Source organism: Oncorhynchus tshawytscha, linkage group LG14, assembly GCF_018296145.1.
Source record: "Oncorhynchus tshawytscha isolate Ot180627B linkage group LG14, Otsh_v2.0, whole genome shotgun sequence".
NCBI classification, from domain to species: Eukaryota; Metazoa; Chordata; class Actinopteri; order Salmoniformes; family Salmonidae; genus Oncorhynchus; species Oncorhynchus tshawytscha.
The window spans coordinates 48,358,393-48,493,564 of NC_056442.1; the positions used below are offsets into that span (position 1 = coordinate 48,358,393).

Below are 135,172 nucleotides of genomic sequence, written 5' to 3' on the forward strand. Positions count from 1 at the left end.
TATAATAAGAATTTGTTCTTAACTGTCTTGCCTAGTTAAATAAAAAGAATGAACACATAGGATGGGTGTTGTAGGCAGCAGAGGAATGGCGAGTAAACAAAACAACAGTTCCTATACTACCTGTACAACGCCCATCCTACATATTTATGCCGTACATTATAGCTGGATCCTATTGGTTTATGTCAGCGTAAAGGATATGATTAAATGTTTCCAACACGGAGGGACATGAACGTGTCTATGTCATCCTTAAAAGGAATAGCTTCAATTTCTACTTCAAAGACTGCTTGATTGGTAGCCCAAATGACTTTTCTAATGGTCTTGCAAATGAATCTCACCCCTGCAACTAAAATGTAGTCCATAGAGGTTGATTCTCAGTAATGTGTTCCATGTACTGTGCTCTCAGCTCCTCAGTATGGTAGGGCAGAAACAGACAGTACCCTCCAGTAGAGAACCATAGGTTACACTATGCTGAACTAGTACATTGAATGTACCTACAACCAGTTGTGGAAAAAGTACACAAAAGTCATACTGTAGTAAAGTAAAGATATCTTAACAGAAAATGACTCAAGTAAAAGTGAATGTCACCCAGTAAAATATTACTTCAGCAGAAGTCTAAAAGTATTTGGTTTTAAATAAACTTAAGTATCAAAAGTAAATGGAATTGCTAAAATGTACTCAAGTATAAAAAGTAAAAGTATTAATCATTTAAAATTCCTTATATTAAGCAAACCAGACAGCACAATTTATTTATAATTTTTTATTTACGGATAGCCAGGGGCACACTACAACACTAACATTAATTTACAAACAACGCATGTGTTTTGTGAGTCCACCAGACCAGAGGCAGTAGGGATGACCAGGGATGTTCTCTTGATATGTGCCTGAATTGGACCATTTTCCTGTCAAAATGTAACTAGTACTTTTGGGTGTTAAGGAAAATGTATGGAGTAAAAAGTACATTACTTTATTTAGGAATGTAGTGAAGTAAAACTTGTCAAAAATATACATTGTAAAGTACAGATACCCCAAAAAACGACTTCAGTAGAACTTCAAAGTATTTTTACTTAAGCACTTTACACCACTGCCTACAACACATCTGTACATACTGTATCTAGTGGTTGCTGGGAAAAATGCACAAGCCCTATGACTGCATTGATAAGTAGTCAGCCTGGTCACCATGTTCTGGTCCCACTAGGAACAACGTGATGAAATGAAGCGAGTGAGAAAGTAGTGTTTTTAGTGCTAGTGGAAATGTAATGTCTTTCCCAAGGCAAGAGAAAGAGCCTCCATCACTTATCAGATTAGGTCCCTAAAAGCTTTGTACTCAACTACAGACTGAGATGGCGGAGGAAAGCTACCACTATGAAGGTTAAAACTCATCTTCACAAGAGCTCTCTCTCCAAGAGAACTATACTTTCATAATGATGTCCAATATGGCCATTGAAGGGTGTCATAGTCCTAAATACCATAGCCAAGGAGCAGAGAGTTTGACCAGAGCCACAGGAACCAAACTAGATGAGGTAAGGAAGATGGATCTGCAGTAATGTGGTTAGTCCACAAGGCAGCTGCTCCAGCCACTGCAGATGGTGGGATCCATGATGCAATGGTCTCATGGGCACACCCAGACTTCCTCAAACATTCAAAGATTGATCCTCAGTCTTATGCCCTACTGCATCTTCAGATATGACACACCATATTATTCCTGATTATCCATATATGACATCCACAAAGGTCAGAGGATTGAATGAGGGGGTTTTGGCTCATGGAGCATCATACATTACAGGTCCAGACAATAAAGGTATTTTACATTCTGTGGCTTTTGCCCTCCCTCCTGCTGCCTTTTTCAATACCATTTACTGCCCTTGTTGAAGACAAACTTCAGTGGCTCTTGTCTAAGATTGTATGGTCTTGTCTCTGCCGCCCAGCTTCGAGCCTTCACAGCAATCAATCGTAGTCTTTTGACGCAACAAAAGCCAAAAGAAAGACAGAAATCACCTCTCTGACAATGTTTCATGTTTGAAGGTTATAGTGGGATTGTCATCTCATCCAGGAGAGGAGAGTGGAGTAAGTTGGGCCAGCCCTTGTTTCTAGGTAACCATACACAAAATTAATATTGACCAGATATTTAGGAAGAAGTCGTAATTTCATGGAGTCTGTAAAAGAAGAAACCACATGGAAAAATTGGTAAGCAAGTTAGGTAAAAAAATGATTTTCACAAAGTCAAATGAATTTGTGTTAGAAGTTTTATGATGCTTGTATCTAAACCAAAGTAGATCATTTTAAGATTGTTTATACATCAGATCTATAAGCTACAATATAAGGTCATAAACCTAGGATGAAAGTGCATCCTTGTAGCTGTGTGGGCAAATATTGTCAAAATGTTTGCCTTAGGGTACATTGAGCCAATGGCCATGGGGTAAGTTGAGCCAATGGCCACCATACCCCATACAAATGATGATTACATTTAGTCAGTTTACTACACAATATGCATAGTATTTTTGCTATGTGTCATGCATTTGAACTCAAGACTGTTTATTGTTACAGAGCAAACATCATGCCCTGTTTATACAGACGTAAAACAAGCAGGGCTCTAGCCCCATTGAGGTTCTTGAGAGAGCAGCCAAGGAAGTGAGAGAAGGGAAGGAATCGATTAGAGCAGCAGCAAGGGAAGATATCCATTAGAGCAGCAGCAAGGAAAGGAATCCATTGGAGCAGCAGCAAGGGAAGAAATCCATTAGAGCAGCAGCAAGGGAAGGAATCCATTAGAGCAGCAGCAAGGGAAGGAATCCATTGGAGCAGCAGCAAGGGAAGGAATCCATTAGAGCAGCAGCAAGGGAAGGAATCCATTAGAGCAGCAGCAAGGAAAGAAAACATTTACTGAATGACTCTGAAGAGGTATACTTACCTCAAGGTGGCACAATTTACCCTGTCTCTATGCTCAACTTTCTCACACCCAGGGTAAGTTGTGCCAAGAGACCACTTTTTTGGACTCGCTATGTTTTCAATATTGTTAAGTTGACATAAATTCTGATTATTTCCAGGGATACACAACATCCTTAAATATATGTAGATATCTTTGTTCGAAAGAACACTATATTTCCCTTGATGTAGTGATGTTGTGTCACTGGTGTAGAAAGGAGTAGGCAGGAGGCAGTCGCAGGTTTATAACTACTGAATTTATTTAAGCACCATGGATTAAAGCAGGATGAAACCCAAACGCTGTTGTGCTCAAAATATATTTTCATAAACAAAAAAGGCACAGGGCAAACCCAAAATATAAAGTACTCAGTAAATACAGTACCGCTGGCAACAAAAGTGAGTACACCCCTAGGTGAAAATGTCCAAATTGGGCCCAATTAGCCATTCCCCCCCAGGTGTGTTAAATTTGGTGTCATCGCTCTCACACTCCCTCATACTGACTGGTCACTGGAAGTTCAACATGGCACCTCATGGCAAAGAACTCTCTGAGGATCTGAAAAAAAGAATTTTTGCTCTACATAAAGATGGCCTGGGCTATAAGAAGATTGCCAAGACCCTGAAACTGAGCTGCAGCACGGTGGCCAAGACCATACAGCGGTTTAACTGGACAGGTTCCACTCAGAACAGGCCTCGCCATGGTCGACCAAAGAAGTTGAGTGCACATGCTCAGCTTCATATCTAGAGGTTGTCTTTGGGAAATAAACGTATGAGTGCTGCCAGCATTGCTGCAGAGGTTGAAGGGGTGGGGGGGGGTCAGCCTGTCAGTGCTCAGACCATACGCCGTACACTGCATCAAATTGGTCTGCATGGCTGTCGTCCCAGAAGGAAGCCTCTTCTAAAGATGATGCACAAGAAAGCCCACAAACAATTTGCTGAAGACAAGCAGACTAAGGACATGGATTACTGGAACCATGTCCTGTGGTCTGATGAGACCAAGATAAAAGTATTTGGTTCAGATGGTGTCAAGCGTGTGTGGCGGCGACCAGGTGAGGAGTACAAAGACCAGTGTGTCTTGCCTACAGTCAAGCATGGTGGTGGGAGTGTCATGGTCTGGGGCTGCATGAGTGCTGCCGGCACTGGGGAGCTACAGTTCATTGAGGGAATCATGAATACCAACATGTACTGTGACATACTGAAGCAGAGCATGATCCCCTCCCTTCAGAGACTGGGCCGCAGGGCAGTATTCCAACATGATAACGACCCCAAACACACCTCCAAGACGACCACTGCCTTGCTAAAGAAGCTGAGGATAAAGGTGATGGACTGGCCAAGCATGTCTCCAGACCTAAACCCTATTGAGGGTCTGTGGGGCATCCTCAAACGGAAGGTGGAGGAGTGCAAGGTCTCTAACATCCACCAGCTCTGTGATGTCGTCATGGAGGAGTGGAAGAGGACTCCAGTGGCAACCTGTGAAGCTCTGGTGAACTCCATGCCCAAGAGGGTTAAGGCAGTGCTGGAAAATGATGGTGGCCACACAAAATATTGACACTTTGGGCCCAATTTGGACATTTTCACTTAGGGGTGTACTCATTTTTGTTGCCAGCGGTTTAGACATGAATGGCTGTGTGTTGAGTTATTTTGAGGGGACAGCACATTTACACTGTTATACAAGATGTACACTCACTACTTTACATTGTAGCAAAGTGTCATTTCTTCAGTGTTGTCACATGAAAAGATATACTCAAATATTGACAAAAATTTGAGGGGTTTACTCACTTTTGTGATATACTGTAGTACGAGAGATTCCTCTCAGGAAAACAAGCAACATTTACAACGTCTGAAATAGACAAATGACAGAGGGAGTATATATACAGTGACAGAGTGGCGATTGGAACCAGGTGTTTTTTAATGATGATGAGACAAGTCCGGGGTTGATGAGTGAAGGGCGTTTGCCAGCAGTAGGTTCGGCAGCAGCTAGAAGGCCGGCGACGCCAAACGCTTGAGCTGGACAGGAGGGGGAGCCAAAGCGAAGGCTGGTGTGACATACTGAATGTAAAAAAGGCTCAACTTACCCCACTCTCCCCTAAAACTAACCCTATACTGAAATGGTCCTTTAATGTACACAAGCTTCCTAGATAAGAAATTACTTAACAGAAATCAAATGAGACTATATTAGGCTCTTTGACAGAATACCTGCTTTTCCTTTTTATATCTCTTTCAAAGCGTCTTAGGTTTGAATTAGTCTAAAGAGTGTTTCTCACTCTAGTTCCTCCTTGGTCCACGCCCGTCCTCCTTTACAGCTGGTATATATTACTCTGGCATGTGCCACAGTTGAGTCCCATTAATCAGGCCTCATTGTATGAGAGCTGAATGTTAAAATTCACACTCCTCTCCACTCCACATTAACCTTGTAGCTGCTTCAATTCCATCTGCACCCCCCCCACCCCTCAAAAACTTGGCAATTGTTTGGAGTGAGAGTGAGCGTGGTGAGTATGTGTGTGTGTGTTGTGCTCTCACCAGTTAGTGTGGCAGTTCCCGCCATGCTATAAATAAGATTGGCCACAGGGAGAGGTAGGAGCCAGTGGAGGGTTCTGACAGCAGAGGGCACAGTGGCCTTGTCTCCCTGGGAGATGCACATTCAATCTGGACCCAAAACCAGCCCAGCACACATGGCACCCAGGTAATAAGCCAAGCACCCAATTACTGTATGCAAAATTTCAGTATTACCCCTGGAAGAGGTCTATGTGACGAATGAACAATGGTTCAAGACTGAAAAGCACAAAATGGGTTCCCAGATTAAACAAGATGTGCATAGAAAAGCAATACCACTGAAGTTGGCAGCACGGACCCCTGGGAATATATACTGTCCAACCTGGATGGAACAAAATGCACATTGGATACATATTACCCTAGTCAAGCAATGCTGTTCCCAAAGGTGTTGTCCTATTGAACATCCAAACCCCACAGAGTCATGTGGAAGTAACACTGACAGTAATGAAAGTCTTACCTTGTCCCTGGGCATCCAGCATCTGGCCACAGAGGAGGAGGATGAGTGGGAGGACAGGGAGAGGCACGCCTGCTGGAGGACCTAGAAGTCCCACACTGCCCTGCCTGGGGGCCATCGCACCATTGGATTCTGGGAACACAAAGGACCAACTGAGTTAAACCATAGAAGAAGAACACGTCATGATATCCTAATCGCGACATAATAGTTGATGCCTTGTCTTCTTTAGCTGTTTAAAATAAATATCATCCTTTTATGGGAGGGGCATGCAGGACTAAGACAAACCATAATGTCACCTGCCTACAAGAAGCTATAAATCTTTCAATAGACATTATGATGACAAAAGAGTTGACAGAGCCAGTTGTCCCTGAATATAACAATATAATTTATTGTAATATAGAATAAATATTTCAGATTATTATTTTTTTGTAAAATCCCAATAGAGGTCTGTTAATACTGCTAAGTAGTTCCTAAGCAGACACTCTGTCATATGAGAGGATACCCAGCCAAGCCTGTTTTAATTCACTGAGTGTAACACTGCTAAACATATAGCAAGTCATTGGCCCGAATGAACCACTCATTAAACACAAAGCTCTTATAAACCATCAATTCATCAAATCTTAAGGATACATTTGTAATCATGCACTTCTGGGGTGAAATTTATGGAGTGACCATTATATTTAATCAAGTATTGTTTTTTTCATGAGCCAAGTGAATCAAATATGCCAGCAGATATACTATGGAACAAGTAAAAAGCTTGGCAGAATGGTCTGGCCAGAATAACTACAGTATGCAAGAGATAAAAGTCAGATGATAGATGAGGATGAGCTCATTAAGCATCTGAACTTTCCCAAGCCTGTGTAACACCTACACTATACCCGGTCTGGCTTCAGTCCCCAGTTAATGAGAAATAAGATAAGAGTTTCTCCTCAGATGGTAGATGTCTGTCAGAGGACCGCCCCCCAAAGACACAAAATCCATTCTCATTTCTAACCATGGCATTGTTTGAAGTTAAAGCAGATATTTAACAACTTGACATTTATAAAAAGGACAGTGCCATTCTTCTCCCAGAAGTTGCTGAGCTCTGTCAAAGAGACTATGTGTGAATAGAAGAAGTGGATTTGTGACATCACAATGTATAGGTACAGTATATTCTAAAAGTCTCCACATACCTATTTGAAGACCACAGGCTTCTAGGTGATATAGATACTATTCTCATCTCCATTGTATCCATATGGATGATTTGTGCACTGCAGAGTGAAAGACACATTACCGTAGCCCTAGTACCTCCTTTGTTTGTACTGGTAGTAAGAGCTGGGACTGGTCTCCATCTGGGGGAGAATGAAGGTACCACCAACTAGTATTAGCAAAGAGTGAAGTAGGACGTATTCCCAATGTTAAGCCCTGTACAGCCCGTCCTATAACCAACGTAGGACTACATCACATGACACAGTCCACGAAGAGCTATCAGTCACTGGCATTTCACAACAATCTTCCAAAGGATGGAGGAAAATCAATAGGCACACACTTACCTCTCAGACATTTATCTTCTCATCTAGACACCTCTGAGAGATTCATTATTGGTAAGGTGTAATCATTTACATACACATCTCCATGACGCCAAACAACCACACAGCTGTTCCAAGGACAGGAAGTAGGAAATGGTAAAGCTGTTCCAAGGACAGGAAGTAGGAGATGGTAAAGCTGTTCCAAGGACAGGAAGTAGGAGATGGTAAAGCTGTTCCAAGGACAGGAAGTAGGAGATGGTAAAGCTGTTCCAAGGACAGGAAGTAGGAGATGGTAAAGCTGTTCCAAGGACAGGAAGTAGGAGATGGTAAAGCTGTTCCAAGGACAGGAAGTAGGAGATGGTAAAGCTGTTCCAAGGACAGGAAGTAGGAGATGGTAAAGCTGTTCCAAGGACAGGAAGTAGGAGATGGTAAAGCTGTCTTTCTACTGTTGTTTTATTTCTTTACTTACCTACACACACACACACACACACACACACACACACACACACACACACACACACACACACACACACACACACACACACACACACACACACACACACACACACACACACACACACTTCTTTACTTACCTACACACACACACACACACACACACACACACACACACACACACTTCTTTACTTACCTACACACACACACACACACACACACACACACCTTTTTTTTGGCACCATTGGTTAGAGCCTGTAAGTAAGCATTTCACTGTAAGGTTTACACCTGTTGTATTCGGTGCACGTGACAAATAATCTTTGATTTGAAGGGAAGGAATCCATTAGAGCAGCAGCAAGGAAAGGACTCGATTAGAGCAGCAGCAAGGGAAGGAATCCATTAGAGCAGCAGCAAGGGAAGGAATCCATTAGAGCAGCAGCAAGGGAAGGAATCCATTAGAACAGCAGCAAGGGAAGGAATCCAGTAGAGCAGCAGCAAGGGAAGGAATCCAGTAGAGCAGCAGCAAGGAAATGAATCCATTAGAGCAGCAGCAAGGGAAGGAATCCATTAGAGCAGCAGCAAGGGAAGGAATCCATTAGAGCAGCAGCAAGGGAAGGAATCCATTAGAGCAGCAGCAAGGGAAGGAATCCATTAGAGCAGCAGCAAGGGAAGGAATCCATTAGAGCAGCAGCAAGGGAAGGAATCCATTAGAACAGCAGCAAGGGAAGGAATCCAGTAGAGCAGCAGCAAGGGAAGGAATCCAGTAGAGCAGCAGCAAGGAAATGAATCCATTAGAGCAGCAGCAAGGGAAGGAATCCATTAGAGCAGCAGCAAGGGAAGGAATCCATTAGAGCAGCAGCAAGGGAAGGAATCCATTAGAGCAGCAGCAAGGGAAGGAATCCATTAGAGCAGCAGCAAGGGAAGGAATCCATTAGAGCAGCAGCAAGGGAAGGAATCCATTAGAGCAGCAGCAAGGGAAGGAATCCATTAGAGCAGCAGCAAGGGAAGGAATCCATTAGAGCAGCAGCAAGGAAAGAAAACATTTACTGAATGACCCTGAAGAGGTATACTGACCCGCTTACCTCAAGGTGGCACAATTGACCCTGTCGCTATGCTCAACTTTCCTCACACCCAGGGTAAGTTGTGCCAAGAGACCTGTCACACCCTGACCTTAGTATTCTTTGTTTTTCTTTTTGGTTAGGTCAAGGTGTGACATGGGTGATGTATTTGCCTTGTCTAGGGGTTTTTGTATGTTTATGGGGCTGTTTATCCTTCTAGGTAATTTGTAGGTCTATGGTTGCCTAGATTGGTTCTCAATTAGAGGCAGCTGTCTATCGTTGTCTCTGATTGGGAACCATATTTAGGCAGCCATATTCTGTGGGTACTTTGTGGGTGATTGTTTCCTGTCTCTGTGTTCTCTGCACCAGATAGGACTGTTTTGGTTTTGCCACGTTTCGTTTGTTGTTTTTGTATTTTGTGTAGTGTTCACGTTTATTTCGTCTTTCATTAAAACATGTTGAGCACGAACTACGCTGCGTATTGGTCCGATCCCTGCTACACCTCCTCTTCAGACGAAGAGGAGGAAATCAGCCGTGACAAGACCACTTTTTTGGACTCGCTATGTTTTCAAAATTGTTAAGTTGACATAAATTCTGATTATTTCCAGGGATACACAACATCCTTAAATATATGTAGATATCTTTGTTTGAAAGAATACTATATTTCCCTTGATGTAGTGATGTTGTGTCACTGGTATAGAAAGGAGTAGGCAGGAGGCAGTCGCAGGTTTAGAACTACTGAATTTATTTAAGCACCATGGATTAAAGCGGGATGAAACCCAAACGCTGTTGTGCTCAAAATATATTTTCATAAACAAAAAAGGCACAGGGTGACCCAAATTGCAAAATATAAAGTACTCAGTAAATAGTACGAGAGATTCCTCTCAGGAAAACAAATAACATTTACAATGACCGAAATAGACAAATGACAGAGGGAGTATATATACAGTGACAGAGTGGCGACAAGGACAGGAAGTAGGAGTTGGTAAAGCTGTTCAAAGGACAGGAATTATGAGATGGTAAAGCTGTTCCAAGGGCAGGAAACAGATGTTGGTAAAGCTGTTCCAAGGACAGGAAGTAGATGTTGGTAAAGCTGTTCCAAGGTCAGGAAGTAGGAGATGGTAAAGTGTGCCTAAGCAGAACAGATACAGTTCACCTAAAATTGAAGTAGTCAAAAGTGATCATTTGTAAACTAGTATTTTCAGTGACAGTGTAATTGCTGTGTGTTATTAAATACAATAATTTGTCTTTCATGAATTGGACAACATTTTGTCAATTTTACTTGTGAAAGTGGAAAGACATTGGGAGTCTCCTCCAAGGTCTTCAGCATGGCGCCAACTCCAGTATTATGCAAGAGGAGGTAAGTGATATATCATCATAAGACATAGTGGACCACTAGGATAATAACAGTTTAGTAACTCACTTAGACCTACTCAATATCTGGTAATGGAATTCTGAAAAGTAGCCAAGTTGTAGAATCATGATCCTCCTAATGGAATTGAACAAACAATAATCATTGAGATCCCTATTTAGGATTCCTACTTCATTGTACAGTGTATTTACCACTATTTAAACCTACTCTTATTAAATCTTCAATGTGAAGTCAGAGTCATGTCTAATTCAGAGAGGGGAGTGGGTGGTCAGAGGCCTTGAGCTGGACACAGTCCCAGGGGGGAACAGATTGGAGAGGAGCGACAGGTGGCTCCGTTAATCAGTGGTCATGTCTGAAATCTGTCTTGCCTACTACTTACTAAAACAACATACTGTGTCCGATCAGTACTATATATCATTTAGAATGTCCTGTTTAGTAAAAAGGTATGCAGTAAACAACAAACATCAACATACTGCTCACCCGTACTGAGAATGCGTCATCTAAGGCCAAACTGAGTTGTTATCTGCCATTCGTTCATTGTGATACTTGGCGTCATTATCAGCTGATTATCATCTGTTTTCGTGGGTCTGAAAGGACTTTTCTCTTCCTCAATATCATGCAGCGAATTCTACTAGATGTAAAACTGAAATGAGCATTACATCCAGGCATTTACAGCATACTCAATTTCCTAAAGGTCACATACTAAAAAAACATTATATTTTCGCAATCCCAAAAAGCCTATTATTTACAATGCAAGTATGGGAATTCAGACAGGGCAGTGTGTTAGTCCTCTGACTGCATGTCTCCTGGAAGAGCAAAATACCACAACATGGTAATGCAGCAACCTATCAGAGATTACTCTCCCCCATCCCACTCAATCTGGCTGCTTGGTTGGCATCACCTGGACCAGCGGTGTTGAAAGAACACACCGAGAGATTCACCATCATCTGTTCTACTAGAAACGGAGAAATGCTATAAGGGGAACTGTCCAAGGTCCTGAATCCACAGTACCAATGTGAGGGTTCTACTCTGGCCATGAGTAAGGCACAGACAGCCGTGCTGTCGGATGCGCTGTCAAAATGCAATTATGCAGGAGCCCTCCTGTGCCGCTGAGGGGAAAAAAAGTCTGTGAAAAGCATACTGCTGTCACTCTATGCATTTTGTTTTAGCAAGCTGTCTCACACATCCAACATCGCTATCTTGTTCTGAAACGCAGAATGCAATTATCAAACTATTCAGCAGTGGGCCTGAAAGAAAAAGCTTTTAGAGGGTAATATTGTCACAAACCAATTATGGCTTTCTCAGTGGAGGTAAGGTGATTGAAAAGTGTTCCATGCTGTGACTAGAAACATTCTACCTCCCATTCCATCAGTGACCTCTTAGTATTGGCATGGCATTAACCATAGTGGGAGTCATTGCTTTGCCACCAAATTCAAGTTATCTTTACAATAAACATACATTCTCATTGATTACGCAATGGACTTATTAAAGGTAAGGTAAAGACAAATCCCTGAATGTCTATCTTACTGTAGAGATGAACATGTTGGTGTGGTGGGGATAGCTCTATTGGTATCAGGTTGGACAATAAAGGAATGTCAAAATAAACTTCACTGAAATAAAGCAGAGATTATGTTTAGAATGTACAATCACAAAGATACGGTAGTAACAACGACAGTCCTGACCCAAAACACTGCCGACTGGTGTTGATGCCATAAACAGGTATTAATAATCAACCTAAATTCATGCATCTAGCATAATATCACAAACAAAGTACTTATCTCCAACTAAACAGTTCTTCAATAAATCAATATCTAATATGAGAGAAAAGCAGTGGCATTTGAGGACTGAAAATTATCCTCTTTCTCTCCAATGCTTCCAACGTCCCTACTAATGCACACCTGTCCAGAGAGGGTAATCATGAGCCTACCCTACTGTGGTAAACAAGTGCTCTCCATGGGGAACTAAATACACGCACACACACACACACACACACACACACACACACACACACACACACACACACGTTTGTCTTACCTGGATCTGTGGGCTATGTGGCACCACAGGACTGTGTCACTGTTGTATATCCCACAAGCCGGAGAGAGAATCAGGACTCTTGTTCTGCCTGATAGAGCATGGAGATCCTTCTCTCTACCTCTCCTGCACTCACACAACTGGTAAAGCGCTCTCCCCCTGCCCAAGTACAGCCCATCGGCAAAAAGAGAGGGAGGGAGGCAGAGGGGGAGAGAGAGAGGGGGGAGAGGGAAGAAAGAGAGAGGGAGGGACGGAGGGAGGCAGAGTGGGAGAGAGGGAGGAAAGAGAGAGAGAGGGAGAGAGATTGCCTTGATAATGCAAATTGTCATAGGAGGGTTGCATTCCTGGTAATCCAATCCAAGTGGAGTAAAAGCCTCTGTCATCTCACCAGAGTTAATTAAACTGATTTGATTCTAGTCTCCTCCATGAAGCTGCTTGGCTTCTTTGCCATTAATTTATTCACATTTTGGCTCCCCAGGTCTTGATCACAAATTAACCTGTCCTGCTGTGAAAGTTAATGGGAGTTAAAGTCCAATTATTTCTCTCAAACATTTTCAGGTACAGTACTGTAGAAATATAGCATGTGGTCTGGTGCAACTACTCTGAACTAACTACAGTATGTCTGGTGTGACTGAAGTGTGTCTTGACCACCAATGCTTCCTATGTCTGTTGGTCTGGTGGTCATTTGTGGCCAATCATCATACACACAGACTGTGTGACGTTTCCAGGGCAACGGTTCACTGAATGCCAAATAACACATAATACTGTATGTACTGTAGTAGTATTGCTATACTATTGCTGAACCTGTTGCCGTTATCCGTGCAGTACATCTACTTCAATGACACGGCAAATGTATCCTGCTGGAGCTGTAAATTATAAGTGTGTGATTGGTACGAGCACGTTTTTCCTATTATTGTATATTATCAGCAGATTTATACAGTGAATGAAATGTATACCTGTCAAAGGCTGATGTAGTGTCTCTCATTTCAATTCCAAAGGTAGTGCCTCTCAGCCCGCTGGGCTCCAGCTTCCTCCAGGCGCTCTGGAAAGACCACTGGAGTCCATCAGCGTAATTAATACGCCACGCTCCGGAAGAAACGCTGTGTACTTCTCAAAATTAAGCTGAAAAAAAATGTGTCAGAAGGTCACGGTCAATTGATTAATATGGCAGCTGAAGGGAAGAAAGTTGCGCCTCCTGTTTTAACAGCCAGGCTGCCTACTTTGTCCTAAACGGTGGCTCACTGGGCCCAGCCTCCCATTTGAATCTTTTTCTCCAAATCTTTAGGGATTTCATTTGACTATGCACTTTAAATTCAAACTAATAAATGTGCAAATTGCTTCTGTGACAGAGCAGTAAAATACAGGGTGCTGTTTCTTCAAATATCAATAAGTCCCGCAACATTCCTCCAATGGAATCACATTAGCAGATCTCACATTTTGGGCAGTGGGCTGTATCTCTCTCAGCAAAAATCTGTCCTGCTTATTGGATTGTGTTATGGACAGTAAATTAAAGGCACACTAATAGGCTATAGAAATTGTTCTCAGTCACCCCACTTGATTTGTTGGTCCGAAGCTGGAGATGGGGCTGAAGACATTTATAACTCAACGCAAAGATGGAGATTAGGATGTAAGGACTGACATGAGATCAGATGAACGTATTGTCGCAAACGCCAGGGAACCTGGGTCGCTGGCATGGAAAGCTAACACCCTATGCATCAAGCCAATAGGGTTAACCCACTTGGTGGGAAGTGTAAATTGGCTCATATGGTGAGGATCGTGACACTGCCCCTCCTAACGGCATGCCCCCTTGCTACAACTGCTCAGCCCCCTCACACGGACGGCCCATGCGTTGTGATGGCCTCACAACCGACATCCCACCTCTGAAACTAATGTAACGAACAGTGGGGCAGGGAAGCGTGAAAGGCAAACACCGTACGCATTGCGCCAATAGTGTTAACCCACGAGGTGGGAATTGTAACGTTGCTCAAATTGCAAGGATAGCTACAGTATTAACAAGCTATAGGCTACACTGTTTTTACAAAGACATGGTTAAAACAACCCTTTGTTTCTATGTAAACTCATGAGTAGGTTTATACGTTTTCAATCCACTCAGCATTGAGATTATACCAACAGTAGCATGATTCAGATTAAGGGAATTTAGAATTTGTACTTCGAGGAGTTGATTTATAACATGGGAGGCCTACTGCAAGGACTCATCTAAGCTTTTGTTCTTTGTCTCTGTTGCAACAATTTCTTCATCTGAAATAAGTGTACCAAGTCGGTTGAGGTTGTTTAAGGCCAAACTGGAAGAATTGCAACATTTTAGCTTGTTGTTACATAAGTTTGAACGGGTATTTATACAGTCCCAATGAAAGTTAATCACCCATATGTAGCTAAGCGGATTCTTTAAAGTCCAAAATAAGTAAAAAATGATCCAAACCGAAACGGTCACAACCGAAACAATTGACACCATAGAGATAAATAGAGGTGTCATCTTTGTATCTGTGCCATTATGGAGTCTGTGACAGCACGGTCAGCGCCATTGAGGCTATCTCCAATTAAAAGTTGTGCTCAACCATGCTCAACCAACTGAGCCACAGAGGACCACCATGTCTGCAGTGGACAAGCGCAAGTACTTCAAGAAAAAGTGTAGAGTATTGAGATGCATAACCAGCAGGCGGGCTCCAACCCTCCAAGAGCCCAAATATTAACATCTATTTGGACTAAACATAGACATCTATAATGTCCTCTACTCTGCTGTGTTCTACTGCACTCTACTATAATGTACTGTACTGTACTCTACCATACTCTACTGTACTCTACTATAATGTACTGTACTGTAGTCTACAGTACTCTACTGTACTCTACTATAATGCACTGTACTGTACTCTACCGTACTCTACTGTACTCTTCTATAATGTACTGTACTGTACTCTACTGTACTCTACTATAATGTACTGTACTGTACTCTACCATACTCTACTGTACTCTACTATAATGTACTGTACTGTACTCTACCATACTCTACTGTACTCTACTATAATGCACTGTACTGTACTCTACCATACTCTACTGTACTCTACTATAATGTACTGTACTGTACTCTACCATACTCTACTGTACTCTACTATAATGCACTGTACTGTACTCTACCGTACTCTACTGTACTCTACTATAATGTACTGTACTGTACTGTACTCTACCATACTCTACTGTACTCTACTATAATGTACTGTCCTGTAGTCTACAGTACTCTACTATAATGCACTGTACTGTACTCTACCGTGCTCTACTGTACTCTACTATAATGTACTGTACTGTACTCTACCATACTCTGCTGTACTCTACTATAATGTACTGTACTGTAGTCTACAGTACTCTACTATAATGCACTGTACTGTACTTTACCGTGTCATACTCTACTGTACTCTACTATAATGCACTGTACTGTACTCTACCGTACTCTACTGTACTCTACTATAATGTACTGTACTGTACTCTACCATACGCTACTGTACTCTACTATAATGTACTGTCCTGTAGTCTACAGTACTCTACTATAATGCACTGTACTGTACTCTACCGTACTCTACTGTACTCTACTATAATGTACTGTACTGTACTCTACCATACTCTACTGTACTCTACTATAATGTACTGTACTGTAGTCTACTGTACTCTACTATAAGGTATTGTACTCTACCGTGTCGTACTCTACTGTACTCTACTATAATGTACTGAACTCTATCGTACCCGACTCCACCGTACTCGACTATACCGTACCCGACTGTACTGTACTCTACTGTACTGTGCTCTACTATAATGTACTGCACTGTACCCTACTGGGTCGGCAGGTAGCCTAGTGGTTAGAGTGTTGGACTAGTAACAGAAAGTTTGCAAGTTCAAGTCCCTGAACTGACAAGGTAAAAATCTGTTGTTCTGCCCTGGCTGTCATTGAAACTAAGAATTTGTTCTTAACTGACTTGCCTAAATAAAGGTAAAATAAAAATTAAAAATACTCTACTGTACTGTGCTTCTACTCTACTCTACTTCAGTTTCTTACAATAAGAAAGGACTCTTGATCTAGTGGTCCTGTTCTGTCAACCACTCAAGATCACAAATGTGGTCATGAACCTTTTCCTGCAATGGGCTAAATCAGGGTCACACAGTCTTTCTTCGTAGTCTTCAACAAATCTATTTTGAACCAAAAGTATATACCTCACACACAAGGCACCTGAAATGTATTTCATTTTGAGTTTGCATCTCAATATTACACTTTATATACATCACAGACGACTGAAATTAAACAAAACTGTTTGACATCGAAAACCCAGATTTTTTAAAATAATGGCGTTTTTAAAATTTTTATTATGTTGATTAATTATGAAATTATGAAAAATATGAATAACATTCCACCCATGACGCCACTAGGTAATTTGACTGACCCAGACCCAGTCTCAACCGGATCTGGGTCTGAATCTTGGGACCAGTGTCCTGGTATAAATCTTGATCTTGGCTCCTGGATCCTTTCTCAGGCTGCTGTTCCCAAATGCTTCAAGAGGGCCACAGTTGTTCCTGTTCCCACGAAAGCAAAGGTAACTGAGCTAAATGACTATCGCCCGGTAGCACTCACTTCTGTCATCATGAAGTGCTTTGAGAGACTAGTCAAGGACCATTTCACCTCAACCCTACCTGACACCCTAGACAAACTCCGCCGCCCCAATAGGTCCACACACAATGCAATCACACTGTCCTAACCCATCTGGACAAGAGGAATACCTATGTAAGAATGCTGTTAATCGATAACAGCTCAGCATTTAACACCATAGTACCCTCCAAACTCGTCAATAAGCACGAGAACCTGGGTCTCGACCCCGCCCTGTGCAACTAGGTCCTGGACTTTCTGATGGGCCACCCCCAGGTGGTGAGGGTAGGAAACATCTCCACCACGCTGATCCTCAACACTGGGGCCCCACAATGGTGTGTTCTCAGCCCTCTCATGTACTCCCTGTTCACCCACGACTGTGGGCCATGCACTCCTCCAACTCAATCATCAAGTTTGCAGACGGCGCTACAGTGGTAGGCTTGATTACCAACAACGACGAGACAGCCTACAGGGAGGAGGTGAGGGCCCTCGGAGTGTGATTTCAGGAAGATAACCTCACACTCAACGTCAACAAAGGAGATGATCTCATGGACTTCAGGAAACAGCAGGAGCAGCCCCCTATGCACATCGACGGGACAGTAGTGGAGAAGGTGGAAAGATTTAAGTTCCTTGGCGTACACATCATGGACAAACTGAAATGGTCCACCCACACAGACAGCGTGGTGGAGAAGGCGCAACAGACTCCCAAAATGTTATAGATGCACAACCGAGAGCATCCTGTCGGGCTGGATGTAATAAATGTATCACTAGTCACTTTAAACAATGCCACTTTATATAATGTTTACATACCCTACAGTACTCGTCTCATATGTATATACTGTACTCTATACCATCTACTGCATCTTGCCTATGCCATACGGCCATCACTCATCCATATATTTATATGTACAGTACATATTCTTAATCATTCCATTACACATGTGTATATAAGGTAGTTGTTGTGAAATTGTTAAATTACTTGTTAGATATTACTGCATGGTCGGAAATAAAAGCACAAGCATTTTGCTACACTCGCATTACCATCTGCTAACGTGTATGTGACCAATAAAATTGGATTTTTCAATTATTTGAAAATGATACTTTTTTCAAAGTATCTGTCTTTTTCAAACAAGCATTGCAGAGCTGGCTAAAATTTCAATTTCATCTCCTTGAAATGGTGGAACAAATATTACATTAAATATTATGGCTGAACTCAAATGTGCTGGTTGATGAAATACCTGTATTTATGGGAAAGATGTTTGAAAAGGGAATTGTTTTGTTAAGAACAAATTCTTATTTTCAATGAATCAAGCTATTATTAACTCATTAACCTGGGGCACCATGAGAAAACTAGTTTTTATTGAATTTCTATTTCCCAAATGAACTCAAGGAATATCAGAATATCGATTTTAAAACAGCCGCTAATTAACCAGTTGCCTCAACCAATCTCGTTCTGAACGTCGTATAGCCCGTGAATCTGCACGGACCCGGGTCTCACCAATGAGTTCGTACCACACCAATCTTAGTTGAATATTTATTTACTAAAAAGTTAAAATGATGATAAAAGATACACATAGGCAAAACACATTATAGGCTATTGATTAGAACTGAGTATAATGGGCCAACACACTATGGCGCGTTACCCACAATGGGGATTTCAAAGGAGAGAGGAAAAAGAAAGTACACAAGAGAAATATACATTTGGGTGAATTTGTCAGCTATGCTATTCTAACCCTAGCCTTGCCCCAAACTGCCGCTCTTATGGGTCAGAATATAATGGTGTAATTACGTGGGGACGATCTCCGAGGATTCTCTGCGTGGACCGTCCAGGCTGCTCGATGACGCACTACTCCGGCACACCTCTCTGACCGTCCTCCCGATGTCAGTGTCCTTTTGGCTTAGGAGTCTGTTCCCTCACCCTTTGCTATGGAAGGGGTCTTCTGAGGACAGACAGCTCTATAGTTCAGAGCTCACAGCATAAGAATGAAACGATTCGATGGGAGATGGAGGCTAGGTAGTTCGACTTGAATTCACCCGCTTAGACACAGCTACTCATCCGTAGCTTGGGTAGAAAAGGATTTCTTTGTCTTCAAACTTGTTTTGCGTTCTGTGTTCATTTACTTTTAGACCTTGCTGCAGCTTGGGTCACGTAGTCTTCCTGTAAATTCTATACTCACAGGTTTTATATCCTTGGGTCAGAAGTGGGCGTAACCTTTAGGGCAATTCTCTGGGCGTACCAAGTTAATGAGGCAAGGTCTAGATTTGAGTCAAATCCAATTTTAGACAACTAACTTAACATTTCATCTTCCCCAAAACATTCTCTTTGATTTGGATATTTTCCATACAACGTACAATGTATAAACATCAAACATATACTAGGAAAACTCTTCACATTACAATGTTTTCGTAATAACGTCATCTATTAACCTTTAATAACAAAACAAAAATGACATACATTTTCATATTCCATCTATTGTCATGAGCACCATTGTGTCTGACAGAAACCATTGTTCCAAAGTCCCTTTATTTCATGTTTAATGTTCTGAGGCTGGTTCTCCATAGTAACAGGACAAAGGAATTTGTCTGTGGCCTGAGATTTACCAGGGGCATGAGGGATCATAACCCCCCCCCCACATATTCAGACCCCTAGATCTCTCCTTGAGAGATAATCTGTAGGGTTGTGGTCTCCTGTAACCTGACCTGATCAGGACAGTCATGACAGCCCTCAGGTAGCCTGTTTCTGGTCTCAGGTTCAGGAATGGCTGAAAATGCATAACACTGATCTAAAATTGACCCTGGAAATAGTACTGTTAGGAGATCTGGAGAGCCCGGGTCAGTCAATTACTAATATACCAATACTCTTAGTAAAAGTATTTATCTTCAACACGCAATCTGTAGATTCTATTCGATTAGATAGATTCCAATTGTACGTTAAACATCATAGCATAGTTGAAAGATATGTGTTGCGTAGAAACACGAAGTGGTTGGGCAGCAGAGATAGATGGGATGGGCTGAAGGAAGCTGAGGTTTGGGATGTGGAATTGGAGACAAGTGGGAGTGGAGTTGCTGTGTGAGAGAGAGATAGATGGGACGGGCTGAAGGAAGCTGGGTTGGGATGTGGAATTGGAGACAAGTGGGAGTGGAGTTGCTGTGTGAGAGAGAGATAGATGGGACGGGCTGAAGGAAGCTGGGTTGGGATGTGGAATTGGAGACAAGTGGGAGTGGAGTTGCTGTGTGAGAGAGAGATAGATGGGACGGGCTGAAGGAAGCTGGGTTGGGATGTGGAATTGGAGACAAGTGGGAGTGGAGTTGCTGTGTGAGAGAGAGATAGATGGGATGGGCTGAAGGAAGCTGGGTTGGGATGTGGAATTGGAGACAAGTGGGAGTGGAGTTGCTGTGTGAGAGAGAGAATGATGGTCAAAAGATAACGGGGAAAAAAGTACAAATGAAACATAATAAAAGTACATTTGAATGACACTTAGTGGCAGTGTTTTTACAACTAATGCCGGTTTGCCTGAGGCTGATGTTGTGAAGGTGTTTGTACACATGCATATACACACACTCTCATTCAAATAAACACCTACAAGAACACACACATACATGTAATAGTGCCAGACATGCACACAAACATATAAAGTAGGCATTACTGTTATGATTTCAGATGTCCTTGATGTCCATTGTTTTAAATGTATTGTTTTGTTTTATTTTTGTTGCTTTGTTGTTTACTGTTTTCTTCCATCTTTTCCTGTTTTCTCTTTAGTTCATTCTCTTGGATGTTGGTGCATTGGGGGTTCTTGGGGGTGGGGAATGGAATTCATTGTATTTTATATATATTTTTCTTCCGGGGGGGGGACTGTGGGAGGGGTCTCGAATGGTTGAGGGACAGCTATTGGGGAACTGTGGGGGATCTTGGAGGGTTCGGGCTTCACAAGATTGTGATCATGAAAAAGGAAACTATGACATATATTTTATATAACTATCATGCACAAGCACCCTCACACATAAGGATGGCTCTGTTGCGGAAAGACTGACACATGTTTGATAGTGTCTTGATGCTGTATTGTTTGTCCTTGATGTTCTAATACTTTAATGTTACCCCTTCCTTGTGTTTTTTGTAATAAATAAATGTTTTAAAATTTTAAAAAGGTATTTGATTTAACTTTTTTTACCATTATTTAACTAGGCAAGTCAGTTAAGAACAAATTCTTATTTTCAATGACAGCCTAGGAACAGTGGGTTAACTGTCTGTTCAGGGGAAGAATGACAGATTTGTACCTTGTCAGCTTGGGGGTTTGAACTTGCAAACTTCCGGTTACTAGTCCAACGCTCTATCCACTAGGCTACCCTAAGTTAACAAAAAACAATTCTCTGATCATTGGCTGATCACTCCCAACCCAGAGGAATTCACACCCAGTTGACAACTTTTAAATGGTGGAAGCCCTCAATGGCAATGTCTATGTCACGACTTCCGCCGAAGTCAGTCCCTCTCCTTGTTCGGGCGGCGTTCGACATCACCGGCCTTCTAGCCATCGCCGATCCACTTTTCATTTTCCATTTGTTTTGTCCTTGTCTTACACACCTGGTTACAATTACTTGTTCATGATTTAACCCTCTGTTCCCCCATGATTCTGACCAACATTGTTACGCTCCTCGTTTAGGGAATGACCGGACCAAGGTGCAGCGTGGTAGGCGTACATTTAATTTTTATTGATGACACCAAAAGCAAAATAACAATGACAAAAACGAAGGTGCACAGTTCTGTAAGGCAAAATAAACTATACAGAAAACAAGTTCCCACAAAACCCAAAAGGAAAATGACAACTTATATATGATCCCCAATCAGAGACAACGATAGACAGCTGCCTCTGATTGGGAACCATACTCAACCAAAAACACAAAGAAATAGAAAACAGATTTTCCCACCCGAGTTACACCCTGACCTAACGAAACATAGAGAATAATAAGGGTCTCTAAGGTCAGGGCTTGACAAACATTGAGCATTTTAGAGAGGACCAGCGGAGATAAATGCAAATATCATTTCTAAAATGTATCTGGAATAGAAGGTTCATCAAAATGATGCATGGTTGTCTTTTTATTGCTACGTTCCCACTATGTTTTGGTAGTGGCACATTTAGTGGGGTGGTAAGGAATTCAGGTAAATATTTCAAATATGCAATACAAAGTGTGTGAGTAGTATACACTAAGTATACACAACATTAAAAACACCTGCTCTTTCCATGACAGACTGACCAGCTGAATCCAGCTGAAAGCTATGATCCCTTATTGATGTTACTTGTTAAATCCACGTCAATCAGTTGAGATGAAGGGGAGGAGACAAGTTAAAGAAGGATTTTTAAGCCTTGAGACATGGATTGTGTGTGTGCCATTCAGATGGTCAATGGGCAACACAACAAATGTAAGTGCCTTTGAAAGAGGTATGGTAGTAGGTGCTAGGCAGTTTGTGTCAAAGGACTGCAATGTTGCTGGGTTTTTCACACTCAACAGTTTCCCGGTTACCTTGTAGAGTCGATGCCCCGATGAGTTGAGGCTGTTCTGAGGGCAAAGGGAGGGGTGGGACGTTCAATTTACACAGAACGAAAACAGAATTAAAAATGCAAAGTTCTCTGAATTCCAGAACCCTCCTGTCACGGTCGTCCTCCTCTTCATCTGAAGAGGAGAGGCGAGAAGGATCGGAGGACCAAAATGCGGGGTGATATGTGTCCATGTTGAATGTTTAATAAAGAAAGAACTAACACTGAAACACTATACAAAAACAGTAAACAAAATAACAACCGTGAAGCTAATGCGAGCTGCGCTGAAACAAGCCATCAACATAGACAATCACCCACAAACACAGTGAAACCCAGGCTACCTAAGTATGATTCTCAATCAGAGACAACTAATGACACCAGCCTCTGATTGAGAACCATACTAGGCCGAAACATAGAAATACCCAAATCATAGAAAAACAAACATAGACTGCCCACCCAACTCACGCCCTGACCATACTAAATAAATACAAAACAAAGGAAATAAAGGTCAGAACGTGACACCTCCTCCACAACAGCCCCACTCTCTCCTCACATACTTTGTGCCCCCTCTAAAATAATTGCTGTATTACGCCTCTGTGTCAGACATTTCCCTCCATAAAAAGGGATTATCACAAACGGTCTAGCCTAGTTGTTTGTTACGAACATTGCTATCTGACTTAACTATTCTACCAATAGTCACGTCAAACATGATTTGTACATTATTAGTCATATAAACAAACAAACGCCAGTTTGGTTCCCAGTTATATAGAAATGTTTGTATTTCTTTTGGGAAAACGCAAACCTGTCTCCACTCACCATATCTGTGAGTTTCCTCTGCCATATCTGTGTGAGCGCGCCGGTCAAGTGCATGGCTTTTATGCACAGGTTTCGCGCCTCTCATTAATTGGTTCCTGCTGTTTTCATTGTCTATCAGAAATGTTCATTTTTATGCAAATTATATCTTTATACTTTTTACTTTAAATTATTTTATATCAAGGTGTACTCTGCACATAGCCTATTGTTGGAGACGGTCACTTTGTTGATGGACCATAGGTGTAAAATCCATGTGAACATCAGTCGATAACCTACATTAGGCTATAAGCAACAGGGCCATAGGCCCTTTGTGGGATCTTAAAGTGCCTACATTGTTGATACACCACAGATACCCATTTCCAGGTCTGAGATCAGAATTAAAATGATATAGAAACATTGAAGAGAAATGAGACACTGTACAAATCCTAAAACCTCGATGAGATGCTCTGTGATAATTGGTGTACTCCTCTTGGGAGGCGCCTGTTATTGGTTGTTCTGTTCCGTTAACGTGCTCTGGTGGGAATCCCCAGTGCTGATCTACACAGTAACAGAGGTAAAAGCAGAAGCAGGCAACACAGAGGCAACAGGTCTCTGCTCTGACTGTCTGGAGCATTAGGTCTCAGTCTGTTCTCCTCAAGCACGACTTAGCGACCAGTCTTATATGGACTTACATTATGCATTACAGATGAAGGTTCTCGACAAGGAGGATTTCATTTGTTTTCCCTGCTAACCAACATGGACAATACTACGGTAAGACTTCCTGTGCTCTAATATTGCTGTACCGTTTTATGTAAACAAAACTTTTGGGTTAACACTTTGAATGTTTGAATAACTGATTACTCTGATATATATAGCCTACTATGAGATAAAAACAACAACTATTGTAGTTACTATATAATATAAATGCCGAAAGTTTTACTGAGTAAAATCGTGGTTCGTAACACAATATTCTGGATAATTGTATTCAATTACTGTACATTACAACATGTCATGTTAAATCCTCTCTCAGCCAGACCAATGGCAGGCGATTGTGAACAAAAAGCTTCATTTCCCCCCGGAGCTGATAGCAGCCATTCAGGAAGACAACGCACTTCTGGTGGGCAGCCTGCTGTCCACAGGGGACGGCATCATCCGCCAGCTGGATGAGTCTGAGGACCGTCTGTGGAGAGAAGCCCTGAACCTGTCCATCCGCATGGGCAATGAGGACACTTTCTCCGCTCTGATGCTGGGCGTCAAGTTTGACTTTAGGCAGATCTACGAGGCGCTGCTGGTGGCGGTGGACACCAACCAGCCCCGGGTGGTCAAGAGGCTCCTGGACCGCCTGGATCAGGAAAAGGGCAACAAGATGGATGTGCGCTCATTCTCCATGGCCATATTTGACCACTCCATTGATGACTCCCAGTTTGCCCCCGGAGTGACCCCGCTGACCCTGGCCTGTCAGAAGGACCTGTATGACATTGTCACCATGTTGACTAAGAAGGGTCATGCCATCCCTCTGCCTCACTCTATCTCCTGTACCTGTCTGGAGTGCCGGAACGGCCGTCAGTATGACCTGCTGAAGTTCTCTCTGTCTCGTATCAACACCTACCGGGGCATGGCCAGCCGGGCATACCTCTCCATCACCACAGAGGATGCCATGCTCAGTGCCTTCAGACTCAGCCGGGAGCTACGCAAGCTCTCCAAGAAAGAACCTGAATTTAAGGTATGAGTTAACTGATGTTGTGGGTAAATGACAACGTAGTACAATATTATTTACAGTTTTTTACCCTTATTTTACCAGGTAATAAGGGTTACATTCTCATTCTCAACAACCTGGGGAATAGTTACAGGTGAGAGGAGGGGGGATGAATGAGCCAATTTGTTGGTAAAATTTTAACATCAAGGTAAAGTAAATCAAATTTGAATGTTAGCTCACATGAAGTCAAGAAAAGGAAGAACAAAGGCTCACATATCTAAAGGTCTGCTGGTGTATCTAGTTGTTTCAGTCTCTGTATGTCTCTGTTTGTGTTCCTCAGCCCCAGTACCTGAGCCTGGAAGAGCTGTGTCAGGAGTTCGCAGTGGAGATGCTGGCCATGTGTCGCAACCAGAGTGAGGTCACAACGGTCCTGAACATCTGTGATGACGATAATGAAGATGAACTGGACGAGCAGACCTTTGAGGAGGGGATTCCAACCCTGTCACGCCTACGCCTTGCAGTCAATTACAATCAAAAACTGGTAACTACTTTACCTACCCCATACCACCTGTATTGTACTCAAACTAAATGATCTTCAAATGAATAAAAATAGAAACGTTTATAACATGTGAGCATGTGTTACTTTCACAGTTTTTTCTCCTCTTCTAGTTTGTGAGTCATCCCATCTGCCAGCAAGTGCTGTCGTCCATTTGGTGTGGAAACATCCCAGGGTGGCGGGGCAGCAAGACGGTCTGGAAGCTCACGGTGTCTCTTGGGATCTTCTTCACCATGCCTCTCCTCTGTATGATCTACTGGGTCGCTCCCAAGTCCAAGGTGAGCTAAGAGTAGGGTCTGGATTCAATCCATATCACAGAAGTTTTGCAGAAGTTCCGAGTTTATAGCTCAATTTAAATTTAAAGACAATGTCCCTGTGTTTGCGGAGACTGCATTCACGGTTAACACTGCATATGTCGGCTCAATCGGAAATTGTCTTCACGTTTTAACGCGGATCTTCCACGATACTTCCCCCGATATTGATTGAATCCAGCCCTAGTGTAAAATACATTTTTCAGATGTGTTGTAAGGATTTGTGTTTCTATTTCAGATTGGAAAGACTTTGAAGATACCTGTGATCAAATTCCTGCTGCACTCTGCCTCCTACCTGTGGTTCATCATCACCCTTCTAGCTGAGTCTATTTTCATGGAGATGTACCGCGATGAGTTCGCATCCCGGCAGCAAAACATCCTCTACAACTCTCTCCATATGATCTGGGTGGTCGGTAGGTCTATGTTATGTTGTAATTCTTTACTATCGATTCATCAATCTCTCATAACACAAACTCTTTACAAACTCTTTGTAAAGTATAGGCTCCTTTATACACTGAGTGTACAAACATTAAGAACACCTGCTATTTCCATGAAATAGACTGACCAGGTGAATCCAGGTCCACTTCAATCAGTGTAGATGAAGGGAAGGAGACAGGTTAAAGAAGGATTTTTAAAGCCTTGAGACAATTGAGACATGGATTGCGTATGTGTGCCATTCAGAGGGTGAATGGGCAAGACTAAAAATGTAAGTGCCTTAGAACAGGGTATGGTAGTAGGGGCCAGGTGCACCGGTTTTTGTCAAGAACTGCAATGCTGCTGGGTTTTTCCCACTCTGTGGGAAGCATTGGAGTCAACATGGGCCATTATCCATGTGGAACGCGTTCGACACCTTGTAAAGTCCAAGCCCCGACAAACTGAGGCTGTTCTGAGGGAAACTCAATATTAGGAAGGTGTCCCTAACGTTTGGTATACTCAGTGTATACTTAGAGATGAAAGTTTAACTATAAATGCTATTAGCATAATGTGAAAATATGGGAACGACATGATCCTTCCCCTCTAGGTTTCTTCTGGAGTGAGTGTAAGAATGTGTGGGCGGAGGGTCTGAGGGGTTACATCGTGGACTGGTCCAACATTCTGGACATGATAGTACTCAGCATGTACTTGGCCTCCTTCGGTCTGAGAGTCCTCATCATGGCAATTGGTCATTTTGTTTGCCAAGACCAAAACTTGGTTGAGAAGTGTGCCTACTTCACCCAAACACGTGAGTTGTACATACCAACAAGACATCGGTATTGTATATGATATTTAATTCCGGATCATACAACTCAACATCCTGTTACTGTATATGATCACCTAAAGTACACTATTGGGTTTAATCCTACTGATCTTTATGAATCTTCATGTATGGCTATTTCCTGTCTTATTTCAGTGCGAGATGAATGGTGGCAGGAGGACCCTCAGCTGATCTCAGAGATTCTGTTCGCTGTGACCAGCATGCTCAGCTTCACCCGACTGGCCTACATCCTGCCTGCCCATGAGTCTCTGGGTACTCTACAGATCTCCATTGGTATAATGATAGATGACATGATGCGGTAAGACAAGGACACGTCAGGACACTTTGTATTTCGAAATGACACTCCAGAAAGTAATGTGCAAATATAAAAATGAACTTAATGTTGTAGAGTTCAAATTACTACAACACAAATACAACACTTCTTCCCTCTTCTCCTTTAGGTTCATGTTTCTCTTGATGATCATTGGAACAGCTTTTCTCTGTGGACTGAATAATATCTATGTGCCCTACGCAACTTCTCCACATCTTGGACGGTATGACAGTTCTAATCTTTGCCAAAATCTTCCAAACCTACAGAGCTCTATGCATTCATTCCTATTGCACTTTTCCTTTGGTTTCAGCTTCAATGAAACCTTCAGCTTTCTCTTCTGGACCATGTTTGGTGCATCTAATCAAGGCTATGTGGACATGCCAGATTTTGTCCTGGCTCAGTTTGTGGGCAGGGTCCTGTATGGGGTCTTCACTCTCGTCATTGTCATTATCCTGCTCAATATGCTTATCGCCATGATCACTAATTCATTCCAGAAGATAGAGGTATAAAATAATAATCTTGCATCGCAAATCAATATATCAAACATGTTAACATGTGCATGATACATGTGAGGGAAACTTATTAAAAAAACAAAAACGTGTTTTAACAATGTCCTCTTTGACTGTCCTCCTTTTGGTCCCTGTCAGGATGATGCTGATGTTGAATGGAAGTTTGCTCGTTCAAAGCTCTACTTGAGTTACTTCAGAGAGGGCTCCACTATACCTGTACCCTTCAACCTCGTCCCCTCTCCAAAGGCCTTGTTCTACTTACTGAGGTAGGCTGGCCACTGACTGCAACACCGGTCTCTGTAACAAGCTTTAAACAGTGGAAATTGTCATCAAACCGTTCGGCAAGTGTTTTTTCCCTTTGTAATAGGGGCTTTTTCTGTTGCTGCAAACGAAATAAAATTCCAGACTATCCTCCTATTGCCTCTATGGTGGGTTATAGATATATATACATTCTTTTTACCAACCTTACTACACAGAAGCATAATCACTTCAGACTCATACATTTTTTCCTTTACACTTCCAGTCCAACAGTACAATGAACAACAGTGGAGAGGCAGGGATGGACCGAGTGTCATATCGCCTGCAGGTGGTCAAGGCGCTGGTACAGCGCTACATAGAAGCAGCCCGCAGGGAGTTTGGAGAGGCGACACGTAAAGGTAGAGGGACTAAATGTGCCCACAGTAAAGCATGTGTTAGCCCTATACAGGTACCTGGACCTAAAGTCGAGAACAGTGACTGCTACATATTGTTCTTTGTGTTTCTATCTCTCATGGGGTTTTTGTTTTTAAACAGATGTGGGGAACAGGATCACAGAACTGAACAAGGGGGTGGGGAGACTTCACTCTGATATGAAGAAGTTCTATCAGAACCTGCAGAACAGCAAGTCCTTTGGCTCAAAGGGCGATGGAGGCAACTTCCTGGGCAAGTACATAAAAGGAGCACAGAACAACTTTAAGAACTTTGATAAAAATGAGGCAATGGGGAATAGCCCAGACCTGTTACCAGTCAATCTGCACCTCGTAGGGGTGGTGGAGGAGGGGAAGAAAGAGGAGGGGAAAACAGAAATGATCCCAGGAGGTGTTTACAGAGAAAAACACCCCCACAAACAACAGTGAGAGCTCCCCAGACATCAGCCCTGAGTCCCATAGTGGGCAGGAGTTCCTGGAGAGAGAAACAGAGAGTACCTGCACACAGGGAACAGTAGAAGAAAACACTAGCATCATGTAGTGATGTAATCCCTGCCTGATAGCTTTCTGTAAATATTCACAACCGCTATGCTTGCTTATTATGTAAGTTGCCTACCATTATGTGAGAAACCTACCACTCCTACATATTTTGTCTGATTATGCGTGACATAACAATGTAGCAATTAGCAAAAGCATGTTTATGAGTAGAAAAAAATAACCAAATAATTGCATGGATAACCTGATGATCAGTTTAAAATGTAGTAATTACATTTCCTGTACCATAACATGTCTATATAGATAACTCTTGTATGAAAAACATGGTAACACTTTATTTGACACCCAGTGTCATAACACGCTATGTCATAATATGTCATAACAGCTGACATAACCTGTCATGACCTGTCATGACCTGTCACAACTTGTCATAATATGGTCACAACACTGTCATGACCCATATATTTACACCTGTTGTAAGATATATTGCATTATTTTATGGCTGGTATCAACACCTATAGTGTCAAAACCCATCTGTATTCAGTTTCCTTTAGTTTGAAGGTTTGTTTCTTAAGTCCTTTGTTGTTGGAACGAATTCTTTACGTCATCTTTTTTCATTATTTTTAAAATAATTTGTAGAACATACACTATCACACTGTTATGAAGCATTATGACCATACTGTGTCACTTTACATGGACTAAGAAAATACACTTTATGACACTGTTATGAAGCATTATGACCATCATAACCATATAAGCAAGATGGGCCCTTATATCAGTCATCATTCAAAAAGAGGTGGTTTTGTCCTGCTCCTGAAATCTAACATGCCTGACATCAATGTGTGAGCAATTGCAATGATAATATATGGTGAATTTCAGAAAATTTTATAAAACATAAATATACTGTTGACAAGTAGACTATGTTGTAATGGAATGTTTTGCCTTGTGTGGTAGGTTTTATGGGTTTTGACACTCGTGTGTAGGTGTCATAACCAGCCATAAAATAACACAATTTATGTCACAACAGGTCTAAATATATGAGCACTGACAGTGTTATGACCATATTATAACAGGTTATGTCAGCTGTTATGACATATGACATGGTTATGACCGTGGTCATAACATGTTATAACACTGGGTGTCAAGAAAAGTGTTACCGAAAACATGTGGTACAGAGTAATGTAGACAGAGTAATGTAGACAGAGTAATGTAGACAGAATAATATAGACAGAGTAATGTAGGCAGAGTAATGTAGACAGAGTAATGCAGATAGTAATGTAGACAGAGTAATGCAGAGAGTAATGTAGACAGAATAATATAGACAGAGTAATGTAGACAGAGTAATGTAGACAGAGTAATGTAGACAGAGTAATGTAGAGAGTAATGTAGACAGAATAATATAGACAGAGTAATGCAGAGAGTAATGTAGACAGAATAATATAGACAGAGTAATGTAGACAGAGTAATGTAGACAGAGTAATGTAGAGAGTAATGTAGACAGAATAATATAGACAGAGTAATGCAGAGAGTAATGTAGACAGAATAATATAGACAGAGTAATGTAGACAGAGTAATGTAGACAGAGTAATGTAGACAGAGTAATGCAGAGAGTAATGTAGACAGAATAATATAGACAGAGTAATATAGACAGAGTAATGTAGACAGAGTAATGCAGAGAGTAATGCAGTCAAAGTAATGTAGACAGAGTAATGCAGAGCGTAATGCAGAGAGTAATGTAGACAGAGTAATGTAGACAGGGTAATGCAGAGAGTAATGCAGAGAGTAATGTAGTCAAAGTAATGTAGACAGAGTAATGCAGAGAGTAATGCAGTCAAAGTAATGTAGACAGAGTAATGCAGAGAGTAATGCAGATAGTAATGCAGAGAGTAATGCAGTCGAAGTAATGTAGACAGAGTAATGTAGACAGAGTAATGCAGACAGAGAAATGTAGACAGAGTAAGGTAGACAGAGTAATGTAGACAGAGTAATGTAGACAGAGTAATGTAGACAGAATAATATAGACAGAGTAATGTAGACAGGGTAATGCAGAGAGTAATGCAGACAGAATAATATAGACAGAGTAATGTAGACAGAGTAATGCAGAGAGTAATGCAGACAGAATAATATAGACAGAGTAATGTAGACAGAGTAATGCAGAGAGTAATGCAGACAGAATAATATAGACAGAGTAATGCAGACAGAATAATATAGACAGAGTAATGCAGAGAGTAATGCAGACAGAATAATATAGACAGCGTAATGCAGAGAGTAATGCAGACAGAATAATATAGACAGAGTAATATAGACAGAGTAATGCAGAAAGAAATGCAGACAAAGTAATGCAGACAGAATCATATAGACAGAGTAATGCAGAAAGAATAATATAGACAGAGTAATATAGACAGAATAATATAGACAGAGTAATATAGACAGAGTAATATAGATAGAGTAATGCAGAGAGTAATGCAGAGAGTAATGCAGTCAAAGTAATGTAGACAGAGTAATGCAGAGAGTAATGCAGAGAGTAATGCAGAGAGTAATGCAGTCAAAGTAATGTAGACAGAGTAATGTAGACATAGTAATGCAGACAGAGAAATGTAGACAGAGTAAGGTAGACAGAGTAATGTAGACAGAGTAATATAGACAGAGTAATGTAGACAGAGTAATGTAGACAGAGTAATGTAGACAGAGTAATGCAGAGAGTAATGCAGACAGAATAATATAGACAGAGTAATGTAGACAGAGTAATGCAGAGAGTAATGCAGACAGAATAATATAGACAGAGTAATGTAGACAGAGTAATGCAGAGAGTAATGCAGACAGAATAATATAGACAGAGTAATGTAGACAGAGTAATGCAGAGTAATGCAGACAGAATAATATAGACAGAGTAATGTATACAGAGTAATGCAGAGAGTAATGCAGACAGAATAATATAGACAGAGTAATGCAGAGAGTAATGCAGACAGAATAATATAGACAGCGTAATGCAGAGAGTAATGCAGACAGAATAATATAGACAGAGTAATGCAGAAAGAATAACATAGACAGAGTAATATAGACAGAGTAATGCAGAAAGAAATGCAGACAAAGTAATGCAGACAGAATCATATAGACAGAGTAATATAGACAGAATAATATAGACAGAGTAATATAGACAGAGTAATATAGATAGAGTAATGCAGACAGAATAATGCAGAGAGTAATGCAGACAGCGTAACGTACTGCCTGCTTTTGAGTGTATGGGGAGAGCGGACTGTGACGTTACCACACAGTAAAACAGACTACAATGTTACCCGTCCAGCTCATGACTCAGTCATTTCATGTTGTTTCAATTAGAAGGGTAACTGTGTGCTTTCCAGGCTCCAGTGTGTCTGTGTACAGGTGTCAGCTTGCTGTTCACCTGCTGTTTGTGCCAGGCCTGGTGAACCCCTGGGGCGTGACCAGTCATTCATTACCAGGAGCCCTGGAGCCCAGAGGCCAAGAGCACGGTCCTCTATGGGCCTGGGAAATGACTATGTTCAGGGACACCACGGTATTAGTCACTCCTCACCCCCTGAATGATCTGTTCTACACTGGAGCCCCAGTCAATAAAAAACAATGATTTGTCAAATCAGTTTGCTTTATTGATACACCTCAATCAAAAGAAAGTTCTGTAAACCATGATCATACAGTACATAGGAATGAATTTATACATTACATTTTGGACATTGTACTATCTTCATTCCAGATAAAACAAAGATAAAAACACAAAAGACAATTTATCTTTAGCTATAAAAACTAAATCTGTAAAATGAGAATACAATCTGTGAAAAAAATTGCTTCCTGGGAGTTGCTCCTGATACATTCCTCATAGTTTTGATAGGCTGATGGGCTTCCTGGTCCTAGGGATGATAAGACATGATAGGTTGATGGTATAAAGACACAGGACGAGACCCAAATGCAGACACAGGAGGCAGATGGTTCAAGTCTCTGATATTCATTAATAGACAAGGGGCAGGTCGAGGACAGGCAGAAGTTCGTTAACCAGTCAGATGGGTACAGGACGGTAGAAAGGCTCGAGGTCAAGGAAGGCAGAAAAGGTCGGAACCGGGAGGACTAGAAAACAGACTAGAAAAACAAGTACAGGAAAACATGCTGGTAGGCTTGACAAACTGGCAACAGACAAACAGAAACTACTGGTATAAATACACAGGGGATAATGGGAACAAATGGGAGACACTTGGTGGGGGGTGGAGACAAGCACAAGACAGGTGAAACAGATCAGGGTGTGACACGTGGATTTCCTGATCCTAGTGATGATAAGACATGATAGGCTGATGGACTTCCTGGTCCTAGTGATGATAAGACATGATAGGCTGATGGACTTCCTGGTCCTAGTGATGATAAGACATGATAGGCTGATGGACTTCCTGGTCCTAGTGATGATAAGACATGATAGGCTGATGGTCTTCCTGGTTCTAGAGATGATAAGACATGATGCCACGCTCCCTGAGAACACAGGGGATGATGAAGAGGATTGGTGGAACTGCAACTACCACAGTACCAGAGACCTGAGGGAGAGAAGACAGCCCAATATCAATTTTCATATCATACTGTACATCTATGTTGAATACTACAAGTTCAATATTCCAACATCATACATAACTTGGTCTTTTGGAAAGGCTGCAGATATGCACTGGATATCGCAAATCTGCAGGGCAAGTAGGACTCAGCTGTGCCGTTGGAGTCTCTGCACATATGGAAAAGTATAGGAATTGTACAGTAAGAACAGCCTAGCCATTTGACAGTAATATAGTACCATCATACCCTCAGGTTGGATAGATGGCAGTTGTTGTGAATGGTGTACAGTGGCAAAGTACATACCTGCAGTAAAGTGTAGTCGCCAGCTCAGTGTTATCTGCCATGTAATGCTGTGTCAGACCCAGTTCAGACAGGATGGACAACAGTAACCCCTGTTCCTCTTGAACAAGCCCACCAATACTGTACCAGCCCTGTGAGAAAAAGCATGCAGAAACACACACACACACACACACACACACACACACACAAAAAGGATGGCAGATGAATGTGACGGCATTCCTTTAATGAGATGGTAATGGCTTCACACTCCTTAGTGCTGCCTGTTTGTACATCTCTGCTCCTGCCACCCCTCTCTGTCCCTGCTCATGTCCTTCATACAGCAGGTCACCCATCCTGATCAGTGCTGGAGGGATGGATGGAGATACAATGCATCCAATGACAGAGTCAATGCAGACTGTTTATAACTCCATGTGTGTCACTCATTGATTTAGTTGTAGTTCTTAGTTTTTAGTTGTAGTTCTTCTTGATACTGCATATAATCACTGTGGAAACAAGTTTCACCAATTACAGTTACAGCCTTATTAAAATTAAAATGGATTAAATGACTTTCCCCCTCATCAATCTACACACAACACCCCATAGTGACAAAGCGAAAACATTGTTTTTGCTTTTTTTTATTGTTTATGTACAGAAATATCCAATTTACATATGTTTTCAGACCTTTTGCTATGAGACTAGAAATTGATTGGACAACTTGATTGGAGCCCACCTGTGGTAAATTCAATTGATTAGAAATGATTTGGAAAGGCAGATACCTGTCTATAGAAATATGAACGGAGCAAAGTACAGAGAGATCCTTGATGAAAACCTGCTCCAGAGCGCTCAGGACCTCAGACTGGGGGCGAAGGTTCACCTTCCAAAAGGACAACGATCCTAAGCACACAGCCAAGACAACGCAGGAGTGGCTTCGGGACAAGTCTCTGAATGTCCTTGAGTGGCCCAGGCAGAAGCCAGACTTGAAGCCGATAGAACATCTCTGGAGAGACTTGAAATTAGCTGGTCAGCAACGCTCTTCATCCAACCTGACAGAGCTTGAGAGGATCTGCAGAGAAGAATGTGAGAAACTCCCCAAATACAGGTGTGCCAAACTTGTAGCATCATACCAAGGAAGACTCGCGGCTATAATCGCTGCCAAAGGTGAAAGTACTGAGTAAAGGGCCTGAATACTTATGTAAATGTGGTAGTTAATTTATTTATTTATTTAAAATACATTTTCAAAAATAGTAGTCCTTCTCAAACTGCTCATAGCACCAGCCAAGGGCGTTGATCGCTGGCGTGAAACCCTGTGGGATAGAATGGTATGATGAGCAATTGTGAAGGTGTCATTGTAGTCCTACAGCCCATGCATAATGATAACGTTCAGAACATCATTTGGACCAACCTGCTCTACTGCTTCCTCAGGAAAGTGACTGCCCTTGGAATGTCTTTCTTGACTCCTTGGCCCTTAAATGTAATGATGGTCTTGTCAAAAGACATTACTATCATTGAACTTAGGATGACTACAGAGACTGATGACGGTGTCATCAAACTGAGTGTTTCACCTCGGACCTGCATGAGGACTATGGCCTAGTTTTACATGGACACTGGGTCCCCGCAGACAGACAACTCCGCTCTCGTAGTGTCTCACAGCAGTCTGGATGTCTGGAGACACGCCCTGCTGGCCCCAGAACAGCATACGGGCCACAGCTTGCTATAGAAGAGCAGTTCAACCGTTATCACAAAGATTTTGTCAGATGATGTTTAATACTGGAAACCATCAGACAGATGAATAGAACCTCTGCATCTGCGGCTCCATTGTGGGCCTGGAGTTTTAGCCAGTGGAAGATATCATGGTTTCCTTTGATTTGGAACATCAGCACTTCCTCGTTCAAGTAAATAGATTCTACAAACATCTACAATACAGACAGAGCAGAGGAGGAGTAGTTTTCATTAAATGACCTGTTTTAGGATTGTGTAATACACACTGCCGAGATGATCTCGATTCAAGCACGAAGGCCTACCTGCTGAGGTGAGGGGTTGTGCTGGTCAGAGAATATCCACTTGGCGATGTCAGAGTAGTAGGGATAAAGTATAAATAAACTCCTGGCTCTATTCATGAAGACAGACACCTGAATAGCCAAACTCATTCATCCACCTTATTGGCCTGCCTCTCCACTTCTGCACCACTGCTGTAGAGCACTGATGAGAGGTGTAGAGCTCTGTTGTTCCCCAGACAGCCAGCTTGCAGCAGAAGGGCCATTATCCTGTTAACTAGTCGAGTGGATCCAGTGCTCTCTTAACACAGTTAAAACAAGGAGTACAGAGCTCTTCCCACAGATGCCAGATCAACCTTTCTGCCCCCTGGGTATACAGTATAAACAATAACATTAGAGATTTCAACATCCTCATTAAATGGTGTTAATGGTGTTAGCTGGTGTGACACTTTCAGAGGTAAAAATAGTTGAATTTATCATTATAACCAGCTCTTACTTACCATGCTTGGAGGCCATTAGCTTTGGCAGTCATACTGCACAATGTCTTTAAGGGGCACTGGGTGTCTCCCAGGGTTCACAGTGTGGTGTCACAGCTAGATGATATGTAATGTCTGCTCATGATAAGCATCCATACAGTTCTCTGGAAAACAGAGGTCGTGTCAGTTTGGATGGAGTGACACTAACTTTGTGAGCCACTAAATATTTTATACACCATCATGCCATCTAGTGGATGTTACACATCATTACCAGACTCTTGTTTCTGTCTGGCTCTCAATAAATATCCAGTCAACTTGACGTGAAAGCTCCAACTGAAACTCCTGACAGGACTGTAGCCATCCAGTCAATTTCAGACTCCTAATATGGTCTGGAACAATGACTTCAGACTGTGGGAGACGAGTGAATACAGGTATAACATGTTTTGTTGAATTAAAGATGGATTTGAATGTGTCTGACTGTGATTCTTACCATCCTGAAGTCAGGTATTATGTTACGATACTACACCAACGGTCCATAATATCCTACAATTCCTCTCATAAACTGACCTCCACTGACCACAAAGCAGCCGTCCGTGTCACACAGGTGTATAAGGATCTCAGAACCTGTAAGATACCAGTTCTCGCTGGATGGAATCCCCGAGCCGACAAGGTAAAAATCTGTCATTCTGCCCCTGATCAAGGCAGTTAACCCACTGTTCCCCGGGCGCCATCCCCACGTGGATATCGTTTTTGCAGCCCCCCTTTGATTAAAAAGTTTGAAATATCCAGAAAATTTCAGTTGAAGGCATTCAGACTGTGTCCAACTTGACTATGTTCCCCCTTCTTCACAAAAAAATGCAGTGCTTATATCTTTTATGTTTGAAGCCTGAAATGTTCTGCAAAATGAACCAAATTCAAGGGGGTGAATAGCAGTAACCAAGGCACTGTATCTTCATTTTGTATTGTGAACTATTGTATCATTCTGGACTGACATTTTTCTAACTCACCAACTACACTACAGTAATTCCCTTGTTCCACAGGGCATTGTGAGATGGTGGTCCAAGCCACAACATCTGTGTAGCCCAGCCAGGGCAGAGTTGATGCTGCTTCAGGGGGCGACTGAGAGGGGGTGTGGGCTGCAAGCTGACCACTGCAGTAGCCTGGGCTGACATGCAACTGTCCTCAGATCCCTCCTCACTGACACAGGCACACATCATGCCACTGAGTACCCACTGAGTGTCAGGCACAACCCAGTCAGTCAGGCAGGTACACCAGTCAGTCAGTCAGGCAGGTACACCAGTCAGTCAGGCAGGCAGGTACACCAGTCAGTCAGTCAGGCAGGTACACCAGTCATCAGTCAGTCAGTCAGGCAGGTACACCAGTCCGTCAGGCAGGTACACCAGTCCGTCAGGCAGGTACACCAGTCAGTCAGGCAGGTACACCAGTCAGTCAGGCAGGTACACCAGTCAGTCAGTCAGGCAGGTACACCAGTCAGTCAGGCAGGTACACCAGTTAGTCAGTCAGGCAGGTACACCAGTCAGTCAGGCAGGTACACCAGTCAGTCAGGCAGGCCGGTACACCAGTCAGTCAGTTGAGGAGAAACAGGAATAAACACCTATCCAAGTAATGCTGGTTCATGGTCCAAGTGTGGGGATGTTTCATTTGTTTAAGATGGCTGCTCAATAAAAAGTAGGTTTAAATTATTTTAGCACACGAAAGACAAACACTAAAATCAGGCAAATTAAAAGGTTACCAGTAGATACACAAATAAAAGGGACATATAGTCAAATCTAGTTTACAAAAGCTATGTTTGCTGTCCTTTTGAAATGGTAGAAACCTGAGAAAAAGTTCCAATCACAAGAACCCGGACTAACACCCTCCCAGCGGTGAAAAGTACTTATGTAAAAATACTTTAAAGTACTGCTTAAGCAGGTTTTTTTTTTAGTATCTTTACTTTACTATTTAGATTTTGGGCAACTTTTAATTTTACTTCAATACATTCCTAAAGAAAGTAATGTACTTTTTACACCATACATTTTCTATGACACCCAAAAGTACTCGTTATATTTGGAATGCTTAGCAGGACAGGAAATGGTCTAATTCACACACAGTATAAAGAGAACATACCTGGTCATCCCCTACTGCCCCTGATCTGACAGACTCACTAAACACATGCTTCGTTTGTAAATTATGTCTGGGTGTTAGAGCATGCCCCTGGCTATCCGTGAATACATTTAAAAAATACAATTATGCTGTCTGGTTTGCGTAATATAAGGAATTTGAAATGATTTATACATTTAATACTTAAGTATATTTTAGCAATTACATTTACTTATGATAATTAAGCATATTTAAAACCAAATACTTTTACTCAAGTAGTATTTTACTGGGTGACTTTCACTTGAGTCATTTTCTATGAAGGCATCTTTACTTTTACTTAAGTATGACAATCGGGTACTCTTCCCACCACTGCATCCTGCTGTCCAGCAGCGAAACAAGTCGGGTACTCTTCCCACCACTGCATCCTGCTGTCCAGCAGTGAAACAAGTCGGGTACGCTTCCCACCACTGCATCCTGCTGTCCAGCAGCGTAACAAGTCGGGTACTCTTCCCACCACTGCATCCTGCTTTGTCCAGCAGCGAACAAGTCGGGTACTCTTCCCACCACTGCATCCTGCTGTCCAGCAGCGAAACAAGTCGGGTACTCTTCCCACCACTGCATCCTGCTTTGTCCAGCAGCCAAACAAGTCGGGTACTCTTCCCACCACTGCATCCTGCTGTCAGCAGCGAAACAAGTCAGGTTACTCTTCCCACCACTGCATCCTGCTGTCCAGCAGCGAAACAAGTCGGTTACTCTTCCCACCACTGCATCCTGCTGTCCAGCAGCGAAACAAGTCGGTTACTCTTCCCACCACTGCATCCTGCTTTGTCCAGCAGCGAAACAAGTCGGGTACTCTTCCCACCACTGCATCCTGCTTTGTCCAGCAGCGAAACAAGTCGGGTACTCTTCCCACCACTGCATCCTGCTTTGTCCAGCAGCGAAACAAGTCGGGTACTCTTCCCACCACTGCATCCTGCTGTCCAGCAGCGAAACAAGTCGGGTACTCTTCCCACCACTGCATCCTGCTTTGTCCAGCAGCGAAACAAGTCGGTTACTCTTCCCACCACTGCATCCTGCTTTGTCCAGCAGCGAAACAAGTCGGGTACTCTTCCCACCACTGCATCCTGCTGTCCAGCAGCTGAAACAAGTCGGTTACTCTTCCCACCACTGCATCCTGCTTTGTCCAGCAGCGAAACAAGTCGGTTACTCTTCCCACCACTGCATCCTGCTTTGTCCAGCAGCGAAACAAGTCGGGTACTCTTCCCACCACTGCATCCTGCTTTGTCCAGCAGCGAAACAAGTCGGTTACTCTTCCCACCACTGCATCCTGCTTTGTCCAGCAGCGAAACAAGTCGGGTACTCTTCCCACCACTGCATCCTGCTTTGTCCAGCAGCGAAACAAGTCGGTTACTCTTCCCACCACTGCATCCTGCTTTGTCCAGCAGCGAAACAAGTCGGTTACTCTTCCCACCACTGCATCCTGCTGTCCAGCAGCGAAACAAGTCGGTTACTCTTCCCACCACTGCATCCTGCTTTGTCCAGCAGCGAAACAAGTCGGGTACTCTTCCCACCACTGCATCCTGCTTTGTCCAGCAGCGAAACAAGTCGGGTACTCTTCCCACCACTGCATCCTGCTTTGTCCAGCAGCGAAACAAGTCGGGTACTCTTGCCACCACTGCATCCTGCTTTGTCCAGCAGCGAAACAAGTCGGTTACTCTTCCCACCACTGCATCCTGCTTTGTCCAGCAGCGAAACAAGTCGGTTACTCTTCCCACCACTGCATCCTGCTTTGTCCAGCAGCGAAACAAGTCGGGTACTCTTCCCACCACTGCATCCTGCTTTGTCCAGCAGCGAAACAAGTCGGGTACTCTTCCCACCACTGCATCCTGCTTTGTCCAGCAGCGAAACAAGTCGGGTACTCTTCCCACCACTGCATCCTGCTTTGTCCAGCAGCGAAACAAGTCGGTTACTCTTCCCACCACTGCATCCTGCTTTGTCCAGCAGCGAAACAAGTCGGGTACTCTTCCCACCACTGCATCCTGCTGTCCAGCAGCGAAACAAGTCGGGTACTCTTCCCACCACTGCATCCTGCTGTCCAGCAGCGAAACAAGTCGGGTACTCTTCCCACCACTGCATCCTGCTGTCCAGCAGCGAAACAAGTCGGGTACTCTTCCCACCACTGCATCCTGCTGTCCAGCAGCGAAACAAGTCGGGTACTCTTCCCACCACTGCATCCTGCTTTGTCCAGCAGCGAAACAAGTCGGGTACTCTTCCCACCACTGCATCCTGCTTTGTCCAGCAGCGAAACAAGTCGGGTACTCTTCCCACCACTGCATCCTGCTGTCCAGCAGCGAAACAAGTCGGGTACTCTTCCCACCACTGCATCCTGCTTTGTCCAGCAGCGAAACAAGTCGGGTACTCTTCCCACCACTGCATCCTGCTTTGTCCAGCAGCGAAACAAGTCGGGTACTCTTCCCACCACTGCATCCTGCTTTGTCCAGCAGCGAAACAAGTCGGGTACTCTTCCCACCACTGCATCCTGCTTTGTCCAGCAGCGAAACAAGTCGGGTACTCTTCCCACCACTGCATCCTGCTTTGTCCAGCAGCGAAACAAGTCGGGTACATTTCCCACCACTGCATCCTGCTGTCCAGCAGCGAAACAAGTCGGGTACTCTTCCCACCACTGCATCCTGCTTTGTCCAGCAGCGAAACAAGTCGGTTACTCTTCCCACCACTGCATCCTGCTTTGTCCAGCAGCGAAACAAGTCGGGTACTCTTCCCACCACTGCATCCTGCTGTCCAGCAGCGAAACAAGTGCTTATGTAAATAATGCAGATCTGTCCTCCTGTTAGCACTAAGCAATCAGACGCGTCACGTGACCAATAGATTTAGGGATTATTTGAGACGGGGTCCAGTCAACTCAACCAAAAATTTGCTCTGAATTTGTTATGGAACTCAAAAATATTCACACATTTAATACATATTGCGCTTGTGATTTCCTGTGAACTAGAGGGAGAAGTAAACAAATAAAATGCATATATAATAAATGACAAAAACCCGGTATATCATGTCTGTTCATTATGCAGTGCCAATTACTCTGTGATCACAGCACGTACCTTGCTACTGTTTTATGTGTTGGCATCATTTCCCCCCAAACAAAGACGTATCTGATAAACACAGTCCATGTCTTTCATTCAAAATAGTTTATTGCTATCATGCAGGAGTGCCATAAAAGTCGAGAGAACGCCACAGAAGATGCAAAATATTTGTTTTTCTCTGTACAAATATATGTATTCATAAATAGAAGCTCAAAATGAGAAGTTGGGGTTTAAGTAGGGGTGAACAGATGATGCTCGAGCTGAACTCTGCCTCAAGCCCATTATAGACGTTAATACAGTAGCTGACATGCATCAAAACAACTCAGTGCAGTATCCTGGCAACAGACAGACATCATAATCCATATTACAGCTTCATCGTGCAGAAGAGGTACAAACTACACTTTAAAAAGTACCAATAGGAAGTTCATGTTTTCAACTGATCAATGAAAGAATATGACATTTCTTTTTCATCCATACCATCAATCTCACTGTGTGAGGCCTCCATTGGGGGGGCAATGGTGTCGTTAGCAGCACTGCTTTGGTTATCAGATTCAGGAGTAGTCGAGCAGGTCAATTGTTTAGGAAGTTATTAGGAGAGTCCCTACTACCAGAATGCATTGTGACATCCGTTTCTAAACCATTTGTGCTTTCACAAAACCAATAATGGCAAGTGAGTTTATAATGGTGACCTATAGATGCCATTACTGTGTGCTTGACTCTGGAGCTGTATAATGTGGATCTAGGTGATCTGGGTCGTCTACAGTCCAAGCTAAAGTAGCAAACACCTAAAAAATGCTCAACACACAACTTGGGAGTCTTCGAATTACAAATGCTGCCTGCAACTCCCTGCTTGAAATGTTGTGGGTGACCATGTCAAATTGATCACCTGATTTTAGTCCCCAGATAAAAACAGAAGGCAGTGCTACTCATTCTAAAGCTGCCTCTAACTTACAACAGACAGTACATATATAGTTGTTGACAAGAATAAAGGCCACTGGACCCGAGTCTTTGTTTTGGCACTTAAAAAGAATAGCGTCTCCTACAGCACTCCTAATGATTCATGTGATATCTCCTACAATTACAACATAGATTGATATGGTAGGCAATTTGCAAATGTAGAGGTTTACTTCAATAAACATACATTGATACGAAATTCATATAGTTCAAATAGTCATTTTAATAACCTCTATTAGGGAACTTAGATCAGGGCTATGATTGGGACAAATAGACAAGGCAGTTACACAGGCTACCTAGCTTTGTCTTCAAGGGGATTAAAACAAGTTAGCACTTCCACTTCTAAAGGTGCTCTATCCCAGGGAAATGTTTGCCTTTTGTGTGTCTTGCTGTGTCTGCAGCTGTACTGGAAGAGTTGTGATAACATTGACTACTAGATTTCTTGTTAGCACAATTGACTCGAGAAGTTTTTGCAAGTATTGTTCAGCCCTTTTCAGCCCACCCCCCCCCTCACCATTGACCAACACTGACTGGCATTAAGTGCTCAATGTCCATCTGACACTGACACATAACAAGGAGGTGGTCGGGGATTAACGACAAGAAACAGCTGAGTTTTTAAGTGTTGTCTAAGCAGAATAAGGACAAGAACCAAGCACACACCTAAGAGAATCCAGAAAATATCAGTCAAACAAAGGTGAAGACATGCAAACTGATACAGGTTGAAGTAAAACAGAAGACATCCATCCAGGAGACTTGTTTCCCTCTGAGCGACTGGCACACTTTCCTGCTAAATAAATAGTGCTTACATTCCACTATACAACACCACCCATTGCAAACATCATCGAATAGCTGCTTGCTCCCACAGTCCCTCAGAGAAAGTACCTAGAAAACCCTAAAGGCAAAGATTTGCGCCATTGCTTGTGACCAGTGAACAACCCAAAACAAGTTTTCCAAAACAGAAATAATAATAAGTGAAACACCTTTAATCGCTCTTTAAAAGTCTTCAGTAGCCCTTGTCATTATTTCTTCTGTTTTTTGAAGATCTTGAAGGTGTGTTTCTTACGACTGGCGACGGAGTCTGTGTCTTCTCCCGTGGAGCCGCTGTCTTCCTCCAGAGGGCTCTTCTTGGAGGAGAGTTGAGGGATACGGCTGCTTCCCTTGGCCCCTGCAGCCCCAGGCTGGCCACCCGTGGGGGAGGGGGTGTCGGCATCGGTGGAGTTGAGGCTGAGGGAGCAGGAGGACTCTGACATGGACATACCGATGAGGCCAACGTCCATCTCTCCCAGGCTGGCTGATTTCTCGATGCTGTACACCTTCTTCATCAGGATGGGGCTCTCTGGGACTGGCTCGGTCTGGGCTCCTCCCTCGTGGACACGGTTCCCTCCGTTAGGTGTGTGGGCATGCAGGGAGAGCTCGTCGGAGGCGGAGCGGACAGGGGGACCATACAGTAAGGGGGTGGGTTTCACCAGGTGGCCCTTGGAGCTGTAGGCAGACAGACGATCACCGATTTGGGAGAGAGACAGGGAGGAGTCTGAGTCTGAGCGGTTCAGATCCCTGTGGAAGAACAGAAGAGAGTCGGTGGAGGAAGAGAGGGACAGTGAGGTACGGTCCAGAGACATTCTACCACCTCTACCACCTAGGCACTTCAGGTAGATCTGAAATAACTCAATTTTCCCCTCTGATAGGCTAGGTGGATGTTTTACCACCAGATGGAATGCTTATACCTTTATAATCCTTTCAGAACTATGGGGTACCTATGGGGTAGAGGCTAGGAATTGTTTCTGCACTGGGCCTGACTGAAAAGGGGATCCAAGCTAAAGCACTGCATGCTGGAGGTAATCTATCCAATGCCTGTAAAGCCAAGGACACTGTGGGCACTACTCGCCAACAGGACACTGTGGGCACTACTCGCCAACAGGACACTGTGGGCACTACTCGCCAACAGGACACTGTGGGCACTACTCGCCAACAGGACACTGTGGGCACTACTCGCCAACAGGACACTGTGGGCACTACTCGCCAACAGGACACTGTGGGCACTACTCGCCAACAGGACACTGTGGGCACTACTCGCCAACAGGACACTGTGGGCACTACTCGCCAACAGGACACTGTGGGCACTACTCGCCAACAGGACACTGTGGGCACTACTCAGAAACTGGAACTCCACTCCTGTTAGTAGTGCAGGCAGGGGTCAGGGTAGTTTGGGCAACCAGAAAAGACACAGGTTGGGAGTGGATGTAAAAAACTAAAATATGAAAGAATAAAACAACAAAATAGATTTTCAAAGAAAAGTATTAATGCACAGTTTGCAACATGGGTGAGTTCTAGTCAGAGGAAACTATCGTTAATGAAAATGAGAACACAGATATGGAAAACAATGTAATATACTACAGGTGAAATGAATGGGAGAAAATCCAACGCGCATGCAGTGCGTGTGGAGGGAAGAGTGCAGAGTGGTACCCGAAGCTGCTGCTGCGCTGGAAGTCTGGGATGGTGTCCATGGGCTGGAAATAAGACGAGTGATAGACATGGGAGGAATGAGGAGCGGAGGCGTGTAAGGAGGAGGAGGAGTGGAAGGAGTGGGGCTGACAGTAAGGAGGAGGTGGAGAGGAGCAGATGATCGAGGGGTGCGAGACAGCCGAGGACAGGGGAGGCAGGGGGAGAGCCTCAAACTGTTGGAAGGACTGGCTGTGTGACTGTTGGAGGGTGGCCCTAGACCTGGATGGGTAAGAGGTGCAGTCTCCCTGCTGCCCCGCCAACAGGCATGTCTCTACCAACCTCTGAGAGCCCATGGCCAGCTGGGAGTCCATGTGGCGCTGACGCAGGGACATCATACTGGGAGCTGCTGACACAACACAGAACAATACCATTATCAACAACCAAAGTCTGATTATACACAACACACAGGGTGAGGGAAAACAGTAGGCTGGAATTAGACTGGGAGGGCAGTAGCAGACATGGGTGTTGGGGACATTTCAGTACTGAATTGGTGTTCTTGACCTCTGTTCTGAGCACTTCAGTAACGTTTGGTTGTGAGGAAGGCAAGTGATGGCTGTTCAATTACCTGGGCCTTAGCTATGCCATAGCATTAAACAAGAGAAAATGAGGGATGGCACTGTCTGGTGAGACGTTTGGCTGGTGTCTGGTGAGACGTGTGGCTGGTGTCTGGTGAGGATTTTTGCAGAGTACAAAAGTTAAATATTTCATCATAACTAATCCTTCATGTGTAAAATCAGACAGTGCTGTGTGTTGTGAGAGGGTCTAAGAATTCTCTGGGTGATGAGGATCAGAGAAAGAAGAGCAAGTCATTGGACAGCTTGAGACAGTAAGGCCAGGGGTACATGGACACAGCATAGACAGTTTTCCTTCTCCATCTACAGTCCCTGTCCCAGGCCAGCGTGTTACAGCTATATCCATCTACAGTCCCTGTCCCAGGCCAGCGTGTTACAGCTATATCCATCTACAGTCCCTGTCCCAGGCCAGCGTGTTACAGCTATATCCATCTACAGTCCCTGTCCCAGGCCAGCGTGTTACAGCTATATCCATCTACAGTCCCTGTCCCAGGCCAGCGTGTTACAGCTATATCCATCTACAGTCCCTGTCCCAGGCCAGCGTGTTACAGCTATATCCATCTACAGTCCCTGTCCCAGGCCAGCGTGTTACAGCTATATCCATCTACAGTCCCTGTCCCAGGCCAGCGTGTTACAGCTATATCCATCTACAGTCCCTGTCCCAGGCCAGCGTGTTACAGCTATATCCATCTACAGTCCCTGTCCCAGGCCAGCGTGTTACAGCTATATCCATCTACAGTCCCTGTCCCAGGCCAGCGTGTTACAGCTATATCCATCTACAGTCCCTGTCCCAGGCCAGCGTGTTACAGCTATATCCATCTACAGTCCCTGTCCCAGGCCAGCGTGTTACAGCTATATCCATCTACAGTCCCTGTCCCAGGCCAGCGTGTTACAGCTATATCCATCTACAGTCCCTGTCCCAGGCCAGCGTGTTACAGCTATATCCATCTACAGTCCCTGTCCCAGGCCAGCGTGTTACAGCTATATCCATCTACAGTCTCTGTCCCAGGCCAGTGTTACAGCTATATCCATCTACAGTCTCTGTCCCAGGCCAGTGTTACAGCTATATCCATCTGCTCTGTGAGGCTTTGACAGGGGTGTGTGACTTAAGGAGAGAGAGCGTTGAGGTCAGGACAAAGGGGTGTAAGTAGCTAACAGGCCAACCAGAGTATTTCCTGAGGGACTGGCTGCCAGAACCCATGGACCACAGATCACTGGCTCGCCGGTCCTTGACGCAGTTGGTGTCTGTGGGTGGACCAGAGACACGAACGGCAGCCGCAGCCAAAAACCAAAGAGACAGTGTTGGTGGGAGGAGAGAGAGGAAGTGAGGGAGGGAACATGTAATTAATGTGGATTAGAAGACTTACTAGAGGACTGTAGTGACAGAGCTCTAGAAGGAGACTGTAGCACCAGAGCTCAGATTACCACTGCAGTAAGTATCAGCCCTTATCTCTGGGTCAGCTATAATCATAGCCCAGATAGTTAGTATCAGCCCTTATCTCTGGGTCTGCTCTCTCTGGGTCAGCTATTATCATATCCAAGACAGTATCAGTCCTTCTCTCTGGGTCTGCTATAATCATTACCCAAATACTGCCCAGTAGAGCTCAGAGCTGGGTACCAGGAGACCAGTACACATTGATTGACTTTATATGTCAACATTATGTTGTGACAAATATAATTATTTAGGTTGCCAAAAGACGAGAAATAGACATAAGAACTAAAGTATGTTGTTCGCATCATAACTCCCTTTGAGACCGTAACTGGTCAATAAAAGCTGTAATTCTCAATTCAAAAGAAGAAACCCTGAGTATGTAATTCCTTAGTGGCTGAAAAAAAGTGATACAGTGCATTCAGAAAGTATTCATACCGCTTGACCTTTTCCACATTTTGTTACGTTACAGCCTTAATCTAAAATGGATAATAAATAAAATCCTAAATCTACACACATTACTCCATAAAGACAAAGCAAAAACAGGTTTTTCACTTTTTTTTTGCACATTTATAACCAAGCCATCAGGTCAAAGGAATTGTCCATAGAGCTCCGAGACAGGATTGTGTCGAGGCACAGGACAACAAAAACATTCTGCAGCATTGAAGGTACTCAAGAACACAGTGGCCTCCATCATTACTAAATGGAAGAAGTTTGAAACCACCAAGACTCTTGGATTTGCCAAAATGCACTTAAAGGACTCTCAGACCATGAGAAACAAGATGCTCTGGTCTGATGAAACCAAGATTGAACTCCTTGGCCTGAATGCCAAGTGTCACGTCTGGAGGAAAACTGGCGCCATCCCTACGGTGAAGTATGGTGGTGGCAGCATCATCATGATGTGGGGATGTTTTTCCGCAGCAGATACTGGGAGATTAGTCAGGATTGAGGGAAAGATGAACAGAGCAAATTACAGAGAGATCCTTGATGAAAACAGGCTCCAAAGCGCCCAGGAACTTCCAACAGGACAATGACCCTAAGCACACAACCAAGACAACGCAGGAGTGGCTTTGGAACAAGTCTCTGAATGTCCGAGTGGCTCAACAAGACTCAAGACTTGAACGCGATCGAACATCTCTGGAGAGACCTGAAAATAGCTGTGCAGCATCGCTCCCCATCCAACCTGACAGAGCTTGAGAGGATCTGGAGAGAAGAATGGGAGAAACTCCCCAAATACAGGTGTGGCAAGCCTGTAGTGTCATACCTAAGAAGAGTCGACGCTGTAATCACTGCCAAAGGTGGTTACAGTACTGAGTAAAGGGTCTGAATACTTATGTAAATGTCAAATGTACATTTTTTTATACACTTGCCCAAAAAATCTAAAAACCTATTTTTGCTTTGTCACTTGGGGAGATTGTGTAGATTGATGAGGGCCGGGGGGTGACTGTTTAATCACTTTTAACTTAATAAAATGTGGGAAAGGGGTCTGAATACTTTCTGAATGGAGTATAACATGTACCCCCAGGGGAATGACAATATAAAGCAAGGCTATGTGAGAAAGTAAAACAAACTGCCTTCCAGGCAGCACAACAAGGCCATTGTGCCTTCTTCTTTCCCAAATATAGGCCTAGACCAAAGCTAAAGCCTTATAAAGCTTACAGGAGTACAACAGCCTTTCATATTGCTTACTATTACTTCATGTTCAGCACATTCCATTGGTCAGACTAGGAGACAACTGCTAAAAATAGATCAGCACAAAGATTTGGTGTCATGAAGCATGTATTTTTTCAGAGGTTAAATTTTCACAGCATGGGATATCAACATTGTGCACCTTGTTCTCATCTTACACTCCATCCCAGAAGTGAAATTCCCATATATCAAGTCAACACTAAATTCCAAAATGGAACAAAATAACCAACTGAAAACATGTATTAACAAAAACAGGTGAAATTACAATTCATATATTATAGACTTGCAAACACACAACACCCTCAAATCACAGACACCCTGAATCCCTTCACCAACAAGGCTGCTCATTTTGTAAATTCATAGAATCGTTGATAAATCGTTAATGATAATACTTTGTGGCTGTATGCTAATTTTCATATGAGAGCTGATTTTTGGATTTCCCCAGGAGGCCCTTGGTGTATTTAGGGGGTATTTTGCTACAGAGTCCCACAGTGAAGCCGAGGGAGTCGGACGAGCCCTTACATTGCAGAGTTCCGGGCGATATGATGTCCTCGTCCATGTCGTCCATGTCATCAGACATAATGAAGTGCTGGGGCGTGGCTCGGCCACCCATGATGCTGGGGTCAAGGTTCAGGGTGGAGGCCAGGGAGGTAAGCCCAGGGTTGTTGACGATGGTGAACCCCGTCAGAATCTCAATCTGCTGCCAGCGGTGCAGCCTCTCCCTCAGAGCAGCAGTCACCTCACCCAGGGCTTGTCTGGACCGGAGGAGAGGAGAGGGAGATGGGGAGGGCAGAGGGATACAAGCACAGATCACAATGTGAACATAGTTATAGGAGATATTGGCTTAGACAAATCCCAATCTTTAATTAAACTCACTTGGCTGTCAGAATTTGGTGATCCACATTATCCAGACAGGAGCTGTGTGCCACATGGAAGGTCCCAAATATGGTGTTCCTCTTCTTCTTAATCTTCTCTGCCTGCAGTCACACACACACACACAAGATAAAACATTACTCTCCCGTTCTGTCACACTAAGGGTTCAGAGTTTCTCCTGCTCACATGGACAGGGCAATCTCCTGGACCTACTCATACAGTTGCTGTGTCTCTGACTGATTAAATTATGTGACAGGCTATTTTAGCAAATCGATTACCTAACATTTGATTGATTACGTGATTATACATCAATAGCAGTCAATTACTCATCGTCACCTTATTCAGTCTCATATGAAAGTCGTAAAATTCTTGGTTATCTTCAAACTCTGGCTAACAAGTTGAATCAGTAATACAAAAATTGGCTTAATTATTTATTTACTAAATAGCTAAATAATCACACAGAATTACATACAAAGGATGGATCATACATTGATTACTAATTATGTCATAAAAAAAAAAAGAGTCCCTAACGGATAAAACTGTCATGACGGCTGGTTACACAAAGAAAGGGGGTTAGGTTTGAATGAAAGAGCGGGAAGACTGAAGGACAAAGGGATTTGGTCTCTATCGGACCTTGAGAAGCAATGCAACCATAAACACTGAATCTTATGCATTCTAATAAACGCCCATTCAGAAAAGGAATGGGCTAGGAATGTGTAGACTTTCCAAGATACAATTTATATTGTCCATCAGATATAATGTCCCAGAAAACAACTGATCTGACATCATATTCTTTAAGTACCAACGTATGCTTTCAACTGGTTGGATAACAGAAATATTGTTCCATTCCCAATCTTTTGACGTTATTGTATTACAAAGTCTCTGTGGTAACAACGGATTTTCAAAAGTTAATTTTTGTAGAGTGGAGAGAGAAGGGGTAAAGGTATTTATGGGGGGTCATAAACCGGTGGGGGGAAAGACACGGCCTCCCTCCCTAGTCCCCGTACGGCATATCTCCCTCCCTAGTCCCCGCGGCATATCTCCCTCCCTAGTCCCCGTACGGCATATCTCCCCCCCTAGTCCCCGTAGTATCTCCCTCCCTAGTCCCCGTACGGCATATCTCCCTCCCTCCCTAGTCCCCTAACAGGCATATCTCCCTCCCTCCCCTAACAGTCCCCACCCTCCCTAGTCCCCTACAGGCATATCTCCCACCCTCCCTAGTCCCCTAACAGGCATATCTCCCACCCTCCCTAGTCCCCTAACAGGCATATCTCCCACCCTCCCTCCCTAACAGGCCCTCCCACCCTCCCTAGTCCCCTAACAGGCATATCTCCCACCCTCCCTAGTCCCCTAACAGGCATATCTCCCTCCCTCCCTAGTCCCCGTACGGCATATCTCCCTCCCTCCCTAGTCCCCGTACGTCACCGCATATCTCCCCCTCCCTCCCTAGTCCCCCCCGTGCGGCATATCTCCCTCCCTAGTCCCCGTACGGCATATCTCCCTCCCTCCATAGTCCCCGTACGGCATATCTCCCTCCCTCCATAGTCCCCGTACGGCATATCTCCCTCCCTCCCTAGTCACCGTCCCTCCCTCCCTCCCTAGTCCCCGGCATATCTATCTCCTCCCTCCCTAGTCCCGTACGGCATATCTCCCTCCCTCCATAGTCCCCGTACGGCATATCTCCCTCTCCTCCATAGTCCCCGTCCATATCTCCCTCCCTCCATAGTCCCCGTACGGCATATCTCCCTCCCTCCTCCGTACGGCATATCTCTCCCTCCCTAGTCCCGGTACGGCATATCTATCTCCCTCCTAGTCCCGTACGGCATATCTCCCTGCCTCCCTAGTCCCCGTACGGCATATCTCCCTGCTCCTCGTACGGCATATCTCCCTGCTCCTCGTCGGCATATCTCCCTGCTCCTCGTACGGCATATCTCCCTGCTCCTCGTACGGCATATCTCCCTGCTCCTCGTACGGCATATCTCCCTGCTCCTCATACGGCATATCTCCCTGCTCCTCGTACGGCATATCTCCCTGCTCCTCGTACGGCATATCTCCCTAGTCCTCATACAGCATATCAGGATGAGCCTGCAGGAAGGGTACCACATGAGGAGGATGTCTTCCCTGTATCGCACAGCGTTGAGATTGCCTGCAGTGACAACAAACGCAGTCCGATGATGCTTTGACACTGTCCCAGACGGACTCTCTACCTACAAATCGATCCTGCTCCAGAGTACAGGCCTTCGACGACAAACACGAAACCGACCATTACCCTAGGAGAGACAAAATCGCGACTCGTCAGTGAACAGCACTTTTTGCCAGTCCTGTCTGGTCCAGCGACGGTGCGTTTGTGCCCATAGGTGACGTTGTTGCCGGTGATATCTGGTGAGGATCTGTCTTACAACAGGCCTAAAAGCCCTCAGTCTAGGCTCTCTCAGCCTATTGCGGACACTCTGAGCACTGATGGAGGGATTGTGCATTCCTGGTGTAACTCGGGCAGTTGTTGTTGCCATCCTGTACCTGTCCCGCTGGTGTGATGTTCGGATGTACCGATCCTGTGCAGGTGTTGTTACACGTGGTCTGCCACTGCGAGGACGATCAGCTGTCCATCCTGGCACATCTCCCTAGTCCTCATACGGCACATCTCCCTAGTCCTCATACGGCACATCTCCCTAGTCCTCATACAGCATAACTATCTAGTTCTCATACGGTAAATATTTATAGACCTCATACGGCATATAAACTCAGCAAAAAAAGAAATGTCCCTTTTTCAGGACCCTGTCTTTCAAAGATAATTCGTAAAAATCCAAATAACTTCACAGATCTTCAATGTAAAGGGTTTAAACCCCGTTTCCCATGCTTGTTCAATAAACAATTAATGAACATACACCTGTGGAATGGTCGTTAAGACACTAACAGCTTACAGACGGTAGACAATTAAGGTCACAGTTATGAAAACTTAGGACACAAAAGATGCCTTTCTACCGACTCTGAAAAACATCAAAAGAAAGATGCCCAGGTTCCCTGCTCATCTGCATGAATGTGCCTTAGGCATGCTGCAAGGAGGCATGAGTACTGCAGATGTGGCCAGGGCAAAAAATTGCATTGTCTGTCCTGTGAGACGCCTAAGACAGCGCTACAGGGAGACAGGATGGACAGCTGATCATCCTCGCAGTGGCAGACCACGTGTAACAACACCTGCACAGGATCGGTACATCCGAACATCACACCAGCGGGCCAGGTACAGGATGGCAACAACAACTGCCCGAGTTACACCAGGAATGCACAATCCCTCCATCAGTGCTCAAAGGGTCCGCAATAGGCTGTCAGAGGCTGGACTGAGGGCTTTTAGGCCTGTTCTAAGGCAGGTCCTCACCAGACATCACCGGCAACAACGTCACCTATGGGCACAAACGCACCGTCGCTGGACCAGACAGGACTGGCAGAAAGTGCTCTTCACTGACGAGTTGCGGTTTTGTCTCACCAGGGGTGATGGTCTGTTTCGTGTTTGTCGTCGAAGGAATGAGCGTTACACTGAGGCCTGTACTCTGGAGCGGGATCGATTGAGGTAGAGGGTCCGTCTGGGACGGTGTCAAAGCATCATCGGACTGCGCTTGTTGTCACTGCGACACGACTCAAGAGTCGGCTTTCTATTCCGCAACAAAGCCTCCTTCACTCACGCCGCCAAGCTTACCCTAGTAAAACTGACTATCCTACCAATCCTCGACTTCGGCGATGTCATCTACAAAATGGCTTCCAACAATCTACTCAGCAAACTGGATGCAGTATATCACAGTGCCATCCGTTTTGTCACTAAAGCACCTTATACCACCCACCACTGCGACTTGTATGCTCTAGCCGGCTGGCCCTCGCTACATATTCGTCGCCAGACCCACTGGCTCCAGGTCATCTACAAGTCCATGCTAGGTAAAGCTCCGCCTTATCTCAGTTCACTGGTCACGATGGCAACACCCATCCGTAGCACGCGCTTCAGCAGGTGTATCTCACTGATCATCCCTAAAGCCAACACCTCATTTGGCCGCCTTTCGTTCCAGTACTCTGCTGCCTGTGACTGGAACGAATTGCAAAAATCGCTGAAGTTGGAGACTTTTATCTCCCTCACCAACTTCAAACATCAGCTATCTGAGCAGCTAACCGATCGCTGCAGCTGTACATAGTCTATTGGTAAATAGCCCACCCATTTTCACCTACCTTATCCCCATACTGTTTTTATTTACTTACTTTTCTGCTCTTTTGCACACCAATATCTCTACCTGTACATGACCATCTGATCATTTATCACTCCAGTGTTAATCTGCAAAATTGTAACTATTCGTCTACCTCTTCATGCCTTTTGCACACATTGTATATAGACTCCCCCTTTGTTTTCTACTGTGTTATTGACTTGTTAATTGTTTATTCCATGTGTAACTCTGTGTTGTCTGCTCACACTGCTATGCTTTATCTTGGCCAGGTCGCAGTTGTAAATGAGAACTTGTTCTCAACTAGCCTACCTGGTTAAATAAAGGTGAAATAAAAAAAATAAAATAAACTGCAGGCAATCTCAACGCTGTGCGATACAGGGAAGACATCCTCCTCCCTCATGTGGTACCCTTCCTGCAGGCTCATCCTGATATGACCCTCCAGCATGACAATGCCACCAGCCATACTGCTCATTCTGTGCGTGATTTCCTGCAAGACAGGAATGTCAGTTCTTTGCCATGGCCAGCAAAGAGCCCGGATCTCCATCCCTTTGAGCATGTCTGGGACCTGTTGGAGGGTGAGGGCTAGGGCCATTCCTCCCAGAAATGTCCAGGAACTTGCAGGTGCCTTAGTGGAAGAGTAGGGTAACATCTCACAGCAAGAACAAGCAAATCTGGTGCAGTTCATGAGGAGGAGATACACTGCAGTACTTAATGCAGCTGGTGGCCACACCAGATACTGACTAACTTGATTTTGACCACCTCGCTTTGTTCATGGAAAAATTATTCCATTTCTGTTAGTCACATGTTTGTGGAACTTGTTTAGTTTATGTCTCGGTTGTTGACTCTTGATATGTCCATACAAATATTTAACTGTTAAGTTTGCTGAAAATAAAACGCAGATGACAGTGAGAGGACTTTTTTTTGTTGCTGAGTTTATATCTAGTCCTCATACGGCACATATAGTGGGGCAAAAAAGTATTTAGTCAGCCACCAATTGTGCAAGTTCTCCCACTTAAAAAGATGAGAGAATCCTATAATTTTCATCATAGGTACACTTCAACTATGACAGACAAAATGAGAAAAACAAATCCAGAAAATCACATTGTAGGATTTTTAATGAATTTATTTGCAAATTATGGTGGAAAATAAGTATTTGGTCAATAACAAAAGTTTCTCAATACTTTGTTATATACCATTTGTTGGCAATGACAGAGGTCAAACATTTTCTGTAAGACTTCACAAGGTTTTCACATACCGTTGCTGGTATTTTGGCCCATTCCTCCATGCAGATCTCCTCTAGAGCAGTGATGTTTTGGGGCTGTTGCTGGGCAACACAGACTTTCAACTCCCTCCAATGATTTTCTATGGGGTTGAGATCTGGAGACTGGCTAGGCCACTCCAGGACCTTGAAATGCTTCTTACGAAGCCACTCCATTGCCCGGGCGGTGTGTTTGGGATTATTGTCATGCTGAAAGACCCAGCCACGTTTCATCTTCAATGCCCTTGCTGATGGAAGGAGGTTTTCACTCAAAATATCACAATACATGGCCCCATTCATTCTTTCCTTTACATGGATCAGTCGTCCTGGTCCCTTTGCATAAAAACAGCCCCAAAGCATGAATTTTCCAGCCCCATGCTTCACAGTAGGTATGGTGTTCTTTGGATGTAACTCAGCATTCTTTGTCCTCCAAACACGACGAGTTGAGTTTTTACCAAAAAGTTCTATTTTGGTTTCAACTGACCATATGACATTCTCCCAATCTTCTTCTGGATCATCCAAATGCTCTCTAGCAAACTTCAGACGGGCCTGGACATGTACTGGCTTAAGCAGGGGGACACGTCTGGCACTGCAGGATTTGAGTCCCTGGCGGCGTAGTGTGTTACTGATGGTAGGCTTTGTTACTTTGGTCCCAGCTCTCTGCAGGTCATTCACTAGGTCCCCCCGTGTGGTTCTAGGATTTTTGCTCACCGTTCTTGTGATCATTTTGACCCCACGGGGTGAGATCTTGCGTGGAGCCCCAGATCGAGGGAGATTATCAGTGGTCTTGTATGTCTTCCATTTCCTAATAATTGCTCCCACAGTTGATTTCTTCAAACCAAGCTGCTTACCTATTGCAGATTCAGTCTTCCCAGCCTGGTGCAGGTCTACAATTTTGTTTCTGGTGTCCTTTGACAGCTCTTTGGTCTTGGCCATAGTGGAGTTTGGAGTGTGACTGTTTGAGATTGTGGACAGGTGTCTTTTATACTGATAACAAGTTAAAACAGGTGCCATTAATACAGGTAACGAGTGGAGGACAGAGGAGCCTCTTAAAGAAGAAGTTACAGGTATGTGAAAGCCAGAAATCTTGCTTGTTTGTAGGTGACCAAATACTTATTTTCCACCATAATTTGCAAATAAATTCATAAAAAATCCTACAATGTGATTTTCTTCCCTCATTTTGTCTGTCATAGTTGAAGTGTACCTATGAAGAGAATTACAGGCCTCTCATCTTTTTAAGTGGGAGAACATGCACAATTGGTGGCTGACTAAATACTTTTTTGCCCCACTGTGTATCTCTAGTCCTCACGCGGTGTGTGTATCTCTAGTCCTCACGCGGTGTGTGTATCTCTAGTCCTCACGCGGTGTGTGTATCTCTAGTCCTCACGCGGTGTGTGTATCTCTAGTCCTCACGCGGTGTGTGTATCTCTAGTCCTCACGCGGTGTGTGTATCTCTAGTCCTCACGCGGTGTGTGTCCTCATCTCTAGTCCTCACGCGGTGTGTGTATCTCTAGTCCTCACGCGGTGTGTGTATCTCTAGTCCTCACGCGGTGTGTGTCCTCCTCACGCGGTGTGTGTGTATCTCTAGTCCTCACGCGGTGTGTATATCTAGTCCTCACGCGGTGTGTATATCTAGTCCTCACGCGGTGTGTATATCTAGTCCTCACGCGGTGTGTATATCTAGTCCTGTGGCATCTCACCCCTTCTTTCGCCACCAGTAGCTGTTTCTCAGCGTTCTGCTTCTTGATGTTGTAGTACTGCACCTCCACCTCATGGGTGAGCTGGAGCCACTTCTGGAGGGACTCTGGTGGGGACCAGCTGCAGCGAGACTCCAGCTCCTTCTCTGCTTTCTTCAGGGCCATGCGCACCTGCAAATACACACACACACACACACACACACACACACACACACACACACACCACACCAGAAGTCAACCTACAACATATAACTTATTCTGACTCAAAACAGCGATGAAAAGAACGCACTAAAGTCTTCACGTCAAAAGTCAAAGTGGTTAACCACAAATGAATCATTCCCACAGTGTCCCTCTGGACCATGGTGTAAATGTGGATGGGGAGGTGGGAGAGGGAAATGTGATCTCATTGCTAGCTTTCACAAGCCACTCTCTTTGTCTCCAGACATCCTCATTAAGAGCTGCGCAAATGAGCCCAGAGCCAAAGAGGCATCCACCCGCCCTTAGACTCAATCACTGACAAGCCTTAATGGAGCAGCACTGGGCCAGCCAGGGGAGCAGGGAGCCTGCAAGCCATGTGCACAGGGGAGAGTTAGGGCTAGGTGAGCAGGGGGCCTGCAAGCCATGTGCACAGGGAGAGTTAGGTCTAGGTGAGCAGGGGGCCTGCAAGCCATGTGCACAGGAAGAGTTAGGGCTAGGTGTGCAGGGAGCCTGCAAGCCATGTGCACAGGGGAGACTTAGGGGAGAGTCTAGGTGAGCAGGGGGCCTGCAAGCCATGTGCACAGGGAGAGTTAGGGCTAGGTGAGCAGGGGGGAGCCTGCAAGCCATGTGCACAGGGAGAGTTAGGGCTAGGTGAGCAGGGAGCCTTCAAGCCATGTGCACAGGGGAGAGTTAGGGCTAGGTGAGCAGGGAGCCTTCAAGCCATGTGCACAGGGAGAGTTAGGGCTAGGTGAGCAGGGAGCCTGCAAGCCATGTGCACAGGGGAGAGTTAGGGCTAGGTGAGCAGGGAGCCTGCAAGCCATGTGCACAGGGGAGAGTTAGGGCTAGGTGAGCAGGGAGCCTGCAAGTCATGTGCACAGGGGAGAGTTAGGGCTAGGTGAGCAGGGAGCCTGCAAGTCATGTGCACAGGGGAGAGTTAGGGCTGTATATGGGGCCATGTGACATCTGTGTGGTTATCTTTCCTGATCAGCCAGGTATGAGGGCTGACCTGGTTTGACCTCCACTGGGACTTAACAACAAGATAACAGACCTCCAGAGAAAGCCTCCAGATGAAATGATCATTCTAAATCCTGTGAAGAACTAGGCCACATGGTTTAGGGTGCAATATGCCCTGTCTACAGTCAGGAGCGGAGAATCTAATCCTTACTTCATATGAAAACATTCTGATCCATCATGCCTACGAAGAGAGCACACACACACACACAAGCTCTTCGTAGGCATGGAGGGAGCCATCTCAGGCCCTTTCTCTAGTCATATCTTGAGAACTGAAATCAGATAAAGGAGTGACTATTGCTTCCTCCAGCAGACTACAGTGTTCTCAGGAGACCATTGTGATCGTAGTAGAATGAAGAGTACACAACATGAGCCCTCTGCTCAGCTGCCCTGTGTGGGCCGACCGCTGCTTCTTTTCCTGCCATTTCCCTGATGGGCAAAGAGCTGAGTGGGAGTTATGCCTACTGATAGCATTCTGCATCTGATCCATCTAAATGTTTAGCTGGCTCCCTAGAATATAGAGTGGTTAACAGGGTTCAGTCAAGTCTCCCCTCTCTGGAATTAATCTACAGGATCATGTTACTGGCCTTAACCACACCTTGTTTCTCAACAAGTACCCTGCTAGAATAATTCCCCCTCTCTCATCCACATGCATTTGTTCTCCACACCTGTCCCTCCCCAAAGTGGTACAGTCCAGTACCTGGTCCAGCTCCTCCTCGGCGTATTTCTGCCGACTCAGCTCGTTCTCTGTGCCCTCGCGGAGCTCCTTCAGCCGCTGGGCCTCCTGCTTGGCACAGTTGATCTCATCCCTCAGCTTCTGTTCCAGGTTCACCTTCTCCACCTCTACTGTACGGTGCTCCTCCTGGGCTATCTGCAGCCTGAGAGCGAGAGAATCTTTTACTATCTCATCCTGGAATATACAAGGTCTGAGGTCATCTGCCTTTGGCCTAAAGAGCAGGAGCCCAGACTTAAAGATATTGGAAATACAGACATTGTTATCCTACAAGAAACATGTTATAGAGGAGACGGACCCACTGGTTGCCCTCTAGGTTACAGAGAGCTGGTAGTCCCATCCACCAAACTACCAGGTGTGAAACAGGGAAGAGACTCAGGAGGTATGCTAATTTGGTATAGAGCAGACTATACGTACTTTTTGGAGAAATGTCCTCTGGTCTGATGAAGCAAAAATAGAACTGTTTGGCCATAATGACCATCGTTATGTTTGGAGGAAAAAGGGGGAGGCTTGCAAGCCAAAGAATACCATCCCAACCGTGAAGCACGGGTGTGGCAGCATCACATTGTGGGGGTGCTTTGCTGCAGGAGGGACTGGTGCACTTCACAAAATAGATGGCATCATGGAGGTAGAAAAATTATGTGGATATATTGAAGCAACATCAAGACATCAGTCAGGAGGTTCAATCAAATCAAATTGTATTTGTCACATACACATGGTTAGCAGATGTTAATGCGAGTGTAGCGAAATGCTTGGGCTTCTAGTTCCGACAATGCAGTAATAACCAACAAATCTAATCTAACCTAATAATTCCACAACTACTACCTTATACACACACAAGTGTAAAGGGATAAAGAATATGTACATAAAGACATATGAATGAATAAAGCTTGGTCGCAAATGGTTATTCCAAATGGACAATGACCCCAAGCATTCTTCCAAAGTTTAAGGACAACTTAGTCAAGACATTGGAGTGGCCATCACAAAGCCCTGACCTCAATCCCATAGACAATTTGTTGGCAGAACTGAAAAAGCATGTGTGAGCAAGGAGGCCTACAAACCTGACTCAGTTACACAAGCTGTCAGGAGGAATGGGCCAAAATTTACCCAACTTATTGTGGGAAGCTTGTGGAAGGCAACCTGTAACATTTGACCCAAGTTAAACAATTTAAAGGCAATGCTACCAAATACTAATGGAGTGTATGTAAACTTCTGACCCACTGGGAATGTGATGAAAGAAATAAAATCTGAAATAAATAATTCTCTCTACTATTATTCTGACATCTCACATTCTTAAAATAAAGATCCTAACTGCCCTAAAATAGGGATTTTTAAAAAACCAGGATTAAAGGTTAGTAATTGTGAAAAACTGAGTTTAAATGTATTTGGCTAAGGTGCATGTAAACTTCAGCCTTCAACTCTATGCACACACCACCTTGGTTTGAATTTGTTTTGCATTTTTTGAAACAAGTTATTTTTTCCATTTCACTTCACCAATTTGGACTATTTTGTGTATGTCTGTTACATGAAATCCAAATTTTAATAAACAATTTAAATGACATGTTGTAATGCAACAGCATAGGAAAAACACCAAAGGGGGATGAATACTGTTGCAAGGCACTGTATATCAACTAATTGGCGAGAGCAGTAGAACAGTCTGCAACACCTGGCCTCACCCTACTAGAATCTGAAGTCAAATGTCGACTATTTGCTGATGCTGGTGCTTCTGTCCCCACCCAAGGAGGGCCTACAGTAGCACCTAGATATTCTGCACAGATTCTGTCAGACCTGGGCCCTGACAGTAAATCTCAGTTAGACAAAAATACTGGTCCATTTGCCAAGACCACAAATACAAATTCCATCTATACACTGTTGACCTAGAGCACACAACAAACTATACCAACCTCAGCCTAAAAAGCAGCACCACAGGTGCTGTCTAAAAATACTTTAATAATTTATAGAACCCTATTGCCCTTTGTGGTTGTGAGTAGAGGTCGACCGATTATGATTTTTCAATGCCGATACCGATTATTGGAGGACCAAAAAAGCCGATAGATTTTTTTTTTTAAATCGGCCAACTTTTTTTTTTTTTTTGTAATAATGACAATTACAACAATACTGAATGAACACTTATTTTAACTTAATATAATACATCAATAAAAGCAATTTAGCCTCAAATAAATAATGAAACCTGTTCAATTTGGTTTAAATAATGCAAAAACAAAGTGTTGGAGAAGAAAGTAAAAGTGCAATATGTGCCATGTAAGAAAGCTAACGTTTCAGTTCCTTGCTCAGAACATGAGAAAGTTGGTGGTTCCTTTTAACATGAGACTTCAATATTCCAAGGTAAGAGGTTTTAGGTTGTAGTTAATATAGTATTTATAGGACTATTTCCCTCTATACCATTTGTATTTCATTAAACTTTGACTATTGGATGTTCTTATAGGCACTATAGTATTGCCAGTGTAACAGTATAGCTTCCGTCCCTCTCCTCGCCCCGACCTGGGCTCAAACCAGGAACACATCGACAACAGCCACACTCGAAGCATTGTTACCCATCAATCCACAAAAGCCCCTCTGCAAGGGGAATAACTACTCCAAGTCTCAGAGCGAGTTACGTTTGAAACGCTATTAGCGCACACCCAGCTAACTAGCTAGCCATTTCACATCGGTTGCACCAGCCATTAGGCTGATAAGGTTGAAGTCATAAACAGCGCTGTGCATGCGAAGAGCTGCTGGCAAAATGCACGAAAGTGCTGTTTAAATTAATGATTACGAGCCTGCTGCTGCTCAGTCAGACTGCTCTATCAAATCAGACTTAATTATAACATAATAACAGACAGAAATACGAGCCTTTGGTCATTAATATGGTCGAATCCAGAAACTATTATTTAGAAAACAAAACGTTTATTATTTCAGTGAAATACGGAACCGTTCGGTATTTTATCTAACGGGTGGCATCCCTAAGTCTAAATATTCTTGTTACATTGCACAACCTTCAATGTTATGTCATAATTACGTACAATTCTGGCAAATTAGTTTGCAGAGCAGAATTAGGCCGATACCCGCTAATTAAGCCTGTCTTTTCTTGAGAGCCAGGTCATGTGCACAATGTCCACAAAATGAGGTGGAAACTGAGCTGCACTTCCTAACCTCCTGCCAAATGTATGACCACATTAGAGACAATTTCCCTCAGACCCACAAAGAATTTGAAAACAAATCCGATTTTAATAAACTCCCATATCTATTGGGTGAAATACCATGCAATCACAGCAGCAATTATTTGTGACCTGTTGCAACCAGTGAAGAACAAACACCGTTGTAAATACACCCATATTTATTTTTCCTTTTGTATTTGCACATCGTTATAACACGTCTCTATTACTTTGAAACTTGTGAGTGTAATGTTTCCTGTACATTTTTCATTGTTTATTTAACTTTTGTATATTATCTATTTCACTTGCTTTGGCAATGTAAACATATTTCCCATGCCAATAATGCACCTTGAATTGAGCGAGAGCGCGAGAGAGAGAGAAAAAAGAGAAAGAGAATCAGACAAGGAAAAGCATGAGATGTGATCTGTTCTTTTCCTGATCACATGGCATGATCAGGAAGAATTTTGGGGCCTTATTACAGGTGCTCATAATCAGTGACTCATCAGGGGCAAACAATAGAAGTGCCTGTATAATTTTACTACTAGATTCCAGGTAGCCTGGCATGTCCACATAGTATCCTCCAACCAGCTGTCCTTGGACCTTGTTGCTATAAAGAATGACTACTATAGAGCCCAAGGAAGCCAGGGATCCATCATTTCTGATATATATGCTACATGTAGTTGAGATTCCCTGGGCAGAGATAAAGACATGGTTTGTTTTACAGGCAGGGTCCGGTTTCAAGCGCTAACTGCGCTAACCACGCTTTACATTTTACACATAACTGAGCAGATATTCTTGAAAAACAACATAAATACATTATTCAGTGAAACTAAAGCAACAGAGAGCACAGATCATACAGTCAAGCTAGTGTCTTCTACAAATCGAATCAAATTTCATTCGTCACATGCGCTGAATACAACAGGTGTAGATCTTAGTGATTGGCCGATTTTTATATATATATATATATATATATATATTTGTAATAATGACAATTACAACAATGCTGAATGAACACTTATTTTAACTTAATAGAATACATAAATACAATCTATTTTAGTCTCAAATAAATAATGAAACATGTTCAATTTGGTTTAAATAATGCAAAAAAAGACAGCGTTGGAGAAGTAAAAGTACAATATGTAAATTTTAAAAAACTACCGTTTAAATTTCTTGCTCAGAACATGAGAACATATGAAAGCTGGTGGTTCAATATTCCAAGTTAAGAGGTTTTAGGTTGTAGTTATAGGAATTCTGACACATTGACTATTTCTCTCTATACCATTTGTATCTCATATACCTTTGACTATTGCCAGCCTAATCTCGGGAGTTTATAGGCTTGAAGTCATAAAGAGCACTGTGCTTCAAGCATTGCTAAGGGCTGCTGGCAAAACACAGTAAAGTGCTGTTTGAATGAATGCTGACGAGCCTGCTGCTGCCTACTACCGCACAGTTGGACTGCTCTATCAAATCATAGACTTAATTATAATAAACACACAGAAATACGAGCCTTTGGTCATTAATATGATCAAATCCGGAAACTATCATTTCGAAAACAAAACATTTATTCTTTCAGTGAAATAAGGAACCGTTTCGTATTTTATCAAATGGGTGGCAACCCAAAGTCTAAATATTGCTGTTACATTGCACAACCTTCAATGTTATGTCATAATTATGTAAAATTCGGTCTTCACACAGTTTGCAACGAGCCATTCGGCCCAAACTGTTGCATATACCCAGACTCTGTTTGCATTGAACGCAAGAGAAGTGACATAACTTCCCTAGTTAATATTGCTGCTAACATGAATCTCTTTTAACTAAATGCAACCACAAGGTCCTTTTGATGCTACACTCGCGTAACAGCTGGTCAGCATTAGAGGTCGACTGATTAATCGGAATGGCCGATTAATTAGGGCCGATTTCAAGTTTTCATAACAATCGGAAATCAGTAATTTTGGACGCCAATTTTTTTTTTACAACTTTATTTCATCTTTATTTAACTAGGCAAGTCAATTAAGAACACATTCTTATTTTCAATGACGGCCTAGGAACGGTGGGTTAACTGCCTTGTTCAGGGGTAGAACGACAGATTTTTACCTTGTCAGCTCAGGGATTCAATCTTGCAACCTTACGGTTAACTAGTACAACGCTCTAACCACCTGCCTCACGAGGAGCCCATCTGTTATGCGAGTGCAGTAAGAAGCCAAGGTAAGTTGCTAGCTAGCATTAACCTCTCTAGGGTATGTGGGATGTTAGCGTCCCACCTGGCCAACATCCAGTGAGATTGCAGAGCTCCAAATTCAAATACTCATTATAAAAATTCAGAAAACAAAACATATTTTACATAGGTTTAAAGATTAACTTCTTGTGAATCCAACCACTGTGTCAGATTTACAAAATGCTTTACGGCGAAAGCATACCGTACGATTATTTGAGAACATAGCCCAGCAGACAAATCATTACAAACAGTAACCAGCCAAGTAGAAGAGTTACACAAGTCAGAAATGGAGATAAAATTAATCCCTTAACCTTGATGATCTTCATATGGTTGCACTCAGAAGACATTAATTTACTCAATAAATGTTCCTTTTGTTTTGTTCACACATTTTCTTCAGTGATCCACCGGCCCAAACGCAGTCAAAACAGGCACACAAAAAAATTCCAAATTGTATCCGTAAAGTTCATAGAAACATGTCAAACGATGTTTATATTCAATCCTCAGGTTGTTTTTAGCCTAAATAATCGATAATATTTCAACCGGACAATAACGTCGTCAATATAAAAGGAAAGGCAAACAAGAACAAGAAAGGCACTCTCTCGGTCGCGTGCATGAAAAAGCTCTGTGACACGGCAGGTACCACTCATTCAGACTGCTCTTACACAATTTTCAGAATACAAGCCTGAAACAATTTCTAAAGACTGTTGACATCTAGTGGAAGGCATAGGAACTGCAATTTTAGTCCTAAGTCAATGGATACTGTAATGGCATTGAATAGAAAACTACAAAACCCCAAAAAACTACTTCCTGAATGGATTTCTCTCAGGTTTTTGCCTGCCAAATCAGTTCTGTTATACACAGACACTATTTTAACAGTTTTGGAAACTTTAGAGTGTTTTCTATCCAAATCTACCATATCTTCTGGGCCCGAGTAGCAGGCCGTTTAATTTAGGCATGCGTTCCAAAATTCCGAATGCTGCCCCCTACCCTAGAGAAGTTCAATTTAATCAATCATAATCACTAGTTGTAACTACACATAGTTGATGATATTACTAGTTTATCTAGCGTGTCCTGCGTTGCATATAATCGATGCAGTGGGCATTCGCGAAAAAGGACTGTCGTTGCGCCAACGTGTACCTAACAATAAACACCAATGCCTTTCTTAAAATCAATACACAGAAGTATACATCTTTAAACCTGCATATTTAGCTAAAAGAAAGCCAGGTTAGTAGGCAATATTAACCAGGTGAAATTCTGTCATTTCTCTTGCATTCATTGCACGCAGAGTCAGGGTATATGCAACAGTTTGGGCCCCCTGGCTCATTGCGAACTAATTTGCTAGTTCCTGGTTCGGAACGGTTCCGTATTTCACTGAAAGAATAAACGTCTTGTTTTCGAGATGGTAGTTTCTGGATTTGACCATATTAATGACCAAAGGCTCGTATTTCTGTGTGTTATTATATTATAATTAAGTCTATGATTTGATAGAGCAGTCTGACTGAGCGATGGTAGGCACCTGCAGGCTCATAAGCATTCATTCAAACAGCACTTTTGTGCATTTTGCCAGCAGTGCTGCTGTTTATGACTTCAAGCCTATCAACTCCCGAGATTAGGCTGGTGTAACGATGTGATGTGAAATGGCTAGCTAGTTAGCGGGGTGCGTGCTAGCGTTTCAAACGTCACTCGCTCTGATACTTGGAGTAGTTGTTCCCCTTGCTCTGCATGGGTAACGCTGCTTCGAGGGTGGCTGTTGTCGTTGTGTTCCTGGTTCGAGCCCAGGTAGGAGTGAGGAGAGGGACAGAAGCTATACTGTTACACTGTCAATACTAAAGTGCCTATAAGAACATCCAAAGGTATATGAAATACAAATGGTAGAGAGAGAAATAGTCCTATAATTCCTATAATAACTACAACCTAAAACTTCTTACCCGGGAATATTTAAGACTCATGTTAAAAGGAACCACCAGAAACGTTAGCTTTCTTACATGGCACATATTGCACTTTTACTTTCTTCTCCAACACTTTTGTTTTTGCATTATTTAAACCAAATTGAACATGTTTCATTATTTATTTGAGGCTAAATTGCTTTTATTGATGTATTATATTAAGTTAAAATAAGTGTTCATTCAGTATTGTTGTAATTGTCATTATTACAAATACATTTTTTTTATTTTAAATTATTTTTATTTTTTTAATTGGGCGATTAAATCGGTATCTGTTTTTTTTTGTCCTTCAATAATCGGTATCGGTGTTGAAAAATCATAATCAGTCGACCTCTAGTCAGCCTGCCACGCAGTTTCCTCGTGGATTGCAATGTAATCGGCGTCCAAAAAGGCCAATTACCGATTGTTATGAAAACTTGAAATCGGCCCCAATTTATCGGCCTTACCGATTCATTGGGTGACCTCTGGTATGTACATGTAAATAGAGTTAATGAAAGTGACTACTTTATACTACTTGCTCTGTAGACAATGCCATTGGCTAAACACCAGCCTTATAGTAGGCTAAGAATGTGAGTGAGGGGCTGCAAAGATAGCATGAGGGGCATGCATCTTACAGTATGTGGCTGAAAACCATGGCTAATGTGTAGAGGGCAGAGGACCTTGGGCAGCTGTCACAGTACTGAATGATGTCAAGGCCAGGCCAGGCCAGGGCCCCAGTGGTGACAGAGAGCCCAGTACTCTATGGCCGTTGTGTATTGGGATCATGGTGCTCTTTTTCTGCCACATGTCCCCAGTGCCTCAGACATGACTATATAAATGACCAACAAGGAGCCCATTTGTGGGATGGGTGGCTGTGTCATGCTGGGTTAGTATGTGTCACTTCACGCCATCCTGTGAGGTCGGTCACAAGACCACAGTTCAAACACACAGAGGGCCCACTGGGAGAAATAGGACTATAGATATTCATGTAAAATCTACAAGGACACTGCTTTAGCTTGTACACAGCCTAGCTTGCAATGTTTTAAAAGGGGTCACAGCATATGTATGAGATTATCAATATCTGATGATAATTGGTACATTGAAATTATGAACAGCATTTCAATTAATATAAATTAACCCGAATCCATGAAATACCCGCATGAGTTTAAAAAAATACATCAGTAATTTTGAGAGCAGGTTTTACAGGGCGAATTGAGGTTGAGATGAGAAAGGAGGCAGGAAGTGTAATGCTGTTTTACATCACCAGAGAGCAGACTCATCCCACCAGAGGAAGAGGAGAAGGCAGAGGGCTGCAGTCATGAGTAGCCTGAAGTATCACCCCGAATTCAATTCCGCTGCTCTATTGAAGCCGCCATCCGACAAGTTGTTTGTGTGACTTCATTTCAAAATGACGGGGCACATTGTACAAAACAAATTCATCAGCGAATGGATCGTCTAACAAATCCAACCAGTCACCATAACAAAGTTGACAATGTCATCATGCAGGTCTGCTCAGACCCAACCCATCGGTTTCTGGGACGAATCAGAACGGTCAGAATGTGTTCGCATTCTAGATATCGTCAGGGGGGAGGCAAATCCAGACTCATGGTGGAGAAGAAATGTCGGAGTGATGTGGATGGGTAGCCAGGCAACAGTGAAAGGTGATCCGGGGGGCTGAGGATGGAAAATGTGGGCAGTGGGCCCTCCCACTAATGCTCTTGACCCTGACCTCTACCATTCACTAGCCACAGCTTCAGCAGCAACAACAGCAGGGCAGGACAGGCACACAACACTGCAGACGCTCAGCCCCACTGCACTGCAGGGTACAAGCAAACAACATCAAAGCCTATTTGCAGCACCGGCTCAGTAGCTCCAGGCTGACTGGGCTGTTAGAGATTTGTATGAATAGCATTCCTACGAGTGAGACTAGTTTTAAATCAATATCATTTATGAGTAACTGGAATATGAGCAGCAGCAGAACGTGGATCAAGTATAGAGCATTCAGAAAATATTCAGACACCTTGACTTTTTCCACGTTGTTACATTAGTCTTATTGTAAAATGTAATAAATAAAAACAATTCCTCAATCTACACACAATACCCCATAATGACAAAGGGAAAACAGGTTTTAGACATTTTTGCAAATGTATTTAAAAAAATACAAAACAGAAATACCTTATTTACATAAGTATTCAGACACTTTGCTATGAGACTCGCAATTGAGCTTAGGTGCATCCTGTTTCCTAACATGTTTCGACAACTTGATTGAAGTCCACCTGTGGTAAATTTAATTGATTAGACATGATTTGGAAAGGCATACACTGGTCTTTGTAAGGTTCCACAGCTGACAGTGCATGTCAGAGCAAAAACTAAGCCACGAAGTTGAAGGAATTGTCCGTAGAGCTCGGAGTCAGGATTGTGTCGAGGCACAGATCTGGGGAAGGTTACCAAAACATTTCTGCAGCATTCAAGGTCCCCAATAACAAAGTGGCCTCCATCGTTCTTAAATGGAACAAGTTTGGAAACAACAAGATGCTTCTTAGAGCTGGCTGCCCGGCCAAACTGAGCAATCAGGGGAGAAGGGCCTTGATCAGGGAGGTGACCATGAACCCGATGGTCAATTGGACAGAACTCCAGAATTCCTCTGTGGAGATGGGAGAAACTTCCAAAAGGACAACAATCTCTGCAGCGCTCCACCAATCAGGCCTTTATGGTAGAGAGGCGGCAGGGTAGCCTAGTGGTTAGAGCGTTGGACTAGTAACCGAAAGGTTGCAAGTTCGAATCCTCGAGCTGACAAGGTACAAATCTGTCGTTCTGCCCCTGAACAGGCAGTTAACCCACTGTTCCTAGGCCGTCATTGAAAATAAGAATTTGTTCTTAACTGACTTGCCTAGTAAAATAAAGGTAAAAAATAAAAAATAAAGAGGCCAGATGGATTCCACTCCTCAGTAAAAGGCATATGACAGCTGGCTTGGAGTTAGCCAAAAGGCACCTAAAGGACTCTCAGACCATGAGAAACAAGATTCGCTGGTCTGATAAAACCAAGACTGAACTATTTCGCCCAAATGCCAAGCATCACGTCTGGATGAAACCTGGCACCATCATCATGCTGTGGGGAACTTTTTAAACGGTAGGGACTGGGAGACTAGTCAAGATAGAGGGAAAGATGAACGAAGCAAAGTACAGAGAGATCCTTGATGAAAATCTTCTCCAGAGCACTCAGGATTTCAGACTGGGATGAAGGTTCACCTTTCAACAGGACAATGACCCTAAGCCAAGACAACGCAGGAGTGGCTTTGGTACAAGTCTCTGAATTTCCTTGAGTGGCCCAGACATGAACCCGATCGAACATCTCTGGAGAGACCTGAAAATAGCTGTGCAGCAACGCTCCCCATCCAACCTAACAGAGCTTTAGAGGATCTGCAGAGAAGAATGGGAGAAACTCCTCAAATACAGGTGTGCCAAGCTTGTAGCGTCATAGTCTCGAGTCTTCTAGGGTGTAATCGCTGCCAAAGGTGCTTCAACAAAGTACTGAGTAAAGGGTCTGAATACTTATGTAAATAAGGGACGTTTAAAGACAGAGGACATGACCCCTCTCCCCTTCAGCTCCTGGGAGAGCCCCCCAGCAGGGGGTTAGGAAGAAGGGACGGCTACAGACAGAGGACATGACCCCTCTCCCCTTCAGCTCCCAGAGAGAGCACAGGAGACACACCAGCCTGTCCACGTAGTCACACTGAGTCACCCTGTCTTGCATGTTCTCTTCCCCTGCCTCCATTACAGGGCTCACATAGGAGGTATGTTGGCCTGTCCCACCAGTCCCACACAGTCAGTCTGTATGCTCCCATTCACTGTTACAGTAATAAGTGTTTAACAGGAGGGTAGCAAGCATCTCAATGTCAATGCTCTGGTTTGCTGTGGTATAACTGTAGACGAAGGTCTATAACCCCATAGGTAACAAACCACAAAACAGCAACAATACAAAACTGCATGCACATTAGTTAGTATGCATGAGATGTTGCAATCCTCTATAAAAAAAAATATCAATTGGCATTTCACATTCTCATTTAGTGTCAGTGGATGTTCACTAGGTGTTTCAGAGAGTTGCAGCAGAGTAGATGTATATCCCCAGCCTCACCTGCATGCCCCACAGCAGCAGGGGGTGAGATGGCGTGAGGAATGGCAGAGATGTTTTACTATCACAGTGAATGAACAAGGAGGGCAAGACTAAGCCCTGTAACCAACTGACAGGATGTGATATTCAAAGTTCCTGTCTGGGGAGAGAGGGACGTCAATAAAGGCATAACAGGACTCTGTTCCAAGGCCGCTCTCCTCTCAGCACAGCAGAGGACACAGCCCCGGTAACGCTCTCAGCTAGCAAGGCTGTGAAACAGGATAACTCACCTCCTGGTAGCAAGGACAGCAGACGGTGCCTCTTTATGGCTAAGCTAAGGTGGTGGATGAATAGATCTACATCACAGGAGGCTGGTGGCACCTTAATTGGGGAGGACAGGCTCGTGATAATGTCTGGAGCAGAATGGTATCAAATACATGAAGTGCACGGTTTCACATGGATGCCATTCTATCGCTCCATTCAGGACATCATTATGAGCCGTCCTCCCCTCAGCAGCCTCCTGTGGCCTACATCAAGGACACTCACTTTAGGAGTCAGTTAGTTGTAGTGGGAACATGTGTCAGGGATAGAGACCTAGACACTGTGTATATGAGTCAGCATGACTGAACCATAGATGAGCAGGAGGATGTGAAAGTAACCCACCTCCAAGCTTCCGGCAGAAATGACAAGGCAAGACTACAGTACGATGGTATCCAGGTGTCATACAGTCATACTGTTCTGTACCATACCGGGGTATATGGTATTACACAAGAGGCACTACTTCTAAAAACTATTTAGGAAACAGGGATCTTGATCCAGGTGGGGATTGAATGTCTCTGCTGAAGCCAAGAAAATGCATAGCAGACATCTAGCCACTTATCAAACCAAATGCATAGCAGACATCTAGCCACTTATCAAACCAAATGAATAGCAGACATCTAGCCACTTATCAAACCAAATGCATAGCAGACATCTAGCCACTTATCAAACCAAATGCATAGCAGACATCTAGCCACTTATCAAACCAAATGCATAGCAGACATCTAGCCACTTATCAAACCAAATGCATAGCAGACATCTAGCCACTTATCAAACCAAATGCATAGCAGACATCTAGCCACTTATCAAACCAAATGCATAGCAGACATCTAGCCACTTATCAAACCAAATGCATAGCAGACATCTAGCCACTTATCAAACCAAATGCATAGCAGACATCTAGCCACTTATCAAACCAAATGCATAGCAGACATCTAGCCACTTATCAAACCAAATGCATAGCAGACATCTAGCCACTTATCAAACCAAATGCATAGCTGACATCTAGCCACTTATCAAACCAAATGCATGGCAGACATCTAGCCACTTATCAAACCAAATGCATAGCAGACATCTAGCCACTTATCAAACCAAATGCATAGCAGACATCTAGCCACTTATCAAACCAAATGAATACCAGACATCTAGCCACTTATCAAACCAAATGAATAGCTTGAGCCCTGAGCTGGATATCATAAATCTTATATTTATATGTAAACGTGACATAGCACATTTTTAAATGTTATTGAAAAACATACCGTGGGTATTTGGGAATAAACCGTTTATATCGTATACCGTGGTATTGCCCAAGCCTAGACTACAGCATTGTGGTCAGCAAAGCAGTCTGTCTGCCAGGGGGAGGGAGAATTTGAACCTCCTGCCAGGGGGAGGGAGAATTTGAACCTCCTGCCAGGGGGAGGGAGAATTTGAACCTCCTGCCAGGGGGAGGGAGAATTTGAACCTCCTGGCTTGTCGCCATATTCAACAGGAACAATACACTGTGCTGCGAGATATACTCTCTGCTCCACCGTTACAAAACACAAACCCCCCACCAAAGCAGCTGTGAGGTGTACTATAATACTAGTGGGAGACAGACGTGATACTGTAGTGACAGAGGAGGAAGGGGAGTTGAGCTCTAGTGACAGAACCAGGAGAGAGAGACAGGGCCACAGAGGAGGAAGGGGAGTTGAGCTCTGTAGTGACAGAACTAGGAGAGAGCGAGAGGGCCACAGAGGAAGAAGGGGAGTTGAGCTCTGTAGTGACAGAACCAGGAGAGAGAGACAGGGCAACAGAGGAGGAAGGGGAGTTGAGCTCTGTAGTGACAGAACCAGGAGAGAGCGAGAGGGCCACAGAGGAAGAAGGGGAGTTGAGCTCTGTAGTGACAGAACCAGGACCGAGAGCGAGGGCCACAGAGGAGGAAGGGGAGTTGAGCTCTGTAGTGACAGAACCAGGACAGTAGCTAGCCATATGCTAGCTCAGATTTCAAAAGGTGTTTGCGGAATAATCATAAGAAAATAATTTCCATGGACAGTTGATACCAAGTCCCTCAATCAGCTGTGAGACTTACTTCAGAGAAACGTCAATGATATTCCATAGAGAACAGTTCCACAATGTGAGGAAAGGATATTTTGCCCACTTGCATAATTACTACAGCAATCTCTAGAATGAGCTCTGAATGAGGAACTCAACTGATGGCTTCAGACCAGTTAAACCTTCACTTCCTGTTTCTGTTGTATCATGGAGTGGCTTCAACATGACGCACCTGAAAAACGTATTTAATCTGCCAATTCCTGACCAAATGAACACTGACTGTCCCCAAGTTCTCGTCAAGCCATCCCTTCGTCAAGCCACCACGACGTCAAGCCAACACGACGCCAAGCCAGTGGATAATGACATCATTCAGAGTCACTACTTCTATGGGCCTGCTTCCTCAGGTACAGTGGTTGAAGGGAAAGACAAACTCACTTCTTCTGCAGATCATGCAGGCTCTGCTCAGCCCTCTGTAGACCATCCAGGTCCGTCATCATCTTCTTCATGTGGTCCTTGGAGTAACGGTTCTGGATGTAGGCGAACCAGCAGCCTCCAATGCCGATCACTATGGACACCACCAGCATGAAGTCCTTCAGGTGGTTATGAGTGTTCACTGGGGAGAGAGAGAAGTGTTAGGTTAAAGGGTATACTTCAGGATTTTGGCAATGAAGACCTTTATGTCCTTCCCCTAGCGTTAGCGTAAAGATTGTACGTTTATGGTAACAGCTAGTATGCTAGCAGATACCATAGGCTTCCAGTCATTGCGCTAACGCTATTTAGCATTGGCTCACGAAACTTTAACCTCCTTCATACTGGATGCAGAGACATAAAAAAACAGTACATATCATTTTCGGATTGTCCCTTCATCCAACAAAACTCCTTGGTGGTGAACTAAATGTTGTGAAAGTGTGTGAAACTGAATGAACTCAAGTCATGGTACAGTGGCGAGGTCTCTCCAAGAGAGATGTGCGGTAGTAGTTGGGATGCGTTGAGGAGGCACCAGGCTAAAAGACCAAGGTAAAGGCAGATTAACACACTATTTACATGAGGCGACGAATCAAAGCCCCGACAGCCTCGGTCTTGCCCTTCCTGTCCTCTGGAGGCGAGGGGTTCGGCCCGTGTAGAGAGGTGTGAATGTCCTCTGTCATAATGTTGCCATCCTAATGGATTCAGAACAGTCCCATTCCTCACAGTCACTGCCAGCACACCAACCAGGCAGGCAGCAACTAACAATCATGTAAAATCAGCCAAGAGGCCTTAGACGTGATCCATCCATCATCCTTAAAGAACAGACAGGTGAAGACTACAAAGGCCATTCTCTTAAAGCTGTGAAGGCTGAGACGTCGTAGGGCCTTATAAAGGGACAAGATCTGAGGTAACACATGATCTCTTAGCAAGCACAGCACTTATGTCCTGGAGTGAAACAAAAGAGGAAGTGGAGTGTCAGCTAAAGCCTGGGCCTGGCATCTCTTTATACAGGCGCATAGAGGGCGTGCCAACTTACAAACAAGCCTTACACACTAAGCTCTCTCGGCTGGCTGTTATTGACAAGGAACAAAAGACCTCCCTTCGCCTCACAGAAAAACAACCTCCACGCTGACACCGACATAGGTTATTGATGTAGAGTAATGATGCATGGTAATGTGCTCATTAGGCCAGCAATGTTTTCTTGCCCTCTGTCATCAGTCAAGAGCTGTGTGTGTGGGCTCTTGTAGCCTCGTCTACACAATCCAGTACAAACACAGTTGGCCATTAACAGCAGAACTTGGCCGGATAGTGAAGAACATTTATGACTAGACTGGTGTCAGACCAGTATTACAGAAACAAGGTGAACCACATGACGGTGGCCTAGCCCTTTCCCTTATAAGGCTCTAGGGCAGGGGTCCCCAATTACACTCAGCCCTGGGACGATGTTTCCTTGAGCAGATGTCCGGGGACCGGAACATAGTTCTAAATCTTTTGTACGCTGCAAATTTACCACTATAATCTCAAACAGATATAGTATTTGATCAAAACGGAACTATTTCAAACATTGATTACAATGGGATACAATCACATATCCCTCAGATAAATAAAAAATCACTATGCTGATTTGAGGTTGATTTTACAGTCTTATCTCCAACACACAGGAGAGATAATAATAATAATTATATTAGAAACCATGTTATCTAATATACATCAGGCCAATCATCCGTTCCCTCCCGCAGGAAAACAACTCCCTCTCGCATTGCTTTCAGCATTGCTTTCAGTGTCTTCGCTATCAATTTGTCTTGGGTCTGCAGCAGTAGAATCCTACTCTTCGTCTGTGGAAGACCAGACAGAGAAATATCTGATCCCTATGGACATCCTCTACTAAATCATTTGCATCTCCTGTTGCTACAGTTCAATTACTGGTCGTTGAATAGAACCAGTTCAACACACACAAACAGGCACAGCTAACTGCCAGAATAAAACGGGTAACTGTAACTGCCAGAATAAAACGGTTAACTGCCAGAATAAAAAAAAACGGGTAACTGCCAGAATAAAAAAAACAGGTAACTGCCAGAATAAAAAAAAAAAAGCGGGTAACTGCCAGAATAAAAAAGAATAAAAAAACGGGTAACTGCCAGAATAAAACGGGTAACTGCCAGAATAAAACGGGTAACTGCCAGAATAAAAAAAAACAGGTAACTGCCAGAATAAAAAAAAACGGGTAACTGCCAGAATAAAAAAAAAAACGGGTAACTGCCAGAATAAAACGGGTAACTGCCAGAATAAAACGGGTAACTGCCAGAATAAAAACGGGTAACTGCCAGAATAAAAAACGGGTAACTGCCAGAATAAAACAGGTAACTGCCAGAATAAAACAGGTAACTGCCAGAATAAAACGGGTAACTGCCAGAATAAAACGGGTAACTGCCAGAATAAAAAACGGCTAACTGCCAGAATAAAACGGGTAACTGCCAGAATAAAACGGGTAACTGCCAGAATAAAACGGGTAACTGTAACTGCCAGAATAAAACAGGTAACTGCCAGAATAAGGAAACCCTTCAGTAAATGAGGGATACAAAGTATATTGAAAGCAAGTGTGGTTCCTGAGTTAAATAAGCAGTTAACATTACATTATGCTTAGGGTCATGTATATAAATGCCCAGTTCCCATTATTTTGGCTACTATGGATAGAAGAGATCTCAGTGACTTTGAAAGACTGGTCTCATTAAGGTGTGTGTGTGTCTCAGTCACCAGATTTCAACACAATTGAACACTTATGGGAGATTCTGGAGCGACGCCTGAGACAGTTTTCCAACAACAAAACACCAAATGATGGATTTTTTTACGGATACCCATAGGTCTTTTCCTCTAGCTAACACAATCCATTAGCTTTTTCTTTGTCTGAAAACATGTCGCTGATTAGCAGGAATGCTGGCTAGAAAGTCCAAAGTGACAGGCCTAACTGACCATTAGACTGGGAACGACTTGGCTCAAACCGGTCTTTCTCGGTTCTCCTTCAGGTGAACAGTCCAGTTGCATCTAATAGGTTGTGAAAAAGGCAGGGGAATGGGTCCACTTTGATAAATGCGTCAGCCATTAAGAGAAGGACAAGTGTCCATTTTTGATGGGGCCCATTGTGAAAGGTGTCTTGAAGTGCTGCTGCTGTGCACAGCCAGTCTGTGGGACGATCTTTAGACTCAGGCTGTCATCTCCAGACGACCTCCTCTCTTCCTCCAGCTGAGACTCTTCACTAAACACACGCACAATGATACATGCCAGACACAGATCCCTAACTCTCCCTTATCCTGCTGCAACCTTCCTATAAAACAACCCAAATTCTCCCCCTGCCTCTTTCCCCTAACACCCCCCTCCTCCAACTCTTTCTTCCCCCTCTCTGCACAGTGTCCTCTTCTTTCTCTATTATGGAGAGCAGAGCAGACAGAACTTCAAGGCCAGAGGAAGGACTAAGGCTCATTCATATTCTGGTTTCCTTACATAATCTGACCAGGGATTCTTGATCTACACCCAAAAATATACATTTATTATATTTTTCACAGACCTGAAAGGTGGTCTCCTGATGTCGTTTAAGCCTTGTTGTAGAGTTAGAAAAAGAACAACATTGGATGTTCTATTATTTTTTTAAGTATGATTTTGAGAGAGAAAAAACAGAAAATAAATAAAATAAAAATGTAAAAAAACTGGATCAGGCAAAAAACACAGACGCACAATTCAGTCCCAGTCAACATCTTATTTTCCCAAATTGGTGTTTGTTGACTATTCTTGTGAAGACTTCTGGTCCCCACAAGTATAGTGAAACACACGTGCACACACACACTGCAGCCCCAGAATGTGAGCCATCAGGTTCTCCTCCCTCCCCTGGGCTAACCCACTGGTACGATTCCCAGGAACCACCTCGTCTGGTGGTGACATGACGTCAGCAGGTTCTCCAAAGCCCCAGGGCCAGTCTGACAGGGAATGACCAACAAAATGCCATACATTTCCAGTAGGTAAACAAAATCGGGGGAAACTGGTGCCCAACCACTGATACAGCAGCAGCCTCTGGGGACTAGAGGCTGTTACAACATGAAGTATGTCACTGTGAGATAGCTGTCAGGAACCAACTGCTGCGTGTTTCCTGCTTCACCAGGCCCAGGGTTGCTGTGGAAACGACTAATCATGATCCACATAACTACAACGGACATGTTCTGTTTCCTGTCCTGTCTAACAGCTTTCACACAGTGCAGGTGCTTTTAACTCCATAACTGGTAGGACTTCGTGCCAGGTTGGGACATGCACCTCGTTAATGAAAGTGCACACAAGCAAGAGACTGTTGTTTGGTTAGCAATGTTCCGGTATCAATCATGTGATTGCAGAGATGGCAAAACAAATGGCCACTGGATTGAGGAAAATAATCCTGATCTCATTCTGCCAGGTAGGCTACTTTGTAGTTAACATTTAATATAGAAGGTTTATAGGAAAGCCATTCCATCTCTACCAGAAGATAGTTATCATTAGCATCATCGCTAACGGCTACACAAAGTAGACACACACAGACAGGGGAATTCCTGTGCCATTTCAAATAGTTACATGAATACATCTAATCACTGTTGCAATTTGTCTTATGATTATCTTGGGCAAATTTGTGGTGTGTTTGTCTCAGTGCGCCAGAGGTGTGGTTTTATAGGGTCCTAGAGGTGTGGTGTGTTTGTCTCAGTGCCCCAGAGGTGTGGTTTTATAGGGTCCTAGAGGTGTGGTGGTGTTTGTCTCAGTGCCCCAGAGGTGTGGTTTTATAGGGTCCTAGAGGTGTGGTTTTATAGGGTCCTAGAGGTGTAGTGTGTTTGTCTCAGTGCCCCAGAGGTGTGATTTTATAGGGTCCTAGAGGTGAGATTTTATAGGGTCCTAGAGGTGAGATTTTATAGGGTCCTAGATTTTATAGGTGAGATTTTATAGGGTCCTAGAGGTGAGATTTTATAGGGTCCTAGAGGTGAGATTTTATAGGGTCCTAGAGGTGAGATTTTATAGGGTCCTAGAGGTGTGATTTTATAGGGTCCTAGAGGTGTGATTTTATAGGGTCCTAGAGGTGTGATTTTATAGGGTCCTAGAGGTGAGATTTTATAGGGTCCTAGAGGTGAGATTTTATAGGGTCCTAGAGGTGTGGTTTTATAGGGTCCTAGAGGTGAGATTTTATAGGGTCCTAGAGGTGTGGTTTTATAGGGTCCTAGAGGTGTGGTGTGTTTGTCTCAGTGCCCCAGAGGTGTGGTTTTATAGGGTCCTAGGTGTGGTTTTTATAGGGTCCTAGAGGTGTGGTTTTACAGGGTCCTAGAGGTGTGGTGGTGTTTGTCTCAGTGCCCCAGAGGTGTGATTTTATAGGGTCCTAGAGGTGTGGTGTGTTTGTCTCAGTGCCCCAGCGTTGTGGTTTTATAGGGTCCTAGAGGTGTGGTTTTACAGGGTCCTAGAGGTGTGTTGGTGTTTGTCTCAGTGCGCCAGAGGTGTGTGCCTAGAATACAGAGTAGCTCAGCCTGAGCATCAACTCACTTCCTCTTCCATAGTAATGCTCTCTCTCTGCTGAGGCTGGAAAAGCCTTTGGGAAGGCACAGAGCACCTCAGAATAGCCTTTCTAAAGAGGGCTTCACTTACTTTAGGGGAAAGCATGGTGGTTTCTGGCCTCAGAGTAACCCTGCTGATACTCATACAATTATGTTATTTATCAGAGGACATTGTAGCAGAATTTAAATGGATCACACTGATTTACTGTATTCTGTGCTGCAGCAAGAAGGCTGACTGCAGGTAGTCCAAATGATTAACTAAAACATATAGGGGGAGGGGCTTTTTTCTTATTTTTCTTCCATCTTATGTTATTTTTAGTATTACATTGTTCTTGGTTACTGCATTGTTGGGTTTATAGCTTGCAATAACGACATTTAACTTGTGCATGTGACATTAAAACTTGATAGGAACAGATTTTCCAGCACTGCCAAGCTGCTGCTTGAGACTAATGAACACCTTTGGAGAGACAAACAGAGCAGACACTGTTCTTCCTCATAGCATTACATTCACAAACAGTCGCTTCAGTATCCAACAGAAATCCTCCTTTATCGGTCTGGGTGAAAGATAAACACACTACTAAACACTAATAGGTAATGTATTGTAAAAAGGTCATCCACTTACTGAGTGGGGCTCCAAACAGCACAGTGTCCAAGGCCTTGAGCTGCAGCTTCTGAACATGGCTGCGATCCAGCATCTTCAGAATGGACACTGTCAGGGTGGCGTTCTTCACAGCCAGCCTGAAGGAAACCGACAGACAGATTGAGACTCTACAGTGCAGTTAAAGGAAGATTGGGGAAGAGAGAGAGAATAGGAGGGTTGGTAGGAAGGACCCTGTGGGTTAACTTACCTGGGCATGACAGTGCCGTTGAAGTGCATCTTGCGGAAGGCATCCACATACTGCGGCAGCTCCACGTGGGTGAGCCACAACACCACATCGTCCACTGTCCAATTGTACACTGCAATACACAAACATGATATTACCACACTATCCTTGCTTCTCAACTCTCTCTAAAGACCGTTTCAGCCTCAGTAATCTCCATCACTGGTTATATGCCAACGTTGAGGCAACGCAGATCCTCACACAGAGAGAGAACATTTGACTCTGCTTTATAATTTATGAGCGTCGCCGTGAGACGAGTGTATCCAAAAACCCTTAGCGGTATCCCCTATCATAACACACTTAAATGTAGCTACACATGTTGGCCATCTCTCAATAAAAGCCAAAGGGAGACGGGACTGGCAGGGAGTCAGCAGCAGTGAGGTTTGGTGTGGGCTCAGGCTGACTAGCTAGCTGGGTTAATGTGCTTCTGCAGTTTCCTGGCTCCAAACCTCCGCTCTGAGCAAACCCCTGACAGGAAGCTGCAATGCAGAGACTCAGACACAACCAGAGAGGGAAACGGGGGGGCAGAAGATGGGGAGATGGGGGACAGAAGAGAGGTAGGGAGAGGGGAGGGTGGAATGAGAGAGACAGATAAAGAGAGAGGGAGGAAGGAGGGGTAAGGGACAAAGAGTAGTGAGTGTAATGCCAGCAGGTCAAGGAGAGGGAGGCGTAGCTGGTACGTCAGTGTGGATGGTTGTTATCTGTGTGTGTACGTTCTGATGACAGGTACACTGGTCACCCTCTGCCAGGATGCTTGAGCTGCTAAGTGGTCTGCACTTCACTTGACAATGATGACATACCACCTGATACATTTGACAACTCTGTCTGGGCAGCCTAACTGCAGAGAGGCTGAGAAAATATTCTCCCTTACCTAAACAGTAACCAGACAGAACCTCTAAGCTTTAAATCCAAATCGAATTACTGATGATACAAATGTAAAAACAACGCAGTGCTTTAAAAACAGACAGTACAAAGCACAGGGAGGCTCAGAACAGCAGGGAAGGGTTCTGATATACAGTACCAGTCAAAAGTGTAGACACCAACTCATTCAAGGGATTCTTTATTTTTACTATTTTCTACATTGTAGAATAATAGTGAAGACATCAACACTATGAAATAACACATATGGAATCCTGCAGTAACCAAAAGTGTTAAATCAAAATATATTGTAGATTTTAGATTCCTCAAAGTAGCCAGCCTTTACCTTGATGACAGCTTTGCACACTCGTAACATTCTCTCAACCAACTTCACCTGGAATGCTTTTCCAACAGTCTTGAAGGAGTTCCCACATATGCTGAGCACTTACAGTGCCTTGCGAAAGTATTCGGCCCCCTTGAACTTTGCGACCTTTTGCCACATTTCAGGCTTCAAACATAAAGAGATAAAACTGTATTTTTTGTGAAGAATCAACAACAAGTGGGACACAATCATGAAGTAGAACGACATTTATTGGATATTTCAAACTTTTTTAACAAATCAAAAACTTTAAAATTGGGCGTGCAAAATTATTCAGCCCCTTTACTTTCAGTGCAGCAAACTCTCTCCAGAAGTTCAGTGAGGATCTCTGATAGTCATGCTGGTTAAGTGTGCTTTGAATTCTAAACAAATCACTTTGTCACCAGCAAAGCACCCCCACACCATCACAACTCCTCCTCCATGATTCACTGTGGGAACCACACATGCGGAGATCATCTGTTCACGTCATCTGCATCTCACAAAGACACGGCATTTGGAACCAGAAATCTCAAATTTGGACACATCAGACCAAAAGGACAGATTTCCACCGGTCTAATGTCCATTGCTCGTGTTCCATGGCCAAAGCAAGTCTCTTCTTCTTCTTATTGGTGACCTTTAGTGGTGGTTTCCTTGCAGCAATTCAACCATGAAGGCCTGATTCACACAGTCTCCTCTGAACAGTTGATGTTGAGATGCGTCTGTTACTTGAACTCTGAAGCATTTATTTGGGCTGCAATTTCTGAGGCAACTAATGAACTTATCCTCTGCAACAGAGGTAACTCTGGGTCTTCCTTTCCTGTGGCGGTACTCATGAGATCTCGTTTCATCATAGCGCTTGATGGTTTTTGCGACTGTACTGAAATTTTCCGGATTGACTGACCTTCATGTCTTAAACTAATGATGGACAGTTGTTTTTCTTTGAGCTGTTCTTGCCATAATATGGAATTGTACCAAACAGGGCTATCTTCTGTATACCACCCCTACCTTGTCACAACACAACTGATTGTCTCAAATGCATTAAGGAAATAAATTCCACAAATAAAATGTTAACAAAGCACACCTGTTAATTGAAATGCATTCCAGGTGACTACTTCATGAAGCTGGTTGAGAGAATGCCAAAAGTGTGCAAAGCGGTCATAAAGGGAAAGGGTGAATACTTTGAAGAATCTCAAATATAAATATATTTTCATTTGTTTATAACTTTTTTGGTTACATTATTCCATGTGTTATTTCATAGTTTTGATGTCTATGAACGGACAGACAGAGCAGCGCTCTCAGAGAAGACAGAACACAGTGTACTGAAAGAGATTCATCGTATGAGACTCTCCTATATGCACACGGATACACTAAGTGGGGCAGCGTGCCTGGAGGGGAGACTGGTTTGTACTGCTAGCCTGTAGAGAGCAGTGACAGAGCGGGAGGCTCCTGTAACACCACGGTGTTAGTTACAGCGTAGTTCCAGCACCTTTAGAACCCTTCCAGGTATTCCACAAGTCTTCCACACTGATGAACTGGTCATCTCCGTGGAAACTGTTGTGCTTGGCTTTGGGATCGTGGTAGTTCAGGTCCTCCCTCAGGAACTGGAGGTCGCCATGGTCACATGGAGGGAAACAGAAGGGAAGACAGAGAGCAGGTAAGAGAGAAGTGAAGAAAGAGCAGGGGATGTATCAATCAAATCAGCCAAAAAGATTATGTGGCCTCTCACTTATAGATGATGGAATCAAACCGTTACATCAAGGCTGAGGTAGACCTAAGAGACTGCAAAGTGTCAGCTATACCAGGGAAGGATAAAAAGATCTCTGTACGGCGTGCTCAGAGAATAACCAACAGAGGCATGCCCTGAGCCTTCCCCAGCCTGCAGAGTCAGACAGCTAAGCTTACTGCTGCAGACCGGGCTCACTTCACTGTGTGCACCCAGCCTTGTTACTGTAGCAGTGTGCAGTAGAGAGGAGCCTAGCATTAATGGAACAGCCAGGAACATTATGCTTTATTCACAACACACACTCGGAGAAGGGGCTAGAAAACAAATGGCCTTTTGCGACTGAATGACAATTAAGACCTAGACATTGTCTTACCAAGTGAATGTCAATAAAGATCTATACGTTTGGCCATGTACAATATTTTACACTGAAGCTTTACTGGCCTGAGATCCTGTGATGGAAAGTACAAACCTATAACTCCAGTTCTAACAGCAGTGGACAATAGATCATTATTTGATGAGGAACACAAACAGGAAATCAGGTGTTCCTCCTCTACTCTAAACACTCACCAATCTTTCAATCTAATGAGCCTACTCTAAGTAATATCAGACACATTAAGTGTCTCCAGTTCTCTTGAGCAACAACATAGAAGCACAGCAAAAGGGCTTAGATGACATTCTGTTTCCTCCATCGCTAGCCAGCCCCCATGCTGTTATCACTGGGAGGAAGAAGCTTGGCTGCTGTACGACACACACGCCCCCACAAAGAACATCTCAAAGAACATGGGCGCAGGACAAGCCATGATGCTGATTTTCCTTCTTCAGAGCTTAGTGTGGGTGGTTTTCACTACAGGGCGGACACTCACAATCAATCAGGCAATAAATCATACCGTTTCTTTGACAATGTAGCAAAATAGCTGATGTTTAAAGAAAATCCTGGTCCGGTGTGTTTTTTAGCTGCAACATGCTGTTTCAACCATCTTAGCTTTAGATTTTTATTTAACCGTTATTTAACGAGGCAAGTCAGTTAAGAACAAATCATTTTTTGCAATGACGGCGTACACCGGCCAAACCCAGACGACGCTGGGCTCTGCCCTACGGGACTCCCAAATCACAACCGGTTGTGATACAGCCTGGAATCGAAACAGGGTGTCTGTAGTGACGCTTCAAGCACTGAGATGCAGTGCCTTAGACTGCTGCGCCACTTTAAACGTATGTAGTTCTGGCCTTGAGCTGTTCTTGTCTATTAATATTCTGTATTATGATGTTTCATGTTTTGTGTCGACTCCAGGAAGAGTAGCATCTGCTTTTGCAACAGCTAATGGAGATCCTAATAAAATACCCCCAAAAATGATGAAACATGATCATAACATTTTTGTTTCTCTAAGAAGATCAGGCATCAGAGCTGTTTCGGTCCAAGCACTCTACATGTCTTGTTCAGCTTTTCTCAGTGTCAGCTCTGAGCCAGGACTGACACTGGAGATGTGCTTAATTCACAGGCTGGCTGCTTCAGGGATGTCTGCAGAGCCAGTGTCTCCTTCTCAAACTGCTTAGCCCCTGCAGAAGACGCTGCAGAGGAAGACAGCTCTAGCCCAGACCAGAGCCTCCTGAGGTGGGCCTCTCCTCTCCCAGCCTGGTCGTGGCTGCCCTACAGGCCTCTCCCAGCCTGGTCGTGGCTGCCCTACAGGCCTCTCCCAGCCTGGTCGTGGCTGCCCTACAGGCCTCTCCCAGCCTGGTCGTGGCTGCCCTACAGGCCTCTCCCAGCCTGGTCGTGGCTGCCCTACAGGCCTCTCCCAGCCTGGTCGTGGCTGCCCTACAGGCCTCTCCCAGCCTGGTCGTGGCTGCCCTACTACTGGTTGCAGTGTGAAAGGAAGCCTGATACGGGGAGGGGAGGCGAGGTCAGGCCACACAGGTGTCATTTTTGCAGCCCTGACTGAATGCCTGGACTGGACTGGCCTGGCAATGCTGTGCTGCCTGTGGCTGCCTTGCTAAGCTCTTCCAGTCCAAGATGAGGCCCAGGACACTGGTTACACAGCAGAGAGGAGGGGCTTTATCCCAACACTCGCAGGTAAAGACCTTACTGTGAAATGCTTACTTACAAGGCCTTAACTAACAATGCAGTTAAAAAAAAAGAAGAGTAACAATAAAATAACAATAACAAGGCTATATACAGGGGCCACCGGTACCAGGTCAATAGGTGGAGGTACAGGTTAGTCAATGCAAATAGTCTGGGTGGACATTTGATTTACTGTTCAGCAGTCTTATGGCTTGGAGGTAGACACTGTTAAAAAGCCTTTTGGACCTAGACTTGGCGCTCAGGTACCGCATGCCGTGTGTTAGCAGAGAGAACAGCCTATAACTAGGGTGGCTGTAGTCTTTGGCCATTTTTAGGGCCTTGGATGGCAGAAAGCTTAGTCCCAGGTAGGAAAGACTTGAACGGAGCTCATCCCGTTCATTCTCCAATGATTGCACGTTGGCCAATAGGACGGATGGTAGAGGAGGGTTATTCACTGGCCAACGAATTCTCACAAGGCACCCGGACCTGTATCAGCGTCTCTTCTTCATGGGAATTATGGGAGTTTGGGCCTGGTCAGGTATCAGCAGTAAATCCTTCGCGTCTGACTCATTAAAGAAAAAATCTTTGTCTTGCTCGAGGTGAGTAATCGCTGTGCTGATATCCAGAAGCTCTTTTCTGTCGTAAGAGACTGTGGCAGAAACATTATGTAAAAAATAAGTTATAAACAACACGCAAAAAAACACACAAAATAGCAATTGGTTAGGAGCCTGTAAAACAGGAGCCAACTCCTCCAGCGACATAGTAAAAACCAGCAGGGGTTTCTACTCAGTGAACTCAAGCACAGCACTACAACATGAGAAGCAGGAGGAGCACAAATCCACCACTTACTTCAATAGCAAAGTAAAAGCCATTACCGAGCAGCCATTAACTAATCTCATTATCTGTGGCCATCTTCGGAAAGAATCCCTGCTGGTGGATGACAGGGGATTAAAGTACTGATACCGTCTGGCCACTTTACTGTGACTCACATAGACAGGTTTGACTGGTGCCATGCAGGACAGTAGTGACATCCTCTCCAACACATCACAATGTGAAAGCTGAAAACACCTGTAATCTATCAAATGCTATTGAAATGTATTGAAATAGGGAACCTGGTGGTGCTACTCACCCAGTCCTTCTCTGACACACCCACATTGTGTAGGGAACCTGGTGGTACTATTCACACAGTCCTTCTCTGACATGACCAGTCCTTCTCTGACACGCCCACATTGTGTAGGGAACCTGGTGGTGCTAATCACCCAGTCCTTCTCTGACATGACCACATTGTGTAGGGAACCTGGTGGTACTACTCACCCCGTCCGTCTCTGACACATCCACATTGCCATTAGCATCGTCATCCATCTGCTTGTGGATACTGCGGATGGCCTCGAAGCTGAGGATGGTATTTTCATCGTGGCACCGAGGCTCATCGATGCGACAGAGTTCTGAGAGAGAAAAGACAAGTTCAACTTGAGTCAACAGTTGTACAGGGCCAGCAATTGTACAGGGATCCCAACAATACCTGAACTTGGGCGGTAAATCATATATATTGTATACCGGTAGAAATTTCCAACAGTTTGGGGCGCCCTAAAGCTACGCCACTGCTTGTAACTATAAGTTACACTATCAAAGATGTGCCAAATAAATTATTTCCAACTCAGGGCTCCAACTATGCATTTGGTTTGCTAACTCACTAGCTAAGTGGCTAGCTAAGTGGCTGGCTAAGTGGCTGGCTAAGTGGCTGGCTAAGTGGCTGGCTAAGCGGCTAGCTTGCAAGATCAAGCTTCTTAGAGCAGATACAATCTCCTACTGGATCAAGATCCCTGCTGCCAAAATTTGTTTTGTGTGTCAAAAGAATAATGTATATATATTTTTTTGTTTGGAAAGAAATAGCAGCCTTTGTGTGCACTGCCAGTAATACCGTATACCCCAGTATGGTACAGGACCGTTTGAAGGTATCTGGATACAACACAGTAGGTCTAGTGTAGGGTTGTCCACAACAACAAAAAACTTGGTTGACCAAGAGCCGTCTGTTCTTTCGACCAATCAATTGGTCTACATTTTTAAACTTGCATTTTCCCAAATATAGACACACCCTATGTTTGAATAAAATCAACTACATGTAGGCTACTGAGCTTGTCTGATGCACTGCGATTCAAAATGAAGACACACAAATTACTAAAGAGGGAGACAGATGAATATAGCCTACCCAGAATAAAACAAAAAATAAATATGTTCTCCTCCTACCCGCTGCTGCCTTTGCAGATTCTGCCATTAGGCTGCTGAAGGCCACAACAGCAGTCGGCAACCTTTTCCATTTGGAGTGCCAAGCTTCCGTATGATTTCTACTAATCTATGTGCCAGTTTTATATGTACATTTCTGTGGAACAGTTTCATTTCATGTATAATAAAGTCTTCATATCTCAAAATCAATGTCATGTGGTTCATCAAAATTATATCTCAATGAAAATGATACAAATATATAAAAGTCTTTTATTGCCATCTACGTAAAAATAGCCTACTTAAAGCCAACAAATAAAAACATTGCAGCCTGCAGGTAGAGAATATCCTGATAAAAATAAATATCCTATAAATCACATTGGCTATGCATGGCTTGTCTGAAAGAAACTTGAAACACTGTATCAACTATTAACTTGGTATGTCCCAAAGCTAGTGCTAGCAAACTTGCAACATTGCATAAAATATTCTGTGCGCTCAGTTTCCCCTGCCACAGACACAGTTGTAGACTATTTGCGCAAGGGATAAGAAGTAATTAGGTAGGCCTATTTTAGGACTTTTACACCAGATCAGAGCATGACATTTTTTCCTCCTCTCATGCGGAGTGGTAATCGATAGAGAGACGCAAAAACATGTATAAAGTAGGCTACATTGAGGAACTACTGTCATTCTCTATGGATGTAAAAACACACTTTATTTACTTGCTGTTTGATGGGAATAAATGTTTTCTTTGAAAAGCTCCTTTGCGATGGTTAAGACAATAAGAAATAGTATCAAATGGGCACATTTATAGGCCTATATTTGCAGGTAGGCCAGGTAGCCTAGGCCTACTTCTATGCATAATCAGGTGCATGTCCTTACTCAAGATTGACATGAGAGCTGCAAAACAAAAGACAATGAATAATTTGACAACTCGTAAATGGAATGAAATAAAACAACTTTTTTCTAACAAGTGTAGCCTAAGTTGTGCTCTCTGCAAACAACGTGTCCACTCCTACAATGACAACAGTAAGACTATAATAATAATAAATCAAATAAATTAACAGAAATTACCATAACAAACAAACATTGTAGATGAGAAATGGGAAATAACAGTAATTGTACTACTGGTGATACTGGTGTGCCATCCCCGCAGCCTCCACAATGGATTAGTCCACTCAGACAGGCCTCCGCAATGGGTTAGTCCACTCACAGGCCTCCACAATGGGTTAGTCCACTCAGACAAGTGTGAATCAGACAGGTGTGAATCAGACAGGTGTCTTGTGTGCCATAAATCATTTTTGTATATTTGCCACTGCTCCCCCATAAAATCTTGGTGAACCAACAGCCTATTGACCAAACAAACAATCGACCAGTTAACTAAATGGGGTCAGCCCTAGTCTAGTGACAATCAGCATGTAACACACTTCAGCTTTTATGGGTAGGCTAACAACAGCCAAAATGATGTCCACCTTGAAACCAAAGCAAGCCATTTGTTCAAATCCACATTGTGGCCTAGGAACTTTGCTGCTCACCGCAGAAAACCACAGGGGTGTTGAATGTAGCAGAGCATTAACTAAACCTAGCAAGAGGCCATTTATAACCAGGCTGTGTTGTGGGGGGGTAGCTGCTTTCTTTTCAACAGTGTAACCTTAGTGTTGCCAACACATTGTTGTCAACACTCAGAATGACAAGGGTGCTGATGTTATGTCATCAATCCCAGTGCAACACGTGTGTAGGGAAGTAGAGTGGTGGTGAGGGAGAAGTCAAAGACCAGAGGGAACTACGGGTTCAAAACATCCAAATCCTTACTAGCCTAATGTTATTTTCCTTTACTTAGTATGGAATAAAGCCTACTACTAGTAGTACATTTAATGAAGTGCCTTTTAATATATACCACATGGACATTTCTATAAATACGTTCTTTTAATATGAATTTAAAAAATAAAAAATCTGCATTGTGACATGTCCCTCGTCATATTTTTCCAACTTTCCTGGGAAGAAGATCGAACCCAAACACTTCTTCAGGTTTTCACCATCATTGTAAAGCCCTAGTTATGTTGTTGCTTTGATTGTCCTTTCTGAAGATGATTATTTATTTAATATGATTAATGATTCATTTAATCCTGTTCATCATTCTTAAGGTCAACCCTGTTACGTCAACTGAACTCTCATTTTATTTAATATAGTAAAACTATATTCCTTTATTTAAAACATTTTTTTTTAAGAAACATTGAAATATAATAGTCAAATCATAGTATTTACTCTTCTTTTCTGGTGTTTAGTGATGGAAAACTAAGCATAACACCCTGTTACTAATAGATGAGCTAGAAATGTTTTAACAATGTAAAAAAATGTGAAGCTTGCATTGAATTGCCCTTCCCTGTTGTACAAAGCTTCCCTTCTCCATATCACAAGGGCTAATTAAGATGAAAACTTCAACCCTGTTACGGTCAAATACGGTCAACCGTTACTTTAATGGCACGTTATTGGCATGTACCATAGGCTTGTTGTTACCCCCTTGAGATGATAAAAGATTAGAGGTCGACCGATTATGATTTTTCAATGCCGATACCGATTATTGGAGGACAAAAAAAGCCACAACCGATTAAAATCGGCCAATTTTTTATTTATTTGTAATAATGACAATTACAACAATACTGAATGAACACTTTTATTTTAACTTAATACACAAATAAAATAAATGTAGCCTCAAATAATGAAACATGTTCAATTTGGTTTAAATAATGCAAAAACAAAGTGTTTGAGAAGAAAGTAAAAGTGCAATATGTGCCATGTAAAAAAAAAAGAAGCTAGTTTAAGTTTCTTGCTCAGAACATGAGAACATATGAAAGCTGGTGGTTCCTTTTAACATGAGTCTTCAATATTCCCAGGTAAGAAGTTTTAGGTTGTAGTTATTATAGGAATTATAGGACTATTTATCTCTATACCATTTGTATTTCATATACCTTTGACTATTGGATGTTCTTATAGGCACTTTAGTATTACCAGTGTAACAGTATAGCTTTCGTCCCTCTCCTCGCCCCTACCTGTGCTCGAACCAGGAACACATCGACAAGTCACCCTCGAAGCATTGTTACCCATCGCTCCACAAAAGCCACGGCCCTTGCAGAGCAAGGGGAACAACTACTTCAAGGACTCAGAGCGAGTGATGTCACCGATTGAAATGCTATTAGTGCGCACCCTGCTAACTAGCTAGCCATTTCACATCGGTTACACCAGCCTGATCTCAGAAGTTGATAGGCTTGAAGTCATAAACAGTTCAATGCTTGAAGCACAGCTAAGAGCTGCTGTCAAACACACGAAAGTGCTGTTTGAAATATTGCTTATGAGCCTGCTGCTGCCTACCACCGCTCAGTTAGGGCAGTCTATCAAATATCAAATCAGACTTAACATAATAACACACAGAAATACGAGCCACAGGTCATTAATATGGTCAAATCCAGAAACTATCATTTAAAAAAAAAAGGTTAGTTTCAGTGAAATACGGAACCGTTCCATATTTTATCTAACAGGTGGCATCCATAAATCTAAATATTCCTGTTACATTGCACAACCTTCAATGTTATGTCATAATTACGTAAAATTCTGGCAAATTAGTTCGCAACGAGCCAGGCAGCCCAAACTGTTGCATATACCCTGACTCTGCGTGCAATGAACGCAAGAGAAGTGACACAATTTCCCTAGTTAAAAGAAATTAATGTTAGCAGGCAATATTAACTAAATATGAGGTTTAAAAATATATACTTGTGTATTGACTTTAAGAAAGGCGTTGATGTTTATGGTTAGGTACACATTGGTGCAACGACAGTGCTTTTTTCATGAATGCACTTGTTAAATCACCCGTTTGGCGAAGTAGGCTGTGATTCAATGATAAATTAACAGGTACGGCATCAATTATATGCAAAGCAGGACAAGCTAGATAAACTAGTAATATCATTAACCATGTGAAGTTAACTAGTGATTATATTAAGATTGATTGTTTTTTATAAGATACGTTTAATGCCAGCTAGCACCTTACCTTGGCTCCTTGCTGCGCTCACATAACAGGTCGGCCACGATCGGTGTCCAAAAATGCCGATTACCGATTGTTATGAAAACTTGAAATCAGCCGTTCCAATGAATCGGTCGACCTCTATTAAACATCTTTATAAAGTGTGCTCTTTATGACAGACCTTTATATCTTTTTATTTTACCAAGTTACGCTACCCAAAATGTACTCTATTCGTGGAACGACCCGCCTGTCTTAGCATACATTATTACACGTCAGCATAATAGCACGTACATAGAGGTCTATACTTAGTGAACACACTTCTTACTTTCACCTCAAGAATTCCAGCTATGCAGCCATTCCAATTCAGTTGTTTGGAAAAAAATAGTTGTATGAATGGTGTCACATGCCGGGAGTACCTCTGGCTGTAGTCATAGTCAGGAAACCATCTGGCTAGGCTGTATATTATGCTGTGTGTCTGCCTGGCCTGCAGTCTTCCCCTCTCTCCTGGGGGATTAGAAACCCTCTGCTGCAGCAGATCACAGACAAGGCCTTGCGTCAACTCAGAGGAAAACATAGTTTGGTCTGAGCTGCAGTCTGCAGACATTCTGGGCTGTGTGCAGGAGGGTAACCAAGGCTGCCTCTAAGCCACAGAGATCTGCAGTGTAGCCAAGTGTCATTTCAGAAAGCTTCAATGTTCAAAGTTAAATATACAATCTCAGGTCAAAAGAATGGAGTCTTCATAATGAAACAGCAGGGTAAAAATACAGGCAAAATGGCTGAAAGAAGTCATAGCCAACAGTCCCTAAAAGGGGAAGAGCTGACCAGATGCATCAAAGCGAAGAGTCTGTGCAAAATATTTTTGCTTTTACGACTGTGTGGCTTATCCTGCCCAGAAACCTGACCAAAACACAAATGAAATAGACTCAATCATGGACACTCTTACTGACAGTTGTGGCTGCTTCACACAATGAATTGTTGTCTCTACCTTCTTGCCTTTGTGGTTTGTCTGTGCACAATAATGTTTGTACCATGTTTTGTGCAGCTACCATATTGTGCTGCTGCCATGTTGTTGTCATGTGGTGTTGCTACCATGCTGTGTTGTCGTCTTAGGACTATCTTTACGTAGTGTTGTGGTGTCTCGTCGTGATGTGTGTTTTGTCCTATATTTTTTATCTCAGTCCATGTCCCCGCAGGAGGCCTTTTGCCAGGCCATCATTGTAATTAAAAATAATGTAAATAGGGCAATGCCTACATTAGTGCGATGTCGCCATATTTCACACTAAGAAATGTGATATCAGGCATCTTCCTGTGTGATGATATGTATCATGAGGAAGCACACAACAGCAAGTGTCCATGTGTGTTTACCTCCTGCTTGCTCTTCCATTTGCTGCACAATGTAGCTCGTAGTATTACAACACTAGGCAAGACCTGTAACTTTCCCGATTGGCCCATGCAGAGTGCAACTTATAGCACAGCACAGGGCAGGGCAGGCAGGCAGGAGCTTCTCTGGCATGGAATCCTACTGCAGCTTTATTTATGACAAAGACTTCAAAGAAATAGGCAAATTAAGGTAGCAAGTGCTGAACAGAAAATGGCAATGAGGCCAGAAAAGTAAAGATATGGAATTGCATTATATCAAGCAGTCTAGCTGTAGGCAACAGCATAGGGACAAATGATTCAACTTCTTTGGAGCCACAAAAGTCACCATACCCTGACCTGTCAAGAGCTAGAGCAAGCTAGCCACAGAGGCTGTGGCTAGGGCTGGACGGTATACCGTATTTTATGATATACCGGTATTGATGCAGGGACCGATTCAGGTTTTTACTTTACCTTCTAGAACGACATTTGAATGTTGGTTTGTTAAATGTGATACACCATGTGTAACGTCAATTTTTATAGTTTACTTCGCTACTTGAGTCCTCTTTCTCTCCATGCCGCTTTCCACACAGACCTAGCCATGACCCATCACTCAAGGAGCGCATTTGATGTTCCTCAACCATGAAACACTTGCGTTCAGTCTGCATGGTCAATGCAGCACATGCAACAATGTTGATGACAACAACGCTGTTTTCACTTTGCGTCTTAATATAAATCCACTAGAGTTCTATAATGACACTATTAGTTTGTGTTTCTTACATCAGCAAACAGCTACTTTGTCTATTCTTATCAAGTTGCCCTAAATCTTGTGAGACGCTAATTGTTAGCTAGCTAATAAATGCACTGAGTAAGAGCAAACCTAGCTAGCTAATACAGCCTGATACCAGTGATGGTCTAAATCAGCATGTTGTTTTTGCAACAGTATCTTCTAAATCAGAGGAATATGCAAAGCAAGAATATGTTAGCTACATGAAGTAGCTAAGAGAAAACATGCAATGTAGCCAAAGCTTATAGGGTCCCCTAAAAAACACTTACCAACACTTTAGTTCCTACCCTGTCACAATAACTCCTCCCTGGCATTTTAAACAATACTGTATTCAAAGTGCCGACTATTATATTCTAATTATAGAATTAGAATAGTCATTCTATTTCCATGATTCCAACAGTTTTGCTCTAATTCGCAATATTTGGTTAAAAATAAGTCCTAGATGAACTGCCCATATCGTGCAGGCCTACGTGGCAGTGATCTCTATTGAGCAGTAGTGTAAAGTACTTAAGTAATACTTGAAAGTATTTTTACTTAAGTAGTTTTTAGGTATCTGTACTTTACTATTTTTAACAACTTTTACTTCACTATATTCCTAAAGAAAATACTGTACTTTTTAACTCCATACATTTTCCCTGACACCTAAAAGTACTCGTTACATGAATGCTTAGCTGGACAGGAAAATAGTTCAATTCACGCACTTGTCAAGATAACATCCCTGGTCATCTACTGCCTCTGATCTGGAGGACTCACTAAACACAAATGCTTTGTTTGTAAATAATGTCTGAGTGTTGGAGTATGCCCCTGGCTATCTGTAAATTAAAAAATAACAAGAAAATGGTGCCATCTGCTTTGCTTAATATAAGGAATCTGAAATTATTTATACTTTTACTTTTGATACTTAAACATTTGATACTTATTTACTCAAGTAGTACTTTACTGGGTGACTTTAACTTGAGTAAAGTTCTATTAATGTATCTTTACTTTTACTCAAGTATGACAATTGGGTACTTTTTCCACCATTGCAATTGAGTGCAGGAAATGTAGAAATTATTTTAAAAAGTGCTGAAATTTGTTTTGGTTGAAGTTGAATTGAACAGTATAAAACAATCAGAATGGAGAAAGTCTCATTGAAATCGCTACTCATAGAGCACTAGGCTCCCTCGCTACTCATAGAGCACTAGGCTCCCTCGCTACTCATAGAGCACTAGGCTCCTCACTAGGCTCCTCGCTCATAGAGCACTCACTCATAGAGCACTAGGCTCCCCGCGCTACTCATAGAGCACTAGGCTCCTCGCTACTCATAGAGCACTAGGCTCCCTCGCTACTCATAGAGCACTAGGCTCCTCGCTACTCATAGAGCACTAGGCTCCTCGCTACTCATAGAGCACTAGGCTCCTCGCTACTCATAGAGCACTAGGCTCCTCGCTACTCATAGAGCACTAGGCTCCTCGCTACTCATAGAGCACTAGGCTCCTCGCTCTCCCTCGCTACTCATAGAGCACTAGGCTCCTCGCTACTCATAGAGCACTAGGCTCCTCGCTACTCATAGAGCACTAGGCTCCTCGCTACTCATAGAGCACTAGGCTCCTCGCTACTCATAGAGCACTAGGCTCCTCGCTACTCATAGAGCACTAGGCTCCCTCGCTACTCATAGAGCACTAGGCTCCCTCGCTACTCATAGAGCACTAGGCTCACTCGCTACTCATAGAGCACTAGGCTCACTCGCTACTCATAGAGCACTAGGCTCACTCGCTACTCATAAAGCACTAGGATCACTCACTACTCAAAGTACTAGGATCACTCACTACTCATTAAGCAAATGTACAACTTTTATTATTCAAAACTAAAAATAGTCAAATACCGTCCAATTTTTTTTTTTTTATACCGTGATTGAACATTTTGGCCACATTGCCCAGCCCTAGCTGTGACAGGTGGCCAATGTGGAATCAATTCTATAATATCCAGGCATATCAACAACCACCACCATCACAGCTGACACCCTGTGAGGATGATGGCACTTCCTCACCTAAAGACTCATACATTCCCCATTGTGTGTGAATGTTAATTTGCTAAAGGACCCTATTTTTCAGTCATTTTTCATGTCCTTCCAGTCAAACATTTAGTCTGCTACAGTTAAGTGTGTAATTATATATGTGAGGAATGTGTGTTGAGTCAGGATTGTTTCCCCTCCAACCAAACTGAGTTGGTTGAACAGAAGGGTTTATGTGTTTGTGGGAGAGAGGCAGTGTAAGTTGCTGAAAACAAGGACAGAGGAGAGCATAAATCTTACCTTTTTGAACTTATATGATGATATGATTTTAACTGTTGTATTTATCCATTTATTCAAATAAATTCTCTATTTGAGTAAAACTGGTCCTGACTTCAAGAAGCCTTTATGTTCACGAGGAAACATACATCTTTGTCAAACCCCCCCCCCACTCTATTCGGGAACTCTAACAAGAACAAAAATATATATTTTTTACAGTGTAAGTAGGCTACAACAAGCTGCTAATCCATCAACTGACTTCCTGTCAGGTTTTCTGGAGCTGCTTGTTAAGACATGCTAACATTCGATGATTGTAAAGCCTTCTCTTCAGCACAAGCATACAGGCAGTAGCATGTGCCACAAAAATGTGCCACTGCACTGCAGCAGAAAGTGGGGTGGAGCATTTCTGATCAAAAACAGTATTTCCTCTGCCTTAACTAGGCTGTACAGCTGCAATGGAAGGCACCAAATCTCAAACCCCATCTATAGTGGCAGTTTGACAATAACAATGCAGCTCAAAATGAAAGCCTCCTGGCTAATATGGCTCCAGATAACTGACTGACAAATCCATTCCAGGTCAAACTGTTATTTAAAGTCAGCAACCTAAAAGCATAAATCTCGCTGGGGGCTCCAAATCAACCCACGCAAGTCAGTGTGCTGAACACTGCTAGCCTACTAGATAAAGGTTAAGCCTACAACCCAAGTTAGTGTGCTGAACACTGCTAGCCTACTAGATAAGGGTTAAGTCTACAACCCAAGTCAGTGTGCTGAACACTGCTAGCCTACTAGATAAAGGTTAAGCCTACAACCCAAGTTAGTGTGCTGAACACTGCTAGCCTACTAGATAAAAGGTTAAGCCTACAACCCAAGTTAGTGTGCTGAACACTGCTAGCCTACTAGATAAGGGTTAAGTCTACAACCCAAGTCAGTGTGCTGAACACTGCTAGCCTACTAGATAAGGGTTAAGTCTACAACCCAAGTGTGTGATGGTGGTGGTTAAAATGTTTACTTTTAGGCCGTTGTTTTGGGTATTTGAAAATACTAGTGGGTCTACATTCCAGAACTCCAGCCCAGTGCTTCTTCAGAAAAGACTGCCATTATGAAAAGAATGACGATGTTTATCACCTGCTATTCTCACTCACACACTCTTTTTCATTTGGTTTGCAAACTTTCTGGGTCTGGTGATCAGGTATTTACATACTAGACTACCTTTTCAAAAGCTTTAAGTTATGTAACACTCTCTCTGTATGTGTGCCTGTAGAAGATTGAACACGCACTTGCCCTCTGGAACATTCCACTTCACTGCCGGTGTAATTACTGTTTCCCATCCTGACTCCAGGATGCCCAACCAGGCTTACTGTAGTAGGCAGTAGTCTGTAGTAGTCAACCCTCTCCAGGCACCGAGCATCTTCATCACACAAACGCCACAAGCTAGTTAAACTGTTGCTGAGCACAGACACTAACCTATACATTATGCATGTGGCTAGCTAGGCCACATTCAATGAATGTCTCACCACCAACAGGTCCAGAAAAAAACACTAAACCGTGTAATGTTTTACCCCAAATACAATCTCTATTGCAGATGGGTCACTGTGATAGCCAAACATGTTGTATCACTCCATGACTGGGCCCCTGTCCAAGCCTTTACACAGTCTGGCCTCAATGCATGATGTCAAATCAAAGACCTTACAAGTAGAGGCACAATTACTGTAAGTGGTATAGAATAGACTTACTTACAGAAGTCAGGCCGAGAGTGGTCTTCGGAGATATTGTTATTCATTTCTAAAAGTCTCAATTGTTTCAGGAATAGGCCTACATTAGTTAAGGGCCCCTTAGACAGGAAGCATGGCACTACATGATAAATTATGAATTCCACAAGTTCAACATCAACACTGTTCAAGGGTATAAACAGTGATGATAAAATGATGGGCAGGCACTTAAGTAGCTGTCAGCTGTATAAATATGACATGACAATGCGTGATCCATACCCACCAAAAAGGGAACGCCAGAAGAGACTCGTTAGGACATTCCCACAATTGTCCATTCGCAATCAACACAGCTAACATTTCCATAAATCTAGGGGTCTGATCCAGTCGAAAACTAACAATGAATAGGCTAGGTCTAGTCTGCTATTGTAGCTGACATGAGGCTTAGGCACCTATATGATGTTCCTTACATTTTTGCTAAGTCCCAAAAATGCTCAGTGCCATGTAGTTTAGTTTAAACTAAATCTATGACAATCCTTTCACATATTCCGTTTTGTTCTGACACTGAATGCTGTGGCAAAACTAGTGAAGATGAGTGAAAAATGTTTTGACTGACTTGTCAATAGGTAACAAAACAAACTCACTACGAAGATGCACGACTCCCTGACTTGACAGTGTGCCATGACCACCCGAGGACAGAGCTTAATGGAGATTGCATACCCTAACTATTCTCAGCATGGCTACATTTAGAGCCAGCACCATTCCTAAATACAGGAATGGTAGAGGAAGTTCTAGAACACTGATAATGCAACAAATGTGTCCAGTTTTGATCACATTGTGTATGGAGTATTGTATGAATATACACATGCTGGCATATGGGCGAATGATGACATCTGTGTCATAACGTTCAGAACTTTCTGAATGATATTTACATACCTGACACACCATTATCAATATGATGGTGGTCTGAGCTGGCTTGTACCGTCCAGCTTTCCCTCAGGAGGCATAAGCATGCAATCCACAAGGTCAACGATTTGCTGAAATCCATAATGGAGGTTTGCTAGGAAGAGGATGGAGAGGAAACGTTAAGCGGGACATCACGCATTAATAGCTACAATGTTAGCTACTAGCATAGTGATTTTACTATGCAAACTTCAGATTTCAAACAATGACACTGCATGATTATTACAATCTAAAAGGACTTAAGCATCAAATGAGATCACATCAGAGCTTTACAAGCCAAATATCATCAGACATAGTATAGGAAGTCACATAGGGCTCAGTCAGATAATACAGGCTCTCACAAAAATCAGTGGTTGGCTAATGCTAAACCATAACAATACTAGCAAACAATTTCACCATCAATAAAATAATTATATTACATTACACGCCTATATTAGCTGCACATGGATAAAAGCAATCATAGCTAACGTTACCAGTCAGTAGCTAAAATACATGTCTGGCTAACCAACGTTATAAAAAAATTTAAAAAAGTGACAGCTGGGAGCTTGACAGCCCGGCCTGAATAGCTATCATATTCAAGTAAGTCGTTTCATGATTTTCTAGGTAGCCATTAAATGTATAGTAGCTAGTTAGTTACCTTTCAATACTTTTGCATTGGATGCTTTTCTTATTACAACTATTGTGGGTTACCGTAGACTCAAAGGCACGCTATCAATCGTAGGTCCATACTCCAAAAAGAAACCCATTTGTATTCCATGGATAAAGAGCGAAGTTAGCTGGCTAGCTAGCTAGTTGGCTGTCATATCTGTATGACAGATGACTTTCCGCTCTGTTTAGCCAGCTGACGTTAGGTAGGTAGCTAGCTGGCCAGCCAGCAATGCGCAGACAATCCAATGCAACGGCCGAGGTGGTCGACTAACAGATACTCGGAGGTCGACAAAAACAGACACTTGGATAAAGCCAGCTAGCTAACGTTATGGTCAGGGCCGCTTCTTCGGGTAGCTCACCACCGCAACAGAACAGCAGCCTTCAGACCACTGTCAGCAGCGAGGAAGATGGCTAAACCGAAAAAATCATCGCACACGAACTAGCTACAGTGATAGAACGCGAGCAACTTAGCAACCCCGTCCTTTTACGTCAATTTACTGGATAAAATACACTCAAGTAAGAAAAAAGTATTTATGATTGATTCAAACACAGAGCGGTCGTAATGCACTAGCTACATGTCCGCTACAGCCGGTTTCCCCCACACACAAAAAAAATGTTCTTCAGACTGGGTTGCTTCACCCATGTGAATCCAGCAATATTAACGAATCACTTCCTGTTCAGTTTTTTTTAATCATCCTTCAAAATAATTGTACAGCCCTGTAAACGGTGTAAGTGAATTACTGAATAAAAAATATATCCGGATATCTAATTATGTTACAGTTATTATATATTTAAGCAATAAGGCCCGTCGTTCCTAAGAACAGCCCTAAACCGAAGTATATTGGCCAGATATCACAAACCCCCGAGGTGCCTTATTTGTATTATGAACTGGGTACCAACCTAATTTTTGCAGTAAAAATACATGATTTGTCATACCCGTAGTATATGGTCTGAAATACCACGGCTGTCAGCCAATCAGTATTCAGGGTATGACAAAACATTTATTTGTACTGCTCTATTTACGTTAGTAACCAGTTTATTAAAGCAATAATTCACCTCGGGGGTTTGTGATATATGGTCAGTATACCACCGCTAAGGGTTGTATCCAGGCACTACACGTTGCGTCGTAGGTAATAACAACAGCCCTTAGCCTTTGAACACTGCTCAAAAAAATTAAGGGAACACTAAAATAACACATCCTAGATCTGAATGAATGAAATATTCTTATCAAATACTTTTTTCTTTACATAGTTGAATGTGCTGACAACAAAATCACACAAAAATGATCAATGGAAATCAAATTTATCAACCCATGGAGGTCTGAATTTGGAGTCACACTCAAAATTAAAGTGGAAAACCCCACTACAGGCTGATCCAACTTTGATGTAATGTCCTTAAAACAAGCCAAAATGATGCTCAGTAGTGTGTGTCCTCCACATGCCTGTATGACCTCCCTACAACGCCTGGGCATGCTCCTGATGAGGTGACGGATGGTCTCCTGAGGGATCTCCTCCCAGACCTGGACTAAAGCATCCGCCAACTCCTGGACAGTCTGTGGTGCAACGTGCCGTTGGTGGACGGAGCGAGACATGATGTCCCAGATGTGCTCAATTGGATTCAGGTCTGGGGAACGGGCGGGCTAGTCCATAGCATCAATGCCTTCCTCTTGCAGGAACTGCTGACACACTCCAGCCACATGAGGTCTAGCATTGTCTTGCATTAGGAGGAACCCAGGGCCAACCGCACCAGCATATGGTCTCACAAGGGGTCTGAGGATCTCATCTCGGTACCTAATGGCAGTCAGGCTACCTCTGGCGAGCACATGGAGTGCTGTGCGGCCTCCCAAAAAAATGCCACCCCACACCATGACTGACCCACCGCCAAACCGGTCATGCTGGAGGATGTTGCAGGCAGCAGAACGTTCTCCACGGCGTCTCCAGACTCTGCCACGTCTGTCACATGTGCTCAGTGTGAACCTGCTTTCATCTGTGAAGAGCACAGGGCACCAGTGGCGAATTTGCCAATCTTGGTGTTCTCTGGCAAACGCCAAACGTCCTGCACGGTGTTGGGCTGTAAGCAAAACCCCCACCTGTGGACGTCGGGCCCTCATACCACCCTTATAGAGTCTGTTTCTGACCGTTTGAGCAGACACATGCACATTTGTGGCCTGCTGGAGGTCATTTTGCAGGGCTCTGGCAGTGCTCCTCCTGCTCCTCCTTGAACAAAGGCGGAGGTAGCGGTCCTGCTGCTGGGTTGTTGCAGCAGAACTGGTCTGTGGTCACCACCTGCAGAACCACTCCTTTATTGGGGGTGTCTTGCTAATTTGCCTATAATTTCCACCTGTTGTCTATTCCATTTGCACAACAGCATGTGACATTTATTGTCAATCAGTGTTGCTTCCTAAGTGGACAGTTTGATTTCACAGAAGTGTGATTGACTTGGAGTTACATTGTGTTGTTTAAGTGTTCCCTTTATTTTTTTGAGCAGTGTATATTGGCCATATGCCACACCTAGATAGCCTAGTGGTTGGAGCGTTGGGCCAGTGACTGAAAGGTTGCTTGATCGAGTCCCCGAGCTGACAAGGTTAACAAAATCTGTTTTTCTACCCCTGAACAAGGCAGTTAACCCGTCATTGTAAATTAGAATTTGTGCTTATCTGACTTGCCTAGTTCAATTAAATATATTTTATCTAAATCAATACCGAACATTTGTATGCTACGATTGTAGCAATATCAACGCAGGACATGTTTTTATGGAAATCTCCTACTGTAGGTCACAGCCTTATTGTTGCTATCTGTTGCTCATTCTGGCTTCACACACAGGTAAATTCATTGAGATTTTTGAGGCATAGAGATAGATAGAGAACTCTAGCACCCAAAATACATTTTTAGCACAGGCAGATCCATTGAGGATTTTCACCATTTTGAAGTAGTCACTGGGTGGGACTTTGTATGAGTTAAGGAATGATCACATAATTCCATCCAGGTCACCAGGAAGGATCAGGCAATGAATCATACCTCTAAGGAAACATTCCATAACTGCGGCAGTAAATCACCAACTTTGGATTTTTACCTGTTCAAACAACACACTCTAGGTGGCAGTGTGCACTCATTCAATTTGTTTGCTAACTCATACAAGTACAAAGAACACAAATATAAGCTCAACATGTAGTGTTGGTCCCATGTTTCATGAGCTGAAATAAAAGATCCCAGAAATGTTCTATACAAAGAAAAAAATCATTTTGTGCAGGAATGTATTTACACCCCTGTTCGTGGGCATTTTTCCTTTAACAAGATAATCCTTCCACCTGACAGGTGTGGCACATTAAGAAGCAGATTAAACAGCATGATCATTACACTGGTGCACCTTGTGCTGGGGGACAATAAAAGGCCGCTCTAAAATGTGCAGTTTTTTCACACAACACAATGCCACAGATGTCTCAAGTTTTGAGGGAGCGTGCAGTTGGCATGCTGACTGCAGGAATGTTCACCAGAGTTGTTGCCAGAGAATTAAATGTTAATTTCACTACCATAAGCCACCTCTAACGTTGTTTTAGAGAATTTGGCTGTTAATTTGTAAACTGGCCTCACAACCGCAGACCACGTGTAACCACGCCAGCTCTGGACCTTTACATCCGGCTTCTTCACCTGTGGGATCATCTTATACCAGCCACCTGGACAACTGATGAAACTGTGGGTTTGTACAACCAAAGAAGTTCTGCACAAACTGTCAGGAACTGTTTCAGGGAAGCTCAAGTATGTGCTCGTCTTCCTCACCAGGATTTTGACCTGACTGCAGTTCAGGGTTGTAACCTAACTCAGTGGGCAAATGCTAATTTGCAATAGCCACTGGTAAGCTCGAGAAGTATATTCTTCACGGATGAATCTCGGTTTCAACAGTACCTTGCAGATTGTAGACAGCTTATATGGCATTGTGTGGGCAAGCGGTTTGATGATGTCAACGCTGTGAACAGAGTGCCCCATGGTGGCGATGGGGTTATGGTATAGTCAGACATACGCTACAGACAACAAATACAATAACATTTTAGCGATGGCAATTTGAATGCACAGACATACCTTGATGAGATCCTGAGGCCCATCGTCGTGCCATTCATCTGCTGCCATCACCTCATGTTTCAGCATTATAATGCACGGCCCCATGTCGCAAGGATCTGTACACAATTTCTGGTAGCTGAAAATGTCCCAGTTCTTCTATTATCTCCATACTCACTAGACAAGTCACACATTGAGCATGTTTGGGGTGATCTGGATTGACGTATACGACAGCGTGTTCAAGTTCCCTCCAATATCCAGCAACTTCACACAGCCCTTGAAGAGGAGTGGGACAACATTCCACAGGCCACAATCAACAGCCTGATCAAGAAGATGTGTTGTGCTGCATGAGGCAAATGGTGGTCACACCAGATACTGACTGGTTTTCTGATCCGCTCCCACCTGATTTTAAAGGTATCTGTGACCAGTCGTGTGAAATCCATAGATTAGGGCCTATGGAATTTATTTAAAAGGACTGATTTCCTTATATGAACTGTAACTCAGTAAAATATTTGAAATGGTTTATATTTATGTTTTATATTTTTGTTCAATGTAGTTAAAGAAGAAAGTTGACTACTTCAAAATGGAGATGGTCTCAATGGCACTGCCTGTGCTCTCAAAAGGACAGATACAATAAGGTGGTGTTTATCTAAATCTATGTAGGCTATCAGAACAAAGGAACAGTGGAGCTCATCGACTCATCAGTCCCACACAACTAAGCTCAAGTATGCCACCTTGAGGCTGTGGGCTACACAACACTAGCAATAAAAGGGGAGGAGATGTGTTGATGGGGAAAAAGAGGGGGGGCATCTTCTGATGGAACTGATGCCCCCCATCAGAACAGATTTGAGCCTCAATGGGATAGGCCTTATCATGTAGGCCTTATCATGTAGGCCTTATCATGATAAATCCCAACTTCTTGTAATAAAGGTGTATGATACAACTTGATCTGATCGTATCATAAACTAATGCTAAATCATCAATTCTTAGTTTAAAGGCCCATTGCAGCCATGTTTATATCAATATCAAATCATTTCTGGGTAACAATTAAGTACCATATTTTAATAGTTTTCCATTAAATTTGACCAAAATAGCGTTTTTAGCAATAAAATATTTCTCAAGCAAGAATTTTGCTAGGACTGTCTAAGAGTGGTCTGAGTGTTGAGAAGAAAACTGAAAACTAGCTGTTATTGTCAGAGAGGTTTGGAACTCTTTTTGTTGTTGGTCTATTAACCAATTTACCGCCTGGTGATGTCACCAGGCAAGCCAAAACTCCCGCCCATTGCAAACCTGAGGATTAGATGTTCTTTTGTACATTATATTTTCAACCAGCAACAATTAGGAATAACACTGATCCCTTTTCTTCCAACTTCTACAGTGTTAGTTTCATCATCTGTTGTGCAATATGATATAAAACACAGGAAACACTGAATTTTGTCTGCACTGGGCCTAACAACGATATGGTTATTCCTATCCTGTACATTTGAATGTCAAATAAGATAATTCATTGGGTAACAATTTTATTTAAAAATGCTGTTTAATATTCTACCAGCAACGTATATTTAAAACAATAGTCGTGGTGAGGAGACAGTACACTTCCTCACAGTGCCATTATTTCTCGAGTGGCTTCCTCTTCAGCGAACACACACACTTCCTCCACTACAGCAACACTTTGCTTGACTGCTTTGACGCTCTCAGACAGATTGAAGGCTACATGTTCATACAAAACCTGCCAGTAAAGATAGTATGTTTGGTGAGTCTGACTTGTTTTTAACCTTTGCATGTTTTTGTTGTCAAATTGTTGTAATTATGTACTACTACTGTATAATAGATATGTAGGCTGTAACACATAATCCTACGGAAGCACTTGGGGGACGCACCATAAGGCGAGGTAGCCAACTGCCGTTATAATGTTGGTAGGCGCTATTCTATATCAAAACTCTGTAGGCCTACAATATGACATGCAATGTTCAAATCCACAATTGCAATATTTATATGTGACAGTTATTTTGTGTTTCACTTCGCCCATTTAAAGTTATAACTTGCTCTGCTGACTATAGTCGTCTCTTTTTCTTTAAAAATGATGATAATGGTGAAAAACCTTTACTGTAATTTATGTAGAACTCTCTTTCTAATTTCAGGGTTACTATTGGGCCCTATTAACACATAGCCCTTTTCTTAATAATCTAGGTGAATGAAATGAGAAATGTACACGATCAGAATGCTATGGTCTTGTTGATGGCCTAAAATGAGTGAAACTCACCTATCATTGATATTCAGTGGATAGGCCAAAGGTATGCATCAGTGGTGATAGGCATACAAAGGTTTATTGGATTTGATGAACTATCCCCAGTCAGTGTAGAGAAGTACATTTCAGTGCTCCCAGGCTCGGGTCCCTGTAGACTGGGTTTAGCTATATTCATGTTTTCTCCAACATTCTAAGAGAGCTCTGGGAAGAGTCCAGCTCTCCTCTCTCACAATGAATTACAATTACTGCATGTATTTCAAACTCCAGTCTCCACCCATATTTTGAAGTTTCAGTGTTCACACTTGAATTCATGGGGAACACAGGCCTTATGTACTGTAACTATAAATGAAGTAGGCCCACAGATTAACATAATGTTCAAGTTGAAATGAAAGCCAGTAGATTAACAAAGACGGATATAAATAGATAGTGTCAAACTGTACTGTGTAAATGAGGGCGTGAGAGTGATGTTCGTACCCGATAAAGTGTGAGATCAATTTAAACCACAAACATCACTTTCAACAGTTTACATTTGTTGGGCCCTAGCCAGTGTCTCTCTTTTGGTGAACATTGTAGCCTAAAGTGCATTTCTCCCTGTGTTTCTCATGTCCAGGTGTCTGAGACAGTGAAGGGGCCAGAATGCAGAGCATCAAGTGTGTGGTGGTAGGAGACGGTGCAGTGGGGAAGACCTGCCTCCTCATCTCCTACACCACCAACGCCTTCCCCAAGGAGTACATCCCCACTGTGTTTGACAACTACAGCGCCCAGGTGACTGTGGACAGCAGGACTATTAGCCTCAACCTGTGGGACACAGCAGGCCAGGAGGAGTACGACCGCCTGCGCACCCTCTCCTACCCTCAGACCAACGTGTTTGTCATCTGCTTCTCTGTTGCCAGCCCCCCCTCCTTTGAGAACGTCAAGCACAAGTGGCACCCAGAGGTCACCCACCACTGTCCCAATACGCCCATTCTGCTGGTGGGCACCAAGAAGGACCTGCGTAATGACCCGGAGGTGTTGAAGAAGCTAAAGGATCAGAACCAGATGACCATCACCCAACAGCAGGGCACCGCCCTGGCCAGGCAGATCCAAGCCATCAAGTACCTTGAATGCTCTGCCCTCAACCAAGACGGAATCAAAGAGGTGTTCGCTGAGGGTGTGCGAGCCTTTCTCAACCCACAACCTGTCGCCACCAAGAAACCCTGTGTGCTATTGTAAAGGCAGTAGAGATACTATCACGTATGCAAATCAAACAGAACAATATTAATTAATTGAATGTGTGTAAACCATTGGAGTTGATTTTATTGTGAAATATGTTTTTGTTGTACTGCTGATAACAAACACTGCTATATCAAGACTTCCTTGAGACAAGGGGATCATTGAGGCAGAGGCATTGGCTCAAGATGGATGCCTCAAAACTGAGCCAATGTTAGGTAGGCAAGAAGGGCCTGGGTCAAATGCTGTCTGTGAGAATCCTTACTTTTGTATATCCATTATTTTTCCCTCTTCCTTTATAGCAATTAACCAAAAAGACCTGAGAGTTTCTGATGAGGAGATACATTCTCTCATTTATCAGTGCTTGTATTGTTGTCACATTTTGACATAATTAAAACATATCAGGAATTTAAATATCCATACTCCCATAATTAATAGTTGTTGTTGTTTGCATCTGAACACCATCAGTTTTTTTTGTTAGTGCTATTCAACTTTGTTTGAATGTGTTGTATGCTGGACACAAAAGAGGAAATGCAGAGAGAGGTTTTTGATAAGAAATGCATAGGCTGATTTTCCTATCGAAGGTCATTAGTCAGTGTGTTTGTATGTGTGTGTGTGTGTGCGTGCATGCGTGTGTGTGTGATAGATGAGAGGAGAGAGACGGGAGAGGAGAGGAGAGAGAAATGGAACCTGGTTGTAACTTCCCTCTGAAAGTCCTTAGCTTATTATATATTTTAGTTAAGTTGGGGTTCTAGATGTTTTAATGTTGTGTAACTATTTTGAGAAGGCCATGACCCCACTCTTCGAGGGTGTCTCGGGGTTGGGAAAGGCAAAAAAACACATTTCCAATTCAAACATAAGCACCCACCAAAATATTATTATTATTATTATTACATCTGTACGGTTGTAAACGAGAGATGGAAATTGTGTGCAAACTGTAGTGTAGATTACTTTGACATGTCTTTATTCTTATCATCAGGAACAGCAAATAAATGTGTTGATCAATGCATACAATTAAATTAATACCTCAAGAATGCCAAACCCTCTCCAATGGAGTCATGGGATGTGATAGAAACCAGCATGCTAAACAATGATGAGGTTCCTGATTTGCCTGAGATTTGGAAGTGAAATGATCCAGCTGGCGGTTACAGAGTTGTGAAACATTCATTTTCATTTGTTGTACAATCACTGTCCTCTCCCATACCTCAGGCCACTGGACTCATTTGACAGTGAAATAAGGCCTCAGTGCCTTTGCTCTGCCTGCTGGATAACAGACACTTCTTTGTGTGAGAGCAGTGGAGGGACATACAGATAGATGTCCTGACAGTTTTAGTATAGTATATACTGTATGTGACTGTATACAACACCCACTCTAGTACTATCTGGATCTACCTCTCAATCTCATTCTCTCTCTCTCTCTCTCTCTCTCTCTCACTCTCTCACTCTCTCTATCTCTGTCTCTCTCTCTCTGTCTCACTGTCTCTCTCTCACTCTCTCTCTCTCTCTCTCTGTCTCTCTCTCAGTCTCTCTCTGTCTCTCTCTCTCTCTCACTCTCTCTCACTCTCTCTGTCTCTCTCTGTCTCTCTCACTCTCTCTGTCTCTCTCTGTCTCTCTCTCTCTGTCCCTCTCTCTGTCTTTACAAACGAGGAAGAACATGTATTTGTAACTTCCTTAATTTAGGTTGTGTACCTCACTGACTGACTGACTCACTAAGAATAAGCATGTTATGGTAAATAGCTAAAAAGTTCTGAAATAATTGTTTAATGAAGCTTAATGTTTACACACAAAAAAATCACTATTAGATTATTAATACCTTTAAGATGTCTCTCTCTACTTGAGAATATACAAAATCATATTTGCGTTTATCTACAGTTCTTGATGCATTTAAAAATACTTTCTACAAAGAGCTGAGACACTCTCTTCAGATCACATCATTGGCAACAGTCAGCATTTCCCGAATTTCACAAGTGATAAGTCATAGACACGTGAGCATGACTAAAGAAGGACATACTCTTAAGTCAAGGTGATCAAGTTGAAGTTGCCCCACTGTCCAAAATCATAGAGGACTAAGTCTGTCATGTATCATACAGTATGTTAATATCAACTCAATCAAAATGTTGGTACAGTAGGATTGACTTTCAGGTTGAACAGTCCAGATAAATAAAGTGATTATTTACAGTCATGACATCCGCCATCATGTAAATATATGGAAGAAGGTGCTCTCTTCCTGCTCCTCCTCCTCTGCAACAGCATCATCTCCGCTAGGTGTGTTCTGAGTGGTTGAACACCTGTCACCTGACCCTCTGTTTCCCAGTCAGAAGTCTTTACCCTCCTCTGGTGAGATGACCACCATCTCTCTGCTCTTAAAGTCCCAGAAGGCTGTTAGGTGGAAGGCCATGTTGGAGAACACCACACAATACTCAAAGAGGGCGAAAAAGGTGTAGCCTGTGGAGGTTAGGAAAGACAGGAGACTTTTATGAACACTTTAACAAACAATGTAAAATTAAAATATACTTTTGTATCATAAAATGCTTAAAGGTTATGAAGTGAAAATAATGTTTTTCATGAAAATTGCTGATATCTGAAGGAAACCTTGATAATGTTTGATCACAAAGTTACTGGTCCCCTCCCCCATGTAAAACACTAGGATTCATTATTCAGGGGACAAGGTGACATCACATAAACTTTCATTTTAATACACCAATTTTAACACGATATACTCTTACCTTATTTAAATAAGTACCGCCTTGTAACCAACATCGGAGAAGCCGTGTTTGTGTTTGCAGAGAGGCGTTGTTTATATAGCTAGATAGCTACTCTACTGATGCCAACATTTTACTGTAGGGTGTCAGCAAACATAATTAAAAGTTGACCCTATTCATCTATGGCAACGATACGTATATGTTTCCCTTTTCATCTGTGTCAGCAGTTACTGGCTAGCTAGGTGTTCAGCCAGCATGGAACAAAAGGTGGGAATGGGTTGTTCAAAACACAGACGCAGTTGACAGGTCAACACATCGGTCATTGCTGCCGTGAACCGCATCACAAGAGCCCCGCCAAATGGTGTATATATACATATACATATACATATATATATATATATATATATATAGTTATATATATACATTTATACCACCGGTCAAAAGTTTTAGAACAGCTACTCATTCAAGGGTTTTTCTTAATTTTTACAATTTTCTACATTGTAGAATAATAGTGAAGACATCAAAATGATGAAATAACACATATGGAATCATTGTAGTAAGCAAAAAAGTGTTAAACAAATCCAAACAAATTATATATTTGAGATTCTTCAAATAGCTACCCTTTGCCTTGATGACAGCTTTGCACACCCTTTAAATGGTTTAACTTGGGTCAAACGTTTCAGGTAGCCTTCTACAAGCTTCCCAAAATAAGTTGGGTGAATTTTGGCCCATTCCTCCTGACAGCTTGTGTAACTGAGTCAGATTTGTAGGCCTCCTTGCTCACACACGCTTTTACAGTTCTGCCCACAAATGTTCTATGGGATTGAGGTCAGGGCTTTGTGATGGCCACTCCAATACCTTGACTTGTTGTCCTTAAGCCATTTTGCCACAACTTTGGAAGTATGCTTGGGGTCATTGTCCATTTAGAGGACCCATTTGTGACCAAGCTTTAACTTCCTGACTGATGTTTTGAGATGTTGCTTCAATATATCCACATAATTTTCATGCCTCATGACGCCATCTATTTTGCGAAGTGCACCAGTCCCTCCTGCAGTAAAGCACCACCACAACATGATGCTGCCATCCCCGTGCTTCACGGTTGTGATGGTGTTCTTCGGCTTGCAAGCCTCCCCCTTTTTCCTCCATCAGACCAGAGGACATTTCTCCAAAAAGTACTGTCCCCATGTGCAGTTAAACCCGTAGTCTGGCTTTTTTATGGAGGTTTGGAGCAGTGGCTTCTTCCTTGCTGAGCGGCCTTTCAGGTTATGTCAATATAGGACTCGTTTAACTATGGATATAGATACTTTTGTACCTGTTTCCTCCAGCATCTTCACAAGGTCCTTTGCTGTTGTTCTGGGATTGATTTGCACTTTTCGCACCAAAGCACGTTCATCTCTAGGAGACAGAACACGTCTCCTTCCTGAGCGGTATGACGGCTGCGTGGTCCCATGGTGTTAATACTTGCGTACTATTGTTTGTACAGATGAACGTGGTACCTTCAGGCATTTGGAAATTGCTCCCAAGAATGAACCAGACTTGTGGAGGTCTACATTTTTTTCTGAGGTCTTGGCTGATTTCTTTTGATTTTCTCATGTTGTCAAGCAAAGAGGCCATGAGTATGAAGTTTGGCCTTGAAACACATCCACAGGTACACCTCCAATTGACTCAAATTAGGTCAATTAGCCTATCATAAGCTTCTAAAGCCATGACATCATTTTCTGGAATTTTCCAAGCTGTTTAAAGGCACAGTCAACTTAGTGTATGTAAACTTCTGACCGACTGAAAGTGTGATACAGTAAATTATAAGTGAAATAATCTGTCTGTAAACAACTGTTGGAAAAATTACTTGTGTCATGCACAAAGTAGATGTCCTAACTAACCAACTTGCAAAACTGTAGATTGTTAACAAGAAATTTGTTGAGTGGCTGAAAAATGAGTTTTAATGACTCCAACCTAAGTGTATGTAAACTTCCGACTTCCAACTGTAACAAGGATATCATTGATGCAACTTCAATGATGTTTGAGTTACTTTGTGTATCACCAAATTTCCTTTATATGAGTTTACTGCAACAGTGGTCACTGCATCCAAGTTGCTTAATTAACATAGATGTTTCAAAGAGCTGTCAGTCAATGCGAGCTCATGAATATAATCTCCCCGCCCACTCAGCCTGTCTTTTCAAACTTCATGGTAGTTAGCCATGAGAGAAAAAGTACTTTTCAGAATGACTGCTCATGCCCTTTAACATTCTGATGCTACAATATACTTACTCCCTTGTTCACAGTACATGTTGTGTTTCCAGTAAAAGTAAGCAGCCAAGCAGCAGAAAGCGATGTTGAGGATCAAGCAGCGGATTTTCCAGTGGAAAGATTTCACATCCTGTTTATGAAAAAAGAAAGAGCGATTTGATAGAGAAAGATTTCACATCCTGTTTATGAAAAAAGAAAGAGCGATTTGATAGAGAAAGATTTCACATCCTGTTTATGAAAAAAGAAAGAGCGATTTGATAGAGAAAGATTTCACGTCCTGTTTATGAAAAAAGAAAGAGCGATTTGATAGAGAAAGATTTCACGTCCTGTTTATGAAAAAAGAAAGAGCGATTTGATAGAGAAAGATTTCACGTCCTGTTTATGAAAAAAGAAAGAGCGATTTGATAGAGAAAGATTTCACATCCTGTTTATGAAAAAAGAAAGAGCGATTTGATAGAGAAAGATTTCACGTCCTGTTTATGAAAAAAGAAAGAGCGATTTGATAGAGAAAGATTTCACGTCCTGTTTATGAAAAAAAGAAAGAGCGATTTGATAGAGAAAGATTTCACGTCCTGTTTATGAAAAAAAGAAAGAGCGATTTGATAGAGAAAGATTTCACGTCCTGTTTATGAAAAAAAGAAAGAGCGATTTGATAGAGAAAGATTTCACGTCCTGTTTATGAAAAAAAAAAAGAGCGATTTGATAGAGAAAGATTTCACGTCCTGTTTATGAAAAAAGAAAGAGCGATTTGATAGAGAAAGATTTCACGTCCTGTTTATGAAAAAAGAAAGAGCGATTTGATAGAGAAAAATTTCACGTCCTGTTTATGAAAAAGAAAGAGCGATTTGATAGAGAAAGATTTCACGTCCTGTTTATGAAAAAAGAAAGAGCGATTTGATAGAGAAAGATTTCACATCCTGTTTATGAAAAAAGAAAGAGCGATTTGATAGAGAAAGATTGCAATACTAAAAAATGATATTGTGTACTTAACTACTGTGTATTTGTACTACGCGAATGCAATGGCCTACTTTATAAATTGAACAATTAAAAACATTTAATTTATCTAGGTTGAGGAACACAATGAGCAGGCTTAATCAAGCCCCATCTGAGAAACTCTTGAGATGAGACATCAGTAACACATTGCAGCTGGTGTAAAAACTGTTTCAGCCACATCCTTCCACAAATACTATTTATACTGCAGATCACTGGCAGCATGTGTCTCAAGCAAAAGCATGTTCTCTATTTACTGGTCCCACCCTTAAATGCCCACAATAGATTATCATGACACACGATTACAAGCCCCATATCAAATCAATATCCAAACGGCAATTGCCCATAAAATGGTATGACAGAGTGGCAGCCTAATACAGTGGCGGTCGGTGCCGTTCATGATCAGGGAAGATGTATTTCTATTACAGCTTATTGGACGATTGTCATTCAAATTCCATTCACCCAGCTCAATGTAATATCGACAGGTTTAGGCTACTACATGTCAGTGCACAGGTCTAGAGTAATTAGAGTAATCAAGGTGACAGACAGTGACACATTCAATACTGCATTGTACACTCTGGTACTTTTATCCCGTTTCGTTACGTTTGCTTCCAACAGAATCGGCGGAATGAATACACCCCTGAGCACATGCAAATACAGTTCAATTTCATAGCAGCCACATACAAACAGCATGATCACTTTGCTCATTCTATACATAGTTCCCTCTTGCAACTATCTACGCGCTCTCTTCCTCTCACCTTTTCCTTTCGCTTGGGGACTTCAGTGCATAACACATCAGCTGTCTGTGACCAGGCAAAAAAGCCAAACATTCATATCATGCCCGCTACTTATTTTTTTTATTTTACCTTTATTTAACTAGGCAAGTCAGTTAAGAACAAATTCTTATTTTCAATGACGGCCTAGGAACAGTGGGTTAACTGCCTGTTCAGGGGCAGAACGACAGATTTGTACCTTGTCAGATTGGGGGTTTGAACTTGCAACCAACGCTCTAACCACTAGGCTACCCTGCCGCCCCTAATGTTACACACAGCCTAGATCGTTGTCAAGTCTTAGTCATAATAGATACTAGAACTAAATCGTTAGTAAACCTGCTAGAATCATGCAGTACAATGTACAGTCCGAAAGCAGTTTAGCAGTTACACAGTCGGTGGCAATAAATTAAAACAAATCAAAAGCTTGCCTTGACTTGGAAGAGTTCCAGTGTTGGATAGCCATAGCCAGCTAGTGCTAATATAGCATTAATTTCTGTTTTTGCCGGGTGTTTGAGTAGGCTAAGCTAACTGCATTACTAGATAAGTGAAATAAAAACAAAATACAACCAAATCTCTCTCTCTCTCTCTCTCCTTAAAGAAATGTGTTCAAAACTGTTCAACTATTGTCTTTCTCTCTCTTTGAGTCAACTACTCATCACATTTTATGCACTGCACTAGATTCATTCGCTGGTCTTTTGATTGGGTGGACAACATGTCAGTTCATCCTGCAAGAGCTCTGATAGGTAGGAGGACGTCCTCTGGAAGTAGTCATAATTACTGTGTAAGTCTATGGAAGGGGGGGGAGAACCATGAGCCTCCTAGGTTTTGTATTGAAGTCTATGTACTCAGAGGAGGACAGAAGCTAGCTGTCCTCCGGCTACACCATGGTGCTACACTACAGAGTGCTGCTGAGTCCACTGTAGACCTTCATTGCAAAGCAGTGTGTTTAAATCAATCATTTGGTGACGTGAATATATTTAGTATAGATATCTTAAATGGATAACTTTTTTAATGTTTCACTATTTTTATCTTTATGAAATTCACTGAGGATGGTCCTCCCCTTCCTCCTCTGAGGTGCCTCCACCGGTGTATGTAGCATGTCCAGCAGCCCTTACAGGAACCAGTATTTTTAGCTACCATTCCACTTCTTGCCACTCCATATCATTGCCAAATCAGATTGGATTTCCACTAGTTACCACAGCCACAAAGTAAACATTGGCTACATCATAAAAATTCATAAAAATAAAAACGTGCTTTTTGGTCTTAATTTAAGGTTAGGGTTAGGAAAAAGATTAGGTTCAAAAACTGATTTAAGAAGGTAAAAGTAGAAATAGGCGGGGTTTATGACTTTGTGGCTTTGGTAACTAGTGACGACCAAGAGGCTGGCCTTTTGGCAATGCAGCTGGATTTACGGAGTTGCTCATTTTTATTAATACTTTCCATGACAACATGTGGATCCTTAAAAAATATATAATTAGGATCAAAAACAAATATTTTGCCGTTATCTAAGCAAGTTTTTGTATGTTGAAGCTTAATATCAAAGCAAAGAGGTTTTGTGTTTGGAATTGAAGTAGCTACAGTATGTATTTTGTTTGAGAATTTATACGTAAGCTAGCAACTTTTGACAGACTTGTTTTGTCTGGACAAAAAAATAACTACCAACATGTTCCGTGGAGAAAAAAAGTGATACACGAGTTCCAATATTTGGATAATCGTTGCGATTGGAGGATAACTGTGAGGGTTATCAACCAGGATCAGCTCTTCTGTTCTCGAGAATGTTCATATTTTAAGATGGCAGAAAGCCAGTCTCTTTGGCATTGACAAAGAGTGGCAAGGAGTGGAATGTAAGATAAAGATACTGGTACTCAGGCTAGGCAAGTATATGCTATATGCAATTAATACATTATGTGCCAGTGTAAGTGTGCAAGCCAAGTTCGAGCACGGTTAATGTGTTTGTGCTTGCTACAATCTCTGCGTGTGTGCATGTGTGTTGCACATGACAGCCTACACTCCCAATGAGTTGTGTGGAGGGGTGTGTTGGGCACAGCCCTAGACTGGGTCAGGAAACAGCTGTTCCTCCAAAACAGAGGCCCAGGCACTGACAGTGTAAACACAGCCAGAGGCTTCTTCCAAGTCTGACTGATCAAACCCTCAGTAACAGCCTATACCACCGATCTGGTTGGGATCAACATGCTGCTATTTCTCCTAGAGTCCTAACACAAAATAACACTTCAAGTCCCTCAACCATATAGTGACAACTTAAAATGAGAGACTAAATAAATAAGATATAGCTATAATGATTGACATGTGTAAATACAATAGACTGGAGCACTACAGGCTCAGTCACCAGGCATCAGTGTGAGTGAAAGGAAAGGACACAGGGAGATTCTGTCTTCTCTTATACTCCTCTGTCCTCCTCTCCTCCGTGACCCGGAAACCGATAAGTGGTTGAGTGTGTCAACTCTGTGAACAGAGAACTTTGCTTCTCTCCTCAATTGCCTCCTACAGTCGAAGATACTCATGTGTAGTGCAAAGTGTTTTCAAATCTGCCGCATCCCCTTTGAATCAGCTGTTGTATTCTCAAAGGAGAAAAATGTTTTCTACACGAATTACCCTTTAATCTATAAAATGTCTCACACAACTAGCTAAAATAATTTGTTCTACTTCAGGCATTTATTTTAGGATTCCACCCTTGCAAACGTGCTAGTGGAGAAGAAGAGTTTAATTTCATACAAGTGCATTTGTTTCCATGTTTCCTCTCCTTCACTACTCTCCTCGATTACCTTTGACAGTTTTCGAAAGGTGGCAAGGAGAGGACGGAGAAGAGGATGCGAAGAGTCAAGCTAAACCATTTGAGAATCTCCCCAACTGCACTTGACAATGCTGTTTCATCAGGCTGCAGTAGTTGGCTTCTACTCTAGAGGGCTCTAGTGTCAACATTGTCGACATTGCAGACAAAGTCACCAAAAGCCCCTCTACTAACAGGAACTATACTATACTGCCTGCTTCACCAGGAAACTGCATCATACCACCAAAATAGTTAGTTCACTTCTTCATTCAGTTGATTGAACAACTAACTTCCCTTTACATTTCTGTCTTTCAGGCAATTTCAACATTTGCTGATCAAGTATAGGGCTGAAGGGAAGAAACGATGCCTTACCTCAGGAATCAGTGAGTACTTCTTTATAACCAGCCACAGCCGACAGGTTAACACCATGTGGATAACAGAACTGGCAATGAACAGGACAAAACCTTCTTTATGGACAACTATGGGACAAAAAAGGATATGAAAGCTAAAAGCATACAAGTACAACTGTATTAGTCATAACAGTCACTGATACAGGTTATATGATTTATAACTAGGGTCCATAGTTTTCCTGGTCGGGTCATGTATCTGGAAAAACTCAGGGCCTTATTTATAACTGCAAGAAATAGGCAAACAAAATTCTGTCATTTGTTCAAAAACATAATTTTATATCATGCAGCATATACAGTGGGGAGAACAAGTATTTGATACACTGCCGATATTGTTACAAAGCATGTAGAGGTCTGTCATTTTTATCATAGGTACACTTCAACTGTGAGAGAAAATCCAGAAAATCACATTGTATGATTTTTAAGTAATTCATTTGTATTTTATTGCATAACATAAGTATTTGATACATCAGTAAAGCAGAACTTAATATTTGGTACAGAAACCTTTGTTTGCAATTACAGAGATCATATGTCTCCTGTAGTTATTGACCAGATTTGCACACACTGCAGCAGGGATTTTAGCCCACTCCTCCATACAGACCTTCTCCAGATCCTTCAGGTTTCGGGGCTGTCGCTGGGCAATACGGACTTTCAGCTCCCTCCAAAGATTTTCTATTGGGTTCAGGTCTGGAGACTGGCTAGGCCACTCCAGGACCTTGAGATGTTTCTTACGGAGCCACTCCTTAGTTGCCCTGGCTGTGTGTTTCGGGTCCTTGTCATGCTGGAAGACCCAGCCACGACCCATCTTCAATACTCTTACTGAGGGAAGGAGGTTGTTGGCCAAGATCTCGCGATACATGGCCCCATCCATCCTCCCCTCAATACGGTGCAGTCGTCCTGTCCCCTTTGCAGAAAAGCATCCACGAAGAATGATGTTTCCACCTCCATGCTTCACGGTTGGGATGGTGTTCTTTGGGTTGTACTCATCCTTCTTCTTCCTCCAAACACGGCGAGTGGAGTTTAGACCAAAAAGCTCTATTTTTGTCTCATCAGACCACATGACCTTCTCCCATTCCTTCTCTGGATCATCCAGATGGTCATTGGCAAACTTCAGACGGGCCTGGACATGCGCTGGCTTAAGCAAGGGGACCTTGCGTGCGCTGCAGGATTTTAATCCATGACGGCATAGTGTTACCAATGGTTTGCTTTGAGACTGTGGTCCCAGCTCTCTTCAGGTCATTGACCAGGTCCTGCCGTGTAGTTCTGGGCTGATCCCTCACGTTCCACATGATCATTTATGCCCCACGAGGTGAGATCTTGCATGGAGCCCCAGACCGAGGATGATTGACCGTCATCTTGAACTTCTTCTATTTTCTAATAATTGTGCCAACAGTTGTTGCCTTCTCACCAAGCTGCTTGCCTATTGTCCTGTAGCCCATCCCAGCCTTGTGCAGGTCTACAATGTATCCCTGATGTCCTTACACAGCTCCCTGGTCTTGGCCTTTGTGGAGAGGTTGGAGTCTGTTTGATTGAGTGTGTATACAGGTGTCTTTTATACAGGTAACGAGTTCAAACAGGTGCAGTTAATACAGGTAATGAGTGGAGAACAGGAGGGCTTCTTAAACAGGTCTGTGAGAGCCGGAATTCTTACTGGTTGGTAGGTGATCAAATACTTATGTCATGCAATGAAATGCAAATTAATTACTTAAAAATCATACAATGTGATTTTCTGGATATTTGTTTTAGATTCCGTCTCTCACAGTTGAAGTGTACCTATGATAAAAATGACAGACCTCTACATGCTTTGTAAGTAGGAACACCTGCAAAATCAGCAGTGTATACTTGTTCTCCCCACTGTATGTAAATGTAAATGAGCAGCCTATTATGCTGTAGGGCAGGCCTTATGCCGATGTATTCCCAGCTGACTAATTGTCAAAGGTCACTCACGGTATGTCTCATTGGATGACACGTAGGTGAGCAGCAAGAGGCCAAAGTTCTCAGTGATGGCACACATGAAGTTGAGGCAGCTGAGCAGCCACTCCAGGAACCTTGTGGAGAAGCGGCCCTTATAGAAGTTAAAATAGGCCACGGCCACCAGGAACCTGGGAGCAGAGTGCAGGCCAATGCAGAAGCGCCAGATATGGCACTCTGGGCTCAGGCTTATGGAGGCACTAATGGAGGGCAGATAATTGGTAACCTAAAACCCCCCCACCCCAAAAAAAAGACAGTCAGACCATTTATTTGCATGCATGCTACATTCTTAATAACGGACAGGATTGATTACCTTGCAATGTGTGTCAGTGGAGTCCTGGAAATGGAACACGGAGGAGATGGAGATGCAGGTAATTAAGCCAAGCAGTGGCAGGCTGACGGTGCCCACAACACAGGACGTGAATGATAGTCTGATCAGAGGCTTGTCATGACCCAGGACATGTGGACCCTGCAGCATCCTAGACTGGGACATCAGGGCCATATTTATCACTAAATACGCATTTTAACTGAGAATGTCCAGATATGAACAAAATAATGTATAATAATGATATAGGCTAATTCTGGATTTCATACCTAGGTTTGAGAGTTTGACATGCCTCCTGCAAAATCATGCGGCTGCTTTCAGTGACATTAAGGCAGGACTATATATCAGTTTGATCAGAAACATGCATAAAAATGATCTGAATATGATTCCATACCTCCTATTTGTAGGCTACAGCTAGGTCAATTGTTTACAGATATAGCTCTTGCATAGTCAGAGAAGGAAATGGCTTTTCTTGGCTTGAATTGAACTGTCACCACAAACGCCTGTGCATCGTCGCATATAGGCTTCTGACTATGTTCAGATTTATCTTGATCAGGTATTTCACAAATGTGTAATGTGGTCTCTAATTCATTAGCATCTGTTCATGTTCCCTTCAGCCCAGCACAACATGAACACTGAGCATCATCAACGCGATGCCGAATAAGCTTTTAACCTGAATCCCCTCCCAGCTGCCATTTTATAAATATCTTCAATAATGTTTGAAAATAAATGTGGTACCAAATGAAATGCGAAAAAAGTATTGAAGAGATCGGACTCAAATGTATTGCGATAACCGGAAGAGATAGCAAGGTACTGGCTCAGTTGTGACCGGATGGGAGTAGCCTATAAAAAAAACGTCGTCACATCAAGAACCAGTCATGTTACACGATGTGTCTATACTGAAAAATCATTGGTGTCTGAAGTGTCACGAGGAAGTGTAAAAAATTGAATTCATTGATAAGCCAACTTTATATCACGGGAGCTGTCCGTGGTGCTGTTCTTGCGCATCACCAAATACTGTAGCCTTATCTTTGACAGCCTGGCATTGCAAGTTGCCTCTGGAAATAACCATATACATACTTTGAGAAAATGGGGGTATTTGGAAAAGACTCAAGTCAATGTTTTTGTTGTTGAGGATGATGATTTTTGGTCAATGGATAAGTCCCACGCGTCTTATTCAAATATATTATGTGTAAATTCCAATAGCGCTCAGTACGTCATGATGAGCCTCCACCTAGCCTCTAACCCCAGTTATCTCACGCTAACAATCATCTTTGTCAAGGCACAAGAGCAGTCTACGGATATCCATCCGGGAACTTAAACGTAATTGAAATGATCATCTGGTATATTTTTGGATATAGATAAGTGTAACCTGTAACAGCAAAATGAAAGTACGTGGATTTTATTTTCTGCTTGAATATTATTCCAGGTAGGCTATAGATTCTCTCTTTTGCTGAACTATGTACAGTTGAAAATGGTAAATTCCCAATGTACATATTTAGAAATGTATACGCTATGTTTAGTGTCTATATCAACACACACTTACAGTCCAGTCGCAATGATTGTTTCTCATTTGGTTTTTCAGTCAACATCAGGCAAGTGGTGAGTTAAATGGTTTCATGACTGGTTTAGAGTAGCCTCTTGACAGATAGCTTGTTGGATTTGTATTACATTAAGAGTTACTGAAGAACCTGATGTAAACTGCATTATTAATGGTCTCTTAATGATGAATCATTGTGACATCTACAGTGGTTGATTATTTCCTCTGTCCCAGTCATATTCTGATTCGATAACCCTCACAGCTGTTTCCCAGGCAGGAGGCAGGATCTCCCTGCCAGTTGTTTAGGTATCATCTTATTCACAGTACCAGTCAAAACTCTGGACACACTGACTCCTTCAAGGTGTTTTTTTTTTTTTTACCATTTTCTACATTGTTGAATAATAGCGAAGACATCACAACTATGAAATAACACATATGGAATCATGTAGTAACCAAAAAAGTGTTCAACAAATCAAAATATATTTCATATTTGAGATTCTTCAAAGTAGCCACCCTTTGCCTTGATGACAGCTTTGCACACTCTTGGCATTCTCTCAACCTGCTTCATGAGGTAGTCACCTGGAATGCATTTTAATTAACAGGTGTGCCTTGTTAAAAGTTAATTTGTAGAATTGCTTTCCTTCTTAATGCGTTTGAGCCATTCAGTTGTGCTGCGACAAGTGGTGTCATATTTTATAGTTTTGATGTCTTCACTTTCTACAATGTAGAAAATAGTAAAAATAAAGAAAAACTCTGGAATGAGTAGGTGTGTCCAAACTGTTGACTGGTACTGTACATTAATCCTGTGGCCCTTTTCTACAGCCTCCTCAAAAGGCTTTATTGAAACAGTGAAGCAGGGTAACATCTGGATCCCCCAAATCCACTGAGATCACTGTAATCAGTTGCTTCTGGCAGTGTTCTGAACTCAATTATGTTTGTCAAGAATTTGAAATGAATTCTAAAAAAATAAAAATAAACATAATTTAATACAAGGGAAAACCATATATTCTCATAACAACATACTAATACAAAGAAACAGGTTCAAAGATTGGAGAGAAAATGAAATGGTCCAGTGAACTCCAAGTATGCAGAAGATTGCACAACTGTATTTTGTTGAAAACTCATCCAAATATTATTTTATCTTTCTATACAAATGGAGGGGGAAAAAATCAGCATAAAGGACTTTAGGGTGGCAGGTAGCCTAGCGTTTAGAGCATTGGGCCGATAACCAAAAGGTTGCTGATTTGAATACCCGTGCAAACAAGGTGAAAAATCTGTCGATGTACCCTTGAGCAAGGAAATTATCCCTAGTTTGCTCCAGGGGTGCCACACTACTACGGCTGACCCTGTAAAACAACACATTTCACTGCACCTATCCAACTTATGTGACAACAAAATGCATGCATTTAACCTACAAGAACAGGGTACAGTATGTCTATTAGAGTGTATTATAGCCTATCTGTGTTTATTTTCTATGGTGGTATTATATGGCAAATGTCCCATGGATTAGGGCGTGTATCAACATATCCCTGCTTGGGGTCAACAGATGCCTCAGTTGCATCTGCTGGCTCATAATGGAAGCTTTGCTTGATCTCTTACTATAGCATCAGAAGAGTAATCTACTCCCAAATCCCCCTATGTCCTAGTGTTCTGCACCCTCTGCCATGTGTTCACATGTTCTCTGACACACTAAGATTTTTACCCACGAACAGGTAACTGCCATAATAAAGGAAACACACGAGTAGATGAGGGATACAAAGTACTGTATATTGTATGCAGGTGCTTCCACACAGGTGTTGTTCCTGAGTTAATTAAGCAATTAACACCCCATCATGCCTAGGGTCATGTAAGCATGATGGGATGTGTCTCTCTGTGTATATGTGTGTGTGTGTGTGTGTGTGTGTGTGTGTGTGTGTGTGTGTGTGTGTGTGTGTGTGTGTGTGTGTGTGTGTGTGTGTGTGTGTCACCAGCTTTAAACCCAATTGAACACTTATGGGAAGTTCTGAAGTGGCTCATGAGAGCATTTTCCACCACCGTCAACAAAACACCAAAGGATGGAATATCTAATGGAAGAATGGTAATACATTTCTCCAATAGAGTTCCAGACACTTGTAGAATCTATGCTAAGGCGCATTGAAGCTGTTCTAGCTGGCTGACATCAGGTTGTCACAGATTGTCATTTTTTAATAAATGTATGAAAATGATGTAGTGCTCACTAAATTAAAATAAATTGATTGTGTTTTGGTTTTTAGGTGAGAATGATGTTCTTTCTCATACATTTTTAAATGACATACTAGTCATTTTAGTCATTTAGCAGATACTGTTCTCTATGCCCTGTCCTAGCCTGTTGGAGTGCTCATGGGAAGTATGCCCAGAAGCTGCTGAATGATTTGTTTACTAACTACACCAGTGACCTGAGACCAGTAGAGGAAACAGAAAACATCCTCAATGTGATCCTGCAGATCACCCTCTCACAGATCATTGACATGGTAACAGCTTTCTTAAGTTTAAACTATGGCTATTTCAGCAATACAACAATAATAAAGAGATTCCCAAAAATATCTGAAAAAAACCTCATACAATCACATTTGGCATTTGAAATAGACGTCATATTCTAAGTGCTAAGTTAATAACTAGTGAAATGAAGCCATTGTTCACCATGTTCCCTCTATTGCAGGATGAACGTAACCAGATCTTGACAGCATATTTGTGGATACGACAGGTGTGGGTAGACTCATACCTCACCTGGAGTAAAGATGATTATGATGGACTTGATGCCATCCGTATACCCAGTCGTTATATATGGAGACCTGATATTGTCTTTTATAACAAGTAGGTCGGACTGGTATTGGGTTCATCAGAGAGCTCTGTTGCTCCCACAATCCATTCCACACATCAACGTTGTTGTCAGTGTGAAGGCACAAGCTGAACACTCCTTGAAGACATTTATTCATGGGAGTGTTCTGGTCGTTTTCTGCTTTTTAAACACTGTACTGTACTGTACTGGAAATCTGGGAAGTAACTGGCGGCAGGTAGCCTAGCGGTTAGAGTATTCAGCCAATAACTGAAAGGTCGCTAGTTTGAATACCCGATCCGAAAAGGTGAAACATCTGTCGATGTGCCCTTGAGCAAAGCACTTAACACAAATCTGCTCCACTAGTGCTGTACAATTGTTGCTGAGCCTGAAAAACAACACATTTCACTGCACCTTCGTGACAATAAAACATCAAGGTTATAAAATGCAGAAACAAAGTGGAGTCAACCCTTAAAAGAGCTATCTCTTTTCATAACCGGTCCACTCTTCTTCCATTGATTTCCTTGTGTCTTTGGCTAGTCCTGCTAGTTCTGCTAGTTCTGCTAGTTCTGCTAGTCATGCCTGGTTAGTTCTGCTAGTCCTGCTAGTTCTGCTAGTTCTGCTAGTCCTGCTAGTTCTGCTAGTCCTGCTAGTTCTGCTAGTCCTGCTAGTTCTGCTAGTTCTGCTAGTCCTGCTAGTTCTGCTAGTCCTGCTAGTCATGCCTGGTTAGTTCTGCTAGTCCTGCTAGTCATGCCTGGTTAGTTCTGCTAGTCCTGCTAGTCATGCCTGGTTAGTTCTGCTAGTCCTGCTAGTTCTGCTAGTCCTGCTAGTCATGCCTGGTTTGTCCTGCTAGTCATGCCTGGTTGGTCCTGCTAGTTCTGCTAGTCCTGCTAGTCATGCCTGGTTGGTCCTGCTAGTTCTGCTAGTCCTGCTAGTCATGCCTGGTTGGTCCTGCTAGTCATGCCTGGTTGGTCCTGCTGGTAATGCCTGGTTGGTCCTGCTGGTAATGCCTGGTTGGTCCTGCTAGTCATGCTTGGTTGGTCCTGTTAGTTATGCCTGGTTGGTCCTGCTAGTCATGCCTGGTTGGTCCTGCTAGTCATGCTTGGTTGGTCCTGTTAGTTATGCCTGGTTGGTCCTGCTAGTCATGCCTGGTTTGTCCTGCTAGTCATGCCTGGTTGGTCCTGAGTCATGCCTGGTTGGCCCTGCTAGTCATGCCTGGTTGGTCCTGCTGGTAATGCCTGGTTGGTCCTGCTAGTCATGCCTGGTTGGTCCTGCTAGTAATGCCTGGTTGGTCCTGCTGGTAATGCCTGGTTGGTCCTGCTAGTCATGCCTGGTTGGTCCTGCTGGTTATGCCTGGTTGGTCCTGCTGGTAATGCCTGGTTGGTCCTGCTGGTAATGCCTGGTTGGTCCTGCTGGTAATGCCTGGTTTGTCCTGCTGGTAATGCCTGGTTTGTCCTGGTTATGCCTGGTTGGTCCTGCTAGTCATGCCTGGTTGGTCCTGCTGGTCATGCCTGATTGGTCCTGCTGGTAATGCCTGGTTCGTCCTGCTGGTAATGCCTGGTTGGTCCTGCTGGTAATGCCTGGTTGGTCCTGCTACTCATGCCTGGTTGGTCCTGCTGGTAATGCCTGGTTGGTCCTGCACCATGAACGGACAAACGGTCCAAGAGGACTTGATTCTGAAGGTGGAAAGAGGTCAAGACGGCAATTGAGGAGACAGAAGATCAGTTGATGAGTCCCATGCTCCATGGGGAGGAACCCCACCAACCACTACAGTGCCTGGAGAAACGGCATGTTCATGAGCATGGACTGTAGGGACTCGCCAGGGCTGGCCGCAGCCAGGAGGAGCCAGAATGGGGGAGTAGGAGAGAGTACAGGGAGAGAGGAGGTGTGTAAGACCCAGTTCACCTGTCAGCACCAGCAGCTCCTCCCAAATATTGAGTACATTGCCAACTGTTACAGAAATACGAGGGCCACAGCAAAAAGGACTGGGGAGTGGAAGAAGGTGGCGAAGGTGTTGGACCGATTCTTTATGTGGATCTTTTTCATCATGGTGTTTTCCATGAGCCTGCTCATCATGGGGAAAGCCATCTAACTTCAGACCTGGGCTGTGTTCATTAGGTACGAAACAGGAGAAAACATGTTGAAGTGAAGGAAGTATTACCTGAAATGGTGTATCAAAATGTTTTCGGTTTTACACTTATTGAGGATAACCAAAATGAGAGAACAGGCTACATGTGCAATATGTTTGTAGTGATCAGTTTCCACTTTTCACCTCATACCTTTTTACACACTAAGGCCTAATCTGAACACAAGGATTTCATCCAGACTTCATTCATTTCATTTAATTGTTTGAAGTGGAAATTGCAAACTAAAGAAGCCTTTTTAAACCTCACATATACTACACGTTTGAAATTTCCTGCAGTTCTCCTGCAAAAGGTTGATCAAATTAAGATCCTACATCTCTACATGTGGTGTGTGTTAGATCATTATTTGTAGTTTCTAACATTCATTTAAAAGTGAACATGGGAATTGCAACACCTTAGATTCCCATTCAGGGATGATAAAACAGTAATAGTTGATTTAAGCTTTTTGGGTTAATTTATCAACATTTAATAACACAATGAAAATCAATTATGTTTGTGACATTTAAAAACACTTAAATAATCAGTTACAGCATCACAATATCCAGTGCTTAATTTGTAAACCGGAAGGTTCCAGGACAAAAAGTGAGAGCGACATGGGGAGTTCTAAGGTACAAGAACGAATAAGAAAAACCAATCGCCTTTATAATAAAGCATAGCATGCATACTATCGCATGTGCGTAGTGACGTAGAGCAGTAGAGTAGAGGCACTTACAACAGTTGCACACATTGGGGAAATTATTTGTGGCCTAGGATCTGGGGAAAAAATGTGGCCTTTTATAAACGTATTTCATGCAATTCTACGTAATTTTGCATGACTGACAGAATCTTTGACACTGACAAACTGAGAATATGAGATCAGTGAAAACGACCTTGTCTTGAATCCATCAAAAGCCTTTGCCTAGGATATTCCTAAAAATGCTTTCCAGTTTCACTGACTGAACCAATGATGCGCTCATGCCAAAAGCTTCGCTCTCTCTCTTTGGTAAAACAATATTTCGATGTTGATCAAATATTTTGGTAGCCTACAGCAGCATAGTGTTCACTTTTCGGCAGGAGCCAATTGCTTTCCAACCTGTGCTTCCCCTTGACTGTTTTTGAAATATTGCGAAAAAACGGTTTTGTCTGCATGCTGTTTTTTCACGGACAGATATGCCTCGCGTTCCCTACTGTAGGTTATTCGTTATTACTGGGCTACAATCCACAGCTAGGCTATTTTTAACAAATTAAAAAGCTATTGATCCTTGGTGGCTAGATTATAGGCATTCTCATGGTGTAGTAGGCTATTCTGAATGATTTCATTTTGGCAAATGTATTTATCGGGGGTGCTGCGGTTCCTTCAGAACCATCCGCATGGCAATGGTTCTATCAGGAAAAATGTATAAAGTGCATGAGAGATGAGAGTTGCAGGCTCATGTCTATCAGAGCAGAGATGGAGAGAGACCATAGAAAGTTACTCAAATTTAGTTATGTGAGAGACAGAGGTGCGCTTCTCACGTAGGCACGGCCAAGCGTTGGTCTCACACATCGGCTACAATGTTGCGCAAACCACAAACCCTGACCCGCCCGACCCAAAACTACTCTTAGAATATTAGGCCCGGGATGAAAATGTACTATTTCACATAGCATTTGTTTTGGGACAGGATAATTTACGAAGATACAATTTGAATGAACTTTGACCGCATTTATTGTAATTTTTACATTGAAAAAAGTGCCAATTATTTTTCATGCCATGAGAGGTACCGGATCCGGCCAAATAGGTACAAAACAGTCCAAAACGGAGAGGTACCGGATCCTGTTCTGGCAGGATTCGGCTGGAATTAAGCACTGACAATAACTCATTATACCATAATTTAGTGTATGTTTGATATAGTAAAAATGACAATTCAACTTTAACATGCACATGCTATTGTTAAGAGAAACAAAGATGATCACTTTAATTATTAGCTGTTATGTAAACCAGTCTTTATTGTCAGTTTATGGTGGATTGAACAGTATGTGCAGATCCTGAACTGTACGTCATATGCGTTGCTTTGTTGTGCCAATTTGTATTCCTTACTGATCTCACCTCTCTCCACAGAGAAATATTTAATTAGATCTGCTCAGACATCCAGCAAGTCTCCTGGCAAATTACTGCATTTTGTATAGCTGAATATTGTAATTGACTGTTTATCCCCACAACGGTTCAAACGTGTCCCTGTTGTACACCATCAGAGTCGCCCTTACCAGAACAGAGCCTTCTCAGCGCAGCCGTTATCTCTTTGTTTCTTAAACTATAGATGATGGGATTTATAACAGGAGTCAGGAAGCAGTTAACAATACATATCAAGATTATAACTTTACAGTGAATGTTTTCAGATGTGGCACTGATGTAGACGCAGGAGTGAGCGAAGTAGAAGGGGAGGACGACAGTGAGATGTGCGGAGCAGGTAGAGAAGGCTTTCATACGGCCCTCTGAAGATGCAATCTTGCAGACGGCTACAAGGATTCTGAAGTAGGACCAAATAATGACAGTGAACGGGAAATAGATCGCTAAGCACACACAGGAGCCACGTCGATCAAAAAGGTTGTGTCCGAACAGGACAGTGAAACTACAGGAGGAAGATCACAGAACCAAAAATGTATTTTGATGCTACAGATGCGCAATTGTGCTGCGAAAACTACACAGAAGACAGGTAAACTGAGTCCAGATGCCCATGCCGCTGTAGTCAACAGACCGCACAGTCTCTTAAGATAATGCTGCTGTAACGTAAGGGATTGCAGATGGCGACATAGCGGTCATAGGCCATGACACACAGCAGCATGCTCTCGACGGTTTGAAATGACAAATACACATACAACTGGAGGAAACACGCTGAGTACGAGATCGTTACGTCATTCCACAAACTCACTGCTATCATCTTAGGCAGAACACTGGTCGATATCACAATGTCTACGAGGGACAGATGGCTGAGGAACATGTACATGGCTGACTGCAGCTTGGGGTCTGTCGCCACCAGGGTAAGTATGATGAGCTTCCCAATCAGGATCATCAGGTAGACCACCAATAGGAAGATGGCCAGCTCTAGGTAGACGTTTTTCAGCCCGCTCTCAACCCCAATGAAGAGGAATTCAGTCACAACTGTCACGTTGGCTTGAAGGCAAGAGTCTTCTGGAGGTCAAGGAAGATAATTTTACTAAGGGGCACTAAGGTGCACAATATCAGCATTTGCTTGAGAAAGACAGAAATAGTTCTTATTTTGTATGAGACACTTACTTTCTACATTTTGAAAGCTGTATTCAGGGCATTTATGTTGTTCACACGCCAGATTTTCATATTATTTTGACTATTTCTGTGAACAGACACAAAAAAAGACATACAAACATGAATAATGAATCTCTATAGTATGAACTACATTTAAAAATAAAACATTTTGAATAGCCATTGATGCAAATGATGAATTGATGAATCTGGTATTGAATTAGCCCAACAACAGCAATGGTTTGAAATGCCTACCACCATACATTAACACTTACCGTCTGTGTACTGTACACAAAACAATGCGGCTTAATACAGTTTGCAAAAAATAATTAACTTAAGAAGACTTCATTCACAGAAGAAATTGGAAAAGATCAAACACCTGATAGTGGGTTGACAATATGACTGACTAGTTTATCTCAATGTACAGGTCATTATGTGGACTTGATCTCGAGACCAAGTGTTGTGTTTCTGTTGTCCTGTCGATTATATGGCCGTCCTGCAGTTCACAGGGGCTTCCACACACCTCCTCTGAATGCAAGCTCTCTCCTAGTTCAGAACATAGTTGGTTTCCTGGGATTATTCCAGCCAATCAGGGTTTCACACAACAGTAGGCCTAATAACGCCCAAGCATGCATTGATTGGTAAAACGTGCATGGCATTCGTGGCAGATGAGAGCAGAGCTAAAAAAAAATGTTTTTTAAAGACTATTCTATGCCACCCTTCCCATGGTGCATTATTATGTATGCCTCTGATTTTTTTATTTGACCTTTATTTAACTATGCAAGTCAGTTAAGAACAAATTCAATGACAGCCTAGGAACAACAGCCTGTTCAGGTGCAGAACAACAGATTTTTACCTTATCAGCTCAGGGGTTTGAACTTGCAACCTTCCAGTTACTAGTCCAACGCTCTAACCACTAGGCTACCCTGCCGCCCCTGATTGAGAGGGGTTTGGGTTAAATGCAGGAAACACATTTCAGCTGAATGCATTCAGTTGTACAACTGACTAGGTATCCTCCTTTCCCTTATGACTGGAGCACATAGTTTCTGATTAATTATGTCCAACACTTCATTTTGATCCTCTAAAATGTCTATATGCGTTGATAAATGTTCAACAAACTCCATTGGCTAGTTAGATATTAACTGCAAACGTTGATATAAAACAAACAGTTGTGTTGCCAGCAGGGAGTTGGACATGTCCTTTTAAATGATGTCAAGCCCTGACCTTAGAGATCCTTATTATTCTCTATGTTTGGTTAGGTCAGGGTGTGACTCGGGTGGGAAAGTCACATGTCCTTTTAAATGATGTCAAGCCCTGACCTTAGAGATCCTTATTATTCTCTATGTTTGGTTAGGTCAGGGTGTGACTCGGGTGGGAAAGTCTGTTTTCTATTTCTTTGATTTGGCCGAGTGTGGTTCCCAATCAGGCAGCTGTCTGTCGTTGTCTCTGATTGGGGATCATATATAAGTTGTCATTTTCCATTTGAGTTTTGTGGGATCTTGTTTTCTGTTTAGTGTCTGTACCTGACAGAACTGTGCACTTTCGTTTTCACTTTGGTTATTTTGTTTGAGTGTTTTTTTAAAATAAATATCATGAACACTTTCCACGCTGCGCTTTGGTCCACTATTTCGACGAGAGCCGGTACAAATTATGCTTAAATGTGTGTGATAGTTTTCAAATCTGAAAGCTTAAGTCAATATCAACCCGAAATGTAGAGACATTGGTTTTACCCGAAATGTATAGACATTGGTTTTACCTTGCGGAGTAAACTTTTACCATGTCTAAGTAACAGAATCATATTCTCCAATTCAGACCTGTCCATTCATTGTTAAATAATAACATCTATAAACTATCAAAATAAAGGAAGTCGCACACTCCATATACAAACTCCCAGCAACTCATTGGGTGTTTACCAACGTTTCGGCATCACTGTATGTTCCTCAGGGTCAATAATAATGAGATGTAAACATGGTGCATTATGGAATAACTTTATTGAAGACAGGAGTTTCAGGACAGAAACCTTTGTTCCTGAAACTGTAAACAAGTGGATTCACAAGAGGAGTTAAAACATAGTTGACAATAGACATCAAGATGATGACATTGAGATGAATATGATATGATTTAGCACAGATGTAGACACATGAATAATCAATGTAGAAGGTAATGACAGCAATGAGATGAGAGGAGCAGGTAGAGAAATCTTTTTTCCTGCCCTTCAGATGTGGCAATTTTGCAAATTGTTTGATGATTTTACAATATGACCAAATTATGACAGTGAATGGAACATACATCACAAATAAAGCACATGCGAGGACCTAATCTATCAAAAATATTGTTTCCAACTTGACAATGTAACAGTCGGAGGATAATCACAAAACCAATACATTATCTGATGACTACTGAAAGGTAGTTTTGATGCAAGAATGACAGTCAATGCTGGAAGCCCATGTTGTTGAGGCCAGGAACATGCACCTTGATTGTCATGATGCTGTTGTGGCGTAAACGATTGCAGATAGCAACATAGCAGTCGTAGGTCACAGCACATAGGATAAATCCCTCTGTAGTTTGGAATGTCAAATAGGTATGCATCTGCAAGAAGCGACCTGCAAATGAAATGGACACATCATTCCACAAGCACACTGATATCATTTTAGGTAGAACACTGGTGGTTATCACAAAATTGGTGAGAGACAGATTACAGAGGAAAATACACACTGAAGTTTGGAGTGATGATCACCAGAGTGACGATCATGTTGTTGCCGATGACGAACATGATGTATACCAACAGAAGAAAGATGGCCAGCTCTGTGTAGATCTCCTTGAGACCCAGTTCCCGTCCATCTAACAGGACATCTGAAAACAGGCTCACGTTGAACTCCAGTGGTTGAAAAAACATCTGAAAAACATCATGAGAGGAATGAGATTTTCATCTAAGAGCATGCATCCACGAAGCACTGTCTAAAACACATACTGGTATATATTTACATAGCATATAGTTGGACACAGTGTAACTTAAAGGAACAGATTGTTAAGTTGTATAGTTGTTATGACATTATTATGAACATGTCAAACATCTGTATGCAGTAGTTTCACATGCACACAGGCACACAGACACACAGACAGACACACAGACACACAGACACAATACAAAACATTAAGAACACCTGCTTTTTCCATGACATAGACTGACCAGGTGAATCCAGAGGAAAGCTATGATCCCTCATTGATGTCACTTGTTAAATGAACTTCAATCAGTGTAGATGAAGTGGAGGAGACAGGTTAAAGAAGGATTTTTAAGTCTTGAGACAATGGAGTCATGGATTGTGTATGTGTGCTATTCAGAGGGTCAATGGGCAAGACCAAAAGACTTAAGTGCCTTTGGTAGTAGGTTCCAGGCGCAACGGTTTGTGTCAAGAACTGCAACGCTGCTGGGATTTTCACAATCAACAGTTTGCCGTGTGAATCAAAAATGGTCCACCACCCAAATGACATACAGCCAACTTGACACAACTGTGGAAAACATTGGAGTCAACATGGGCCAGCATCCCTGTGGAACACCCTCGACACCTTGTAGAGTCCAAGCCCGACGAATTCTGGCCGTTCTGAGGGCAGGGGGGTGTATACTCAGTGTATAGTGTAACTTTAAAAAAATTGAAGAGTGACAGAAGTTACATGATAACATAATGAAATTAATGCCTTTTCTTAAGGCTGAGGATTATATAAGAGTTAGTTTGATAGTTGTTCAGGTAAAGAAGTTTCACCATTAGACAACACTGCAAATTCCAAAGCAAAGAATTGTTTGGGATCAGTTGATAATGAAATAGGACACTGCTTATGTTCAATTACATCAAGATTCACTATTAGAAAATAAACCTTACTGTCAAGCAACAGTGTCCTTGTACGAAAACTCATATTTCTTACTCGTTTTGGGAGAAACAAGCCTGAAACCTTGATCAAAGACTACTGACACCAGGTGGAAGCCATAGGAATTGCATCCTGGGAGGTAGATATCATTATTTCCTTATACTTTCCATTGTAAGAGCATGGACTCTTAAAAAATAATAATTCCTGTTGGTTATTCTTTGGATTTATATTGTTTATTGTGTTATAGTCTCCTACATTATTTTTTAAAACATTTTTACAATCTTAAGTGTTTCCTTTCCAATGATAACAATTATATGCATATCCTGGCTCCAGGGCCTGAGTTAAAGGCAGTTTACTTTGGGCACGTCAGTCAGACAGGAAGTGGAGAAAGAAGGAGCCTTATGAAGTTAAAGGCAATGCTACCAAACACTAATTGAGTGTATGTAAACTTCTGACCCACTGGGAATTTGATGAACGAAATAACATTTCACATTCTAAAATGGTGATCCTAACTGACCTAAGACGGAATATTTACTAGGATTAAATGTCAGGAATTGTGAAAAACTGAGTTTAAATGTATTTGGCTAAGGTGTATGTAAACTTCCGACTTCATCTGTAACTGCCTGGAGCTCAGAACCTGAAGCAAGGATATGCATATTCTTAATACCATTTGAAAGGAAACACTTTGATGATTGATTGTGGAAATGTGAAATGAATGTAGGAGAATACAACACATAAGATCTGGTGAAAGATAATTCAAAGAAAAAAACATATTTTTTTGTACCATCGTTGAAATGCAAGAGAAAGGCCATCATTTATTATTCCAGCCATGGCGCAATTTAGATTTTGGCCACTAGATGGTGGCAGTGTATGTGCAACGTTTTAGACTGATACAATGAACCATTGTATTTCTGTTCAAAATTGTGTATAAAGGCTCCCCAAATGTCCCCAAAAATCTTGTTGGAACCCCTATTACTAGCCTGTTCAACCTCTCTTTCATATCGTCTGAGATTCCCATAGATTGGAAGGCTGCGGTGTTCATCCCCCTCTTCAAAGGGAGAGACACTCTAGGCCCAAACTGCTGCAGACCTATATCTATTCTTGGGGCGGCAGGGTAGCCTAGTGGTTAGAGCATTGGACTATTAACCGGAAGGTTGAAAGTTCAAATCCCTGAGTTGACAAGGTACAAATCTGTCATTCTGCCCCTGAACAGGCAGGTAACCCACTGTTCCTAAAAATTCTACCTTGTTTCTACCTCAACCATTTCCAATCCCATGTACCTTCTCCACTATGCAATCTGGTTTCAGAGCTGGTCATGGGTGCACCTCAGCCACACTCAAGGTCCTAAATGATATCATAACTGCCATTGATAAGAGACATTACTGTGCAGCTGTATTCATTGACCTGGCTAAGGCTTTTGACTCTGTCAATCACAACATTCTTATTGGCAGGCTCAACAGCCTTGGTTTCTCAAATGATTGCCTCGCCTGGTTCACCAACTACTTTTCTGATAGAGTTCAGTGTGTCAATTCGGAGCGCCTGTTGTCTCTGGCATTCTCTATGGGGGTACCATAGGGTTCAATTCTCGGGCAAACTTTTTCTCTGTATACATCAAATGTCGCTCTTGCTGCTGGGGATTCTTTGATCCACCTCTACGCAGACGACACCATTCTGTATACCTCCTGCCCTTCTTTGGACACTGTGTTAACTAACCTCCTGACGATGCCATACAACTCTCCTTCCGTGGCCTCCAACTGCTCTTAAATGCAAGTAAAATTAAATGCATGCTCTTCAACCGATCTCTGCACGCACCTGCCCGCCTGTCCAGCATCACTACTCTGGACGGTTCTGACTTAGAATATGTGGACAACTACAAATACCTAGGTGTCTGGTTAGACTGTAAACTATCCTTCCAGACTCACATTAAACATCTCCAATCCAAAATTAAATCTAGAATTGGCTTCCTATTTCGCATCAAAGCATCCTTCACTCATGCTGCCAAACATACCCTCGTAAAACTGACCTACCGATCCTCGATTTCGGCGATGTCATTTACAAAATAGCCTCCAACACTCTACTCAATAAATTTTGCCACCAAAGCCCCATATAATGTTCTTGTTTACTTACAACCTCATGCTAATCACATTGGCCTATGTTAGCTCAACTGTCCCGTGGAGGACCCACAAATACTGAAGAGGTTTTAAATTGTTTAACTTTGGTCAAAACGTTTTGGGTTGCCTTCCACAAGCTTCCCACAATAAGTTGGGTGAATTTTGGCCCACTCCTCCTGACAGTGTAACTGAGTCAGGTTTGTAGGCCTCCTTTCTCGCACATGCTTTTTCAGTTCTGCCCACAAATATTCTATAGGTATGAGGTCATGGTTTTGTGATGGCCACACCAATACCTTGACTTGTTGTCCTTAATCCACCATTTTGCCACAGCTTTGTAAGTGTGCTTGGGGTCATTGTTCCTTTGGAAGACCAATTCGCAACCAAGCTTTAACTTCCTGTCTGATGTCTTGTGATGTTGCTTCAATATATCCACATAATTTTCTATCCTCATCACACCATCTATTTTGTGAAGTGCACTAGTCCCTCCTGCAGCAAAGCACCCCCACAACATGATGCTGCCACCCCCGTGCTTCATGGTTGGGATGGTGTCTTCGGCTTGTAAGCCTCACTCCCCCTTTTTCCTCCAAACATAACGATGGTCATTATGGCCAAACAGTTATATTTTTGTTTCATCAGACCAGAGGACACTTCTCCAGAAAGTAAGATCTGTGTCCCCATGTGCAGTTGAAGCCGTAGTCTTGCTTTTTTTATGGCGGTTTTGGAGCAGTAGCTTCTTCCTTGCTGAGCGGCCTTTCAGGTTATGTCGATATAAGACTCGTTTAACTGTGGATATAGATACTTTGTACCTGTTTCCTCTAGCTTGTTATGGTTGCGATCCCGATATCGGGACAAGTGTCATCAACAAACGCTGAATGGCATAGCGCTACATGCAAGAAATATTACTATAAATATTTATATTCAGGAAATCACAAATGCAATATAGGAAAACACAGCTTAGCCTTTTATTAATCCACCTGTCGTGTCAGATTTTGAAATTATGCTTTACAGCGAAAGCAATCCAAGCGTTTGTGTAAATTTATCGAATGCACGATAAAACATTAAGTACACTTAGCATCAGGTAGCCCGGTCACGAAAATCAGAAAAGCAATCAAATTAAATCGTTTACCTTTAATGATCTTCGGATGTTTTCACTCACGAGACTCCCAGTTACACAACAAATGTTCCTTTTGCTCCATAAAGATAATTTTTAGATCCAAAATACCTCCGTTTGTTTGTCGCGTTATGTTCAGAAATCAACAGGAAAGAGCGGTCACGACAACGCAGACGAAAATTCCAAATAGTTTCCATTAATGTCCACAAAACGTCAAACGTTTTTTATAATCAATCCTCAGGTTGCTTTTAAAATATATAATCGATAATATATCAACTGCAAATGTCTTTCACAGT

At 42.8% G+C, this 135,172-nt stretch overlaps 6 protein-coding genes and 1 long non-coding RNA gene across 9 annotated transcripts; 2 read left to right on the top strand and 5 right to left on the bottom strand.

Moving 5' to 3' along the window:
* Positions 1-24,069: 24,069 nt before the first annotated feature.
* On the top strand, positions 24,070-29,065 carry trpc2a (transient receptor potential cation channel subfamily C member 2a). Its single transcript, XM_042296567.1, has 13 exons — positions 24,070-24,084; positions 24,344-25,036; positions 25,350-25,550; positions 25,679-25,843; positions 26,115-26,289; positions 26,898-27,098; positions 27,267-27,429; positions 27,572-27,664; positions 27,752-27,944; positions 28,089-28,216; positions 28,318-28,378; positions 28,474-28,606; positions 28,743-29,065. Exons 1-13 carry the CDS (start codon positions 24,070-24,072, stop codon positions 29,063-29,065), a joined length of 2,544 nt encoding a protein of 847 aa, XP_042152501.1.
* A 6,108-nt stretch (positions 29,066-35,173) lies between these two features.
* Positions 35,174-37,148, bottom strand: LOC112267622. Of its 2 annotated transcripts, XR_002956129.1 has the most exons (4): positions 36,468-37,148; positions 35,995-36,334; positions 35,376-35,886; positions 35,174-35,277 (listed from the first exon to the last, which is right to left on the bottom strand). It is a non-coding gene; the product is annotated as an uncharacterized LOC112267622 (long non-coding RNA). The 2 variants fall into 2 exon arrangements; XR_006078742.1 differs by having other exon boundaries at positions 35,376-36,334.
* A 4,583-nt stretch (positions 37,149-41,731) lies between these two features.
* LOC112267280 (stromal interaction molecule 1-like) lies at positions 41,732-99,010 on the bottom strand. Its single transcript, XM_042297601.1, has 13 exons — positions 98,352-99,010; positions 97,688-97,811; positions 85,716-85,846; positions 82,112-82,226; positions 79,377-79,485; positions 79,151-79,266; positions 72,947-73,124; positions 58,727-58,904; positions 56,821-56,988; positions 49,664-49,764; positions 49,310-49,542; positions 45,377-45,440; positions 41,732-44,149 (listed from the first exon to the last, which is right to left on the bottom strand). Exons 2-13 carry the CDS (start codon positions 97,797-97,799, stop codon positions 43,615-43,617), a joined length of 2,040 nt encoding a protein of 679 aa, XP_042153535.1. The 5' UTR covers positions 97,800-97,811; positions 98,352-99,010; the 3' UTR covers positions 41,732-43,614.
* A 5,004-nt stretch (positions 99,011-104,014) lies between these two features.
* LOC112267281 (rho-related GTP-binding protein RhoG) lies at positions 104,015-106,880 on the top strand. Its single transcript, XM_024445538.2, has 2 exons — positions 104,015-104,167; positions 105,273-106,880. Exon 2 carries the CDS (start codon positions 105,299-105,301, stop codon positions 105,872-105,874), a length of 576 nt encoding a protein of 191 aa, XP_024301306.1. The 5' UTR covers positions 104,015-104,167; positions 105,273-105,298; the 3' UTR covers positions 105,875-106,880.
* A 546-nt stretch (positions 106,881-107,426) lies between these two features.
* On the bottom strand, positions 107,427-118,895 carry LOC112267282 (post-GPI attachment to proteins factor 2-like). Of its 2 annotated transcripts, none has more exons than XM_024445541.2 (6): positions 118,469-118,895; positions 118,063-118,228; positions 117,726-117,975; positions 115,744-115,850; positions 110,842-110,950; positions 107,427-108,316 (listed from the first exon to the last, which is right to left on the bottom strand). In XM_024445541.2, the coding sequence occupies exons 2-6, from the start codon at positions 118,225-118,227 to the stop codon at positions 108,186-108,188; spliced, it is 762 nt and encodes a 253-aa protein (XP_024301309.1). In that variant the 5' UTR covers position 118,228; positions 118,469-118,895; the 3' UTR covers positions 107,427-108,185. The 2 variants fall into 2 exon arrangements, with proteins under 2 accessions (XP_024301309.1, XP_024301308.1); XM_024445540.2 differs by having other exon boundaries at positions 118,063-118,233.
* Positions 118,896-126,734: 7,839 nt separating this feature from the next.
* On the bottom strand, positions 126,735-128,055 carry LOC112267623 (olfactory receptor 1M1-like). Its single transcript, XM_042296568.1, is given in 4 exon segments — positions 126,735-127,087; positions 127,090-127,281; positions 127,284-127,700; positions 128,046-128,055. Coding segments are annotated over 4 exon segments (972 nt in total).
* Positions 128,056-130,104: 2,049 nt separating this feature from the next.
* On the bottom strand, positions 130,105-132,918 carry LOC112267468 (olfactory receptor 11H7-like). The gene is made up of 3 exons (XM_024445717.1): positions 132,910-132,918; positions 130,506-130,686; positions 130,105-130,393 (listed from the first exon to the last, which is right to left on the bottom strand). The coding sequence occupies exons 1-3, from the start codon at positions 132,916-132,918 to the stop codon at positions 130,221-130,223; spliced, it is 363 nt and encodes a 120-aa protein (XP_024301485.1). The 3' UTR covers positions 130,105-130,220.
* Between the last annotated feature and the right edge of the window lie 2,254 nt (positions 132,919-135,172).

Coding starts and splice junctions, on each gene's coding strand:
- LOC112267280 (XM_042297601.1), bottom strand. CDS start 97,799: ATGGATTTCAGCAAATCGTTGACCTTGTGGATTGCATGCTTATGCCTC. Junction 49,765..56,820: donor TACTGGTGGCGAAAGAAGGG/GTGAGATGCCAC, acceptor GTGTGACTGCAG/GCAGAGAAGATTAAGAAGAA. Junction 49,543..49,663: donor CACCAAATTCTGACAGCCAA/GTGAGTTTAATT, acceptor CCTCCGGTCCAG/ACAAGCCCTGGGTGAGGTGA.
- LOC112267282 (XM_024445541.2), bottom strand. CDS start 118,227: ATGCTGCAGGGTCCACATGTCCTGGGTCATGACAAGCCTCTGATCAGA. Junction 115,851..117,725: donor GTCATCCAATGAGACATACC/GTGAGTGACCTT, acceptor TTTGTCCCATAG/TTGTCCATAAAGAAGGTTTT. Junction 110,951..115,743: donor AGTACTCACTGATTCCTGAG/GTAAGGCATCGT, acceptor TTTCATAAACAG/GATGTGAAATCTTTCCACTG.
- trpc2a (XM_042296567.1), top strand. Junction 28,217..28,317: donor GCCTTGTTCTACTTACTGAG/GTAGGCTGGCCA, acceptor CCTTTGTAATAG/GGGCTTTTTCTGTTGCTGCA. Junction 28,379..28,473: donor ATCCTCCTATTGCCTCTATG/GTGGGTTATAGA, acceptor TTACACTTCCAG/TCCAACAGTACAATGAACAA.
- LOC112267281 (XM_024445538.2), top strand. CDS start 105,299: ATGCAGAGCATCAAGTGTGTGGTGGTAGGAGACGGTGCAGTGGGGAAG.
- LOC112267468 (XM_024445717.1), bottom strand. Junction 130,394..130,505: donor GATCATCACTCCAAACTTCA/GTGTGTATTTTC, acceptor TTTCATTTGCAG/GTCGCTTCTTGCAGATGCAT.